This window comes from Sylvia atricapilla, chromosome 5 (genome assembly GCF_009819655.1).
Source record: "Sylvia atricapilla isolate bSylAtr1 chromosome 5, bSylAtr1.pri, whole genome shotgun sequence".
Taxonomy (NCBI): Eukaryota; Metazoa; Chordata; class Aves; order Passeriformes; family Sylviidae; genus Sylvia; species Sylvia atricapilla.
The window spans coordinates 41,906,408-42,050,586 of NC_089144.1; the positions used below are offsets into that span (position 1 = coordinate 41,906,408).

Here is a 144,179-nt window from a genome sequence, read left to right on the forward strand (position 1 = left end):
GGACTTCCACCTTATGAACCTGCGCTGCCTGTGGCCATTGACTGTGTTGTCTTCAGGTATTTTTCAATACTTCCCAGAATAATATTTTACATGGTTTTACCAGGCACTGAAATAAGACTAACAGACCCATCATTTCTGAGGTCCTTCATCTTGCCCTTCTTGAAACTCATGACAACATTCTCCAGCTTCCTGTCAGCTGGGACCTCTCCAGATTTCCAAGATCATTTCAAAATCATTAGTCCTCCAGCTCAGGGCACTGAGATTCCCTTGGTCCATCATCCATGTTGAAGACAGAGGAAAAGAATGTGTTAAACACTCCCACAATGTCTCTGTCCCTGTTTGTAAGACAACCATCCCATAGTGTAATGTGGTGATGTTATTTTTACACTGCCTTTTGCCACTAATATATTTGCTAAAATACTTCTTTCTTTGTCTCCCACAGCTCTGGCCATCTTCATCTTCAACTGAAATTTGGCTATGCAATCTTTTTCCCTACAGTGGCAAGCAGCATCTCTGTATTCTCCCCACGTCACCTGGGCTGGCTTCCCCTGGGTGTACACCTTCTTTTATTTCCAAATGAAATCTCTGTTCAGCCAAGCTGGCTTTCTGCCTCATCTGCTTGACTTACAACACTTGGGAATTGCCTGCTCCTGTGTTTTTAAGTGGTGATGTTTAAAAAAAAGTGAGCAGCACTGATGAATGCCAGCACCTGAAAAAACAACATTTTCCCAGGGGATTTCATTCACTAATTCCCTGAACAGCCTGAAATCAGTTCTCCTCATGACCAAGTCCAGGGTTGAAGTTTTGCTGACACTTTTCCTCCCATCAACAGGGGTTTTATCGATTACTTTGTGGTCACTGTGGCCAAGAGGACTGCCACATCTCCACTTTGTTTATGAGATCCACTCTGTTGACAAGCAGTAGATGAAGAAGGGCATCTTTCTAATCAGCTCCCTTAGGACCAATTCTATAAAGTTGTCATCCAGTTGTTTTAGGAACCTTCTGGCCCAGGATGTGCTCCCAGCTGGTTTCTGGCAAGTTGAAGTCATCCATAAGGACAAGGGCAGTTGCCTTGCAAGTGTTCCTGACTTCCTCAAGAAAATAACTTATCAGTGTCATTGTCCTGGCTGGGAGGTCTATAGCAGACTTCCAGGGTGACATCTGCATTATCTGTTTGCCTCTGATTCTTACCCAGAGGATCTCAACTGTGCAATTGCAAACTGTGAGCTTAATATATTCTATCCCATCTATTACATACAAGGTCACCCCTGCCTCTTCTGCCCTGCCTATTCTTCTTGAAGAGCCTTTAACCATCCAACAGGACACTTCTGTCACAGGACTCATCCCACCAGTTTCAATTATTAATATCAAATCTCTGCGACTTAGCCAAAGCATCCTATTTTTTTCTTCATGCCATGTGCATTACTGTAAAGCATATCATGTGTGGTACACTGTCACTGAAGCAGATTGAAGGATCCCATTAGAAGTGGTTGCCTCAAGCTCCTCAGGTTTTGACACAACATTCCATTGTTCATCACTGGGAAGCCTGTTTTTCTCTCTCTCCCTCCCAAGATAGTTTAAACAAATATCAACAAATTCCAGTGGCTCCTGTATGCATTTTAAAGAAATATATCCATCCATCCATCTATATATGTACATACATACAAACATACATATATATACACACACAACCAGGAAGCAGTCTTTTCAGGATATTAGCTCTTTGCTACCACCTGCCTGGACTTTACATAGGAAAGAGGGGGTTTTCTCAAGTTCTGTTAAGAGGCACATCTCAAATTCTTCAGAGAAGCATGATATGGTCTGGGAAGCAACATTTCTGTTTCTATTACGTAATTTAAAATGTGGCCACCAGTCTACTAAAATAAATATTAGGCGCTGCTACTCCTTGGCTTTTAAATAAAGATCGTGTGCATCATCCTGGGGATTCTAAAAGAATGGCTTTAAAACAGCTTTTTTCAGCAAACCAAATGTTGGATCAGTCATGCTAGAATAAGGGGAAGAGAGTCTGCTGTGAAACCCTGAGGTGTGTCACTTTAAAATAGCGCAGAGCACTCTAGGGCAAATAAAACAATAGTAAATCAAAAGAGTTCATCTATTGTGGTTACTTATTCTACAGCAAGTTCGGATCAAGCCATGCTGGTAGCTTTCCTAGTGCCTTAAATCAAACAGCAGGTATCTGTGGCCTGAAGTTAAGAAATGCTAAACATCTGCCAGTTTCTAGACTTGAAACATTGCAGCTGCCTTACCTGAGGGATATTTTACTGTTAGTGTACCAGGAATCTCAGTACTACTGTCATGTGCCATTTTCACTACGAAATACATCATTGTTATTTCACAAAATGTTAATTCCCTCTCCCAAGGATCTAGTTTTAAGTAAATTGCAAAATATTTTAATTATCATATTTTTCAATTTCTTATATTGGACACAAAAGTACAGCAGCTCATGATTCAGTTTTATTTTTTAACAGACTCAAGACCTCTCTCGACAGCTGGTAGTATCAGTGAGTAATTCAGCTGCCCATTCATCCAAACTGTACTGGCACTATTCTTGCTGACATGTGCTTTGGCCAATGACAAGGACCTGCGCATAATACAATAAAACTAATAATCCCTTAAAACAAATATTGAATTTCTGAATGTTAATGGTCTGGTACTCATGAGCACAAACTGTTTTTAAGACTTCTGTCTTCCCTTCATTATCAGGTACTTCCAATGCCAAAGAGAAGAAAGGTTTTGATTGACACTGGATACAAGAAAGAGCTGGTGCAAATACAATTTTATATAACTTGCAACTGATTGTTGCATTTCCATAATTTATTTTTTTCTCCTACAATTCTCTACTAGATTTGCCCAGTTTGCAAATTTTTCTTCTGAACTTAAAGTCTTGCAGCATTTCACATCCTCATCTGTCTCCAAAAGCAATATCAATTTGGCAGGCTGCAGTGGATATGGCAACAAAAAGCCTGGAATACACTCTCTTGTGATCAATCAAGATACACTTGAATCTAGGAATATCAGTAATTGTGTGGAAGTCTTAATGATTACTGTGTGCATATTCAGTGAGGCACTACTTGGTGCATGTTCAGTGAGGCACTATCATCTTCAAAAGGTGGCCTGAAGATCATCCTGGGGGTCAGAATGAGTTGTGAAGACATAAGAAACACATTCTATCCTTAGACTGGAAATTCATTAATAAACCTTGGACTCCGTGACCTTGGTGGTCTTTTGGAACCTCTATCATTCTATGATCATGGATGAACAGAAACAACAAGGATATCAGTCTCTGAAGATATAACTTTTGCATAGGGAAGGTGAAATGTGCCATAAAACCCCCAAAAATGGGGTTCTTAAATGAAGTATGTTCTTATGTATGTTCTTAAATGAACTAAGGAGTGTTGGATGTTCACCTTGCCTTCTCAAATGGCCCTGTTAATTTAATACTTAGTCTTGCCTAGCAGCCTTTTCCTTAAGAAGTAAAAAAATGAGAGGGAGCAGGATTTTCGGCATAATAGTTGTGCTCTCAGGTGCCTCAAATCTTACATATCACAGTAGGATGTTACTATCATTCCTTCCACTCGTAAAATACCCCAAATACGAAAAGCGAAGACATTTAAAAACATCCAAAATGCTTTGGATTTTAGACCGGAAAGATTAAAGGAGACTCAGTCTGGGAACATCACTTTTCAAAGATTTCTCAGTTTGCCTGAGAAAAAGTTTAACAGAAAGCACCCTTTGGAAATTGAAATTGTGTAGTATGAGAGAGAAGTAGGGTTATATCAGCACTCTGTTTTATAGTTTAAAAAAAAAAAAAAAAAAAAAAAAAAAAAAAAAAAAAAAAAGCGCTATTTAGCAATTTTGAATGTAGGTTGTCGCAGTTCTCCCCCGAGCTGGCCGTAAGAGTACTGTGGCCTTTGAACGTAAAGCCTTTGCATAACACCGCGGAGAGGCTGTAGCCCCGGAGAGCGGGGCCCAAGCGCACGCCGAGAAAGGGTCCTGCTGGGCGTTGTTCAAACCCATTCCTGGGACTGCACCGCCGCCTGGTGGCCTCCGACAAAGTGAAATAATTGACAGACACAGTTGGTTTTTCAATAAATTTATATATTTATATAATGTATTGCTGTACAAGGGCGGTTTTATCAGAAAATATATTTATTAGGGGAAAACTGTAAAAATCCTTCTTTTTAAACAATGCATACAATTCCCAGGGACATTTTACTCCATATTTATTTTACAACAACCAGTGCTTTTCTTGTTCAGGTGCTAATTGTGATGGACTTTCCTACCTTAATTAATAAACAGATATGTACAATATCAGTGCTTCTGAGATGCTGGGAGTTAATGGTATTAATTTCACCATACCAGTTTGTTAAGGAATACAGCATCTCAGACTGGAAGCTTTGCAAACTTTTGTCAAAATGCAGGTGGTAGCACTGTTATTCTATTTACTAAGGAATACGATTCACTTAGATTAGATGTCTGATGTGCTTTTAGAAGTACCATCTGGAAAAACGTTAGCATATTTTAACATGTCTAGAGTGAAAGCAACAAATCACTTATTTCCCGTCGGCCTTCCAATTCAGAAGCAGATTATGGCCACGCATACTTAACAACAGGGCAAATTCAACTCTGCTTCAGTGTCCCTCTGCCTCTGATCTTTGGCTCATTATCTCAGAACTTATTTTCAACTGCTATAAGTGTAAATCAGTGAGGGGTTCTATCATGCAGTGATTATGGGGAAGTACAGAAATGCAATCAATCTTTAGAGCCTCACTGCATGAAATGCTGAATATTCTCAGTTTCCTTTGGCTCCTCTCTGGGGTTTTAATGACAAAGAAAACCAGGCAAGATTAAAAAGTATAACAGGGAAAGTGTCTTTGATCTGGAAAACAAACAGGTATTTTTATTATTTTAGAGATTCTTAGGAAAAAACAAAGCTGTGAAAGGGAAATCTTAATCAAGGATTTGATCGCACAAAGCACTTGATCCCTTAATGTTCCTCTGATTTCTGTCAAGAGCAGCTAACACCTCACAGAAACTGTAAATATCTTGTTGAGCCATATATTTAATGTGCAGCGTTGAAGTATTTTTTGGTATCTGTGAATTTCTGGGTTGAGCAAGTGATGACTAAAAGAAAAGTATTTGTCAAATCTCTACAGGAAGCTGCAATGAAAAGAGTACTGAAGCTGTGATTTCACAAAAAATTTAGGATCAGTCCAGTATTACCTTCATGGCCACATCCTTTTCTTCCTGCATTCCCTTGTCTCTCCCTTGAGAAGAGCCTGACACTTAGCCCAACCATCTGCTGGGATATTCACATCTAAAGATGGTGGGAAATTGGTTTTTTTTGGCTTTGGTTTGTTTGGTTGCTTTTTCAGGGTGAGGAGGTGGGTTAAATTGTATCAGGAGGTGCCTTGCTCTTTAAGATCCCAACCAGAAAGGTGCTCAGATTCTATTAAAGACCTCTTAACATCCTGATGTTTTGAAACCACACTTAAAAGGAAAGGAATATCGAGTTAACCCTATGACCCTTCAGATGCTGGGAGCCCCAAGCCAAACTGGCCTCTGACCACAGCCCAGCACATTATCCCATTTTGGTCACTGGAACTCTTACAGGATTTTCCCAAAGAAGCAACTCTGTTCCTCATTTCTGCTGTCAAACAGAAAGGATGTCCACCTAAGAACTTGCTGCACTGCTAAATAAAGGTGAGGCCTGGCAGGGAGTGTAATCACCTGTACCAAGCAGGAGCTGCTGATTTTCTCCTGTGGTAAGGGATCTGTGTGGCACAAGCCAGCAGGCAGCACATGCAGCACAGCACAGCTTGCACTTGTACATCCAAACAGTAACAATATAAACCACTTGCATACACTAAATATTGTAATCCTTTTTAGCGGAATGATAAAATCAGACCAGCATAGCAACATTTGCCCATGCCCCTTTATGGTCTTATCAAATTTAATACTCTAAATTGTGGAGACATTGGACAAATAGGAAATGTAAAATTTATATTTCTGTTATGTGAAAAACAAAAAGGGAATTTAAAGCCTTTATCAAGATATTAAAAAAATAACTTGATACAACAGCCCGCTGAATTGAGATTTTAAATCGCCTCAGGCAGACAATATGTGAAAATGTTGCTGCAAGGCATCATGTGCTACAATTTGAAATGCCAATGTCTAATTAGAGGTGGAGGGAACATTTCTAACACATCTAATCTTCAATTTTAAAAAGATGCTTCGTGGTTTTTACATTTTTACTTAGCTAAACCAGATCCTCTAGGTTTTTCTACTGTCCTCTCAGTTAAGAAAAGTGATGCATAACTGCATACATGTCTATAACCTGTACAGCATGTTCTAACTTCAATGATTAAAAATTAAATTCCAAAATAAAATTAAAATTACACCACTATTGAGATAATCAAGTAGGGCAGAGAAATCTATGATTATATTTCTCATAGAACAATAGAATCATTTCAGCTAGAAGTACCCTGGAAGGTATCTGACCCAGCCTCATGCTACAGGCAGTCACAGAAGAAAAGGCTCCAATGTGGCAAAATGCCACAGTTGTAACCCACAATTACAGGTGCCATCGAGATAATTACCAGATCCTAGCATTAAAGAAAGAAGTTTGAAGGGCTCTTTTCAAAAACTGATTGTGTTCTAAGAAGGTCAGGTAAATGGAAAAAAACGAAAAAAAAAATCTGAGAAAAAGATATGAAGTCATGTATATGTAACACTTCAATATGAGGTTTGTTTCTCCAGAAAGAAATGTTAAAGTATCCTTCTTATCAGTCCTCTTCTTAGTCTTTATACAACATATTTTAGTTTGAAACTCATATAAAAACACATCTCAGTCAATTCTGAGAGTTTTCTTCCAAGGTTCCTTTAGTTCATAACAAAGTTTTTCTGCTCTTCTAAAATTGCAAAATTTCAAGATCAAATGCAGACCGAGTTCCCAGACATCTGGCAAAACAGCTAAACCATCTAGAAATCTGGCTTCTGTACCAGCAAACCACATTCTAGAATGCATTACACTATTGCTTTTTACATTAAAAGTGCTCTGAAACTGCTAAGTATAACTAATAGCATTTATTCATATTAGGAATTATGCCTTAAAACATCTATCAAATAAAATAGGGGAAGACTCTGGTTAGGGTTTTTCTTCTCTATGAATTATCACTATCAGTCAGAGTCGTAGTCTGTAAAAATAATTTCAATTGCCAAATTTTTATAGTAGATTAAACTTAGAGAATATAGATCTTTATAAGTCACCATGCAGAGCATACTTTTAAGAATTTTTAACCAGTTTTAAAACACTACAGTGTGCTTCCTTCCTGCACCTTCTTTTTGGAATTTGCAGTTCCTTCATCTTTGGACACTCCAGGTGATAATTTCCTTATTTCCCTTTAGATGTTTCTTTTTCTCCTTTTCTATTCACTTCCATGTCTTCTTTACTCTGCTGTCAAAACAGATACACACAAAATTCTGTGCATAATTTCTTAGAGTAAAACTATATGCTCCTTCAGAAGCATTTTAAGAAATAAAATTTCTTAAATGAAATTTTAAGAAGTAAAATTTCAACAAGAAACACAAAATGGAGGTTCTAATCTCAGCTTTCAGGGTAGCTGTAAAATGTATGAATGGTCTTTAAGGTATCTTGCAAACATTTTGTAGTCTGAGTCCTTTCATGGATTCAGCCCTCATCTGATTATTGTTCAGCCATTGCTGAACCTTCACGACCAATACAGCAGAGAAATAGATAGATCAAACTCATATGGTCTCTACGATGTCTGTCTGATGCCAAAATCCAAAACCTGCCTTATGTAGCACTTTACTTTAGAGTACATGTTTTGCTTTCATATAAGTATTATTGTAAAAAAAAAATTAGAAATCACAGGTTATTCAGGCAAAGGTACATGAATGAAAACAAATAAAACTAACTGTTCTTTCAGCTACTCAGCATTGATCAGAATCTTGCAGGTTTTGAATGAGGGAGTTTTACAAGCAAGTTTACATTTTCTAGGTGGGCAGAGACATGCCAATTCTCCTAAAAAGGTTGAATTGTAACCATTTCTATTAGTTACCTGAGTGGTTATTTTAAATTTAGAGAACGGTTTTGCTTGTGGATTTCTTTTCCTCCAAGCTGGTGAATTAGAAGATCCTGAAGTATATTTGCCTGCAGGAAAAAACATACACATTGTCTCCTAATTTCAGCAACAATTTCAAGAAAGATTTCCTTACTTTTATATGTGGATTAAATATTATGTAGGCTGAAGTTTCAATGAATGCATCAGATGAGTCAGACACTGCCTCTGAAACACAAGCTAGTATTAAAGGGAGAGTCCCTAGAACTTCAGTGTTCTGCTAGAACTTTAAAGACAATTTGCAATATTGTAGCATTTCCATGAGGCTCATGTGATCTTCCAAATTAGGAGACCTTGCTATGGACATGCTTGGTTTTAACAAAAGGAATGCTCTTGGGCTGAAGACCTTCCCAAAGACAGCAACAGCTTCTGTTTTATCCCCACTTGTGAAAGCCCCATATACAAGGCTATATTATGTTTTTATGCTAGACAGTTGATTGTGCCCCAGAATATGCTGCCTAATCACCAACAAATTTCTAAAAAAAATCATTTAAATTTAATATTATTTTAATTTCTTTTTTTTTTATTTCATCCCAATGTGATTCAATAAAATTAATAATTTCTTAATAATCCTACAATTCTGTTTATACACAATGTGTAAATATTACCATAGTTTTCTGTTTGTGTCCAAAATCTCCTATTGGTGTCAGGCTGATTCTTTTGTTTGGAGCCTTTCTGACCATAAGACTCAGGTACTGCTGGAAAGAAAGGCAGCAAAAATATTAATCATTGTTCTTATGACAAAATTGCTCATTCCCATTTTTTCGAAAATGTTCTTTTTTTAACCTGGAATTTTAATAAAATTAATTCTTCACATAAAGAATGTTCTCTCTATAATCTCTATACCACCTTGCTCACATTTAATGAAAGCAAACATTCAAACAAAATAGAAAAAAGACCTATTTGTCCTCAAGACAAAGCACCAATGTTAGAATTTTTTTCACTTTATTCATCTTAAAGTAGGCATTAATCTGTCTGAAGGAGCTCTCTGTTATTAGAAATTAACACAGGAAGGCACCTCAAAATGGAGAATGAACCCAGCTTAAGAGAGATGATTGAAACTGGCAAGATGAAATAACTTTTTTGATTCCTGATTATTTAAATAATTTACCACTAAATCTGTTGACAAAGTGACAAATGAGAAAACAAATTATCCAGAGAAACCATGAACATAGACTTGAAAATTCAAATAAAGCCCAAATGATGATTGGGTGAGGCTATATATAGTAGCAAGATAAAAATAAAGCAAAAGATACAATAAATCTGAAGCAGACTGCCAGAAAGAAAGATGCAAGACTCAGAATCCCACCTGTAGGTTTCTTGTCAATAATGACATAGCATGTACCATCAATAAGACAGTAGAGTAAGATGAAGGAATGTACCATCCTTTATGAGCAGCAGAAAAAATAGATTCAGTCCTCTGTCCAACATAAATAATGTGAAAAAAATAATACTAATGTTAAACACAAAGATTTACACTGCAGTTAAATTGATAACCAAAGTGTGAATAAGACCCAAATCCTTGTTTATTCAAGACAAAAAATAATCCTAGACAATGAAAATAAATACAAATCCATAAAAATGAAAACTCCAGTGAAATCCCAGATATGGAAATACATGCTGCAAAGCAAGGTAAATCTTTCATACCCTACTGGGAAAAAAAAAGGTTGAACAAGAAACATTTCTTGAGACACAACTGCAATTCTATTGTAAAAATACTTCTACTGTAAGTAGTTAGAATAAAATAAGAGCTTAAAGGTGGAGTTTTCAAGGTTTATTAAATATTTGAAAACAGTAATTCACATAAGACATGATGTAACAAGTTGGGATCACTATATTTGTGCACATCACCACTTCATTGCATCCATTAATTCCTGCTGTAAAGATGGCTCAATTATTGTTTATGTATATTCTATCTTTACAAACTGTAAAGCTTTATAAAACTTTACATTCCTGTCTATGGATATGGCTGAAATCTACTTGTGAAAATTATGCTCGATCAAATTTACTCATGCATGTATTTAGGCATAAATAACTTCTTATTCACCTTCAGGGACCTAACTGAATGCAGCACAACACATACAGGCATTTTAAGAATTCTGTGTACACAGGAACCCACCTGTAGGTCCATTGAATTTCGGTTTTTGAGTGACAGTCCGGTAGACTACATAAGCTGATCGTCGAGGTTCTGGAGAATTTATATGAGTGTATCTTCCAGTTTCTCTCCCATATGGACTTGAAGAAACTCTTTCATCATCCTTACTTGGACCCCTTTGTTGATAATTTGGTTTTATTTTGGGGTCTGGAGTGTGAATTCCTAAAAGTGAAAATACAACCAAAAAGGCTGTCCTATTATTCAACATTTCACTTAGTGCAGGCAACTGGAGACTGAACAAGATTTAAAAAAAAGTTATTTGTAGACAGACCAATCCAAGTATGGATTTTTAGGGCTGGTTCCTAATATGGCATAATTCCTAATATGCCCATATTTGACACTAAGAACAGAAATTTACTAGATAGTGCTAAAACATCCCACAGCTTAGTAAATAGAAATGAATAAATTGATGATTTTTTCAAAATACCTTTGCCAGTTATTACATTAGCTGAATGTCTTCGCTCCTCAGAAATCCTTTTATTTCCCTTTACTTCCTTACAGTGGTGGTTCTTTACCTGTTCAGTGTGGTTTGTCTCTGAGGGATTAAAATAACACATATTCACTTTTTCAAAAGGCACAAAAAATGTTCATAGCCAAAAATACTATGGTGTTTTGAAAATACAAGCTTCTGTTTAATAAATAGGCCCCTTTGGGTGGAACATGGTTTCACATGTCAATTATTCTAAAGTGTCATTCCCCAGAAGGAAAGCAAAAGTGTCTGTATTTCCTCTAGCAGAAGAATTCTTGAAGGCCAACTCAAAAATTAACTCTAAATGCAAAAATCAGATCATCCTTTCTCTATACTGCCTAGGTGTGGGCACCCATGGTTGAGTCTATGCAGACCAATCTATGCACTTCAAAGGATGTTTGGCTGAACTGTGAATGACAGTAGCATCTACCCGTAGCATCAGGATACACCCTGGAAATGTGCAGTGCATGAACATAACAAAATACTACAAATGATGGAGATAAATTTGCAAAAGCACTGGTTGCATATGTAAGCCCATTTCAAACTACAAACAGAACTTCACAGAGAAAATTGCATTTTAAAGTAACCACATCACTCTTCTATTGGTCCTGCTACTCTTTGGGAAGATCTGGCTCTGTTCTCCCTTTTTCCTGCTAAAAAAAATAAGCACTTTTGGTTCCTCCCATTTCAGGCCAAAATGCAGCAGAAGTGCTCTACTTCTGCCTCAGTTTACAGGGTAGTTTAAAGACAAAAATCTGTCCTATTTTTCCCTTTTATTCTAAAAACTGGGAAGAAATAACTGGATAACCACCTAATCACAATAACAATTTCTACAATGACAAATTGAAAAATATATTCTGGAACTCTCCTATGAAAAGGATGAAACTTTGAGGTACTTTGATGTAGGTATGTTAATTTGCTGTATGTGACTAGTTTTTGATAAACACACTCTATCACAAGTGTTATGCTCTTTCCTTAATTATATTTTTAGTGTTGTATTTTTTAATTCCTGTGCTCTCTGAGATGCTACCTACAATCAAATCTATTTTACTTGTCTGAAGCAGAAAGTGCACAGCACTCCCCATGATCTAATGTGAGCATCAAAGACTTTGGTAACTCAGGGACTCATAATTGAATCTACCAGAGGATGCAAACCGGCTGAAAGAAGCATAATTAAACCATAACATACAACAACCACTGTTGTCATCTTGCAGTGAAAGCAATCACACTGTTAATGGAAAGCTCACTTCAGATTGATTTTACACAAAATAGACAATGTTCACCACACTTGCAGAGGAACAAAAATAATTTAATAAAAAAATATGCAAATATATAATAATGAATTACCTTTCACACTGGAATACTTTGATGTACTTGGCTCTTTTTCCCGAGGTAGTGCCTCAAATCTGTTCCCATCAACAAATGTGTTCCTATGCATCACAGAACCACCACCTCCTGCAGGAAAGGAGTCTCACAGTTATCTATGCTTGAGAGCACCCTGAGAAAGGTGAACAGTGCAGAGAGTCTGCTTTTTAAATGGCATGTTTTTAGCTGGAATAGAAAAATACAATGGACACAATGAAATAGCTGATTTAATAAGGCCCATAAAAATTAGAGAAAATAATCTGTTAAACAGATGTTAAGCAGAGCTGCTAAAAGCTTCAAATACATATAATTGTGAACAGAGATTCAATCATTGAATTGTGGCTCAGTGGTAACTGTGTGTACAGATACAAAGAATATCTAAAAAGAAAGATACTTTTGTACATAAAGGTCACAGGAAAAGACCTAGAATGTAAGATACATTTTTACTGTTCAATAGTTCTGGAGCTAGAAGACACACATCAGTTTGCTCCAAGCTAGAGCATGCAGCCCTAGTATGGTATTGCACTATTTTGCATTGATAAACTAAGGGGCAAGAAAAGAATACTACGATTAATACTATTTTTATCATTAACAAGTATTTATGAAAAAAGGGATTGAATACCACTAAGTATTAAGTAAATTCAAGGAGAATGGGGCATTCTTCAACTTTAACAACATGATTCAATACTGAACTCAATTGGTCAGAACAGTGTGTCCTCATTATGGTCAATCACATTTATGCAGAGGGATTGGATCCTGTTACACAAGTTGCAGGATCGCAGGATAACTGAAAAATACAAAGCTTATTCATCTTAACTATGGATAGTCTCACAAAAGTAACAGTTTTTGAAAACATTTTGACTTCAGACAGTCACAGAATATTCTGAGTTGGAAGGGACTCATAAGAGTCATCAAGTCCAGCTCTTAAATGAATTGCCCATACAGGGATGAAACCCACGTCTTTGGCATTAGTAGCACCAGGCTCTAACCAACACATCTGCATCTCTAAACGAGCTTTTCCACAGAACCTTTTCTTTCCCAAAATCAACTGTAATCTACATAAAGAATTTTTTCCAGTGCAGTCCTAAAAAAAGCATAATATATAATCATAAACAATGAGTTTTATTGTTATAATTCATGGTTCAGTATGAGAAAGAGGGTGTAGAACATAACGAACATATAATAACTCAAATGCAAAATGGGGAAGTTTAATGCATGCGTATTTAGTTATTTTATTTACCACATGACATTCAGCAATGAGAAGCTGATACTACAGTACATTACCTCCATTGTCAAAGGATTTATGATCTGTTCTGGAAATAGTCTCTATTGATAGTCTCCTTTCTGAATTCTCTTTTTCTTTCCTTGTATTATTAAATCTTGTAGGAATTGTGTTACTGTCACCTGGAAAGGCAACAGAAAGAATATTTAGCTGTGTGTAAGCACAGGTAATGGCACTGACATTCTCTTCCTCCCACTCCTAGAGCCATTGATTAGTTTAGTATAATTTCTCTTAACCCTCATTTCATAACCTTCTTTCTCTCCTATTAATTATTTGAATCCTGTCTAGTGTAACTGATGTCTATCTTTCATGCTCTGTAAAAAAATATCAAAATTGATAGACTAAAGAAGACTATGGCTCCAAAGTAAAGACCCAGCTATCAACTACTTGCTTATTCATCAGCTTCTCAGTACCCATTAATTACATTTATTAATCGTATCTAATTGAATTCATGGCATTTTCAGGATGCATGTCATCATAGTACCCAAGAGAACTCAATTGAAAAAGTGTTTTGGGGAAACATATCTATCTTTTTCTATTAATGTGTCTAATGATAAATAAAGACACTTTTTAAAAGGTATGCTCACACATTTGTCACAGAGTCTCTCATCTCAAATTTAGAAATTAGAAGACAATAATAAATTGTATTTCTTTGACCTTAATTATGTTCGATAGTCCAGAATTCAAAACAAAATGTAACTCTTTTTTTCTTCTATTTTACAAGACAATTGAATGAGGTATTTAATCTAAATTAATTTATAGAGAAGTTTGATTTAACACTACATTTTGGCATCAAGACACCCAAGATATCCAGCAGAGATCATGGAGCACCTCTGGAAAAGTGGCCCATCCCACCCTTTGGTGCTGCCTGGTGATTCAATAAAAAAGAGATTCATTGGAGTTCCTGTCTCTCTCCATTTTCATCAGAGAGCCTAGATGAGAAACTTAAACTACATTCCTAATCTTAGGATGGTTAAAATTAGACTACATAAATCTTTATCATGAAATTATATGAAATACCTATGTTGTGCATGTCAGGATATTAACAGATTGGGTTAATAGCCCATTTCTACCTTTTCCATCCACAACTGATGCAGGCCATCAGCACAAGTGTGACTATATATACAGCAAAAAAAGAATGAAGTGTTTTTGCAATTTGCTGAAAAATACAAATATATTTTTTGTAATATTTTATTTTCATTAAATTTAAAAAGTGGGGAGGAAGTACAAACTATGTAATAGTTTTTCCCTGTCACAGAAATTTTAGCGGTAAATACAGTCCAAAGAAATCACAATACTTGCCTTTCTGCAAGTTTTGTTCAGTAGTTTCCAAGGGTAATAACTCATCTTGCCATGGTGAAGACACAGTTTTTGTTGACTGGTGTTTGTAAGGGTTCTGAATCCCATAATACTCTCCTACACATGCCCCAAGAGGAAAAAAAAAAAAAAAAAAAAAACCACAAAGTTTAATGTATTGGAAGCTTTGCTTTTAAGGAAAGAATGATTAATTTAATATTTACCAGATTTATAGCATATATCCCTTATTGCTCTTTCCTCTTCAATATCTAAAACAGTCTTAGGCATCCAGTTAGAAACATCTGCAGGAAATATTTGTAAAAGATTACAAGATATCTATACAAACACCTTCAATAATTCTTAATAATAAAACATGATAATGACTTTAATTTTTGTCATTGGTTATTTTTGGTTTTGACTGCAACCTGTGCTTCTGGACTGAAAAACGATTACTTAGTATTAGGTATTTTCAACTGCAATGAAATTGCAGTTATAACGTATTTTAATAAGCATATGTTTGTTAATTCAAAAGAATTCAAAAATATCTCCAATATTAATTTTCAAAATAACCTTTCATTTAGACTGATCAGAGAGTGCTTGTCACAAAACCTCTGCCCAAAGTTACTATCCTGTAATGCCAGTTGGCAGAGCTGGTGAGGTGAGTGCTCCTGATCTCTCTCAGATAAGGCTATGAAGATTAGCAAAGCTCTACTTTCTATATTGTTTAAGTGGTATACTCAGGCTGAAACCAAGTTAGGAAGCACTGACAGGCTGGTCTACCAGCCAACCTGATGGGCAGTGGGCAAGTGAAAAGTGGGTTGGGCAGCACAGTAATTTGCTGAATACATGCCTGAAAGTAGGTAATTCTCTCACTTTTCATTCATCAGGAATATGTCATTTGTTCCATCCCTATGAATCTCTTATCTCTAAGTAAGATACAGCCAATGGCTTAACTGTATTAACATATATGTGTCTCTCTCTCTCTCTCTATATATATATATATGTATATAAATATATCTATAAAAACCTTCCGTTCAACTAGTGGAGAGTTTTGCATCAATTTTCTTTGCTAGATTTAAGAATAGCCTTCTCTAAAAAATTACTGCCTACAGAGTTTGGTAAATCAGCTGATAAAATTATTTAAGTTAAATCACACAACAATCTTTTATAAAAAACTTGTGACTTCACCTTCTCTGATGAGTGCATACAGCCCTTGTTCAAAAATTTGTTTCCCATAAATGTTTCCCATTTGTTTCTCCCAAACTTGTAATTTCATCCCAGAATTTTGAAGAGTTTTTAATGGATGGCCATTTGAATTGGACCACAGACATTAGAAAATACTGCCTTGTTACATCAGGCGACTACCAGTTCCAATATTTTAAAGATTATATTAAAAACTGTTTCAAAAAGCTTTTCAACAACTCTTTTCTAAAAATGTAATGGTTATTATAACAAATCAGTTGTGAAGTACATTGCAAAAACTGACAAGACCCATCCAATTTGCTTATTAAAAAAAACAACTGTTTACAGTTGTCTTCCTCATCATCATCCTCTTCATCATCCTCTTCATCATCCTCTTCATCACTGAGGTTTATAATCAGTGGAGGGTGAATTGGTATCAAAACATTCTCTTGATTTCTGAGTGAGTCCTGACGATGGGCTGGATGCAGAATGCTTCCTTGGACATCCTGTTTCAATGGGACATCTGCAAACAAGAACATTAGATTTACTTTGTTAGAAGGAAACCAAAGTATCACATCCGGGTTGACATCAGCAGGCATACTTCTGAAAACATTATCAGGATTAGGAATTATCTTGTGCAGAGGTTGGCAAGAGAGTACCTTTCAGCTCCAGAAAGTATGAAAAACACAGGTGCCAGCTCCTCTGAGTGGACACGGGCATTGCTGAATACAGACTTTTGAAAAGAGGAGCATTCTCATCACTGCACTATTTTGAAAAGTTGCAAACACGCTGCAAACACAGCACCCATTTTGAAGAATTTAGCAATGCTAAGCACAGGATTGCTCATTTTAAATTTGAAGACTTTTTTATATCAAACAATCTCAGCTCTCATAACTAGGTATAAAATGTAGATTTTGTGAGGGAATATGATGTTCATAAAAATAATTTACACTTAATCAGAAAAAAAAGATATAATTTTCTTAACGAATTTATCTCCACACATATTTTCAGCAAAATGGCTTTAGTACTGAGATTACACATTTCAAGAGCCAGGAAATACAATGGACTAAAAAAAAAATGAAGAAGGATGGTGAGTCTATGGGTACTGTTCCAGCTAACTGATTTGCAACTATAGTACTCTGTCCATTATATTTAAAAAATTGAAGTTTGATATATTTTCCAGTAAAAAAGAAAGTGTGAGCATTTTTCTATTATTCCAGTTGTTTTTATTCTTGTGCATCTTTTGCTTCCCTTGGAGCAGCATGTATATCATGTTAAACCTTTTCTCATAATCTGATTGCAAATCAGATTTGTTGTATCTCATGTAAGAAAGTGTGTAAGATACAACTTTAACTCGATGGAGCCTTTTTCACTGTTCAGAGCAAGCTATATTTAGCTCCAGGTAGAATAAGCCAAATCAAACTTTAATTAGTTTAACAAGATTTTTAAATATAAGAACAAAAAACCCCGCAGGTTTACTGTCTGCATTGCTATTGTGGTACACACAGGCTTTGAATTTGTACATATTTCAGTAAAAAGTAAAAGAGTTGGCCCTGTTTATTAGCTATGATTGTTGGACAATGCCCTTACACAGGATACCCTTGCCAGTGGCTTTTGGGTAGTCTCTGACTTGCTCCACAGCCAAGAGTGTGCCTGTGCTGCGTAAGTGGGAGCTGTGCTGAAGGCATTATGGGCACTCAGAAAAACAGCACTCCAGGTCTTGCCTTGATCCTGTGTGCTTAGTTAGGGTCCACATACCCAGATATGACAGGCTACATTTTCCTGGGGCAATTTCAGGAACACCAGGTTTCATGGTGACTTGCTTGCCTCACTCCTGCTTCTGACATCTGTATTTGTTCTTTGCTTTGGACTCTTACTTATCCTGTTTCCAAGTTCCAGATGTATACCAGGATTTCTGATAGTAGAGAGCTCCTCTTACAAATGGATGAGAGAAAAAACACTACTTGTAATGGTGGAGTTTTCCATAAGAGTGCTGCTTTATAGACTATTACTGTACTTCAGTAACATGTAAACAATGCTCAAGCCCGAAATTATTATTCAAAAGAACAAACTGGAAATATATCTGAACGAACAGCTCTGGAATCTGATGTTATCTCTACAAGGGGCACCTCATCAATATATGTTGTGCTCTATCAACAAATATCGGTGTCCCTATCGGCCTCCTTCTCCCACCACACACAGGACTTTTGATTTTCCTTAAATTATTACCTGCTTACTAACCATCTGAACTACTAGGGAGATTTAATCTATCAGAAATTCAAGTTAAGCAACATTTTTATTCCATGGATCTCAGCAACCTAAATGTGACTTCATCTTTTATACCACTAATAGATATGAAGATTCATAATATGACAGTTAAAATAATTCATGTGGCAATCTTGTTCAAATTCCTTTCTTTCCCTTAAACTTTCTGAGATAGCAGATCATACCTGATTGATTTGCCAGGGCGCATGTCTTGACCTCACTGTACATTACATAAACACTGGAAGGACATTTTTTTCTATTTTGTCACTCTAATAAACAAATTGTTGAGAAAATATTTTTACTCACTGTTACTAGGTGGCAAATAAAGTCCATTTATATTACGGGGTTTTCTGTGAAAGAAGTCACAGCTTATCCTCCTACAGCCTACGGGCTCTGTCTCCCAGAAACAGGAGAACTTGCTGTAGTTTTGCTGCAGGAGAAAACAGTTTTCAGGTGTTGTAAATATAACAATCAAAATGGAATAAATGGATTAGTACATGCTGTGTGAACATAGGATTGAATATATGACAGTTCACACTGCTATAAATATATGACCAAGATTTTGTGGGACCACATTCTAGTAGTTTACAACATTTCCAATTATCTTTTATGACTGTTATCATAAGCTCTAGATAGCTCTAAAGTAATTGAGTCAGGTAAATGGTGTTTCGTGATGCAAAATTGTTTCTAGATTAGAATAGGGGTAAGACAGTCTACTCAGTTTACTGCAGACTTTTCATGAGCTGCTGGGAAGGAAAAAAATCCCTTAAGTCATTTAACTAACTTGGTTGAGTTTTCTTTTCTGTACAATGGAAAAATCAGATCAATCTCCAATGAAATGTGCTGTACAAGTGCAAATCTTGCACTAGTACTGCCTTACTATTAGAGGACATAAATCTATGGGAAAACATGGGGTAAGAAACAAAACCCATGAAGATTCCCAAAAAAAATTTGGGACTTGATGTTGGCACTACCATTACACTCCGTGTACCTTCTTTCAGCTTCAGCAGTTTTTAAAGATGACAAACAAAAAATGAATGGGAATAATAGACTGTCTACATGGATTTGTTTAATTATTGTTTCTTTACTCATACCTATAGTCATACTGCTGCCATCTCTCTATTGATCAACGTGGCACCACATAAAAAGTCTGCACAATATTGCAGAGATAATACTTTCACAACACAAGTCACTTTTGTTAGTCATATATAATATTATAGTTCTGCATCTCTGTCTTATCAGAGTTTGCAGTTTTTAGCATAATCTCTGATGATGCAATTCACTTATGCTTATTACCTGAGGTATCTTCCTCAAACATATGATAAACTTGTAATGCCAAAGAGGCAAGTGCTCATGAGCTTTAACCTGAATAGGTAAACTTAAGTTTACATCTTGGGTGTGAATGGCAGACCACCTGAGAACTCTAAATGCCAGGTTGGGGCTTATTTCTGAATGAGTTTCTGAGAAACTTTTGTTTCTAAACAAAAAAAAAAGGCCATACTTGAAAATACTGGACTATTTGGAAGCAGGCTTCTCCCAGTTGCTGAAATTAACAGCTATTTCTAAGAGCAGCATCTGCAAAAACTTTTGGATTGTAGTCAGTACAATTGGGCCACCTCCTGAGACACAAAGCCCATCTCCCAGGCACTAACACCTAACTCTCTGACCTTTAAAAATGGATGGAATAACCAAGAACCTATACCCATCCTGGATTTGTACCAGATGGAATGTAAGTACTTCTTTGAATTAAAGCTATCAGCCATCAGGCAAATCATCTTATCCTGAAAGCAGTTTTCTTCCAAATACCAAACCTTCAGATGAAATAAAACTCAGTGGATAGTGTAGCTAAAACAAAGAATAGTTGAATGAAGCATGTGGTACCTTCTCCATGTGGCTGGACTGTTGAACTGAACGGAGAGCAGTTGTTAGCCAGGATGGAATGTTACATTTTAACAGTTGCCAACTGCTCCTCCAACTTGGGACATCAGCATGATGCTGCTACATGACCTGTCCAGGCTGAACGTCTTCCTTTCTCTCTAGTGCATCCAAGTAAAATGTAGAATTGTTTCAGATTGTTTCAGAGAGTCACCCATTCTGGTGCTTTTTTAATGTGAAATGGAACAAACGAATTTAGTGAAGCTTAAAAAATATCCAACTTCTTGCTGATGCAACTGTGGTCTTAAAAGCAAATCTCTGATACCACAGCCTGCTGGGCAACAACAGCTAGAAGGAGAAGTGAGAATATATGTGAGAAAAAGCACACTCGGACACCAAGGTCAGGGAAGAAGAAGGGGGAGAAGGTGCTCCAGAGGCCGGGGCAGAGAGTGTCTCCCGCAGCCCGTGGTGAAGGCCATGGTGAGGCCTCCGTGCTCCTGAAGCCCATCCCCGGTGCAGCAGAGATGGACCTGCAGCCTGTGCAGGGCCCCACGCCAGGGCAGGTGGCTGCACCCAAGGGAGGCTGTGATCGCATGAGAAGCCCGCACTGGAGCGGGTTCCTGGCAGGACCTATAGACCCAAGAATCTATAGGAGTGTACTCCCGCAGTAGCCGGCGCTGGGGAGAGCGCAGCCGCCCCCGATGAGGCCGGTCCGGCCCAGCGCAGCCATCCCGGCGCTGGGCCCGATGTCGGGCGGAGGCGGCCCCGCCCCGCCCCGCGCAGCAGCGGCGGCGCCGGCGGACTCCATTTCCCGTGGTGCAGCGCGGGCGGGCCGGCGCAGGCGCGGTGGGCGCGGGCGGCCGGGGCCATGAGGCGGCGGGGCGCGGTGCAGCGCAAGGTGCCGTGTCTGTTCGTCACCGAGGTGAAGGACGAGCCCTCGGCCAAGCGGGAGCGACAGGTGGATGGGGCAGTACCGGGACGGGAGGACGGGGGGCACGCAGATGGGGTTGGGCCCGTGCCCGAGCCCAGGAGCAATCGCTGGGCCGCGGCTTGGAACAGCACGGACCCTGTCAGAGCCCCCGGCCACAGCCGAGTGGCTACAAGGTCGGCTGTAGGTTTAAGGGACTCTCACGGAAGAGGTTTGCTTAGGGTTCTCCCGCTGAACTGTAGGGAAGAAGGGCCGCCTGAGTGCCGTGTCAACTCAGCCCCAGGCTTTTCCGGGCAGGTGCATACAGGTGCTCACCCTGATGCTGTGTTTGCGTTTTCTAAGTGAAGGCCACTCCAGCATGACCGCACGAGAAGCCTGTGGGAAACCGTCCTGCCATTCCCGCCTGTCAGCCTCGTAGGAAGAAAAATGAGCTGTCCTTTTTAGGATTTTGTTGTTGGTTTTTGTTGTTATGTTTGGAGTTTTTTTCCCCTTTGTTCTTGTTTTCCTTTTGGAATATCAGTTTTATGGTAGAGTGTCACTCACGTGTTCAGCTGCACACCTCCAGTTCCCTGTTTTTAGTAGCAGCTGCATAGTGAACTTGAATGCAGCTCTGGGTGACCTCCTTCCATTGGTCTTTGGTTTCTGGATAAAAGAGCTGAAATGTGTTTTGAAATGATAGTAACAGGATTGTACAACTCAGAGTTAAACCATCTCAGTAACGGTAAGGTAAGGGTACCTCTCTACCCCAGTGATTCTTCACACAAAAAATCTAACAGGGTATTAGATCTGGAACTGATACGTGCTATTTTTGTTTGGTTGGTTTTGGTTTCCGTTTTTTTGTATTTTTTTGTTGTTGCTTTGATTTGGTTTTTATTTAGATTTTTAAAGTTCAGGCAAGGATAAAGCATGGTTATGATTGGTAGGGAAGGGGTGGTGGTAGTGGTAAAACCAATGGGAATGTTTTCTCACTACCATGAAATTTTTAATGTAATCTTCATATATGCTGTTTGTTATGGTTACACATAATATGTGTATAAATATATGTATATGTATAGCGATAATATGAAACAGTCATGTCACACACGTTCTCATTTTAGGAATTTCGCATTCTGTTTCAAGAGTTGTGCAAGACAAGGACTTGCTTGGTGTTTTGCTAGCAGAAAGAATCCAGATTAAAAGACAAAGTTGACTAGGGAGAGAAAGGGAGGTAACATAAAAGTTCAGCTGACATTGCTGATATTAAGTGTTTAATACCAGGATGTTTTTGCTACCTTGCAAAAGCGCACCTGCTCTGTGTATTGAACTAACATGGCACTACTGACTTTCATCTCCAAACTGAAAGCTAGTTGTGAGGAATTTCTGTTGCTACCCTAATGCAGGAAGGTTGATCTCAAAATGCTGCAGTGTTGGACTGCAGAACCCTTTTAGTTCATAGTGGAAAGCAAAGTCATCTCTAAATAATAATCAAGAATGAGAAAGATGGAGAGACTTTACAAACAGATTGCTCTGGTTCTTCTGTCTTAGAGTACTTTGCAAACTATCAAGTTTTGAAGAAACTGTTAGAAATCAGCTCTATAATGTGTAGTACTTGAAGAGCTGGATTTATAGAGGCCAACTGTAAGAAGCAAGAATCTATATGAGAACAAGGCAGTAACACAGCCACTTGTCTTCTTTTCAGCCATTTAAAGTTTTGGCAACTGACACTATAACTGGAAAGGCATTAGAGGCAGATGTACACAGTGCAGTTCCTACTGAAAAGGTGGATGGAACCTGCTGTTATGTAACAACATATAAAGGTAATAAGGAAGATGCATTTGCAGATTTCTCATGCTAACTAGAACTTGTTTTGCTTAGTTTTCACTTTTTTGTATTATTTATATACAGCTGTTGTGAATTAAAATGCCATTAAGCACCTTCACCACAAACTAATAGTTACCATAGACTTAGAAGGTTTCTGAAGTTGTTCTAGCACCTATTCTCTAAAATACATGAAGTACTATTTAAGTGAATATGAACATCCAGGAACTATTCCAGTTTTTAGTAGGTCTTGCAAACTGGGTCATGTATAATAGAGTGCCTAATTTCCTTAGGGAAGATTTATAGGAGGTCCAGAGGTTGGGAGGAAATGAGAAGACTGGTTCATTGACTCACTGGGGCTCATGCCTTCACCTGCCAGTAAGGAAACTGTATTATGCTAGGCAAGACTGTACATGGAATCTAAAATAGATTTGGAAATTCACATAGTGTGCTTTGAATTTAAATGGTGGGTGGCTTTGCTTATAAAATTTCTTAAGTGGCAGATGGGAATTCTTGTCTTGCCTGTTATGTAGTGGATTTCAGCACTCTGCAGGGTATGGTCACCTCAGTAAAGTGCTGGTTTTATCTTTGGAAACTCCCAGGACAACCCTATCTATGGGCCAGGTTGGATCGAAAACCCACCAAACAAGGTGAAAAAAGGTTTAAACGGTTCTTGTATTCATTGGAAGATTGCAAAGGTTAGTGAAGATTTTTTCCTTCTTTCTGACAATGTAAATTATCCACTTAGAATAACAACTAGGCTAACATGGGAAATATCACTGATCCTGCTACAGTTTTTTTAACATTACCCTTTACATTGAAGAGCTTTAAATTGGAATAACTTCTTGATTTTTGAAACTTTAAATTTCTTAAAGGCTAAATGCATCTTTAAACTATCCTAATTGTAGACCACTTGAGTGTGACAGACCTTGATGTTTGTACAAAGTAACTGTAAAACAAGTAGTATTTTGGTAATTGCATTGAAAGACAACTAACGCAAAGTTGGTTAACACTTTGCCAAAAATGAAGTGTTGCATTTATATGTCTAGAATTTGTCTGGAATATTGAAGAGGATTTCAAACCTGTTCCAGATACCTGGATTCCAGCAAAGGACATAGAGTTCTCTAATGGCAATCCTTTGCCCGATGAAAATGGACATATGCCAGGTACCTATGTTGCAGCACAGTAAAACTGGGGAAAGGTGTGTGTGAATTTCTGAAGGGAATTAGAATTAGTTCTGTTGTTAAAAATAGTAGTTAACATACTCAGAAAAAAAAATTGGAATGTCATTCATTCACTATCCAGAAAAGCTTTGTTCTTCTGACACATGAAAATAATTTCAGTTTGCTGTACAAACTTACAGGCTTTCAGCTGAAGGCATAATTATCACATTTGTATTCTTCTGAGACACAACAGTTTTTCTTTTTATTCCTTCTGTTTGTAGGGTCTTTTTTAATGCATGTAATAGCTTCTAGTATGCATTTAATAACTTCAGGTATTTACTTTGGTAAAATGTAGTGTTCTCTCATAGGTTGGGTGCCCGTGGAGAAGAACAGTAAGCAGTATTGCTGGCACTCATCTGTTGTAAATTACGAGGCTGGAATAGCACTGGTATTGAAACACCATGCTGACCCAGGGCTACTGGAAATCAGTCCTGTGCCATTATCAGAAATTTTAGAACAAACATTGGAGCTTATTGGGACTAACATCAATGCAAATCCATATGGTAAGTTTATATGGTCTGTTCTGAAATACTTTTTTTTTTCTTTAGTGGTATTTTTGAGTGAAATCAGTGCACTTTCTTTGTCTTAAGTTTTTTAAAAGAGCTTTCCAGTAGCAGCCCTCTTAGAAAGGAGAAAAAGGGCTGGCTGAAGGAATTCTCACCCAAAAACACTCACCTTAGAATGCTGAGTTGTCATGAGGCTACTTACATCTATGAAACCTCAGTTACTATAAAAATGCATTACTTTGGTCTTTCAAAAAATATTTTGACTGGAAAAACTGTTGTAAATATTACTATTAAAATGCTGGTAAATTTTTTAAGTTTGTTTCTTGGAGCCTTCACATTTTTTACATACTCTTTTGATGAATTGAAGTAGAAAACTTTATTCAACCATTTTTGGAGCCCCTAAAGTTAGTCACAAGTTGCAATTTTTAAATTACGTAACAGGATTTTTTTTGTAAGGAAATGTAATTTAGGCTAAATTTCAGTATTGGCTTCTTCCTTTAAAGGTCTTATAATGAGAAACTAATTCCGTGTAAGCACAAGTGAGTTCTAACTTCCATGCTTTGTTGTTAGGATAACTCTCGAAGATGGATAGGAAAAATAGTCCTACATGGTGCTGAGCATTTCCTCAGTATGGACAAGAATTGCAACAAAAGCTCTATTCTTAAATGAATGTTTATGTCAACATGAAAAGGCAGTGCAATTGTTAACAGCCCAGTTCTAAGTATTCATGAAAAGATATACCAGATTTTCAGGAACTAAGGTGTTTGTGCCATTGATTGTATTTGAAGCGTGAAGGATTTAGCAGGTGACTTTATGGTGACTGAGGTGATCACAAGGAAAGAACAGACAGCTGTATAAATGTTGTGAATCATGTTTATTTTATACAAAGGAGGAAGAGGTTTTAATAAATATAAATGTGAGGAGAGACAGCTGCATTTGGTACTTAAAAAAGTAATTAACTGTTCTGCTAAAGACAAGACAATGTTGTAGGATAATAGAAGCTTACTTTTTTAGAATGCTTTTAAGATGTTTGCAATAACAAAAGTGAAGAAACACAGTAACTAGGAGGAAGGTATTTGTTTCTTTAAACATAGGATTAGGAAGCAAGAAGCATCCTGTACATCTTCTGGTCCCACATGGAGCATTTGAAATAAAGAATCCACCTGCTTTGAAGCAAAATGACATACTGTCTTGGTTTGAAAGCTGCAGGGAGGGTAAAGTTGAAGGAATTGTGTGGCACTGCCATGATGGGTGCTTAATCAAGGTAAGTATGTGGATGGACATGTGGAAAGCACTGCAATAATTCATAAAATGTGAAGTACTGTATTAATTTTTTATCTTTTTTTTCCAAATTCTGTAATAGTAAGTGTTCTTCAACAAATGAGATGACAGTAGAATTAGTAAAGCCACTGAATCACTACAAGGACAACATAACATTGAACTTTTTCGTTCCGTCCATGTCAGTAAAGTAATTAAGAACATATTTTTTTGCCTCTCTCGTTAGTTTTAAATCTTAATTCTTGTATTGAAAAATTAAGTTCTCATAATGTTGACTAATTGAAAGAGTGTTATTAATAAGAATGTGATTTTTGGTTAATTAGCAAGTTTGTATTATTTCTGAAACTGGAGGAAACCATGGTTCTGGTTTGCCTTTTGCACGTTGTTGTTGTTCATGTTATAGAGATAAGTTATTAATGGTTTTAAGTGCCCTGATGGAAAGGATCCTAGAATCCACAAATAGCCACACACTTCCCAAGCTGAGAATTGTTGTGCTGCTCCATCACAATGGCTGAACTGATTGTATTTCCTTTTCTTTCAGCTCCATCGCCATCATCTTGGTTTACCTTGGCCACTTGCAGAGACGTACCTGAATTCTCAGCCTGTTGTAATTTCTTTTAACAGAACTAAGTATGACTATGACTTTGAACCAAAGAGTTTGTTTCACCATTTTTCAGTGTTGGATGGACAAAGATTTGACAGACTCAAAGATATCAAGTTTGATGCTTGAAATGATTTTTTTCTTTTAAGCTAACTTTTGTATGTCCTGCATTGCTGTTACTTGTGTCCACCACAGAAGTCTTCATGAATACTCTACTAGCTTAGGCAACAGCCCAGGTACTACTGTATCATTTTAAGTTTATCCTAAATGACTCACTTTAAATAACAGAGATCTGACAGTCAGAGCAGAGATCTGGCTTCTAGCATGTTTATTTTATGAAAGATCCTTAACTTTTGAATCCATTCCTGGAAACTGTTAGCATTGAGTGTAGGAAGTATGTTTTCTAGCACTGTCTGGTCCAAAAAGCTTTACTAATGAATGCAATCAACTAGAAAAGTTATGTAAGTTGTGCTTCTACAAATGTAATTATTTTGACACTATTGTATGCAAGTTTGAGACTTAGCATCAAGTTTCTTAACAGTAAAAGGACATATTTCAGGTGGGACCAGAGTTAGTCCTAAAACTTCATAATTTTTTAAAAGTTGTAACAGTTTCTTACAGGAGAAGACTTCCTGGTATCGCTTAACTGTATAGCTGCAGCATTATGCTATTAAAAACCAAATTTATCTGTATCCTATAGACACTTGCACTATTTTGGACAAAAAGAGTAAATAGTAGAAAATACGCTGGTTTTATTTTGGAGAGCCTTGTAAGTGGAGAGAGACATGACTTGGCTTAGTAATTCCCATTTACAGCTGTGTCTCAATTAGGAAACTTCATCAGGGGCATATTAAGTATGATAAAGTGTATAAATAATAAAGGTGAGACTGAATGGTCATTTGAGTTGCCTTTATTTCATGTCTGCTATAAAAGTATACATCCAGCAATATAAAATAAACAAAATGAAAAATCAATTATCTACAAAAACACCAGTGGCTTGGCTGAAATACTACAGCTTCATTTTCAGTTCTTTGTTCTTGGATTTTTTAACATTGAGGTAAAAATAACCAGGGATGTAAGAACAGACATCCAGCACACTGACCCTGAGTTCACAGTTAAACATTATAGTTGCACAAGACAACAAGAGCAAATTATATATTCTTACTGATCTGGGACTTAGCATACTTAGTATGCTGACAGTTTAAAGGTTTCTTAACTTTTAAGAAAAGCCCAAGGTTTCAATTTCAGCTGACACCTTATTACCCAAATTAGCCGTTCTGATTTAAAATATTGCACAGGAGCTGGAAGAGGCAAAAGTTGCTTCTATTTTGACTGTTGAGTATAAATACTGACCATGAACTGCTGAATAATCTAATTCTGCACTCTTAACTGTGTGCAAACTAACAACTTTAAGGGATTTGTATAATTCCAAGATAAATACAGACAATTTTATTTTTTGTATCAGTGATGAGGATACTGAACTCTACCCTAATCAACAGAAATGTTGCCTGTCCTGAATGCCAAACTCTTCATAAAGCTGCTTCAATCTCTCTTCTAAGATAACATTTTTTTTTACTTCTTCCTTGTAGTTATATTTTAGATCTTCAAGTTCTTCAAAAAAGGAAGGACTATAGGTTTCTAGTTCTCTTCTCAGCTCTTTTGTCTCTTCCTATTGAAAAGAATGAAGGAGAACCACCTTTATCCAGAACTTTGTTAATACCACACAACACTTTTTGCCTTTTTCTTGAGGCATTATATGGTAAGAGAATTAGGATCTTGTCTAGAAGCAAAAAACTTGCCCATAAACAGCACCTTCACTAAAACCAAAATAGGCTTTGTAGACAGTACTTGGAAATTGACTGTGTTATTAATGTAGCTGTTAAACAGCTCTTTCTAGCTAACCATAATTTTGCTTATTATCTTGCCTAGGATGATCCTTGCAGCTCACCTTTAATTGCTGTTTTTCAAGCTCTGAAACTTCCAGCTGTGACTGGAGGTCAGCCATTTCTGTCATTAGTCTGTCAATTTTATCCTTCTCTACGGTTTCATTATGTCCTGCAAAAATAATGATTTTTTATGAAATTTTAAGTAGTGAAAACCCCTGGCACAAATAATCTTGTTTCAATAATTCTGCATCTCCTGAAAGCTAAAATAATTAAATAAAACCAAGTGACTGGGATCAGCAAACACTAAAGTCACCTAGGCTTTTTCTTAGTTCTTACACAAAATAGGCAGTGGTGTCTAGTTCCTGTGATTGAATGCAGTAGTGGCCTGTCTGTTAGAGACTTTTGAGAAATACAACATGTGCACTTCCTCTGAATTAAATGCAGGAACTTTGGAAATACCGTAAGGATCTTGTTGCATGTATTCATAATTTCAATAGGTTTATAGTTTGGAGGTTTTTCCTCCAGTCATATGGCAGTGTGCTGCTCCACAGTGCTCTGCTTTTCCCATGGGACTGGTGCCTGCTAGGTCTTAAATCCTTCAGAGAGATGGTAACTGGAACTAAACACTCATTGTCTAGCATCTTGGAACCCAAAGCAGAAGGTGCAGGAAAGAGGATTTCAGTGAATGACTGACAACTTGCAGTCTTCTGAAGTTAATAAAGCAAGTGGGGGCAGGAACTACACAGCTTCTTATGAGGAAGAAATCATACAAAGTTTACAGCCTCTTGCTCAAAATAATTGATTATGGAGATTTTTACTGAAAATTCTCTTCAAAAGCTTGTATATGTACTCAAAAATCCAAGACCTTGATCTGCTTCAGTTTACACTTCTTCAGCATTACTCTACTTCAAATAATTTTGTGGATTTATTGTAACTTTGCACATGCATATTAAGTTAATGTCATTTTAGACCCTAAATATAAGGACATCTTTATTTTTAGGTATTGAAAATTATTACCAGCTGCAGGACCTTCACTTGTAGAGGTGTGTCTTTTGTGCTTATAATCTTCCATCTGGTGCATGAGTTCTGCTTTTTCTTTTTCTAATTGATTATTAGTTAATCTGGAATATTAAAAAATATTTTTTAATTAGTAAAATATTTTAAACCCTAAAATACCGAAGTAAAAATTTCAGTGGCCATTTCCTGATCTCATTTTATGTATATTGGCTGAGATATTTAGTTAGTTTACCTTAAAAGCTGAAGCTCCTTCATGATGTTTTGCTCTGTCCCTGCACCTTCAGGAAGATGTTTGAGATGCTCAATCTTAAAAGAAAAATTAGGAAGTTTTATTCCTGAAAACAGTATCTATGGCAATGCAATTCAGATAAGAGTTCTCTTGGATACAAGATTTAAAAAAGAATGAAAGTAATACTAAGGATGTAACCAAAGATTAAAAGTTAAAAGAAAAAAAACAAAAATTGGTCACGTACAATTTCCACACACAAAGCTAATGCTTTACAGCGTTTCCAGAGTTAGTAAAGATCATTGCTATGTATTTAATGAAGGGTGAAGAAAAAGGTATTTGTAAGTTAGATTTACAAAGTTGGATGCATAGCTACATCAACATACTGTATGCATATGGTTAAGGAATTGATATGCCTAAATCATTTAAATGCTTTAAAAATATTACTGATGTGCTTATTTGCATACCTGGGTGTCCCAGTTAATTTTGAAAGATCATGTGAAAACCCTGTGATTTTGCAATGACAGACCCAAGGAGGATAAGGGTACACTGACTAGGGGTGAGCCGCAAGTTAAGTTCAGAGGAGGTTCCTGACTAGAGAGGGAGGGAGCATCTGAAAGAGATGCCTGGTAAAGATGCAGGAGAACAACAGTGGTTTAAATATGTTATATATATTTTATATATATACATTCATATACAGTTAATGCAGTGACAGTTCATGAACTTGCAAGACATTGCCTACTAAAATGATAGGTTTTTGTTCTGTTCCTACCTAACATGGTAAGGATTTGGGGTTTGTTTCTTTTTTTTTGTTTTTTACACAGTCAGGGTCTGTTTTTTAAAATGTAGCTAACTTTGATCTCATCCCTTCATCAGTACTTGAGACATGAAAGAAACTGCAAAGTGTGTTGCTCCCAGAGTAATACCATAAAATGAAAGACTTCTCTTTGTTAAATTCACTGCTGGTATGTACTTCATGTTAGTAACACTCATGTTAGAAAAGGAAAAACTAACAAAGTAATTGTTTTACAGGAATCAATTCCAAGTTCTGTTTATTGAACACATCTACTTTCTTACATAATATATATATGTGACTTCTCAAACTGGAAGTTTTGTAGTTGATACCTTACACTGAGAAAGGCCAGCACAAAGTGTTGGGAAAAAATCATCCGCACATAAAGTAGAAGATGGAAGATGATGTAGGGGAGTTCTAGGACTGCACCTCAGTACTTAAAAGGTGATACATCTTTTCAAAGGTACATGAGTTTAAAATTCATCAACTCTTTGACATGAACAACAGTACTTGTAAGACTGTTAGTACTTGTAAGTACTGGGGACTGCATGGAAGAGGCCAGACTGGAAACAGAAATAAGGTTCCTGTTTAGGATAGAGAATACTCTCCTGCCCCTTCCAAAAAAACCTAACTGGAGGGAATAGGGAAGTCTTTGCAGCAACCTCACTGCAGAACAAGCTGGAAAGATTTTAAGACTTTTTGAAACATCTATTTACAGGCTTTCATGTGATCACTGAAACTACAATAAAAAAAACCCTACAGAAGAACACAGTAGAAAAGTAAGTTTTCCTCAGACTACAAATCAAAAATATCTATTGATAATATGTGTTAAATCTTATTAATTGGTTAAAATATGTAAATGTAGCAACTATCACTGAAAAAACCCTATAAAAGAAAGAGAAAAAACAAGTATTCTGCCACTACAGACATAACAAAGAAAAATTAAACATTTTATTTTCAGAGTTATCTAGCTAAATTTTACTCACTTGTTCTTTTAGATCCTGTAAATTTTTATCAGCGTTTTGTTCACGTTCTGTTGCTTCCTGAAGCAGCCGTTTAAGGTTAGCAATGCTTTGGGTTTTTTTAGCAATATCTGTTTCCATTTCCTTCAACTTTGTTTCCTGCATTCTGGCAGTATGTTATTTAGAGAGAAATAAGAGCAAAAGTTAATACTTATGCAGAAACAGAGATTAAAATATCTTTAGGGAGAATAAATGCTGTAAAACACACCCCAAAATATGTCTGGGGCATTGGCCTTGAAATAACCACTGGCCTCATAAATACAGTTTGCTGAAAGAAGCGTAATGAGAAACATATCTTTAATCTTAGAATAAAGGCTTTTCTAGATATTACACTTTGTGGTTCTCTTTTTGTGTCTACACTTTATTCAAAGAGGACAGGAATATTTCTGTGTTATTGCACATAAAGCCCAAACACCTGCTGCTAAAAGCATATTACTAATGTAGTATATACACTAGTTGGATCTTACTTCAGTGTTAGACCTTTGAAAGCATTTTTCTAATGATTTAGTAACTTATGTAAAATAATGTACTGAGAAAAGGGCTAATACAGATGCAGAAGATGAAGACTCCAAGGCCAAAACTATCTCCAGTAAATTGTTTACCCTGGAGGAAGAGCAGTCTGAGGAAGATTTGTTTTGCTTTGAGCTTTACAAGGCTACAAAAAGGTTTGTGTAGAATCTGAAACGTTGGAAGGTAGCTCTGGAGGTCACGTAGCCCAGTCTCCCATCTGAATCCATCTGGATTTTCAAATAGCAACAGTGTCCAACACCTTGCTACCTGCCAAAGGGTCTTCTGAAGGGCCACTGGGATGACACCCCTTTGTCTGCCCTATTAAACACTTTCTGTTACCATGTGTATGCACTGGTAGATGCTGGTGAGGTGGATTGCATGTTAAAGTTCCCCAAGCAGCTCCTCTGGGTTAGTAAGGTTGTTATGTTACTAACTGACTTTGAATGCACGTTAAAGTAAATGCAAATAGAAGGCTTTATTTACGTGAGTTGAAATAGGCAACTACAATTAAACATGACCATGTATTTTGTATCTATACACAACTATGTATCTCTCTCAACTAACCAGAACCAAGTAGAAATGTTTTTCCAAAGAGGTGAAGAACAAAAAGAATAAATGTATGAATACTGCTGAGCTGATAAGGGCCCACCATCTGCACTGCATGCTCATATCCTCTCTGTTGTGCCCACCAGCTACTTCTGTCCTGTCCTGCAGTCGGTTTTGCCCTCCTTCCTTATACAAATTATGGTCATCATCTGAGCTTGCATAGAGACATTTTACCTCACTGCATAGTTTGGGGGAAGTTTAAAGGAAAACAAATGGCTTTTTGAAGTCTCAAGGAAGAAATGGCTCAGCAATATATCAGAGTAGCACTAGACTCCCCCAAGGGATCCTGTGGGAGTGCAGACTGGGAAGGGAGTAAAATCTTGGATATCAACAGTGATCTAACCTAAGATGAGATTAGACAAGTTGCTCTCCTGTCCAGCTGATTTTCTGCCCTAGTAAGTTTACTGTCAGAGGTTCTGATTTTGTACATACCTTCCATTTCTGTTTACCACTATTAAAGAGTACTCTGCAACACATCAACTTATTCACCCTGAAGTCATCCAGGAGCCCAGGACTAAGTATTTCTTACCAAAAGTTTGCTCTCTGCCATCCTTACACAGGATACAGGTTGTTTATTTCTCTTAAAAGCATAAGCATTGTACCATTTTTCTGTCTTTTTATTACATTCTCAGTTCCTACCTTGTTACAATGGACTTCCAACTTCTGCTGTCAGCTCCATCAAGTTGGCTCTCAGCCAAATTTAGCTTCTTAATGGTTTCCTCCAGCTGTATATTTAACTTCTCATTTAATATCTCCAAGTTATTCTTCTCTATTCGTAGCTTTTCTCCACTGTCAGCTTCCTATTGTTCAATAAAATCAAAGCTTTATGAAATACTTAACCTCACAAGAAACATAGTATTATCTCAAATGACAGTGAGATAGGGTCAGTGCTGATGTAAAAGAACTGCATCCAAGACTACTAGCACTACAACTTCCAAATTTGATCTTGGGTTAGTCTTTGGATATCTCCTCTCCACATAGAGTCAACAAAATCTGTCATGGCAGTATCAGTGTAATCAGTAATATCAACCATTAAGAAAATAAAATCCATGTAATTACCATAATCAGTGCCTAGTGGAAATAAAGGGATGCATTAAAATGATTATACCTTTTTCAGTTCTTTACGCAGTCTCTCATTTTCAGTAATGAGTTTTTCCATTCCTTTGGTTTTAGATTCACAACGCACACTCAGCTGGCGCTCCAGATCCAGTTTAATTTTCTCCATTTCAGACTTAAGATCAAACAGTTTGTTAAAACACATTTGCATTGTTTAGTAGAAGATTTCAGATTTCCATTTTTAAAGCACAGTATAGTTAGAGCTACTTAGCACGGTGAACATTTCATCACATAGTTAAATATGTCCTTAAGGTACAAAGTACAGTATGTGCAGTATGTTATGCTAAAATAAACTTCTGCCTTTCTGTTCTATATATTTCATATCTGGCATTTTCAAAACAGTTTTGTGCCAATAAGTATCAACAGGCTTCCATTTTGTCACTAACTTGCATATAAACTGTTACCTAAACATAGTTACTTGAGATAAATCTGTACCTTTAGCCTCTCATTTTCCTGCCCAAGACCAAGTAATTTCTCATTAGAAACTACAGCTGGAGCTTTTCTCAGTTCTTCATTTTCTCTTTGGACTCTCTCTACAACCTTTTTCATCAATCCAATTGTTTTTTCCAGTTCTGGGACTGTCTTTCCACTTCTACCAGCCTACAGAGGAGGGAAGGACAAAAGTAAAAGCGAGCAAACAGTTCATCTTAGTTCTGAGATACTCCAAATCTTACTTCATTCCTTATTTTACCATTGCAATTCATATTTATAGAAAAAAATGCTTTATTCTGATATTACATGAACTCTAGAATTTCTTGCATACTTACCTCCCCAAAACATCTAATGATTTATTAACCCCCCAAGTCAACAAATCAACTCCTTCATTTTCTGTTACCCTAAAAAGCTGCAGTTAAGTCTCAAACTTTGCTGTACTTGTGAACTAAACTGAAACATTAGGAAAATAAATCAAAGAACTACTTCATTTATTTAGATTTTCTTGGAGAAAAATCCCCCAATCCAACAGATCATGCAATTGCTTAAATGCTAATACTGGGGACATGGGGAAAAAATGGCTGGGAGCTTGAGGGAAGAAAAGTGGCCCCTTTTTAGTAGCTCTTCTTCTGCTAAATTAAAGTGACAGAAGAACTATATATTAAAGCATAAGCAGATCTCTCTTTCCAAAGGCATATATTCTTCTTGCAAAATGATAAATAAATAAATGTGGGGGGAAATACTGTAATTTCTCTATTTTTCTTCTTTCACTACATTAACTAATGAGTTAGAAAATCTTCTTGGGAGTCTTCATATCCATTCATTTTCTCATCCTCTTTTTTGCAATTTCCTCAGCAATCATAATTTAAAGATGATTGCTGCTGATTCTAGTTCTGGGGCCCTAACGTACTCCATAAGGAAAATGAGGATGATTTTACTCCCTGGACTTCTACATAAATGTATATAGCAACCAAATTTCAGGAGTAAAAACTACTTATTTTTCTTCTCTAAAATAATTGGGAGGGCTCAGGAGGTTTGTATTGGTACACAGTGGAGTTAAAAAAAAACCTGTCACATCTTGCTGCCTGTGAATGGAGAAAGATGCAGATTTTTCTGTCCTCGGAATGTTTGTGTGAAACTGTTGTATAAACTGAATTTTCTTGTCCAAAAATATCACTGCATGAGAGACAGGTACATAAGCAGTCCATGCAAAGCATGAGTAAAAGAAAGAAAAATATCTGATCTTTTCCAGGTACCCAGAAGCGGAACTCATTCTCCTTGTATACTGAGCCACAAAGAGGTACAAAGGCACTTTGGAGCTTTTATTAATACAGCTTTCTTTAGGTCACACAAACAGTTTCATAAGTGAGCAGCAGGAGACACTGAGTACTTTTTTCCCTTTAACTTTGGAAATCTTGTTCTATTAAGGTAGCTGACATTAGTTCGGGTACAATTTTTAACTGTGTCACTTTCCATAGTACAATGAACAGAAACCTTCCCTAACAGTAATTTAACCTTTCTATATCTGGATCGAATCATTCACATAAATAAATCAATATAATTTTCAGTATTATGGCTGTAACTGCTATTTATTGTACAAATATGCTTCTGAAGGTAACTAATCCAAATGACAAAATAAGGCCATGATAATGCAAATATTTAATAGTTTAGTTCTTCTAATAGTTCTGTTAACTTAATGTCATTAATTCATTGTAGCATTTTGTCAATAAAAGAAAAAAGAAAAATTCATGTTTGGTTTTGGTTGACTCCAAATAATTTCACTTCAAAAATACTTTGCTCTTTTTGTATTTTATTTTCATTTACTTATGATGAAAAGTGCTGTTAGAATACTCACGCCTCTAATGCTGCCTTGCTTTCGTTCAGCTTCTGCTTTCTCTTTTTTGAGAAGTTCACACATTTCTTTTAAGTCATCTACTTGGTCCTACAAGCAAAAAAAAAAGTAATAATGTAGATCTCAAATTGAGGTGAAAAACTGGTGAACAAAATTACAGTGGTTTTACTTTGAAAAAATTAAGAGAAAGCAATTTCCCATCTCAATTACTTTTTCCATTATTTCTGCCAGTTCTTCAACCTTCTCATCTTCTGTAAAAACATGGAAAATTTACAGTATGTAGAGAAAAAAATATCCATTTCTTTTTAATCAATTCCCTGACCTGTGTGAGGGTAAAGTGGACTAAAGTAAGAAGATGTTACCTTCAGTCTTGGCAAATCTTTATTGGCCTGCTCTAGTTGGAATCTTAGCTCAATGTTTTCAGATGACAATCTTAAATTTTCTTTTAAAACTTCTTGTTCTCTTCGATATTGATCACTTGATCCTATTCCTGATGACTTGAGAAAAGAGGGGGAAAATTATTATTCAGTGGTAACGGACTAATCCAATACAAGGATCAGTTGTAGCTGATTAAGAGCAACAGAGAACTAGTATCTTTCACAGAAATTAAACAAGACAGTATTATTACCAGTTTTGATCTAATCTGCTTTAATTTTAACACCTCTTACATTTCTTAAACTTGCTTAACCTGTAAAAGAAGTTTACAAATCAGTATAAATCAGTAAAAATTTCATCTAACCAAAATTAATCCACAAACTATTCTGTAAAATAAACCTCAAAGACTAAAAGGTAAAGAAGCTACTGAATGAAGTAAGCTGTGACACTGTACCTGGGAACAGCATCTAATTTTAAGGGCATACCCTGATAGTTTTTTAAGTAGCACATATGTCATAAGAAATTTCAATAATGTCAAATGGATCAGAGTGCAAGGCAGAAACAGTAGAATGTAACTCTCATTTAACCTGTTAGTTCCCAAAATCTTAAGTCTTTATCCATGGAGGACATTGATTTCAAGTACACAAAGATGTCTTTGCAAACTTTATATTGCCAATTGAAAACATAGTGATACGGTATATTACTCTGCCTGACTAGTAAAGAGTAAAACCTTTTAATAATTTAATTAAAATTAAATTATTAAATTTAAATTAAAATAAAATTATTAAATTTATTTTATTTTAATTAAATTAAAATTTAATTTTAAAAATCAGTGGTTTTTTACATATGTAATTTGGGAATTAAGTGCACGATTCATTCCTTTAATTAGAGGAATCAAGTATTTGCCTCATTAAAGCTTGCTTTTTTTTTTTTTGGTTTTTGTTTTGTTTTGTGTTTTTGTTATTTTTTTTTTTTGTTGTTTTGTTTTGTTTTGTGTTTGTGTGTGTGTAAATAATGACATATAATAAGTCTCTTAAAGAATGAAGGACATCAATTAGCTCCATGTATCTTTGGGGCTATTTGTAAACTCTCTGGATCAAAATTTTAGACCTGACAGTAGCTTACTTCTGAGCTGACACGCATGCCTATCATGAAAGTATAAGGTTTGTTCTTAGGAGCACTAGGTAAGTACTTCAATATCCCTGCAGACCACACATATCCCTGCAGAAAAACACTGCTTTATCAAGATCAAACTATTCTATTTCTACATGATTTGTACTGGACAAATGCTAGAGGGCCACTACAGTATCAAACCTCAGGCATTTCAGAAAATTCTGGGGTAGTTTCAACCCCTTCTGTACAGCTTTGGTCATTTTCCTGTTTATTCTCTGCAGTGTGTTGATTCATTTCATTATTCGTATTTATTTTCTCTGCTTCACAGTCATTAGCCTGATTAGGAGGTTCCCCTGAATCAGACTGATTGCAGCTCATTTTGTCAGTATCAGACTCTTCTACACATTCTTCTTCATCCACATTTGATTGCTTGAAGATTTCTTGCTTCCTCTCTTCTTCTTCATATTTCTCATTAACTTCTCCATTTTCAGATTGGGTTATATTTTCTTCTTTTTCACTGCAATTCTCTTTACCAGCTTCAGCTATAATTCTGGTGTTCAGTCCTTCCCTGGAAATACCTACATCCTTCCATTTCTCTCTATCTTCAGGGTGCTGTTCAGAAGACACTTCTCTGCTTACATCTACAGCAGCCTCTTGGCCTTCATTATGCATGATGCATGTTTGCATGTCTGTGTCCTCACCTACTTCACTGCCATCAGTAACTCTATTATCAGTCTGATGTTTGATTTCATCCCTGTTTAAAATAGATTTCTTGTGAAGGAAGTTCAGATACTTTTGTTTACTGACAGTGATAGGAACAGACTTGATCAGTTCAGTTTGGTCACATGTACTCTGAGTCAAGTTGAAGATAGAGTGAAGCATGAAAGAAAAGCAGAACACAGTAAAAGAAAACAGGAAATAAAGGAAACTAGAACATACTGTTAAGTCTATTCTTGAAAGATTAGGAAAACATAATAATGCAAAATTTCTAATATAATCAACCTTGTAAAAATCAAGGCACAACAAAAAAACCTAATGTAACTGAAATGAAGCTCAGTATTTCCCCAAACTCTGTGCATCTTAGATTTTTACTCATAAAAGAAATCTCTCAGTTGCAGACTCATATTTAAAAATATATTTTCCTTATTTCTCCCCATATGCTAGGATGCTAAATATTCCAGCTTTTACCTGCAGAATAAACACAGAAACTAAGTTCTGGGGATTTGGGGGGTTTTTTGTGTTTGGTTTGTTGGGTTTTTTTTAAAACCACTAAAAGCTGAGGATTTCATATCCTGCTGTAGAATATTGTCACTTAAATGAAACCAGCTAAGTGAAATAGAATACCAAATAGAAAACAAATACTTTTCATAACTACTATTCTACATAATACGGTTACATTATTAACTTACCAAGGGTCGCAAAAATGTCTCTCTTGAACATTGTCTCTGCAATGCATGAAGCTTTTCCTGAAGGTATTGATTTTTGAAGTGTAAGTCCTCTACAACAGAGTCTCGTGGGATTGCTTGCAGTGTTCTACATGAAAAAACAAATCAAGCCACAAACAAATGGCTATTAATGCAGTAAAACATCCCTTAAGGTAAAAGTACCATGAAATTCTGGATTTCTACACTGGATTTTCCCAGTGTTTCTAAGCTAGTTATTCTAAATCAACATTGGCCATATTTCAACTAATCCCAGCGAATGGAAGATGCTTGCTTTGGCAAAAGGAATCCACTCTTTTCCAATGTGTACAGTTTCTATGACTCAGGTACATTATCCACTGTGATAGTGGATACATGGTTTAAGAAGACAAGTGCTGTTCACTTAGCAGTTCCAGTAACTTTTACCAACTCCAAACAATAGTTAAAAATTTTCACAATAGGAGCCATAAGATTTTCATATTATTTAGCTTTTTAGAATAATGAACCAATGCTGAATATTCTCCAAACATGCCCAACTGCTCCCAAATACTTGTAAGGTTGCTCATCACAGACTCTAAGAAGAAATTTTAAAATTTCCGTTTTTTTTTTTTTTTTCCCTTCTTGAATTATAGTTTACCAATTAGAGACTATCACATTCCACATCTTTTTTTACTAATTTAGATTTTTCACTTTCTATGTTCTTTTAAAAAGTCTCTCACCTCATGTGTGCAACTTCATTTTCTAACTCTAGATTCCGTTTTCTTAGCTCTTCCAGTTCTTTTTCAGTTTCTGTGGCTCTTACTCCAACAACACGGTCAACAGTGACACCAGTAGTTTTCAGTTTCTTCTGTAGAGCAATTTTCTCTTTTTCAATCCTGAAACATCCAGTAAATTTACATTTTAGAGTTTATTTCATAACTTGCTTTCTTGAGGAAAAAATATTTTTGGTCTCAAGGAATTCACATTTGCATTTTATCTGCTCACTGAACCACACCCCCTTTTCTGTTTAATAATGTTACTGTATAGACACTAGAGCCTACCAAAATCCCCGCTCAAAGCCCAAAAAAAGCCAATGGACATTAAGTCAGTCTTGCATGTTTTCTATATGAAATTCAGACAAGGCTTGCTAAGAATAAAAGCCATTCTGAAGCAGTTTCAAATCACAGTTTAGTAACAGCTACAATCACTACCACATCTTTTATCAGTAAAATCTTGCCATTATTTCACTGAAGTAAACGTAACATCTGCAGAGGGTATGGACATATGTTTTTTTCCTGAAAAGGCTTCCAACTCATAATCCTGGAACTGTCATTACTGCAGTAACACTACAAGTATCCAGTCCTAGCAACCTGATTAAATAACACAACTATGAGAAACAGCCTGTCTTCATAAAGCTGTTATTTGCTTTATAAAAATAATAGAATGCTACACCAGGAAGCATATTAAAGGACTTAATTTTATCTTGAGACACTTTCTTCTAATAAAGGTAGTTGGCTTCCACAAGGGAAAGAATACTAGAGGAATTAGTAGCCAGCTGCTGGAAAATTGACTAATCCTTTTAGTCTCAACAGCAATGTCTAATTCTTGCAATCAGTCTTACAAACATAACAAACTACAATAATTACTATATGTCAAACATATCTGGATTTCCCTTATGTCATCATTTTGTAGTTGAATCAATTAAAACCAACTCACTTTGTATAAATTTCCTTCAATGTATTCAATTGTTTGGATAAAGCATCTGCTTCTTTTTCCTTTTCCCTTAGTTTATTCCGCAAGCCTTCCATTTTGATTTGCCATTTTTTACCTTCATCCCATCTAATTACTTCCTCCTTGGAGGTCTGTGAAGAACATAAATAGGTTATGTATTTTCCTTTGACTGCTTCTCCTAAAGCAAAACAAGTGAACACATTAGAGAAATAAGAATGATATATCCCTCATTTATCAGTTTAAACCAGGAAGCCATAGCAGGCATATATTATTTGCCATAGGTAAGTAGCAGTTTCTTCAAAGTTTTTCTCAAGTTCACTTTCCAACTTCTAATTTATTTTTTTTCTGAAGCACATCCATCAGATTTTGTTTATCAGCTTTGGTCTAAAAAATTCAGCTAGATACACAGCTGTGATTGATGGATAAAGTTAATGCAGTTGATTGCTCCTACCAAATTATTCCTTAGCTTTTAATAATAATTTTATAAAAAAAAGGAGAGAAGCATTTTATGACATTAGAGGTGCTAGTGCAATGTATCCTTTTACTTCAAATTACACATTAGATTTAAGACAAAGTAGGGTTCTTGTATGGCAATTTACAACAGATCTGTCTTCTACAACTCAGCAGGGGCTTGCATGCCCCTGCTGCACAGCTTCTTTTCCTACATGAAATGAAATCTCTACTTAAGAGTTAATAACTCAGTAACTATAAATTATACATTGGTTAAAACCTGTACCTATAGAATCACAAGTGGCTATTGAAAAATGATAGTCAAAATTCCTGTAAAAAATTTTTGGTTTGGTCTGGGGTTTTCTTTGTTTATTTTTAGTCAGAACTTTTCCTTTTCTGCTTATTCCCTGTACTTAATTTTCTGGTTTTGTTCTAAACAGTTACTGCTATGAAGCAATAGAATGAAAGGAAAATCTAGGGAAAGAGGAAAAATGCATGTCAAGTGTGAGAGAAGTATCTCTAGACACAAAGCAACAGGTATTTAAAACATTTCAAATTAATTGAAAACATAAGAGCAGTCGTAGAATAATATTTAACATCAAACATAAATAGTCTGACTCTCATTACACAAGTATGCTGTAATATTATATTATATTATATATATAATGTACTTTATAATTTTATTGTATACTTTATAATTAATATGAGAAGCCATTAATTAGCTACTGACATAGTAACAAGCAAAAAAACAGCACACTTATAAATTAACATGACTCTAATCACTCAGAACTTCTTGTATGTGGAGATCACAATTGTCAAGAATAATCACTTATGGAGACATCATTCCTTTTAAGATTTACTCTTGCTCCTCAGTATTTTGTGGTGTCACTATTTCATTGATTTCACAAAAGCGTATTTGATAGAACTTATGTAAACAATTTCACCACGACCTAAAAAATCTTTGGTTTTTAAGATTTTGTTGAATTAAACATCCATAAGAAAAAGTCAGGAAAACATTAAGATACCAGTACTAATAACAAGAGCAGTAACAAAGAGCATGAGAAACATGAGAAGTTGCAGCCATGAAAAAGCTTTTTTTCTGATCAAGTTTGGCCAGTAGATTTTAGAAGACACAGGGAGAGGTGAACAACCTTGGCCTCAACTGATGAAATCTTTCAAAGCCGTAATATAAATACCACATACCTTTTCTTCTCTTAGACCTTTTTTTTCTGTTTCTTCACACTTTTTCTCAAGTTCACTTTCCAACTTTTTAATTTTTTTCTGAAGCACATCTATCAGATTTTGTTCATCAGCTTTGCTCTGAAAAATTACAAATTTTTACAGCTTCAAGTTTAGTGACTACTGAGATTTTTTCTCCAGTCAAAAAATAAGGATTTTAATTCCGAATTGATAAAACTAGTTTAAAATCTAAATGATCTTTCAAAAATTCTCTTCAAATTGTTATAGTATTGGAATGTAACTTTTCCCTCTGAACTGAATAATCAGCAGCAAGTAGCTGAATTTTAAAATATACATAGATGATTCTTCTGTAAATCCTTTACTTTTCTTCTAAAAGGGGAAATAAGGATAGCCAGGAGGAAGAAGACAAAATATCATTTTTCTAAGAAGTTATGAAAGTGGTTATTCAACTACTCACTCTTTCAAGCATATTTCAAGAAGTACATAACTGGGGGTTTTTTTCAGCTGAAGCAAAGAAACAAGCCAATAGCTTACATGTAACCAGCTGATGAGGAAAAAATCAATTTTTTAATAAAGTGTAAGATACTTACATCTTCCATCCCCCCAAACCAGCTCATCTATACAGAAACTTGACCAAGATCAGACATAGTTTGAAACATCACTTCTACCTGAATGCTACTGCTTAGCCTCCTAATCCGGTTCTTCAGTTCTTCATTTTCTTTTTCGATTTCATTTTTTTCCCTCGATATTTTAGCAAATGCTTTTTCTTTCTTCTGAAGCTCTTGGTTTAACTCATCCCTTTCATCAGACAACAAAGCTTCCTTGTTTTTACTTATTTTAAGGTTGTCTGTAAGTTTTGTAATCTGATTATTCAATTCCTCTATCTGTGTCTAGAAGAAAACAAAAAAGTCAGCAAATGCCCCAACTCAGGTTGATCAGCAATACAACAAAGCAATAGAATTACATTACCTAGTACTCACCGTAAGCCCCTTTGTTTGTCTGTCAACAATCTCTTGGACATTCATATATGCCTCTTTTTGTGATGCAGCAGAAATAATTTGCTGTTCAGCACTGGCAGTCATTTCTGCTCGGAGTTCTAGAAGTGCTTTACTCAAAGCCTGAAAATAATTAATACAATTTTTTTTTGTAAGTGAAGATGCTGCTACAAAACAAGTGTCATGGTTTAACATAGCTTGGTTTTTATTTAAAATCTATCAGTTACAGAAGTGATTCTCTGTGAGGACTGCTAACAGCTTTAGATCTGTTAGACTTAACAGAACCAATTAGCTGGCTAGTTTTGAATATTGATACATTGTTAAACCACTAAGAAGGTTGGACAGGCCTCTGTGAAAAGCACATTTAAAAACCAATAAAACCTGGAAAAACCTCCTTTCCAGCCTTTGAACAGGTAATTGGGTGCTGGCCCCAAGTGGCCTATGCGGCCAGGCAGGGGCAGGATGGGCTCTGCTGCGGCGTTGGCCCCTTCCCTGGAAGCCCAGCAGGGCAGCTGGGGTCCCTTCCCAGCGGGGTCAGGCCTTTTATCAGCACAGCCTGATGGTTCTTTTTTTCCAGCAGTGCCACAGGGTCATGCCACCAGGGGCCATCCCAACACCAGGAGCAACCATGTGGCTGGGACCAGCGCTGGGAGAGGTCCCGAGGCTGACAGCGGCCACGTGGCCAAGACTCCTTGGCCAAAACCAGCGCAGCTGGGGCAAATGCCGCGTGGCCAGGGCTATCCCAGCATGGCTCGCAATGAACTTTGATGGCTCAGCTGCTTTTAGCCAGCCATGCTGCGGACAGAAGGACAAAAGCAGCGGCAGCAGCTTTCCTTTTTTCCGGCACCCCACATGAAGAGAAGGCGCACGGTGGCACCAGCAGCCAGCACGACTCGCACAGTGTTTGCACAGACCAACAGAGCGGAACAGCGAGTGATTGCCCCAATGCACAGCCTGGATGAGACCAACCTTTTCAGCACTGCAGAACTTGATAAATACTGTTTCAATTGATAAAGCTTGAGAACAAATGAACCTAGGGACACCAATTCTCTCCTGAATCATGAAAAAGGAAAGGGTGAAGACACATAAAAAACCCAACATGGGACACTGACATCAGTGAAGAAGGAGTCAAATTCTAGATGGGAGGAGATTGAGGAGATGCCTAAGTTTTGGGCTGAAATTCTCTTCTTAGGCTATGGTGAAGGGATAATTGATATATCAGACTCTTTTTCCCTATAACTCATGGAATGCATTGTGAGGATGTAGTGTTCTAACCCCAGGCATGAACAGAGGCACTCATGCTGAAGCAAGTAGATGTTAAAGTAGCTTGAACAGAAAGAGACTGGAGAAATAAAAAAAACTTGCTCCAGGGATAGAAGAAGAAAATCTCAGTTCCTAGAGATAAGAGAACTTTTGTTTCTGTATTAGAACAGCTCATCCTTAAAATTGCACCCCAATAAGCTGAAATGGCCCATGTTGGTAGTTGTGGAAAAGCTGCCAAATGTGTGGGAGGGACTTTCACACTGAGCAGATTTTCCTTTCCCAGGCGGCTGATTCGCTGTGACATTGAAGCTACAAGATAACTTTCTTGTGGAAAAGTCTCTGTGGCATGAAAAGAAAGACTCCTCTCCCTAAGAGAACCGAAGAAAAACTAGTTTTAAAGGTGGTAAACTGACTGAAAGTTTTGTCTCTTTCCATTGTCAGTAGGAAAGAAAAAAAGGTGTGGGGGAAGAAGTGTTCTGAGGGTTTATTCTGATTTCTTTTTTTTTTTTTTTTAATTCTGTTAATAAACTTTCCTTTATGCCCTTTAAGGTTAAAACCTGCTTTGCTCCTCCTCCTAATCCTTACAGCAGAAAATGAGTAAATAATTCTAGCACTGAGCCAGCACTAGACCCACTACAACAAGAAAAGGCAGTTATATTTTACTTTGGCATGTTATGGAGTTATATTGTACCTCCTGCTCAGCAACATAAAGAATTCTGAAGCATTACGAAATATTTGGTATTTAAATGACAGAGAGATTAATTTTTATTGACTAACTTTGTGCTGGTTCTCTTTTATGGCTAACTGGCTCTTCAGCTGTGCCACCAGGTTTTTCAGTGTTGCTGTGGGTGCTCTATTATTTGCTTCTTTTTGGACCTCTAATTCAGCTTTAACATTTGCCAATTCCATCTCCTTCTGAGAAAGTATTTTCCTCAGTTCATTTGCTTCTTCTTTAATTTGTTCAACATCAACTGTGTGCTTTTCTTGAAGCCTAATAAAAAAATAAGCATTAATAGGGTATAGTGTAATAACTAAGTTAGCAAGCTCTAAATAAATCACAAAGGACACAATATTTTATTTTAAAAATATCTGGAAACAGCAAAGAAAGACTGACTCAACAAAGGCAGCCCCCATTTAAGAAGAGAATTACTCATAAGGGTCAGCAAAATTACATTAGAGCATTGTTCATTTTCATTCCTCGCTCTTACAGGTAAAGAAAGCATCATATCTTTTCCTTTTAAACATGGGTTAAACTTTCATGACTTTGAACTTGTTCAGCAGGGAACTCAAATGGATGTGTCATGGGGAGAAAAATGACACAACACAAGCCAGCAAGTAATACAGTAACTTAAAAACAACTTTCTTTTTCACTAAATGGCACAAAGCTAACAACTAAACAGCATTTTTCCAAGCCACAGTATCAGCCCCAGTGAAGGGCTACAGATAAAAATAACTTACAATTGCCAACTATACTGATGCTTTTGAGATTTTTTTTTCAGCTAAATCTTACAGTCAGCAAAAACATGTTCAATTTGATAGATCAGTCCTGTAGCAGCAATACATAATTGACTTGAACCACTCCAATTGTGACTTATGTTAATAATTTAAAAACTTACTGGGCTCTGATTGTCTCAAACTCATTGATTTTCGATAAAGTAATTTGTTTTTGTTTCTCCAAATCAGATGATGTTTTCTTTAATTTTCCAACAAGCGAAGCAAGAGAATTATCCTGTTCTGCTACAGTTTGCTCTAAATGATGAAAGTATTTGCTGATGGATAGGGACATAGAAGTCTTTTTCCCTAACTCCTGTAAAACACAACAAATGCAAGTGATAAACATTTTAAGCTTTAATCAAAAGATAAGCATTACTGCTGCATTTTTAACTCATTCCTAAATATAATCAAGCATTAATAGCTACCATTTATTTAACTGAGATGTGATTCTTAGTTCACAGAGAAACTGGTCAGGCTGGTTTAAAAAGAGCTTTGTACATCTAATGATCAACAGAATACAGCAGAGTACCAGTTTCACCTTATTATAAAGTGCAGAGAGAAATTTTAATTGAAATGGGTTAGCTTAATATAACCATACACAGAATGAGAAGAATAGAAAGCAATATATAACTCCCTCCCTTAGAATTCTCCATAAATTAGGATGATATGCAAAATGCCTGTATATACTGAGGTGGTAACTCTGGTTTTTTACACTTGACTTTTAATGCCTTTCATAGGAAATCTCTCAAAACCAACACAACAATTATATATCAATCACCATTTTATTTTTCCTGTCATCAGTTATTACTCACTTTTGACTGCAAAACTTTCCAACAACAAGGTAAAAAATATAAGAACAACTTCACTAATTCTACAAATACATATGACTCACCAAAGCAGTCTCTTTGAATTTATTAAGGGAATTGTCAGTGTACAAATCTAACTTCTGGTGTAGAATTCTTATATCTTCCTCATGCTTCTTTGTTATTTCCTCTTGTTCCTGTTCAAAATAAAACTTTAGTGACGTATCCTATCACAGAAAGTCATGGAACTTCAGTGCTTTCAAGTTGTTTGTTCAATCATTGCTCAATATTACTCCCCAGATTATCCTCTAATTCTCTAAGTTTTTTGTTTTTTTTTTTCTTCTAGCTATAATCAATGATTTCCTTTCTACATTACTGGGGGGGGGGGGAGGGAAATCAACTTTTGCAATTTTAAGAATTGTAGCAAGTAGTATGGTGTAACAGCACAGAAGCTGGGGAACAAACAGTTGGTGTTGGTCTTCACCAAGAGTGACTATCAGTATGGACAGTAATATCCATACCAGGTACCTTTCGACTTTATGTACTTTGGACTATAGTGTGATCCCATGGATGGAATGCTAGCACACAGCGCACAACAGGCTCATTTTAAGACTGCATCTTCTGGGTTTTTTCCAAACAAAATCCCTTGATTTCTCCTAAAAGAAATAGCTACGTGAGTTAAGCAAAGCACACTAACTGAAGATGATAGGAAGTCCACTTTGGTAATGTGCTTCTGATCCACACTAAAACAGATGCATGTTTGGTTTTGAAGTACTTCTTCGACAAAATGTTTATGATTTAAAATATGCTTTATGGATATAAAGAAAGAACAATATGAATTATGCTTAAATAATATGAAGTATGCTTAGACCCACTGTTTATGCTTAAAAAATGCTTTAGTTTAAAGCATGCTTTGAAAAGAATATTATCCCTAAATGTATGTCTTGCTTGTACTTTCCAAATTCACTACCAGATGCAATCCAGAGATCTGCTGCAAATACTGAAAAATCCCAAAGAAATATACAAAATATAATGAGACCACATCAGCAGAATTATCGTTTTCTTCATGTCACACTTTTTATTCCTGGACACTGTATACATAACCTCTTGACTAAGCAAACCTACTACTCTAAAAAGCAAAAAAAATTTCTATTTTAGCTTTCCACATATAAAGTAAGTAATTGTCTCTGTTCTGTGTGAGATCAGAAACTTTGCCTTTTTCACTAGTAATGAGAAAACAAAGATTCAACTAAAACCAACTTGAAAATGAAAGAAATTTCAGAGAAAATTTTAACTACCTCTCTTGCTTTAGCAAGCATATGTTGGTATCTTTTCAACACTTGCTCCTTTTGATTTAATCTTGCTTGCATATTTGCAATGGTTTGATGAGCAATTTTGATGGCATGATGGTACTCTGAGTCATCTTGTTTGCTTAATTCAGCCATTATTTTCTCTCCTGATGTTGCAGGTAATCGAAGTCTTAATTCGTTTATAACTTTGTCTCTTGATGTAACATTTTGTTCAGCTTTCCACAGAGCAGTCTCCTTTTCTTTTAATTTCTACAACAAAAAGCAATTTATGCATTTACAGAATTCAAACACTGCAAAAAGATTTTACTTTTCAAGAAACGTACCAGAAAAATTTCTCTAAATATACTTATAAACACAAAACACTTTGTACTGGGTTCTGTCTGTATGGGATTACTATTAGATGAAAATGTCCCAGAATATCATTACTGTGTCTTTACATATTATTTTCTTGACACAAGACATTTAACAATGCATTTTGTCCTACCAAATGAAGAAGATGGTGTTTTAGAAATCATTTAAAAACCACAAAGTATCTTCTGTAGCAGAGTAGCAACTTAACAACCCAAGATAAGTGTTTTGTAGCACATGGTAAATTTAACTAGGAATAGGCAACTGAATTTTGGACAGCAAGAGGCATCTTACCCCACTAAATGGATGAATAAAAACATTAGAAAATTCTCCTCTATGATTTGCTCCAATGGAAAAAATATTTAATTTTATTCATGGTGTGATTATATTATTTACATTTTCTGAGTGTTAAATATGTCTAAATGACATTTTAGAAAGGATATTTTTCATGGGAAAAAAAAAGTAAAAGAGCATAGAAACACAAACTTTGTCACTTTAAATTATAATTTATACATTAAATTACCTCCTCCAGTGATCTGCAGGTTGCTCTGGTTTCCAGGATTGTTCGAATATGTTCCTGACTCTTTCTTAAAGCCAACTCAAGTTGTTGTGGGATTGGCAAACTAGGGTCTGGAACTGAGCCTGTAGCCTCTTCTAACTGCACAGAAAGATTCATATTCATGTAATCTCACAGCTCTGAAAAATATGCTTACATGTCTACTTTAAGTGCACGTACCTTTAAAGCTGTGCCAAGTATTTCAGTTTGTTGATGGTCATACTGGTCTAACTGGCGCTGCAGTTCTACTTCTCTCTGGTCCCAAGCCATTTGCCTTTCTTCATGAAACTGTAACAAATGTTGATAGAAGTAGTTTATTTATTGAAGGCAATGGGAATTTTATAGACAACTTCAACTGAAAAAATAGTTACCAAAAAGTAAATCACTCAAACCAGTTATTAAAAAGGATTATGAAACCAAGATATAAACATTTGTGTTAAACAGTTATTAGAAAATCACTTAGTAACATAAGGAATAGGATATTTTTTCAATAGCATGCAGGAATACATACCTTGTTCTGCTGTACAATTTCCTCTTCCAGGTTACTGATTGTACATTCATATTCAGAAATTATATTACGCAAATATTTCACCTCTTCCTTTTGCTTGACTAACTCTCGACTTAGTTTAAGCTCCTGCATATGGAGTTCCTCCATTTTCATGTGCCATTCCATTACCTTGCAATGAATAACACACAGTATATTATAATTTACCATAGGCCAACTAGATGCAGTTTCACTCTTTGGCTTTGAGGCAGGATGGAACTTCTCAAACTAACTGGAAGTCAGGTATTCTGCCTTTTTAAGCTTCTTCACTTTTCTTGAGTGAGGAAGCATGACAAGAGTACAAAACTGTAAGTGGAATGACTGATAAGTGCAGCTGCCAACTGGAGAGGCAACAGGTTTACCTTACACTGACAAAATTGCATTGCAAACAATTTTGAAAAGACCCAAATTATACCTTATGTATCTGCCCAGACTGAACAAAAAAAGTATGCAAGAAATCTGGTCTGTATTTTCTAAAAGAGCAAGAGAATTCAAAACCACTAAAAACTGTATATATTAAAAAAAATGCACACGGACTAAGAAAAATAGACATACTTATATCAAAATGCTCTAGAAAAATATTTGAAAACTGACTTAAAACTAGAATGGGCCCAGAGCATTACAACCATTGCTGACATGCAGACAGTTTTAGCCACAACAGATTATGTATTATCTAACATACAGTGACCTTGAAGAGAAGTGAGAAACCTTTCTTAAGATTTCAGGGCGACATTACTTATGGGTGCAAAATATGCTTAAGCAGAATTACATGAGCATAGTAACATTTACTATCTAAACCACTGCCCCTGCATTTTTTTAAAAATACGTGGATTTAAAGTGAAGACTTCACTCCAAGCTCATGGAACAAAACTTTTGAAAGCTGCTCTGAATTTAATTTATTATTTAATTAGATTAATAATTTAATTCAATTTAATATAACTGCATTTATAGTTAGGGTTTAGTTCCTATGTGGCTTAATTGGGCACCAAAGATAATTAGTTCATATAACTGCACTGACTTTTACAGAAAACGAAGTATGATAGCTGTCATATTCTAACAGTGTATTTTGAAATCAGTATTTTAAAACATATATTTAGAGAACAAACTGAACTTAATTTAAATGCAGATCAGATAAGCAAAGCTATTCAAAGCTATAAAACCACAAACCTTTTGAGCTCCTCTTGTATCTTTCAATGCACTTACTAACTCTTCTAAACTTTTCAGTTTGAGCTCCAGCTCTAATGCTCTGTTTTCTGCATTTCGACGCTCCTGCTGGGCATGCTGAACTTCTTCCAAGATCTTCAGTTTGTCATTCTGTAGCTGAATCATTGTTTTAGAGAATTTCTCTTGCTGTGCTAAAGGCAGAGCACCACTAAACTGTCGCCGCAAAGACTGAACCGTCTGTTGTAGATGCTTGGCTCTATTTCTTCCTTCAAGTCGGGCAAAATATAAGGCTTGATCTCTCTCATCAAGCTTCTGCTCTAAACGTAGATTATGGACCTCCATCTTCTGTAGTTTCATTTTAAACTTCTCCAATTTGCCTACAGCAACAGATTCACTACCTTGAAGGGCTATGATATCTTGGTGCAGTTTTGCAATAATTGCTTTTTCATCTGACTGTGCCTAAGAACAAAATTGATAGAACAAATTTATTTTTCATTTTAATTCAGAATATGTTTACACAGTTTATATGTAAATAAAACCAAGTTATTTTATATATATACGTATGTATTATATATTGCATGTATTTTATTTCACAGAGTAAGAATCAGCCTCTAACAGGCTTTTAATTTTTCCACTATTGTTTCTACAGCTACATTTTAGAAATACACCTTTTCAGATACTGATAGTAAAAATGGTCTCTTTCCAAAATACCAGAAACTGAGGAAGAAATGAATACGTAAACTTAGAAAATATGGAATGTAAAAGCTGGCACAAGTGTTGAATTTAAGGTCTCAAACCCTTCTACAATGTGAAACCAAATTCCAATAAATCATTTTCGCTAATAACAAAACAAAATAGTAAACATATTGCAAATCTTCATTATTTACAAGTAATTTCTCGCCTTATAAAAAACAATCAGACTTTCCTCACCATGAGCTTTTCCTTAACCATGAGCTATTAATTATACAGGAATGAATATTATGTAAACAACAACAAAAAAGGTCAGGATCTGTAATAGCTGCAAAGCTAGAAATTTAATAAATGAAGAAGGGAATAATTAATGTAATAGAGATTTTTCAAAAGGATATGGTCACTACAAGGATTAGCTTGCTAAGATTCTTCTGAAATACTTCTGCAGTTTTTTAATTCATTGCAAAATTACTTCATTTCTTCTCACTTCAAGGAAAAAAGAATCCAAACTGAAGTTTTAATAGAGGCTGAATTTTACCTGATAATCCAAAATTTGCATTCTAAGATATTCCACTTCTTTATCCCTGTATTGCTGGCGTGCCTCCAGAGCTTCAACTTGCGTTTGTGCCACATGAGACAGTTCTCTTAACCTTCCAGGGAAAACAAGACTATTGTATCACTTGAAACCGCTGAACAACCTATTGAGTTTTTCTATATAGAAGATACTAAGAAGAGCTACTCAGTGTGTTTTCTCATATCAAAACATTTGGACTTTGTTCTTCTCAGCACACTCTTCTCTACTACTTAAGAGTTCTGGTTAAGAAAATCTTCTGTATTGCCTCTCAACTTTTTCACAAGACATTTTCTTACACATTATACAGAAGTTTGCTAGCAGTAACCTACTCCAGTAAAACAATGCCATGTTTTTTTTACCTGAACTAAGCATCTCCCCAATTTCTCTCCTATTTAAGGATATAAATGCTCAAAAAATTTCATTCTCCATTCCTTTCTCTGCTTCCCCAAAGAAGCACTTATTTGCAGTGCCAAAAATCACTGCAAGTATCCCTATAGATTTTGCTGGTTTAGGCATTTAAAAGGATAACATTAACTACTTGGATGTAACTTGTACGATCAACATATCTAAAAAGCTTAGGTTTCCAATTTATGCAAAGTTAATCAAAGTAAATGGAAAACCTCCCTCCTAACCTTTGAGATACGAGTCTTTCAAAGACAGAACTACTTTCCAATTAGTTCTATGAGACTTTCATACACAGAATGGCGGTTGTGGCACAGAAGCAAATCAACCTCAATTAGTGTAAAAATACTACTCTAACTATCTAATTGCATACTTACCCTATCTATCCAGGCCAGCACTTAATTTCTTGTGAATGAAACAAACTGCATTCTTTATAGTCAGGAATTAAATGCTTCATCTTCAATGCCAAATTTGGCATGCTCAAAAAAACAGGCATTGAAAATTGGATGCTAGTGATACACAAGTCGTGTATTGTGTAAGAATAGCGTGCCTGAGTTTCCACACATTTCTTAACATACTGAATTCAAAATTTGTAACATCAAGACTTACTTTGATACTTCAATCTTGAGCTCCATCTCACGCTTCTCGAGGTCCATAATTTGTCGTCTATCTGCATCACTTACTGCCTTACTTACACTCTTTGATAGTTCATCTCTTAATTCCTGTTCCACTTTCTGTGCCTCAAGATTGATTTTGGTGAGCTTAAAAAAATCAAAACCAGAAACAAACAAAATTATATCCTAAGCACATAACCGCTCAAACTCTGCAATGAAATAGCAGCCCCAAAAGTATCTTTTCTCTTTCAGTCATTACAAAACACAGTTCAGCTGTGATGAGGTTGTGCTCAAAAAACTAGTTTCCCTTACTCTCTGCTTAAGCATTTTTTTAACAGAATTCCATGCACATAGGAATGGATACACAATTGGCACACAAAAGGATTCTAAACTGAACACAAATTTTATTAGTGTGTTTTCTTAAAACGATTACTGCAATAACTTGCTCCTAAACTAAAGTGAAAAATAAAAATACATTTAAAAAAAAAGACTGTAAACACTTTAGGAAATGAACAGTCCTACATATTTATATACTGCCTTTTAGGTTGGCATTGGATCACAAATAGAGCTTATAAATGCCAAGACTGACAATAATATTGTCCCTTTATTCTTTCTAAAAAAATGTTTCTTAATTAGTCATTCAAGCAGCCTGATTTTTCAAGTTGATTATCAAACACTGAATAACCAATATCTCAGTTCAAACTAAAAAGCATTAAAATCGAAAATCTTAATCTATCTCAATCCTAACACAGAGAAATCTCAGAACTTAATTAGTATATACAGTTGTATATACTAATTCATTATTCTGAAACTACTTATTCTTAACAAAATAACTGATTTCCTAAAAAAACAAGAAGAAGTGCAGGGTATCCTCATGCATCTGGAAAACTAAAAGTAGAATGCTGAAGTTGATTTATGACGAAAAAGATGAATAGTAGAGTTCTAATTATCAGTTCTTAAACTGGTATCTCTTCCATCTTTCATTAATTACACCTGCACAAACATATTATCTCTTTCTCAAACAAAAAAAACAATTATACTAGATTAGGAGGTATTGACAGCAGGACTATATGAAACAGAAGATGTATGTCCTAAAAACCATCGAAATGGGGCAAAAAAGGGATACAGAGGCACTAGTAAGAAAGAATGGCATCAGGAGTTCATCAACTCAGAATGAAGGAAGACCATTTTTACATTACTGGGGGAAAAAATCAACTTTTGCAGTTTTAAGCTATGTAGCAAGTAGCATGCTGTAACAGCACAAAAGCTGGAGAACAAAGCAGACTTAAAAGTATCACAAGACAAATAATATACACAAAAGATAATATGAAAAATGTGACACTAGAGTACATCACCCAAAGTATTATCAAAATAAAAGAACCCATCCCATCAGAAAAGGCTTCAGCAATACTGCTGCTGAACGGCTTTATATTCAGTTACTCCATCTCCCATATTAAATCAAATCAAAACAACGTAAAAAACATTACCAAAACAACAGAGAATCAAGGAGGCACACAAGAGCAATCTAAAATAGTTAGATTACACTCTAGCAAAAGACAAGGAGTGAAAATGAATACAGTCTATCAGCATTCCTATCAATTATTCTCTTTCTGTCCTTGTGCTTAAATTACAGACCAGTAATGTCACAAGAACAAATCTGTAAAATTCCTATAAATAAATTTATTGCAGAAATTATAATAAAGTCGAAAGAAAATAAATTTGTATAAAAAATTGAAGTATTAATAGTGTGGAAAAAAAATCTAACAAGTTTAAGACTGATAGGACAGGAATACCATGTTTCATCAGCTTCAATGGCACATGACTTCTATTTCTCTACTAGAGACAATGAGTGGCATAGGGCACATAGTCTGTAACAGAATCATGACATTATCATTCGCACAAGGGACGTAAACTTCAAACCTTTTTCTGAATAATTCATAATTATAAGGAAAAAAGATCATATGGATTAGACAAAAGAAATAACAAGTTCAGAACAGACTTTTTTCTTGCAGTCTGCTGACAAAAGTAGGAAACTATCTGTAAAGATGCTCATCATGTGTTTTACTATTAACTAATTCTTAAAATAAACTACTGTCAAATTAATTAGCTCTATTTTTACCAATGTCTTGCATATGCAGAATTGCAGCTCTTATGGGCTGTAAAACAATTTTTTGCATCATAAGCTTATTTATAAACTTATTTATTGACATAAATTGATATTATTGACATAAATAATTTTTGCAAAGCTCAAAATATGATTTTAAGATATATCACATTAGATTGTTAAATCTCAGCAGATTTACCTCAGCAAATTTTGTTTCCAATTCAAAATTACGTTCTTCTATTTGCTTTACAGTACTTCTTAAGTGTTCATACATTCGTTGTGAATGTTCTGCTCTCTGTCTTTCATTTAGTTCCTTCATTTCCAACATTGTGATCTTCTTAGAAATGGACAAAATCTCACTGTTAGTTATTGCTTTTGTGGCTTTGTCCATGGCACTGTCATCCCCTACAAGAAAAAATACTTAAATTAAGAAATACACAAATTGATTCAACTATGAAAATTATTTCCACCATGAAACCAATCATGAGTTTTGCTTTATTTGTGTCAAGTAAACTTTATCAGAACATCTATAGTATTTCTTTTAAACTGGAGGCATGGTTATCTTGCCTTACTACATGTTTGAAAAATATGCAATTTGAACAAAATACTACTATCAATTATGAATGCATGTATCTGCAATCCTGGTTGTTAAGAGTGATAGCTATTTTTAATGGAGCATTTCATCTTATCTTAATACAACTGGTAAATCTTCAGGAAATTTAATTTAAAATCTGTAAAAGAAACAGGGTAAAGGATTTCTTCCTGAATAATAGGAATGAAATCTACACAAAGAAACGGCAGCTATTAACAAAGAATACTTTGTTTCAAGGCATGAAACCAGCAGAAAGAAATTACTTTCTTGACAATCTCTGAAACACTAGGGCTGACAATCAAGTTAGAACATATTAAGAAAAAAAAATTCAGGTGATATTGCATTAAAAGCTTTTAAACCCTTGACCCATTAACCCAGGAAAGTCAAAGCAGTAGTTTCCAGAGAAAAATATCAAACTTGGTTTTAATCAAATGAAACATACAACAAAAAATTCAGCTCAATAATGGAGATCATTACTGAAAGACATAAAATAGTTAGGGTTTTTTTAATTTTTCATTATTTTAAGACATATCAATTTTAAACTATATTAAAGTATTATTTTATACAGGATGTACCACTTGGTGCTTAATGTTGCAATATAACTTTCATACTTGCCTAGTTTAGTCATCTGCTCCCAAGCTTGTTCTACAGTGTGAAGTTTTTCTTTCGTGATCTCCAGTTCCTTACTCAATGAATTTATCTGTGCTTTCAAGGATTCATTCTCACGCTAGATGACAGAAAAGTTGCAACATAATAGCAAACTACTGAATTGTAGCAGATTTCATGTTTAGTATCTACAAAATCTTTCAGATTAACAGATTTCACCTGTGTGCAACCCATAACCTACATATATGGCAACAGAAGAGTATATGTTTGTAAAGTGTGTATGTTTTATAAGTGTAAAAATGTTGGTCTTTGTCCTATGTACCTTACTGTCACAGCTAGTAATACTGTAAGTATTTACTACCAGTGACTGTGATTCCTACAGTGTCTAGAATTAGATGAGAAAACCTTTGCCATATAAGCACTTGATTAACAGTGGCAAAGAAATTCTTCTGGAGGATTACTTCATCCCACAAAGAATTCTTCATCTTGCACATAAATACCTATTTGAGACAGATCACACATTCTTTTTAGTTCTTTTAGGCATTTAATAAAGGTGTCAAATATTACTTTTGTAAATGTTCCTTCATTCCTCCAAATAGAAATACAAATTTCCACACTAACCAATAAAACTCATTGAAGACTGCAAATTAATTTCCAATTTTTAGTTTTCTGGACATGTTTTTAGTTGATAAATTATTCTCTAGCTCTATGAAGTTGCTGAAGTTTTCATACACACAAAATCATACACATAAAATAAACATAGGAGTCCTTCATTCTTTACCACCCAAGAAAAGTTGGAGGTAGTAATGTATCTTTGAAGCCAACTTCACAGTTCTTGAGAAGAAACTCCCTCCTACTTCAGAATAAAACTTCACGGGAAGAGTTAAATATTTGCAGTGCCTGCAATATTTTGCAAGCACATTATGAACAATCTTTAGGGTCTTTTACGGAAGTAAAATTCCAAAGCTTTACTCCCTTTGGAACATTTCATTCCTATAAAAGCTGGGACTTAGTAAGAGAGATACATACTTCGAGAGAAAGCTTTGAAAGTGTTTACATTCATTCTATTTTCCTTACGATGTCCAAAACTGAAGAAGACAGCAAATATTCATTCCGCCAGCCTTGTTTTAGTAATCAAAGAACTAAAAATTATTTCTGAGAGAACATATCCAAAGCTTAGTTTAAACAATAAACAAACAAAAAAACAAAGAATCAAAACTAAATGCTTTTCTGTCTGCCCATTTTTTTCCTTAGGGTTAAAACCTAACACAAACATTACCTCCATGTGTTCCATGTTTGTTGTCCGTTGCACAAGCCAATTATCCTTTTGCAACATCTCTCTGTATTTAGCAGTTAATGCATTGTACTGCTTATTGGCCACTTCTAGCTCAGACAATGGCACACTACCATCCAGCACTTTTTGCAGAGCTGCAATCTTAAAGCAAGCCATTTCCTAAGAAAATAATGAACACAATAGGTTACTAAGACCAGCTAGAAATTTAAATACAAAAGTACTCCACGGAAAAAGAAGAATACTTAATATAATGCTTTAGATATTAGTTTATTTTTTAAAATTACTGTTAATCTTTAAAAATCACCTGCAAAAAATATTGAGAAAACTTCTCTGATATTCTAGTTCTCTGGGTAATTTTATTAATAGTTGCCTCTCAAGGCACTGTAAAAACATATCTTATAAAATTAATACAGGCCCTAGCAATCTGCAAGACCAAAAAGTAAGATTCAGTTTCATATGATGATCATAGAATCACAGAATCGTCTGGGTTGGAATGGCACCTTGAAGATCACCTAGTTCCAAACCACCGTGCCACAGGCAGGGACACCTTCCACTAGATCAGGTTGGTCAGAGCCCCATCCAACCTGGCCTTGAGCACTTGTCCAGGGACAGGGCATCCTCAACCTCTCTGGGCAACCTGTGCCAGTGCCTCACCACCCTCACAGCTAAGAAATTCTTCCTAATATCTACTCTAAATCTACTCTCCTTTGGTTTGAAGTCAGTCCCCCTTGTCCTGTCACCATATACCCTTGTCAAAAGTTTCTCTCCGTATTTCTTATAGGTTCCCTCCAGATACTGGAAAGCCAGATTTAGGTCACCCAAGAGGCTTCCTCATTTTCAGTCTGAATAATCCCAATTCTCTCAGCCTTTCCTCATAGCAGTCACACTGCTTTGGATGCAGCCCAGGACACATTTGGCTCTCTGGGCTGTGAGTGCATATTGCTGGGTCATGTCCAGCCTCTCATCCACCAGCAGCCCCAAGTCCTCAGCAGGGCTGCTCTCCATCTGTTCATTCCCCAGCCTGGATTGGTACCAGGAGTTGCTGTCACCCAGGTTCAGCACACTGGCACTTGGTCTTATTAAACCACATGAGATTCCCATGGATCCACGTCTTGAGCTTGTCCAGGTCACAATGCTTATATAAACACAAAGAATATTTCTACAAGATTTGTAACAGCAATTAGCAAGCTTTTGGGAAATGTATTCAAGAAACTAGTAATAACTCAATTTAAAAACAAAGGCTATTTCTTTCCAAACTGTAAAATTAAAATTGTGTGTTATTACTACTATAAACTATACCTTGAATCGTTGCAAGTTTCCAATCTTCCCTGTAACTGCAGTCTCCATATGTGTTATTTCACCCTTCAGTTTCTCATTTTCTTTTCTTAGGTGCCGTTCCATTTCAAGTAAAGTGGTACACTGCCTTGTTAATGATTTCTCATTAACTCGTAAAACAGTTATTTTTCTGTTATTTTCTGCAAGTACTTTCTTTGTTTCATCAGGATCCATCTGAAGTGTGTCAAGTAAATTCTGTAAAACATTTTTTTAACAGGACCCTTGTACAGAAATATGGTAAAGCACAACTACATACACAAGATCTCTTGTATATTTTTAGCCTAGGTGGAAAAAAGTTCCATTAATTTGTCTGAAATATTTTTTTTTTGCTAATAAAATATGTACACACACTCAACATATGCTCAAACATACAATATTCTAAGAAAAAGATGAATCTTCAAAACCAGAAGCTAAGTACATTTGACTGACTAACTAGAACATTAATTAAGGCTGACACTTTCAAAATTTAGAAAGAATGGTTCTCTGCATTTACTGTCACCAGTCTTCCTCTTAATACTAGAATAAAAAAAAATGGAACGATTTTCTAAACAAAATAGAAGTCCAAACAAACCCTAATAAGGTCCTGCTTTGAAGACCAAACCCATACTTGTAAAGGATCCCTTCCATAGTAACATTTATGTGTATGTGTGTGCACACGTGTTTGCATGCATGTGTAAATCCCAGGAGGGGCAGTGGTGGGGAGAGAAACTATGGCAACTCAGGTCAAAGAAGTTATGTGAGCTTTAGCTTTGCTGTCACACACATTAGTTTGCCAAGGAGATAGGTAGAAATTGGAGCTGTTAGAACTCAGGTGTCTAAACATCCAGTTACTTTCAACAGCCTGTGGTATCCTTGCTCATATCTGCTTCTCTAAAAGGACACATGTAGCTGATGTGCCTTTGGTTAAATTTTGCAAAGTTTGGTACCCAAATACTTAAAATTGCGTATTTCTGTGTCTGTTACCTGTTTCAATTCCAGGAACTTCTCAATACCACCAACACTTTCCAGTTTTCCTAATGTAATATTGAATTCAGACTTGGTGAAGTAAATCAAAATAGAAAGATTAATTTTGTTTCTTATTTTTCTGAAACATTGATTCATATACACTAACAGTTTATATATAATAAGATGCAACTGAAAGTAGTAACTCTAATTCTTAGTGTAAACTAATGTATTTTCCAAGGGCTTGTTTGCATGCTCCTCCTCCCATTCAAACAGCCTGGGTAACAACTATTGTCAAGAGAGCAGTATGAGTGTAAATACTGTGAACAGAATACCCAAGACTGCCTGAGAAGGCATTTGCTCAGAACTGATAATCTTGAAGAGAAAGACTAGCCAGACTGATTAATGACTTCAAATAAAGAAGATGTCAGCTTGAAAATTGGCATTTAAAAAGCATTAAAACTTCTAACAGTAGGGGCAGAAAGGATTATAATGCCGCACTCATAACCTAGTTCAGCTTCAGAGGCTTCTCCACTGCCCCTGCATCTTCTGAGAATTACCAAGTGATTCTTCCCTGTTGATCAAACACCTCAGCACTCCAGATGGTCTGGAGGTACTAAGTGCAACAATTAGGGACCCACAACTCAGGTGTGTGATGTGACCTCCTGGGGTGGTTTCTCCCCAGTGCATGGATTAGCAGACTGCAGGAAGGCCAAGGGGCACAGACAACACTGCAGCATCCTTGTGTGTACACAGCACCCTGGGGCACACACAAGAGGAGGGTGTACACATTTTCCCTATCTAAAAAACTAGAGCAGTGTATTAAAACCTCCGTTCTATGTGCTAAAATCTTTTTGAAAAATGAAAGTAACAGAATTACTTACAGAATACGCCTTTATTTTTGTAGCATCCTGTTCTTTTTGCTCTTCTAGTTTTTTCATTTCCTCTTTAATATTTTCTGATTCTTTTTGCCAGCTTTCTTTTTGACTAAAACAGTAATGAACTTTTGTTTATTATTATGAAAGACCTGATGATTTTAAAAACTGTAACTTCAACAGTAATTCTGAAATACTGCAAACCAAGGTGCTTACTTTTAGCAGTAATATAATTTGAAAAGGACATGATAAATTGTAGATGGATTACTGAAAATCAATATCCTCTGTTTAGCCTACAGCTGGTTAAATGATGAGTATAATTCTTCAGTGTCTTGTTTGTTTTTCAAAGGCAGAGATATATATGCCTTGCTTTCCTACTTTTTTGCCTACAAATATTTTCTTCTATTACATTTCTTTTTATTTCAGATGCTTAAAGGATGTAACTTCCCACCCTTGTTTTGCTATTTCAATGAAAACCACATCCAAAACATTAAAAAAATTAAACTTATTCAGTTTCACTTTGGCCTGAGCTACTCTTCTCTATCCATTTTCATTTATTTATTCGGGAAAAACACTAAACTATGATCTTTCATACATGTCTAATAAGGAAGGTCCTATAGACTATATGGCATAGTTTAGGCTAGTTCAAAGAATTCACAGAATCACTAGGTTGGAAGAGACCTTCAAGCTCATCGAGTCCAACCCATGCCCTAACACCTCAACTAAACCATGGCACCAAGTGTCATATCCAGTCTTTCTTTAAACACATCCAGGGATGGTGACTCCACCACCTCCCCAGGCAGACCACTGCAGTACTTTATCACTCTTTCCATGAAAAACTTGTACCTAATATCCAACCTATATTTCCCTTGGTGCAGTTTCAGACTGTGTCTCTTGTTCTATCAGTTGCTGCCTGGAGAAAGAGACCAATCCCCACCTGACCACAACCACCTTTCAGGGAGCTGTAGAGAGTGATAAGGTCACCTCTGAGTCTCCTTTTCTCCAGGCTAAACACCCCCAGCTCCCTCAGTTGTTCCTCACAGGGTTTGTGTGCCAAGCCCCTCACCAGCCTCGTTGCCTCCTCTGGATGTGCTCAAGTGTCTCAATGCCCTCCCTAAACTGAGGGCCCAGAACTGGACACAGCACTCGAGGTGTGGCCTCACCAGTGCCCAGGACAGGGGAAGAATGACCTCCCTGCTCCTGCTGGCCACACCATTCCTGATCCAGGCCAGGAGCCATTGACCATCTTGGCCACCAGGGCACACTGCTGGCTCCTGTTCAGCTGCTGTCACCAGAACCCCCAGGTCCCTTTCTGCTTGGGCACTGTCCAGCCACACCATCCCCAGCCTATAACACTGCAGGGGGTTATTGTGGCCAAAGTGCAGGACTTGGCACTTGGACTCCTTAAACTTCATCCTGTTGGACTCTGCCCATCCATCCAACCATTCCAGGTCTCTCTGCAGAACCATCCTACCTTCCAGCAGATCGACACATGCTCCCAGCTTAGTGTAATTTGCAAATTCACTAATGAAAGACTCAATGCCCTCATCCATATCATCAGTAAAGATATTGAACAGAACTGGCCCCAGCACAGACCCCTGAGGGACACCACTGGTGCCTGGCTGCCAGCTGGATGCAGCACCCTTCACCACCACTCTCTGGGCTCAGCCATGCAGCCAGTTCCTAACCCAGCAGAGTGCTCCTGTCCAAGCTGTGGGCTGCCAGCTTTTCCAGGAGTGTGCTGTGGGAGACAGTGTGAAAGGCCTTGCTGAAGTCCAAATGGACAACATCCACAGCCTTTCTTGCATCCACCAGGTGGGTCATCTGGTCATAAAAGGAAATCAGGTTGGTCAAACATGACCTACCCCTCCTAAACCCATGCTGGCTGGGTCTGAGACCCTGGCCATCCTGTAGGTGCTGTGTGATGACACTCAGTATAAACTGTTTCATTACCTTACCTGGTACTGAGGTCAGGCTGACTGGTCTATAATTACCAGGATCCTCCTTCCCACCCTTTTTGTGAATGAGTATCACACTGGCCAGCTTCCAGTCATCTGGAACCTCACCAGTGAGCCAGCACTGCTGGTAAATGATGAAGAGTGGCTTTTGCAAGCTCATCTGCCAGCTCCCTCATCACCTTGGGATGGATCCCATCTGGTCCCATGGAGTCATGAACATCCAAGTGGACCGGCAGTTCTCTGACTGCCTCCTCCTGGATAACAGGGGGACCATCCTGCTCCCTGACACCATCTACCAGTCCAGGAGGACAGCTGTCCTACAGGCAAATAATCTTTCCACTAAAAACTGAGTCAAAGTCATTAAGCACCTCTACCTTCTCCTCATCTACAGTTTCTAAGTTCCCTCCTCCATTTAGTAAAGAACAAAGGTTGGTCTTACCCTTCCTTTTACCATTGACATATTTCTAAAAACATTTTTTATTATCCTTTACAGACGTTGCCATTTTAATTTCAAACTGAGCTTCAGCCTCCCCAATTTTATTCCTACATGCTCTAGTAGCCCCCTTAAATACTTCCTGAGAGACCTGATCCTCCTTCCAAAGATGATACATCCTCTTTTTATTCCTAAATTCCTCCAAAATCTCGTTGCCCATCCAGCCTGGATGTTTGCCTCACTGACCCATCTTCCGGCACACAGGGATGATCTGTTCCTGTGCCCCCAAGATTTCTGTGTTGAAGCATGCCCACCACTCCTGGACTCTATTTGCAAACAACTGGTCTAACATAGTTCCTCTCCTGGTGGGCTCACCCAGCAGCTGCAACAAAAAGTTGTACTCCACACACTCTAAAAATTTCCTGGACTGCCTCTTTTCTGCTGTATTAAGTTCCCAGCAGATGTCTGGTAGGTTGAAGCTGTCTACAAGAACAAGGGCTGGTGACCCTGAAAAATTCTCCAGCTGCTTATAGAGTAAGTTGTTCACTTCTTCCTCCTGGTTGGGTGGACAGTAACAGACTCCCAGTAAGATGTCAATCTTGTTGGCCTTCCCCTTAATTCTTACCCATAGGCATTCAACTTCATTGTCATTACTTTCAGTGCAATGGCATCAATACCTCCCTAATATAAAGGGCCACCCCTCCACGTCTTCTCCTTTTCCTGTCTCTCCTGAAGAGCTTGCAGCCATCCAGTGCAGTGCTCAGCTATGTGAGTCATCCTACCACGTTTCCATAATGGCAACTACATCACAGCTTTGCAGCTGCACCATGGCCTCCAGCTCTTCTTGTTTGTTACCCATGCTGCATGCATTGGTGTACACACACCTCAGCTGGGCTGCTGATTTCACCCCTAACTCAGGCTTACCACCCTTGGGCCTAATTCCAGACAGCCCAGCTGGGTCCCCTTCCCCCTTCAAACCTAGCTGAAAGCCCTCTCAACGAGTTCTGCTAGTTAGTGCACTAAAATCCTTCTGCCCTTAACAGAGAGACGGAGCCCACCCAGTTCCAGCAGGCCAGGTGCTGTGAAAGATACCCCATGATCAAAGAACCCCAAATTCTGCCAATGACACCAACCCTTGAGCCACTTGTTGATAAGGTGGGCTCTCCTACTCCTTTCACCTTTTTTCTCAGCCACCAAAGGGATTGAGGAAAAGACTACCTGTGCTCCCACCCTATCAACAACTTGACCCAGTGCCCTAAAGTGTTTTGTAATTGCCCTGACACTCCTCTTTTCAGTCTCATCACTGCCAGCCTGGAGTATCAGCAGCGGGTAATATTCAGAGGGCTGAATCAGCCCAGGAAGTCTCTCAGTGATATCCTATACCTGGGCCCAGGGAGGCAGCAGACCTCCGTGTGGGATGGGTCTGGTTGACATATGGGGCCCTCTGTTCCCCTCAGTAGGGAGTCACTCACCACAACTACCCTTCTTTTCTTTTTGATGCCAGAGGTGGTGATCCATGATCTATCCTACAGATGAATCATAACTGGGAGGCTCACTGGGCAGATCATTTTCTTGTAAACACCTGGCTCTCTAGATCCAGGGGCTCATGCCTATTCTGAAGTGACACCTGGCTAGGGGATGTAGGTTGGGAGGAATTTTTATTATTGCCTCCCCAGGCAGGGACTCATTTCCACTCCCCTCCATCTACCAGGTGTCCTCCTATTAGCCAAGACTGGGAGGCATAGGAGCCCTCTGACTCTTGGTGGGCTTCCCTCAAGGATGAAGGTCTGAAATCCACCAATCTATTTTCCTTTCACTTTCACTGATACTCCTTAGTCTTTGAACTTCCTCCCTAAGCTTGGCCACTAGTGAAAGGAAATTGTTCACCTGTTCACACTGCAGGCAGGTTTCCTCCATAGCACCTCTTAAAACCATTGATAAGCTCAAACACTCTGCACAGGAATGGGTCTGTACAGACACATCCTTTTTGGAGGGTTCCATTTGGTCACACACACTTGCACTATCTGCAGTTTTGGATCACGTGAAAAACATTACTAACAGAAACCCCAAAACCAATCAAACAACAGAAACACCGCAAACAACACACAGCAAACCTCACTAGCAAGAAACCTGCAACCCTGCCTGCTTGTCCTGCCACGCAAACTGCCATGCCCTCAGAGCTGTGACCCGCCCCTGTTTGCCCTAGAGGCCTCTTCTAATCAGCCTGCCACTCAACGATGGAAGAAGCCCCACCCAGCTCCTGCATTACTCACAAGTGTATTTCAGAGATATTTTCAAAGAGGCATCTAAGTTTCTTAAACAACAGAGTAAAATGGAGGAGAATTAAAGAAAATTCTTTGAAACTGACTTTTAATGGGATGCCAAGTCTAAGAATCTCCTCCTTCAACTTCAGTCTGTACCAGGTTTAGAGAATGAGCCTTGAATCATCATTTTATCCCTGTCACTGGAGATACCTTATCTAGCAGTAAATGAGGCAGTACATTAGTACATTACAGTCTTCAATAAAAAGCTCTCTAATGCCTAAAAAAGAGATAATGTTGTCAGAGAATTTAACTGATTCAAAGAACGAAGAGAAGTTTCTGAAAGATTAAACCCTTATCCAGAACATCTGCGTGACTGTTCAGTCCAATCCAGAGAGGATCCAACTAACAATTTGTTAATCGCAAAATCAAAATGATCATATTCATCCCTATCCTACCAACAGATGAAAATACTTTTTCAATTTTTTTTGCCATTATTTTATGGAATTTAGGTTCACTGAAGCATATAAAATAACTAGGAGCCCAAAAGAAAACCAACCACCAAACCCTGACAACTTGAAATTTTCAGAAATCTCTGACTGTATTTGGACAGCAGTTTGCTTTTTTCCCCTCCCCTCCTCTCCTCTCCCAAAAACCTATTAGAACCCATACTTAAAAGCAAAAGAAAATGAGGCTGAAGAGTCCATCATACCACGTTCTAGTAAAACGCAAGATACCAGATGCAGAAAGCACAATGAAATCCTCATGATAAAATATGCAACATTAGAAGAGTACACATGAGATGGTTTTATAGGAGTTTTCTGAATCTTTACAGGACTAAAGAAAATGTATGGAGTCCATATCCAAACATGGCAGCACTTAGGACATTAACCAAACTACTTCAGCAGAGCAGCAAGTCTTGTCTCAAGACTCTTAAATATTTAGATTAATTGAATTTTCATAATTCAGAAAATAGAGTAATACCTTTGATATTCTTTATATAGCAGGCCTTGTTGATGACGAATTACTGCAAATTTTCGCTTGTAGTCCTCTACAGCATCTTCTAATTGTTTAAGCAACTTCTCTTTGTTTTCTAGTTCCTAATTAATATTTTCGAAATAAAAACACAGGAATTATTAATGTAGGTTTTAAACATGAAACTAGCAATTTAATCAAAATGGCAATCCTTTGTGTTTTCATGATAGATGCTTCTGCCATGAACTACGAATATGAAATATGCATTTTCTTTAGAAGCAACGGATGAAAAAAATCCAGTGAGCTGCAGCATTCATTAATCAGTGTGAAATAGAGCACAATTACACTGCAGGTTACAGCCCTCCAAGTTCAAAACACTATGACCTGTAGCTAGCCCAGAAAGAATACTAACTGAATGTCTTAACTGGCAGGTGGCATTTTCTTCTCAATTTTTCAAATACTCTTCTACTATATAAGCATACAGAGCTGAAAAAATATTCTTTAATGAAAAAAATAAAAAAAAGTTATCAAAGACAGGAAAAGATAAATTAATAATAATAAAAAGGGGCTTTTTTACTTCCATTCTGAAATAGTTCTTCATTACTATTTTACTGTTTGCTATGCTTCCCATGGGAATCACTGGAATCTGTTTCAATGTATTTATGCCTTTATTTACAGTTGTTGATGTATTTTTGACAAATAATGGAATGAAAATTCATACAGTAAATTAATAGAGACCTTGACTCTATAGAGAAAAACTGTTCAAGGTTGATTTGCATATGCAGACTCAGGTGTAGAATCCAGACAGCAGTAAGAGATAATTTCTCATAGAAAGAGTGCAGCTGTGGAAGTAGAAGGAAGAGTGGGCAAATATTTAGATCAAAATTCAGATTTAAAACAAAAAAATCTGAATTTCTGTCCGAAATTTGTTAGCTATTACCTTTCAGGCTTACAGCACAACAAAATACCTACAGCTTTAAATACAGAATATCCCAAAGAGTTTAGTAAATGTTGGAACACCAAAATAATTTTTGAGAGATCTCTCAGGCCATATACAGCATATTACTGGATTTTAAAGGAATAAGATACATGTTACGAATACTCTTTATTTCAAGGAATATATGAGTTACCTGTGTAAGATGTATTAAATATTCGTTCAGAGAATTAATTGTATTAACACTTGAAGGAGCCATTCCTTCTGGAAGATTCACTGTTTGGAAGACAATATTGGCACCTTCTGACTCATGTAGTAAGCAAATTTCACTTTTCATTTGTTCAATCTAAAGATAAGACATGAAACAATAATAAAGAAGTAGCTCTTGCTATTAGATTAAAAAATTATTAAAAAACATTACTACATCAGTTGTAATTGACAACCTAATTAATTTTCACTTATATTCTAAAACATTCTAATACTCCTTAAAATAGCCTTTTCAAAACACTATGATTTCATAAATCAATAAATGCATACAAAGTTCATCCAAATTTATCAAACTACCCCAGCAATCAGGGCAACTATATATATCATCACAGTTCTATTCCGAATTGTTTAAAACACAGTGCATTCCCACTCCTTTACTAAGATTAAGTTTTGCAAAGAAATATTGCAGTGGTTGTTTGACAGCTTTTTCTAAACAGATCTTTCCCTTTTCACTTAATTTTAAAGTTCTCTGGTTCTCTAAGTATGTAAAACACTATTTTAGAAGATTAGTTTCTGGCAAATCTTTTTGCATCACCAAAGCTGTCTTAAAAAGCAAATTTAAACTTGGCTTCTTGTAAGATAATACTTCATTCCTCATTCCTTCCCTGGAAGAACTATTCCACAGAGTAAACTGTACAACTTAAAACAAGATATAGGACTTTACAGAACGACTCATCATTTCAAACACCTAATTTCTGTTACATATTTATAAATAAAAAATGTAAGACTCCTGGATTTTTGAAGAAATAGACTGTGAGCTTTTTTGTACACAGCTCTCCCCAGAAGAAAGGCATGCTTGGTGTTTAACCTGATGGAACATTGCAGGGATAAAGTAACATTAAGAAGAATAAGATCTGAAGTTAAAAAGGACAAATTCATAGATCCACTTCATGAATTTCAGGAAGATTTGTACAATGACACTGTTTCATTCGTTAAATTCAGTGTCTTCTAAATGATGTGGATTGTTCCAAATTATCAGAACAGCCACTTTTTAAGTACAAAATAAATTATATACCTTTTCATTGGCACTTGCCAGCTGATTAGACAAACTTGTTGCCTCCTTCTGAGTCTCTCTGAGCTCCTGTCTCAATTCCTCATTTCGTCCAGTAAGCTGGTCAACCTGGGCTTTCAAGTGCACACTAGCATCAAAGATCCCATCTGAATTCTTTGACTCCATTGCCTAATGCAGTAAACAGTTAATTAACATAACAAAGAAAAAGTGTAGAAAAGCTTTAGTTTTTTCAGAGTAAACTGGAGCCCTCAAGTTTAGACTACATGAAATTAGCAAAAAATGCATGACATTTTTACCCTGTAAACTCTATAAAGCTAAATAGTAATTTAGAAAGCAAGCTTACATGAACTAAGCGATCCAGACTAGGGATTATTAAGGCCGTTTCTCCTCCCTTCATACTAGAATCTTTCTGCATCTCTTTGATGGCTTGCAATATTTCTTTCATTCCTTGTTCAAGTTGTTTATTCTCTTCTGATAACTCTTTTACTGTAATAAAAGTCGCAAATCTGTTAAAAAGCACTGAAAAAATGACTTAAGGTTTCCTAGGACATTTCATCATGATACTTGTTGATTTGATAAATTAAAAGAATGTTGATATTATACATACATAGGCATAACCAATTATGAAATTAAAATCAAGAGCTTCTAGGAAAATCTGGGAGGTGTATCTTACTGATGAAATATTAAGAAAAAAATTAATTAAATGCTTCATGGGAGCACAACTGACTTCACTGAACCTTCCAGTATTCAATGCTTATTTCACTTTAAACTTCTTTAGTAGCCTGTCTGACTTTTACCAGTTCAGAAACGGAAATGTCTGGGTGTAACAATAAGGTATGTAGGAATTGCCTGAATTCCTTCTCCAGAATGAGAAAAAAGGAGGATTTTAATTTAGTGGCTGTCAAGGACTCTCAAAACTCCTACAACCTGTATTTTTTCAATGAAATTCCAATTTCCAGCACAAAACAAGAAGTCTGAAAACTAAAAAAGAACACAAAAAACCTGTCAGGACACGCTCTGCATTCAAACAATATGGCTAACCATACTGAACACACAGGAGTAAACTGCCAAAAATTTGAGTAGTTTCACCAAGCCTATTTTGAAAATTCAAAAAGAATTTTAAGATTTCACATTCTCTGGAGAAAAAAACCTAAGCTTCTTGTCCAGAGAAATTACAATTATTTTTATTTCTGAGCTTTCAAGCAGTGCACTTCAGCTAACATACCTAAATATATATTTTATATATATATATATGAATATATAGAATAGTGAAGACTATAGTGAATATATACGCAAGCAGCAAGTGGCTCCAATTTCCCAACACTTCCTTTCAGCCAGAAAAGCCCTACGATTACATAAGTTGTGTAATTGTTAAAAGCGGGATTACTCACACACTAAAAGCCTTTACTATGTCTGAATCAAGAAGGAAAAACATGAGAGATAATATTTTAATGTATTTAGTGTCAATAAACTATGTTTCATGTACTATCACTGGTTTGGTAACTATGTATGTATATTTACACATACATGCAAAGATATATACTAATATAAACTCAAGATTTTAACAAGTCAGAGATTTATGATCACAATTACAGAAACAGAACAACTAAATAAGCAAACTATCTACAGGTACCTGATAATATTCCCTAGTTTTAAAATAGGTTGCAACTTACATTTTGATTGAAATTTGGCCATTACAGTCCTGTTCTTCTCCAAATCTCTCTCTCTCTCACGTAATTCAGTTTCAAGATACTCATTCTAGAGAATGAAAAACATAAAAAAAAGTTTCTCTGAGACAAAAAATAGACAGAATCTAATTTTAGCAGTTTAATATTTTAGTCTCAGAGTTCTTCAAATTTGAAATATGCATTCATGAAAATTTCCCTGTCCACATAATGATTTCTTGCCTAAATAGATTCACTGGAATAGTTACATGAGGTGTATCCCATATAACACTGTCCATAACAAAATATGTACTCTTGGGTCATGCAGCAGCTGGAATAGTGGTCTGGTACAAACTAGACATCTGTGAGGCTTTGTAAGTTGTGGCTCCAGTGATATGAAAACACCAAGCGCTTCAAAATTACACTTGTGTTCAACTAGTTGCCACTCTACCATATAAGCTTAAAACCTAAAGGAATTGAGTAAGTCTTTCTGCTTTTTTCCAAGTGATCTGAATTCTCATGTATGCCAGAAGTTCTTGTACATAGATTTCCCTTCTAAGTAGAAATACAGCTGAAAATAGCCTTTCTATTTTCAGCTATATTCTTCGTCTTCAGAACTTCAGCTGGCACTACTTCATCTGCATGTTTCTGCATTCCACATTACATGAGCTGCTAAGATGTATTTACAAAAAAAAAAAATAGAATATTAACTAGTCTTCTAAAAAATATTACAAATTATTCATTTTGGGATTTTTTAAAAACAGTTAATAAAAGCCCCTAGATAAGTATTTTAACAAATATTTATAAAATAGGTGGTTTGAATTTTTGAAAGAGAAATAAAAGAAATGTTCATAAACTTGCTTTATGAACCTACCTTTGCTTCTACTTCAGAAATGTCATGTCTGCTCAGGAAATCCAACTTCCTTGTATTCTTTCCCTTCTCTTCAGTAAAGCTATCAGTCATCTGCATATTATCAGCATCCAATCCTAAGTGCAAGTAGATGTACAAGTAATAAATTATTAGGAAATTTTACTTGGTCTCAAATCAAAAGAATACACTTTGTTTATTATATCTGAGTTCTAGTTTTTTACCTTTCCATCTGAGCCTTATGGTGCCCCGAGTGCTATGGAATTGAACTTTTTTAAATTTTGAAACACATTAATTAAGTGGATTTACTGGAATTTTTGGGGAGATCATACTGCACCAACTGCAAGGCAATGACAAAAGGCTCAGTGATGTGCTGACAAGTCAGCACAACTCAAGAAAATACTAGGCTGTAACATCAGGAAATCCAAAACCACTCACCTCTTCCTACAGATTCAATGCAATGTATTTAGCCTTTAAATTGAAACAAATGTGTAAATATAACATAGCTAAATTAACTATAAACAGAATGTTTAAGTATAAACAGAATGTTTTTGAAAGGACAGTTTATATTAAAAACATCCTACCTATTGTTGCAACTCTTCTTCCTTTCTCCTGAGCCAACTTACGAATGTGTTTTTTCAGTTCAATTCTTTCCTCTTCAAGTCTTTCAATCTGCATATTGTTATTCAGATATTAAGATCTGTATTTAATTTCATGCAAATGCATTTTTATTACATAGCTCTTACGCAAAAATAGGATTTATCACTTACCTCTTGCAAAAGAATCTGGTTTTCAGCTCTATATTGCTGCTGCTTCAGTGCTTTGCTGTTTCTGAATTCATTTAAATCAATAATTGTCTTTGGCTCAAGACCTAAAACAAAGTTTATCACAGTTTTTTATTAAGGAGGAACATTAATGATAGGTAACGCAGCTAATTTATGTAAGAACATAACTAGAGAAGTAGAGTTAAAAAAGGAATTTGTTGAATTATAAAATATATAACTATAACAAACACACATCTTACACTCCATGTATTAAGACCAGAAGAAAGATTCATTTTACCTCAGTTACTCGAAACCCAAAATGCACTAAAGAGGCACTCAAAAATTATTTTATTTATGTTTAAATTCTTCTATTTAAAAATAAGCCTATATGAAGTTTGCTCTGTATTTTTCATCTAGCATTACAACTTCAGGATGCTGTGGTTTCCAAATACCATATTACGAAGTTTATTATGTAGTGTGTGGTCAAAGATGAATCAAAACAAAAAAAGAATAGAGAATCCATTCTCTTACTTTCTTCAGTCAAAGGAACCTGAAAGCCAAGTTCATTCATACAGTTTTTTCCAAATTAATTAAAACTACTTGAAAATATTGGCAGACTATAACAAATTATTTCCAGTGTCTTGGTACAGTAAAAAACTTCCAATGGAGAATCCTATTTCAATTTTTACACAACAAATAATTGAACATGTACTGGATACAGCATACCTAAGCGCTCTCTGAGTTCTTCATTTTCATCAAGGAAGTCATTTATTTTAAGTTCAAGTTTATTGACTTCCTTTATTAATGACTCAATCTCATGTTCTCGTATTTTGATTTGCTTTCTTAAACTTTTGATTTCAGCAACAGCTTCTTCCAAGCCATATATTCCCTGTAAAAACCCCAAACAAGAAGTAAGAACAAAACAACCAAGAGAAGACCTTCTGAAACAGATCATGAATCTTTCTTTCATCATTACACAGACAAGAAAAAATGCTTTTCAATCTCTATCACTCTTCTGCACTATGCTTAGTGAAAAAAGTTACCAAATAAAACGCAGATCCTATAAATCTGACCTTGACTACAGAGGAGTCTGCATATTTCAAGAGTGGGTCTTCCAGCTACATGATCCTTTGAAGAATCATACCTTGAGTGTTCAATTACTGTTCAGTAAGGAAAAGAAGAAGGAACGGGAAGGGCATCAAAGTAATTTGTTTAATTTTTAATTAGAACAACTAAATAAATATGGGAGGACAAAACACTCTCTTAAAAATGTAATTAATACCCTCTCCACTCTGACAAACTGTTTACCAGTTCATAGTCTCTCATTCTTTTCAAAGTCTCAACAAGCTCTTTGTCTTTTTCTCTAGCATGTGCTTCTGCCAATTCTGCTGATTTCTCAGCCTCCATAGTTCTCTCTTCTAGCATTTTTAACTTTTCTTGCATATCCCCAATTTGGTTCTGCTGAGTAAGAGATGAGTGACCTGGAAAAAAAATCCTGGATGTTTACAATTCAACTAGAAATTCTTGCTATCTGCCATTAATCAAGACAGAAACACTTCAGAAAACACTTCATTTTCTGTTCTTTTTAATTAGGAAATTACAAGACATTACATAAAAGAGGTTAGGTTTTCTTCTCCCCAACGTTTCTATCACACAAAATTATTGTAAGTGGGTGCACAGTAGGGACACCGGAATGTATTTGGAATGTATGCTATTATCTCTTTTCAATTCTTGATGGAGCTGAGACTTTATATGTTATGCTCTAACTTATACAGATCAGGTATAGTTTTATTGTCCATAAAACCCAATGAAGTAATCTGGATAAATTTAAACTCTTCACAAACGTTTAATAGAAGAAAATTAAGAAAAAAAGATTAGAGACTAAAATTACTCAAATATCGCATTTTTTTTCCTGTGCTTCTAAAAAAATAAAGAATGAACAGTAAATTTGTGGTTTCTGATTTTCCTGATTTTGACATTAATACAAAATAGTCATGTTACCTTTATCTTTTTGGAGATCATCTTTTAATTTCTCAATAACAAATGCATTTTTCTCCATTTCTTTTGTATACTGTTCAACTTGCTCAGTGAGCAATTTTATCTGAGCATCTCGTTCTTGGACACCCTGGGCATGCAAAAAAAAGAAACTCCATTAAAGGATCCTTCTTTACTGACAGGCAAACTACCAATATAGAATACCACATACAAAATGAAGAAATGACATGTAGCTAACACAAAACAATTTACAGAACATCAAATATACTATACTTACAACAGAGAGTTCAGATATTATCTAGAAGTTTGGTATATAAATGCAGTGCAGGAAAAATAAAGAAGAAAATAAAAATAAAGCACTCAAACACAGAAAAACAAGCAGCATTTTAGTATAGTGATTTTAAATGGAAACAGTACTCTCAGAGTTTGCCAGTGTTAGATGAAAAGTTTCACATGATAACAGGTTTCTTGCAGTTTCCTCATAAACAATTGCCATTGGGAACTGAGATATATAAGTTCAAGATTGCAAGGACTAACGATTCATCACACAACACGTGAATTGCAGACAGCCTTTCAGCAAACCATCCATCTTCTAAAAATTCATATTGTATCTTGTTTTGGATGTATATACATTGATAGGAACACACAGACTGTGGAAGTGTCTTCTGTATACTATCCTATTCCTGGACTTGTACATGTACTTTAGACACAACATGGAAAGCTTAACATTATTTTTTCTGTGATTAATAAAAAAAAGTGGTAGGAGATTAAGAGACTTTAAAACAGTTACAGGCATTAATAAAAATAAAATATAAAATATTAATAATGTAGTTTTAAAAATGTACAAATCTCAAGGTCTTTACCTTACACTTTGGATACAGTACACAATGTTCTGAAAAACGATTTTCAGGCTTTCTTACAAATATAATCACATTTGAAACTTTAAAATAGAGAGCTTAGCAAAATTGCAAAAACCTAGATATAACCCTTTAGAATATAAAAATACATTGAAGGACAGAAAGTTCAGTCCATTTAGAGTAAGAACCTGAGCAGTAAATTGATATAATTTTTAAATGTCTGCTTAAAATACATGCTTATTTCCACAAAACATTTCAAAATGCCATGCTAAGAATGTCCCTTCCCCACCCCCAAAAAAAGCAACCTCTACAGCCATCTTATTAGCTAAAACCAAGCAGCTGCTTATTGAAGTTACTTTCAGCTGCTTTCCTCTTCTGATACCCAAGGCTGATTTGTACTTTAGGGTGTTTTTCTTTTGAGAAGCTATCTGTCACTAGGTTTGGAAGACTGCATAAATGTATCTCACCACACTGCTCAGTTTATAAGAACACAAAATGTAACATAAATGTCATTTCAATTTATTCTAAAAACTTGGAAGCAAGGCAGGAAATCATGCTGGAATCAGCGAGTATGCTTTCCATAGAGATTATTTCAGGATTCCTAATGGACCACGTTATTTTGGGGGGACGGGGAGGGAGTTCTGTTTTTTAAGAAAGCGGAGACATTCAAAATTGTGAAGAACTACGTAATTTTGCATGAATATGAAAGATACACAAATTTAGCTAGCTCTATCATATGAGGAACCACAGAGTCAATCAGATGAGACAAATGAACACAGAAAATTGAGTACTAGGTAAGACTGTACTAGTACTTGAGTACTAGCAATTGAGTACTAGTACTGTTCTAGTAATTGAGTACTGTTCCTTAACTAATAAATGTAGTGGACAGAACCTAAGCCATACTTTAGAAACACTACATAATAGTTAGAAAAGGTAAATAAGAAAGTAGCAGAGCCAGTTATCAAGAGTTCAGGCCATACTTACATATGTACAGAGAAGTTTTCTTTGTACATTGTCTATTAAGCTAACTTTGCAGTGGAATGAATCGATCTGTCTCACTAATTCTCAAAATTAACCATTTCATATTTGCAAACTATGAAAGAGTAAATATATATTTGGTCAATAGCATATCTAGTTAATGGTGATCTCTGTGTGCAAAATCTCACATGAACTGTACCTGCTGAAGGGACAGTATACTGTTTCTGTCTACATCAAGTTGAACCATTTTCATTTTCTCTTCCAAGTTAAATAACATTTGCTGATACTCTAGCAGTTCATCATCTTTTGAAGCTAAGATTTTCTGAAAAGAAGATAAAATACCATCAGAACACTTGAAGTAATTCCTAGAAAGGATTTTAAAAGTACTAAAACATACCTTCCATTCTTCAACTTTTGCATTTACAGCTGCCATGAGTGGATCATCTTCCTCATTCTTTGCTTTCAGCTGGTCTGAAAGATCCTGAACCTAGACATGCCATTTGGATGAACATCACATTACAAAAAGGTTTGGGCCTAACCTGTGTATATGTAAAAACACACTATATCAAGTACATAATATTTAACAGATTATTATTACAACAGCAAGGGAATGACTTTTGAGAACAGTGCATGACCAACGTTCAAAAAAAAAAAAAAACTGTGATCTGTAGTCGAATTTTAAAGCTCATTCAAAGATCACACTACTTCTAAAGAGCACTACTTTAGAGTAGTGTGTGGTTTTAACTGAATAGATAGAAGGTTTTAACTTAAGCTGAAATATGAAAAGAGAGTAGACACCTAAAAAATTTTATTAAATAATTAGTAATTTCTTACTTGAAATTTGTACCGATCTGTCTCCTTTCTCAACTCATCCATAATAATATCAGACTGTTGCACAATTAGTTTCATTTTGCTATATTCATCAGTCATCTTCTCCATTTCTTGCACAGATTCCTCAAGGTTTTTCCTCATTTCTTGGTTTTGAATCTCTAACTTCTCATTAGCTTCAGTCAAATTCTGCAAAAATAAAGAAAACACTGCTTTTAGAAAGTGCCCATCTTAATACCTGCATATGAACTTTAAAGTCTTACTCAAAATCAGCACAGAATACAGTATTTCCCCTCCAGGTTATCAATTTCAACAAATCCAAACAGCACATAAGACATATCTCTCTCCCTGTCAGTAACTTCATTAACTCTGCCAAATTCATAGATGCAGACTGTATGTACAACAGAACCCTATTACATTATGAATTCCCTTACTCCATATGACTTTATCTGTAAATTGACATAGTGTCATGAGAGACACTACGGTCAGGAAAACTCAGATAGCTACTCAATAGAATGCATAGATTTTTACCTGAATTTCATCCAAATACTGGACAAGCTCAGAGCTTCTTTTAAACAGCTGTGATGAGTAATCAGAAACCTCTCCTCTTCGTAATGGAATTGCTTCCTTTTGAGAATCTATTTGCCTCTGATAGTCAACTACATCCTGACGCAATTGTTCATTCTGCACAAAAAGCAATCTAAACTTAAATCCATTTCTAAGAGCTGAAGACAAACTTGCTGTATTTCTAGCGATCTAACACAAAGAACTACGACAGACAAAACCCATCCAAATTCCTACAGTCTGCTTTTAGAATTCTTGGAAGCCTCACCTTTTTCTTTATGCGCTTTTTCTTCATATTAAAAAGAAGAAAACAAGACCAAGAGAACAAAGCATGAAAAATATTAAAAATTAGCTTTGCTTTTGGAAGACTAAATATTAATCAATACAGAGACAAAATAAAATAGCTTTTGTTATACCTCCGCAAGCACACATACACGTGTGCATATATGTATGCAGGTATACGACATATGATTATCAAAGTTTTACCCCAGGACAATAACTAAACAAATCTACTTGTCAATAAATATTTAAGAAAAGCATTAAAAATTCAAAACCCAAAAACCAGGCCAAGCTAATGCACAGTAGGACTATTCAAACTGAAATGTAGAGACTTTCTGACCTCAATTAACTAGGTCTCATTGGAGCAGAGGTATTACATATACTAGTAAACAGGAAATGTTCCAAATTAAACATAACACCAACAATTATAAATACATAAATGTAGTAATATATTTATTTTAAAAGTTGAAAATACAGTAAATCAGCAATAAGTTTTGCTAACCTCTCTCCTGAATCTGATGTTTTCATTTTCAGAATCTTCAATTCGAAGAGCAAGCTACAAGACAGAAAACCATTATAAGCATCACTGACACCACAAAGAACTGCAGAAACAAAATAAGAAGCTACATACACAGTTATCCTATTTCATTAGTAGGTTTTTTTAATTTCAGATGCTTTTTTCAGAATATCAACTTTTCAAAATACTTGACAGAACAGCTTCTAGAGATGTCAAGCTCAAGTCCTTCTTACCTGTTCATTCACTTTCTTCTCCTTTTCCAGCTCTTTTTCTGTATCTGTTAACTGTCTCTCTTTTTGTTCCAACTGTTTTTCCAGTTGGCGGATCTCATCACGCAAAAAACGAGTATCACGACCACCAGCAGATTTTTGTGCCATCTTATGAGTATTAAAATGACATAATAAATATAGTAGATACTCAAAGTAGAAAGAATTTTAAAAAACCAAAGCAGATGCTAAGACTAAAATAAATGGGATTTTTCAAGTATAAAACAGTCAAGTAATTATTCACCCAAGACTGGTGCATATTCAAAAAAAACAATAAAAAGCATTTGCTAAAATGGAGGGCTATTTCATCACTTTACAAGACTATATACTATTCTAAAATAAAATAATTAAAAGACTCCACCAAAGAACTCTATACACTAAAAAATTCTTAAAACATACCTCTAATTCATTTTGAAGTTTCATCAACTTGGTTTTAAAATTATTTTCTGTTAAAATGGAACAAATGTGAATTACTCAGTAAGGTAAAAAGCACATAAAACAACAATGGTTAACCTTAGACTTCAAATATTTGGCTTCATTGATGCAATTGACTTCAGAGCAGTTGGTATTTTGTCCAGTTCTCTACCAAAAAAGCCACAAAACACCAAGAACAAAAATCTAAAAACCACATTTAACAAATCATTTAGGAACAGCATAAAAAAGCTTGCTTACCACATCTGGCTTGCTCTTCACCAGCTTTTTCAACTTCTTCTAGTGCCAGTTCTACCTCTTGGGTTTTCATCTGCGAAAAGAAGCATAGCAAGCAAAGAAGAAATATTTACTGCTACCATAAATTAAAAGATTGTTCCATAGACTTCATGTTTAAAACATATTTATTTTGAGAAATCTACTTGCATTTTCCATCTATATAACTATGTTATTCCAATTCACTTCACTGCCCACTACTAAATTCCAATACCTATACAAGAAGGCACTCGGGTGCAAACACACATTTAGCATATAAATTACCTTAGGAGTAAGCACTATTTTCAGGAAGAGGGAAAAAATAATAACAGTGCTTCCATTTAAACAAAAAAATAAACAAATGTATCTGCAGAATTGAAGAAAGTAAGGCTGAAAATACAAACCTTCAGTAGTGATTGTGCAATTTTAAAAAGGTGTATCATTTTTTCTGGAGTTTCAGTTTTTAAATCTTTCCCATCAATCTAAGGAAAGAGACAAAACTGGTTTTACACTAATATCAATGAAATCCACAAAATAAATATTTCATGTATGTGAAGGACCAGAGACAGTTTATGGAAGAAGATATTACAAAACCCTCATGTTCCCTTTCTCTCAAACACCTTGAACATGATATCCAGCAATGTGTCCGCTAGTTCCTCCTGATGAGGCAGAGTATCTGGATCAACTTTCATGAGCTTCTTCCAACTAAAAATGGGTGCCATATTGAAGGTATGACTTTTTTTTTTCCTGGAACAGAGATTAAGATAACAGTTATCAGGTATTATCAGTGCAAACTAATTTTAGGTGAAATGATTTCATGGAGGCTGGCCACTGAACACACCAGATGACTCTAATAACAGTTACACTGATGAACATTCTGTTCACATTTAGATCTATTGCAAACTAGGCGGCTATAATAAAACTGGGTTTTTTTAATGTTAAAAATTACACCATGTATACTCAATGACAGTGAAGATCAGGACAGAGGAAATCTGTATTTTAACTTCAATGTTCTTGCTTTCTTCTTCATTTCTTAATGTGGTATTTTTTATGCCAATGAACAAACATAAAAATAATTACTTCTAATATCTAAAATACAACCAAGACTTTCTTTAATTTGATACTGTGAGCACCAACTTCTTGACATTGTATCACACATCATTTCTTTTTTATTAGAATATTTCAACTGACATTTGAAAGGACATTAATCAACCTGGAAACTTAGAAAAATCTCATCAGAAAGTGGTGGAAAGCTTTCTTCTGCTGCTTACCTACTGGTTGCTGTGGGCCACGGTGATTTCTCACATACGTGAAAGTTAATGCAGTACCTGAAAAAGGCAGAAGGGATTGGAAATCTTGGGTTATTCTGTTCTTTGGAGGCATCTCTAGACCTTCTGATCAAAATTTCAAAAAGCAAATTCTGACAAGTTTAGAACAGAACATTTTTAAACTACTAAATTATGAAGATAGCACAAATGGTTAAGAAAAATTATGAAAGAAATAAAACTATTTAGAATGGTAAATGCAGCATTATTCAAAATGCTAATGACACAGCAGGGGGTATGTATTTTACAGAAAAAGCTCAATCAATAACTTCAGCAATGCTGTATACTGAGCACAACATTTTGAGATCTCATCCATCGTGCACCCTGTTCCTCATTCAGGAGTTTAAACACTCAACAACTGAAAGCTCCTTCCTTAACAAAAGGCTGAAACTGCTATTACTTCCCAAAACTAATATGCCTAAGCATTCTGAAATAAGAGCCGCCAGATTCAGAAATACAGCTGTATGCTTAAGGGAGGATAAAAGTGACCTTCATCTTGTCTGACAATGTGAACTACTTGCAAGATCCCCTATATTTACTATATTTCTTCAATGTTTACAAAACAGAAAACATGCATTACATTCAATCCATGACTTCACAAGGATGACACCCTATATATGTTATTGCTTTTCTGTTTCGTTGTAATGGCAAAGGATAATACAAGGAGAATACTGGTGCTTTCACTTATTCAGTTAATTGAACACTACTTGATTTCAGCAACATCCTTGTCTAAGGATCAGAGTTCTTAAACATATTCATTTTTTCTTAAACCATGAGATGTAGAACTTAGGAGTTTTAAATGCTCAAAAATCAAAACTATTCTGAAAGCAAATACACCAACTTACTAGTGTCAATCCTTTGCTACCTTCCATCTCTCATATATCTTTTTCTCTTAACTTACAAAATAACGTCCTAAGAAAATATCAGTCCTAAAATTTTTTCCAAAAGGAGAGAGATCTGTTCATAAACAACTTAATCCAACTTGTCGGAGACCAGGTATAGTAAGGTAGGGGATACAACCTATGCACAAAGTATGTTCTACAGTAAATACATACTGTGAGCGAATTTATTTAATTGAAGAGGTTTTCATCATTTCACTCATTTGTTATCCTCAACTAAAACCTGTGGTTTCAGTAAACAGATGATCCACGTGGTGAGACGCTGAGCTTATGGGTCTACAAAATGTGTGAAACAGATGGAGATTTGGTATTAGTTACCATAAGATTTTCTGGACTTACTCAAGGAACCGAACATGCATAAAATGGCCAGACGTTGTAAAGTTCAGCAGACTCAGACAGAAAAGGAAGTCTAGAGGATATGCTCAAGTACTACCAGAACAACAGTGCCCTGGTCTGACCACAGGAAACCACGCAGAAGCAGCCAAGCTTACATGGTGATACCTTACCACCACAGCGAGATCAAGCACCACTGGCAAGAGCAGCTCCTTTCCCACCAAGGTGTGTATAACGGGCAACACAGAGTCATGTGCGTGCACTCGAGGCGGACTTAATATCGAGAAGCACCACGGCCATCTGGGAGATGTGCTCTACTAACTCCGTATTTGTTTACATGAGGTATTCCAGTGTAAGTTACTCGACTGCATTTGCCCAGAGTAGCTATGCGAAGCGCAAGATCTTAATTACAAAGCCTCCGACAAGAGAAGATCTTTGCAGAGTTCCCGTTCTCTCCTGTTTGGCATATACCAGCCACAGGATACAGTGAGAGCCCAGGATCCCTCCACGGCACTGAGACAATTTTGCCCCCCGTTTCATTCTATCTCTGCCGAACTGACAAATGCCATGTTTTGCGGCTGCCTTCCCAACGAGGCGCAGCAGAGACAGCAGCCGAGAGCAGACACAGAGGGACGCTCCCCCCCAGCCTCAGCCTGCGCCGTCTGCGCCCGGCCCCGCCTGTCCGGGACCCGCGGCGGCCCGCAGGAGCGGAGCGGCCCCGCCGTCCCCAGCCCGGCCGCTCCCGGGGAAGCGCGGGCCGCTCCGGCCGGGGGCAGCTTTTGGTCTCTTTGCCCGGAGCACCCCCTGCCCCGTGGCCTCACCGCTCACGGAGGATGACGGTGGCCGCTGCCAGGCGACGCCATCAGACTCTCCCGCGGACCCGGATACCCGTGGGCGCAGGGAAAGTCATCGCTCCCGGGGTACCCAGAGATAAGCCCCAAGCGGGTTCTCTCAGTCCCGAGGGGCAGCCAGGCGGGCAGGACGCGATCCCGTCCGAGCGCGCCACTTCGTAGGGGCAACGGCGCCGAGCACCACCCCCGCCACCGGGCACGGTCCCCGGGACTACAGCTCCCGGCATGCCTCTGGGCGGACCGCACCGCCCACCTTTTTCCCGACAGCCTCTGCGGGGCGGAGAGCGGGGCGGCGCGCGTGCGCGTCTGCGGCGGCGGAGCGCGCGGTGGGTGGCGGCTCCGGTGGCGGGGCCGCGGCCGCGGTGTTTGTCCCAGCCTCAGGTAGGGCGGGCATGGCGCTCTGCGGCCGCCTCCCCGCGACGGGCCTTGCCGGGGCTGGGATGGGGGACGGAGGGGGCAGTAGGTCCAGTGTAGCTGCTGCCCACGGTAGTTTCAGTCCGCTGGCCGTAGCTGCCGTGCCGTGTCGGTGAGCCCTCCTCGCCTGCTGGGCTGCCGTGCGGCCCCGACCCCTGGCTACGCCGCTTGAGCGGTGTACGGGACCGCGCCCTGCCTCGGCCGCCTCAGCCTGCCCTTACCTTGCCTGCCTCGCCCCGGGGCTGCGGGCGGCGTGCTGGCTCCTGCCCGGCCGGGGAGGGCTGCGGGACTGCCCGGGTACGCCGGTGCTTTGGGGGTAGGTAGGGAATAGTGAGGGCCAGGAGGCACGGCAAAAAGCACACCTATAAACTACTCAAATCCATTGGGTACTACTGGCCAGCAAGTCTGAGTTTTGGTAGTGGTCTGATAGCCGAGAAAGTTTGGGATTCTGTGTTTTAGTTAAATGGGTGTGAAGACCTCTTCTCAAATAAAAAGAGAAAACTAGTAACTATTCCAGGCGTGATTATCTCTTTGAATTTGTTTATTCAGCAGCTATGTAGAGCTGCAGTGATTTTGTTCTGTTTTTAATAGTAAAGAGAAAGGTGATTATAACGTTATCTTTGTACTTTTGTCCTCGTTTGGATAATAATTGTGAATTTTTTTGCTATCTCTTGATCGGTGTTGATATTTAATGAAGACTGACAAGATGCAAGATGTCTTGTGCTTATAGTTATCCAGTTCTTCCAGTCACAGCAGGGCTCCAAAGACTTCTATATCTCAGTCAGGGGTTGGTTAATTATAGTTGCATATTTGGTACAAAAAGTAAACTGTGTGGTTAGGGAAGGGAAGGAGACAGGTTATGTACTAATGGGTAATGTTACTAAAAATAAAGTAAATTATGCATAAGTGTAAAACAGTAGCAAGGACGTTTATAGGTGTAGGAAGTGGCACAGAAAATAATGGCACCTTAGCCACAAACTGAGCCTTTGGGAAATTAATCCTTCTGTGGTAGAGAAAATAATCCATTGATGCTAGAATGCTTCTGTATGAGAGGGTGTTTTTAAATCATCTTTATCATGTTAACAAGCTGTTACTGCCAGTATAGCTGTTTAATGTCCTTTATTTAATATGCATCAACATTTTTGAGTGTTCTGTTGCAGAATCAGCAGAGAACATGTTACTACACTTGCTAGTAGTGAAACCAGGTCTGGGTTGTAATTGTTTAGTGCAGCTAGTGAAGACCATTGGTGCAGAAGTAAAAGGTATTTGGGTTTGAGGTGGGCATGGAAACTCCAAAGTGAGAAAAGAGTAAAACAAATTGAAATATTAACCCCACACAAAATGAGAAAACATTTAAAATACATTATGGTTTGGACCAAGTAAATTAATTTTTCTTATGTTTTGCATCACCTCACGTGATGAATTTTGTGTAAATTAATCATCTTTTAGTGGGAATAGATACTTATAGTCCTGGAGCCGAGAAATTATTTCTGCTCCATAGTGAACAGTTTGACCTACTCTGATAGAAGAGTTAGGCATACATGTTAAATCACAGCTTTGATAATAGTGTGCCCTTGCAGAGACCTAATAGAAAAACTGCACCATGAAAAGCCTAATGGAATGTTATTTAAAGTACACAAGAAATCGTATGCAGACCCAGCATACTAAGTAAGGACAGAGCAGCAGAGTCTAAAGGCTGTGTTTTTAGCTTATACCTCACATGTAGCTTTTGTTCATTTATTCTTTGGAGTAAACAAGCATACAGTTTCTGCTGTTGCATTTCTGGAACACCAAGAGTGGTGATAAGTGTTATTTTAGAAACACTATTTCTACATCAGTGAGGCCACAAAAGAAGTTTCATGTAGTTACTCTGACTTGAACAGGTATTATTTTGTTATGGTTTGAGTGCAGCAAAAACACCTGAAGACTTGACATTGAAATGTGAGATTCTGTTACTGATTTAAGTTTTTAAGTTATGAATTGTAAGCTAGACCTGTGTTGTTTGTATTTCAACGGACTTGTATCCAGTTGCATTGAACAAACTGAAGCTAAACCACCAGCTAAAGCAGTATCTTCATCTCACCCATTTTAAATTGTGTTACATTTTGGTCCTTGTTTATATCAGAGTCACCTAAAATGTCCCCCAGTGTTGGTTCAGCTGCTTGGTTGCCAGCAAGTTCTTTACCCCTGGGAGATCTTTCATCTGGCCTGCAACACGTGTTTAGACTTTTTATCAGAGCTGCCAGTGCTCTTCTAGTTAATCCTTCAGAACCATATGAAGAGAAGGCTGGAGGCCATTACCTTCCTGTGTAATGAAGAGCGGTTTCCTAGTAGTCCCATGCCTCTTGATCTGGTAGTGAAAATCTTGCAGGTTTACACAATAAAACTTTTCTTGTTACGTTTATCTTATTTTAGGATCTCAACAAGATGAAAGGGGAATCCAGGCGTGTTTTGTATTATTTCTCCTCTCATCTTCCCAAATACTTATTGCCTTCTAGATCAGATTCAAGCCCAATCATTTAAATCTCAGCTGTGCATCTAAGTTGTTTCATATTGGAGTTGTACCTTGGAGTGGCATTTTTAAGAGTAGATAAAGTTTAAAGTTGTTTGGAAAGGCAAAACAAAAACAGAATTATGATCTCTCTGTCAGTAAGCACTTGTAAATCAGCAGAAAGAATGTTAAATCAAAATAAAAATAAACAAAGGTTAACAAGTAGGCAATACAAATTAGGACATTAACAGAGCCTCAGAAGCTGAGTCAAAATGCTATTTTTAAGTGACTGTGCTACTGGTTTGTATGTATCTCTGCTGATAGTCATCAGTTCAGCTACCAGCTCTTAGATGAACTAGTTGCTCACCTATTTAAAAATAATAATGTTAACTATAGGAGTGGTTTAAACAGCTCTTCATTTTCTTCCACCTTTGATAATTTGAAGGTTTTCTGTGTGAACTGTCAATAATATTCTAAACAGTTCAGAACCTTCAGTGATTAATAAAGTTTATGTCTCTAGAGAAAACATCTCCAGTATTACCTGATTGTTTTAGTAAATTGGCATAACATGTTATTAACATGTTTCAATCTCTGAAAGTGCTGTTACTCAGTAGAAGAAAAAAATATATATGTATGTTTAAGTTTCTAAAGTTTGATAGTCAGATGTGTCTAATGGACAAAAACATATTTGTTCCTACAAGAGTCTTCATGTAAGGTGGCAGATAGCTAATTATGGAGTGCTAAATAGCTTTTGTATGTTTGTGGAATTGCAACTGTATTCTTGCCAAGACACACACTTGCCAATTTTTTTCTAAATTCTAATGGACAGAAAATGGCTTCTGCACTCCCAAATTTCCCAACTGAGGAAACTCTTAGAACATCATTATGCACTTTTTATTTGTGGCAGATACTGCATTTTTTTTTTGCAGCTACTGCATCTTGCAGCATGTGATGTGCTAAACTGTAGTGTTATGGATTGAGTAGCGATCATTGAGAAATACTTTGTTTTCTTACCTCCTGAAAGTGTTTTAGCTCTTTTGGTGGTTGTTACTTGGTTTTTTTGTCAGTGCATTTTTTCAGTTTTGTGGGACTTTCTTATGTTTTATTCTTGCCTGTTATTCTTGAAGACTGGATGAGCTATTAGAGGGATCTCAAGAAGCTGGAAGAGGAAAGCTATGTGCTGTATGAGCCAGATGGGCTTGAGAGTTCTGGTTCTCTTCTGTCCTTTCCACTTAATGTCTCTGTACAAATGTGAAAATGGTGCAGTGCAAAGTGCAAATTTCTGTGCCAAACGGCCTGAGAAATTTAGTCCAGTGATAGTCTGTTTTGTACAGCCTGGGTATTCTCTTTTTTACAGTTGGCTCTCGTGACTATTGTGCAGTTTCTGACTCTCAAGGCTCACCTTGCTGTTTATTGTTTTCAGCTGTATATTCTTCATTACATGGTCAGATATTGTTGTAAATAAAATTATCCAACATAAGTCATGGTAATAAATTATGTGATGTACATGTCTGTCCTGATTTCATGCAGTCAAATGGTAGCTCTGTGGGTGTGCACTAGACCACAAGCTCACCATCATACAGCCCAGGAGGTGGTTAAGTTATCTGAGGGGTAGTTTTAGAAGCTGTGAAAGTAGCAGGTAGGTGAGATACAAAAATAACTTTGAGGAATGTTGAGTCTGTTTGCATGTTTAGGACCGGGTAGTGATGCGGTTGTCCCTCGCAGCAAGTCAGTTTTAACAAAGAAGTTGTTAGACAGCATTTTGGAGGTGTTTGTCAAATACATCCACCACTGCGAGTGAAGTACTGGCACTTGCAAGACCATACTTGGGTCGACATGTCAGTTGGGTAAGAAGCAGAATACATCCACTCACATGAGCAGCCCAGAAATGCCAAGGCTTCAGCAGCCTCTCGCACATCTGTGATTTGCAAGGTTCTCAGTATTACCTACTCCGTACATGGCTTCTTACTTTCCAACTTCAAACTGATTACAGATGAGCTGGCATGAAAGTAGTTTTGGTTGCCAAGAAGCAGTTGCTGTTTTCCAGTGAGTTTAATGGTAAGCATACTTTTGCCTGGCTTGCCAAATACAGATGATCTTTTATAAGCCTCTGCTTTAGTTTTGCATTCTCAACATGTCAGTGATCATTGCAGGTTTGGAGCTTGGAGTGTGACGATGGACCCAACTACAGCAGCAGATAGGAAGTAGTAGTTCTGATGGCAAGACTTCCTCAAAATCTGCATTGTTATGCTAACATAAAGGACCACAAATACTTTTTTTCCATATTTATGCTTAAGTCAGGAAGAGCATTAAAAATACCCTGTAATCAGACCAGGTGGAAAAAATTATTTTCCCAGCTCTGTGTATCTTTACTGTACATTTCAGGAAAGTAAGACCTTAAAATGCCAGAATGCAAGTCAGAAATAATGAAGTACCTGTGCTGCAGTTTTGTGCAATCTACAGGTTGTACGTGGCCTTACCTTTCCTATTTTTCTCTTTGTGCTTAGCCTGGAAGCAGAGTGCCTGAATATGGGGGCTTTACCAGATTTCCATTATGCCTTTCTGTTTTCAAGACCTAGTGCTTTAGCACACAACTAAAATTTGAGAGAGGTATAGTGTGATAGTGTGGTTTGAAGACAAACCAAGTGAGACGCTCTAATTCAGAAAATACAATTTAATGAGAAGAAAAGGAAAATAAAATAAATGCAACAATACAAAAAGAAAAACCACTGACAGAGTCAGAATACAACCTGATCAGGGTGATGGAAGCAGTCCAGGTGAGGTGGTATTCCTGAAGCAGTGATCTCGTAGAAAGATCTGGTAGCTCCAGTCCTCTGGGAATCCAGTGGGTGCATGCTGCTTCTACTGTCCCAAATACCAGCTTATATCCAGGTGAGAATGCTTGGCTCCTTCCCCTGGGCGGAGCATCTCACAATGGGATGATGAGTCATACAGGAGGTCCTTGATGGCCTATTAAAGAGAGAGAGCTCCCGGAGGGAGTTATCTATGAGTCATGCACAAGGCATTGGTGGGCCATTAACTGAAGATGGTGATAGAATACATCCTATACTACAACCCAGGACAGAGAGGTATAGCTTTAGAGGCTACCAAGTTTGGTACAGTCCAAGCAGTACATTGTGTGACTTGCTGCTAAAATCAGAACAGTGCATTTTGTTGCATATATTTGTTGCTTATAGTAAATTTAGTAAAACTATTCAGGATTGCCTGGATAGCCTATGACTCAAATACTTGTCTTGAAAGGCCAAAGTATGGCCATGTATTTGCATGTAGTTGTGATTGTATCTGTGATTGAAATGCGCGTGTAAAGGAGAAGGTGAATTGCAGTAAAAAAATTCAGTGTTAAATGTGAATATTTTCTGGAGTTCTCTGAAAAGTTTCTCTGGTGGGCTAACCACTAAAACATGAACTTTGGATTTATGTAATATCTGAATTTATTTATGCTTAAGAGTTCTCTTTCATTCAAATGAAAACAGTATTTTCCCTACAGCTGGCATGTAGGGAAAGTGGAGCTGTGGCAGGGAGCAGCATCGTCAAAAGTGGTGTTGATTGTGGAGTTCTGAGTGGAAGGAATACTAGAAATTCAGAGCAAAATAAGAGGCTTGTTGAAAGCATCAGAATCACCTAGGATTAAGGGATAAGTAAAATAGGTGTTTTGACATACTTTTTCATGTCAGGAAAAGTTAAGACCTACTGAAAGTTGAAAGAGCTAATAATTAGGCTGATTAAGCTTTGCATTTGGATAAGACACAATACTTAGGAATCAGTTTTGGTTTTTGCTAGTTGGGTTACAGTAGCTGTTTCTGAATAAGTGTTGGTAAAGAATTGGAGGTCACCAGAACTCTACTGACCTAACAATGCCTATTCTTAAATTCTTCTTGAATTTGAATAAATCTTACAGTGGGTTCTGTGGGGTGGTATTACTTGAATTACTTACTCTGTGGTAATGTTATTTAAAATAGTAAAGGCTTGTATGTTGGAAAATCCTGACATGTTTATTGTAGGTCCTTTTCAGATGTCACTGCTTTTCAGTAAAATTAGTGAAATTCAAGAAGTAGGAAGTGCACTGTTCAGAAGCTGTTGCAGAAAAGGAATTTCAGATTCTGGCAGGGTAGAAGCGTATATTTCAAATCCACCTTCTTTGAAGGGGGAAGTAAAAAAAGTGGTGAGTTCAAATTCAAAAGTGGGCTGCCATTTCATGTATTCCTGTAGCACGCTTTGTTGTTTTTATTTAAATAAAATTTCTCTGGCTGCCAAGAAGACTATTAGTGTTTTAAAGTACTTGGATTGAGCCCATGGCAGGGGGATTTGAACTAGATGATCTTTAAGGTCAACTTAAAGATCTCAAACTATTGTATGATTCTATGAAAAAGATGTAGAAACATCCTTCATCATTGTGGTGTTTTTTTTTACTTGTTTTTGTTAATTACAAAGGTGGTGGCAGCTTTAAAAAAAAGGCTTTCTTGGTTGAAGTAACATCAATAGCCAGTCCTCCAAGTACTACAAAAATAAAAAAAACCCTAACTGGCAATATGTGAGGAACACCAAATGGTTTGGTTTGATTTCTTTGAAATTGTCTGTGTCCTGGTTTTGAGTGTAGCTGCACCTGCCTCTTGTTGCAACGTGTATTCCTTCCTGTATCCACTGCTGCTTTGCCACTAGTTGTGGTGATAAGTGATTGTCATACTCTCAGGTCCGCACTGCAAACCACAAACAGGATCACCTGTCTAGATCTCTGTGGCCTGTTTTTAAAGTTGAAGAAGCATTTGGACAACACTCTCAGGCACATGGTGTGATTCTTGGGGCTGTCCTGTGTAGGACCTGAAGTTGGAATCAGTGATCCTTGTGAGTCCTTTCCTGCTCAGCATGTTTTATCATAAATCTAAACGCAATTTTTAAAAAGCCCAGCAGACCAAAAACAAAACAAAAAATCACCAGGATTTCAGTGTTTAGGACAATAAAGTAGGCCATAGCTGTCAAGTAGCTCATCAGCTTGTTTGATGTGTGAACTGTGATAAACATAAGGCTGCAGTCATTACGTATTCATGGATCTGCATTATCTGGCTAATATTAGCTGCTCTGTGTCCTTACTGATGCTCCCCCTCTACAGTTTGGGAGAAAATACTCTTGTTTAGTCATGTCCTTTTTCTCAAAATGAAGTCAGTTTACTACTGTCTGTAGCTTTTCAGTATCTTTGGTCCCAACAGTTGGCAGTGGTCTATGCAGTGTCAAGCAGTGGTCAAGAGAAATGCCTTTGTTTGACCTGTAATTACCTTCTTATTCTTCCAAGGCAAAACAGTATTTTCAAACAACCCAATACACCTTTTGTAATTTCACCTTTTGATCAATTCACCCATATAATATTTTGTAAATAATCATAAAACTGCTGATTAATAATTTCTAGAGCTTAGGAAGTTGATGCAAGATGAGAGAAAATAATATAAGATAAAGTTCATTTGGGGGTTTTTGCATGCTATTTTTTTTTACAGTAGTCTCATGAACAGTCGGTGACATCAGAGGAATTGGCAGAGTTGAGGAAAAAAAATGACCTGTTTGTGAACTTATACAAACAATGCAAACGAGCCTAGTGTGACCTTCAATGGTAAGTTTACCTTTTTATTATTATTCATTGCCTTTACCTGTCCTTGAACTCCTGTATTTATGAAGTTCTACAAGTTTCCTGTTTGTTCATAAAAATGTTTGAAGTTTGTTTTAGTTGCTTTTGAAATAGTTTGATAAACACCTTTAAACCTAAACCCCATGAATTATTGGCAGAGTATCTGCCTCTTTGCTAACTTTGAATTTTGTGTGTCTTAAAATACTCAGGATTCCGGAGAACTTTTTTTTCATAGTTTACTACATCAAACATAGTTTACTACTTCCAAAAGCTACATTACAATTCCTTATCAATGCTTTTTATTCTTTCCCTCCAAGTAAAATGTTAAAAGTAGCAGTGTATCCACCTTGTATAAGGCCTTTTAAGTGTAAGATATTTTAATGAGAGTATTTACTTTAAACACTAAACCACGTTATTATTTGTGTGATTAAAGGAAACTTTCCTATCATTACTGATTTTTGAGTGTCATTAGCTTGTAAAGTATTTGGTGTCTTAATTTGACTTTGTTTATCAAGTTTAGTAAGTAAAACTAATCAAGTTTCTCTATGTATATTTCAGCCTTTGTCCATGAAACCTAGAGAAGATGGCTGACATAAGCTTGAAGGAAGCAGCACTAATAGTTGGTGTGGTGGCAGCCTGCTACTGGAATAGTCTCTTTTGTGGGTTTGTTTTTGATGATGTTTCAGCAATTTTGGACAATAAAGATTTGCATCCTTCTACTCCATTAAAAAATCTGTTTCAGAATGACTTCTGGGGCACTCCAATGTCTGAGGTAAATGGTTTGTGAAACACTTTGAAACATTTAGGAAATTGAAAAAAGTTGCAGAGGGTTTTTACACTTCTTTTTCCTGATGTAGTTTTAACAGAATAGCTTGGGTTTGATGGAATTTGATGATGTTAGTGTTTTGTACAATAATACCAGGAGCACATGTAGCTTATATTCTTTCTCTTTCTTCAATGAAAGGACTGGTAAGAAAATGAAGTTGTACTGATAGCACACAGCTGCAGGATGTTATTTCCTATGTAATTGGAGTATCAAAATTGAAAATCTCTGACCAATTTTTCTCTTGAAAAAGTTAGATATTGACATACAAGAGTATTTATTTTTGGAAGGAAAGATAACACTTAAAAAACCAAGCTTGGAATGAGGATATTGAATCCTTTAAATTTATTTAAGTGTATATATATAGAGAGATGAATTCAGAGTTTCTGATTTGTAGCCCATATAGAGTGGCTCTGTATTATCTGAAAAGCTGCATTGGCATTGAAGCTCTTGATAAACACTCGTTGTTAAGTGGCAATGGCTAAAAGATTTTGATACAGTTTTATGTCTCATTGTGTTATTGCTGAGCAAATGAATAAAAATTCTCTCCCATTCATGCATTCTCTGCTTATCAAGGCATTCCACTTTATAATCTTTTCTTATGTTCATAACCTACAGGGTTAGTTCCCTGTCGCATACTATTTGTTAGCTCTACAAATAAACTGATACATCATTTTCATATAACCCTGTAAGCAGAACTTCCAGATGCCATTTAGTTCTGTATTCATTGAGGGTTGAGTAGGTTCTTAAATCCCCCCAGTAGTGTTTCAAATAGTACTTACTAACATGTTTTTACTGAAAAAAAAATCCTTAACCATGTCTAGTGGGAAAAAAAGTCTTTTGGGGGGGCTACTGATTTTCATATCTTTGTTTTGAAGGTAGAAGCCTGACAGTAGGAGGGATTCACATACAGATAGGTGTTTGGAAAGGTATTTTGGAGTGCAAGTCACTTTGTAAGTTAGTGGTGACTGATTGATTTATTTATTTTCTTTCAGGAGAGGAGTCATAAATCTTATCGTCCCCTCACAGTTTTAACGTTTCGCTTAAACTACTTGTTCAGCGAGTTAAATGCAGTTTCTTACCACTTTCTAAATCTGGTCTTTCATGTGGTGGTTTGCATAGTCTTCCTCAAGGTCTCTAAGCTCTTCTTGGACAACAGGAGCAGCATAGTTGCATCCTTGCTCTTTGCAGTGCACCCAATACACACCGAAGCGGTAGGTACAGCTGTGATGTACTTAATTTGTTTGAGCTATGTTAATTAAAATTAAATTTTATGGTGTTTATATCTGCTTGTGTATATATAACTCCAGAAAGTATGGTTTTACTCATACTTACTCTTCCCTTTGCAGTGAGTGGTGGAAGTGACAAATTTTCATGCTCAGAGTTGGTTTATATTACATGCAGCTACTGGAAAATAATTAAAGAAACATGAATTTAGCTACTAAATAATTTAGGCCTCTGCTATGCACGTTGGCTTTTCTGACTTCAGTTTATGTAGACATTTGTGTTCTGTGATGATTCATGCAGTGTCCTATTTTGCAAATACTATGAATGCCTCTTAATTCATTTCCAGAATCTCTTGTGGCTAATCACCATGTCTATTCTGTGTACTTTCGTTTATGTCAATATCTGTCTCAGTGGGACTTTCTCCAGGATTGTTGTTGCTATTCTATAGCCGGCTTAGGCCCAATTCTGTTTGAACTTCCCACTTTTTTAACAGAATATATAAGGAGGAAGGAATACATTTATCGCCTCTTTTCTTTGATTCTGAAGGAATTCTTCACTGCTATTTAAAAAGAAACAAAAAACTTCTTTTTCCACAGTATTTTTCTGATTATATGCTTTTTAATGATCAACCAGGCTTGCAGTGTTGTGGAAGAAATGAAGTCTTGTGATCACCATTCATTAGATTTATTTCTGCCAGAAAATCTGATAAAACAGATTTGTGGCATTTTCTGCTGTTGTTTCTGCTCACCCCCCCCTTTTTTTTTTTTTTTTTTTTTTTTTTTTTTAATAGTATTAGCTTATTTTCAGAGAAGTGAAAATGTTTGAAAGTTTGAAATGTTTGAAGTGAAAATCTTTTGCTGCTTTGGAGGTGGCACTACTTTATCCTGTGGAGGAGTTTTTTTGGGGGTAGGGATGGGGGGAGGGTAGAGTCTTTTTAATAAAATGAGAGGGTTTTGCTCTTACTTTATGTTGTAATTTTTTTGGCCCTGATTTGTTGGGTAAAGAGTTTGCATCTCTCTCTTATTCACTAATAGTACAGATCCCTTGAAGCAATAATTTAAGAAGCATACATCCATGTATTTTGAGCAAACTTCACAGGAATTTAGTTGATAAAATTGGCTGTTATTTAAGCTACTAATACGTCCTTGCTAGAAGTTAATGCAAAGTTTAAAATGCAGAAGTTAAGCACTTTAAAACGTCTACTTACTCCAAAGCACAAACCCCCATAAAAACTTGGACAAAATACGGGTTAAAAAAATAAAATTATTTATTTCATTTGGTTTTCCGGTTCTTTGAAAAAACGTGCTTGAAATTGGCAAATTTGGCCTTGCCTCTTAGCAGTAAATGTGATGGGATCTTTGCAGGAGCATTATCAAGTTGCCAGTGACTTAGGTTAGTGGCTCACGAGTAAGATGTAATTCTGTCACTTTCATTCCAAATTTCGGCGATTCTTTATTATGCCTGAACTTTCAGATTCTACCCGAAATAGCAAGTAGCACAAATGCTTTTATTACCGCGCATCGGAGTTAGTGAAAAGTACCGTAGAAATGCCACAGCCCGTTGTGTAACGAAAGGTAATTGCGGAAGGCCGATGTTGCGTAGCTCTGCGCAGGGTGTGTAATGCCTGGTGTCGGCCACGTGAGGGCGCTGTAACACAAGGATCGCTGCGGCGTGGTGCTGGCCTGGGAACAATGCGAAACTGCAATTCTGACTGAATCCCCCTGCTGTTGTACTGAGGTACTCAGTGAAGAGTCACATAAGGGCTTGTTTGCTTCTTACCCTCACCTTTTCCAGGATCTAAAAAGAAGAAAAAGTGGGAGTTTCCTTACACAGAAAAGAGGAAGTAATGATGAATTGTGTGTTAAGGCTAGGGATTTTTATATCTTTCATAATTTAAAGGTATCTGGTCTTAATTCCTTCAAATTAATCTCCTGCTTATTAGTTACCTGCATGAGACTTTGAAACAGCAGATACAAGGCATAAATATTTCAACCCTTTGCCTATCTTATGATAAACTATTTTTTTCCTGGAAAAGTTAACAGAGCAAGATAAGTAGAAGTTAATTTTCTGCTTGAGTTCAGAAAGAAGCTCTTGCAGTGGTAATATCTGTTTTTCTGAGAAAGAAGTTTTTAGGAAATGGGTTGAGTAACAGCATCTTAGTTTCATTTGTCCCTGTCTTTACAATTCCAGTTCAGTCTTCTTAGCTACTTTGCTACTGTTCTGGCCAGAAGTATGTAAACCACCTTTATAACTACAGGATGTCAACTAACCTTGTGAGTGCTGGAATTTTCTCCCATAAGTCACGTTTGTATCCAGAAATAGAATCTCTCTTTTGTTGGCAGTCAACTGTGAAGGCACACCAACATGCTTTATTAATGTTGTCTTTCAACTGATCTACAGATAAAGTTCTCTTTAATGTTTCAATTCAAGACAGTTTTGGAATCCAGGCCAGGAATCTTTGAAACATCTTAAGATATTTTGGAAACAGATACTTAGATGCTGTTCAAAACATTAGCACAAACTGTGGTGTCTTACCAATTGTGAAACATGCTTTGTCTGTGCGTGATTCAGTGAATAATTTGGTAAACATACAGTAGTCCCAAGAGAAGTACTTGAGTATGATTTCAAATTCAGATTAGAATGCTTTTCTTTACACTGTGACCTTGGATACTGTGTTACTTTCTCATTTTATGCTGTGCTGGATCAGTCATGCTCAACCAAGAATGTACAAGCAATAAAACTTTCTAGCTGGGTCCGGATGGTAAAACATCAGTTTCCAACATCGTCATAGTTAAATCATGAGCTATGCAGTTTCCTTAGCTAAATATGACCATCTGCCTCAGGATAGCATGCTATTTTTCAGCCATATTACTTATAAAAAATTGGAAGCAATCAGAGGCACTACAGAAGAGGACAAGTGAGGAAGAATGCTAAAACTGGAAGGTACTACCGAGAAGGTAGCCAACGCAGTGGCTGTTGCAATAACCATCAGCATAATGACCTGCCTCCCATGTCCAGTTGTTGGTTTCACCTTAGCATTTTTTGAAAACAGTTCTTGAAATGGGAATGGATCTGTATTTATTTGGGGATTCTGAAACAACCCTCTGCCATATGCATTTTAATGCTTCTCTGAATTTCATAAAATCAACTCCTCTCTGTTTCATCAAGGGAAGAGGGGTTACTATTGAACACTGAGGCAGAAATGTTGAGTACCTCAGCCTTCTCTGTGTCCATTGTTACCTGTTTTTCAGCACTGTGGTGTGGGAAGTGCATCTCTGACATTCCTCTTCTGGTTAACATACCTGTAGAAACCTTTCTTGTATTCTTTATGTCCCTTGCCACGTTCATTTCCAGCTTTGCCTTGGCCTTCCTCACCCCATTTCTGGATAACTGAACTTCATTCAAGGTTATTCTTTCTAGGTTTCCTGTCCTTGTTTCACTGCCTGAGCATTTGCTTCTTTCACTTTAGGTTGACCAGCAGTTCTCTGCTCAGCAGTGCTGGCCTCTTGCTTTCCTTACCCAGTTTCTTGCTGCTGGGGATTGGTAACTCCTGTGCGCTATGGAACAATTCCTTAAAGATCTGCTAGCTTTATATAATAATAAATATCTAGTAACATATGAAAAGTGTACTTGGATTACTAATAAAAACTCAACAAATACTATCTTAAAATATCAAATAATAATATTTAATAATTATTAAGATTTTTCTTTTTTTTTTTTTTTTTCAGGTAACTGGAGTTGTGGGCAGAGCAGAGCTTTTATCATCTATTTTTTTCCTAGCTGCTTTTTTGTCATACACAAAGTCTAAAGGGCCAGATAATACCATAGGTAAATGAGAGATATAATTTAATTTCTTTATCACTGTTGAAAACACTCTTAATGCCATAACAGTGGTGCACTGGTTATTCAGCAAGTGTGTACCAAAACCCCTTCAGAGCGAAGATATCCATGTAATACTATTTTCCATTATAAATTGCCTTTTCTTTCCCAAGACTTAGGTATTTCTTTAATTAGTTTTATAACACCTACCCCAGAAGATTCTTGCACTGACTTTTGTTATTGTAATTTCAGGGGAAGTTTGTTGAGGTGCCTCAGATGGTCAGTCACAAGTGAGCTGCAAAGTTTCAGTGCAGATGAAGGAGGCTTTCCTCTTTGCCAGAGTCAGATTGGCATAGTGAGAAGCCATGACTCCTTGTGAAGTAATCGATTTAAAAAAGTGTTCTGGTGATTTAGGAAGTACTGAGATATTTTGTTTTGCTTATTATAAATTAGCCTTTTATCCTTCATTTATTTCTTTTAATTTAAGGGAGTTAGTTTTAAAGTCAGTGCATGTGTATTATTTTCTGTTGTGTAAAAGTAGTCATCTTTCATAAGAAATTGCATACTAAACAGGTTTGCAGAACATGGCATATTCAAACATGAGGAGCCAAAGTCTTCACTTTTTAGGTTAATTTACTTTATTAAATGTTGGTGGTTTTTTTGTTAGACTGAATGTTGTCAATAACGTGTTTATTATTTGCAGTGTGGACTCCAATTGCAGTGACTGTATTTCTAGTAGCTGTTGCAACACTATGTAAGGAGCAAGGAATAACAGTGGTGGGCATATGCTGTGTGTATGAAGTCTTTATTGCTCAAGGGGTAAGCTGTTGATAAATAAAGTGTATTTCTGCTATGGGACATTAACTACTTTGAAGCATCATATTTTAGCACTGATTTTTCCCAGTTAAGGTTAATTCATTAGTTCTGTTTCATTTTTTAGATTTTTTTTGAGTCAGGTCATGTTTGATGGTTCACGGTGAGGGAATCAAATTACTTCCATGTTGTTCCTTACATACCATGCAGAGATGTCAGCAAATATACTCAGACTTGACAGGTCTTAGTGGAAGCCTATGGTTTTAGCTGCCTGAGATTTGCAAATCCTAATGTGTAACAGTCTTGATTAAAGCTTGAGGTGCATAAAGGCAGGGAATCATTTGTTTTTAATTCCTGTAGTAAAAATCGAGAACATATTATATACAAAATCATTTTATCATTTTCTATTAAGAAAGCAGATGTTTTAGAGTAGTCCTATTTGAATAAGTAATATTCTTATGAAATTTGTTGTTTGAAGAATGTTGTTATCTGATGTACTTCATTTTAAGCATTGATAAGCCTTTAAATTAATAGCAACTTTTCCTTAAAGAAACAAGATTTTCCTGCAATTAAATAGTTCTAAACTTTTTAATAATCAAAATAAATGCAATTTAAAATTGTAGCACTGCACATTTTAAGAAAATTTTTATTTTATAGTTATTAGTCCTTAATTACTTGCAGGAAAATTTTGCAAATAAAAATTTTGCAATAAACGCAAAAAGATTTTTTTATCCTGGAGATACGTAATCAAGGGCGAAATAGTAAAATCACATAGATGTCTGTATAACTATTGCTTTTGCAGGTCTAGTGAATTAAAGTACAATTTTCTAGCTGGATTTTTAAGGAAATCACCAGTACATGACTGGTTTTCAGCCCACTCTTCCTTTCTTTAAAAACTTTTCATCTGATCTTCAAGTTCACTAACGTTTAGGAAGACTGTGTAAGTCAGTTGGGCAGGAAAGATAAAATGCAAACTGAGGTTTCTTCTTAAAGTGCAGGTGTCACATGAACTTAGAGTTTTACCAGCCCTCAAAAACGTTTCAGTTTCTGTAGTTTAGCCAACCAGTGTATGTGAAGCGATAAATCATCACCAGCAGAAGTCACGAAGACAAAGGGAAAGAGGTACACAGAGAAGAAATTAGCTTATGTAACGGGAAACTATGCAAGGCTATGATGTTCGTGAGGCAGGGAGTGATGACTTACTGCCATAGAGGCATAAAATAGAAAGCCAGGACTAATCAGGAAGTGAATAGTATTTCTGTCATTCGTAAGGGATTTTGTGTATAGGGCAAGTTTTCAGAGGGGCGGATAATTCTGAAAATAGTGATTTTTCTTCTTGAGAGTTTATTTTGTGGTTTTGATTCATTTATTCAAGCCTCTGAAGATGGTACAGTTTTTTGATCTGTCAGGAAAAAAATAGGTGTAGTGGTTTGGCTGTGATAACATTCGGAAGAATACTTGAATAATTAATTAGAATGGAGGCCTTATTTTGTGGGCTTGTCATGAAGGCTTTAAGAAGCTGAATTTAGTAACTATTGGGAGCAGACTTTCAGAGAAAACCAAGGAAAAAAGTATTGGCTCATATTTATCTAAAGGAGTAATGAGTCTGTCTGATTATAGGCAATTTTTTTAATTTGCAGTACACCTTGCCAGCACTGTTGGACACAGCCATGCAGATTCTTCGAGGGAAGGGCAGTATTCCTTTCTCTATGCTCCAAACACTGTTGAAGCTCATAGTACTAATGTTCAGTACACTCCTGCTTGTAGTTGTCAGAGTCCAGGTTATCCAGTCTCAGCTTCCAGTGTTTACAAGGTAACAGTAAAGTGTTTCTAATTTAATTGTTTATAAATAAGATGTGACTTAATGAAGTCAGAATGAAATGGCCAAAAATATATGAACTTAAGTGTTACTTGCCCATTTTTGTATTATTATTCAATATCTGTACAATATTACATTTTTTGTGAAATTGCTAAATGGTAAATTTCTGCAACTGTTGACTAAAATGTCCAAAATATTGAGGGATCTGAGCAGGCAACCATTTTAAAAAGTTTACTGTTGTTAGTTCATCTTAATAATTCAAAAATTAAATGTTTTATTGCTTAAATATTTTTTATTTTCTCTGTGTTTCAACCTTGACTGAATGCTCCAAACCTCTTAAATTTTTCCTCTTAAACATACATAATATATTTTACATTTTAGGCATGTACTGTGTGGAAAACATAGTTGTTTTCAAATAGACTACTTGAAGATAAGTGTATATGAATGACATTAGAACTGAAAAACTAATTTATTTTAAATTTGAACAATGTAGAAATGCAAGAATCTAGTACTGTCTCTGAAAGAATGAGACAAATTATTAAAAACATGAGCAAGGACCACTTAAGGTGTAAATCATTCTGTTTCTTCAAACTTGGGTTGTTTATATCCCAAAAAATTTTCATAAACATGGAGGAGGCTCTGTCCCTCTCTTCAGTGAATCATTGTGCATGGTTTCACACCTGACAGTTGCAGGAAGATTAGGATACTTTACATCTCTGTAATTAGTAGTTCTAGCTATGACTAAAGTTTGCCACAAAGTGAATCAAGGCCATATCTTTCTTCATTAAAAGCTCCTTTTTCTCCTTTCTTTTGCTTTAGGTTTGATAACCCAGCTGCTGTTAGTCCATCCCCAGCAAGACAGCTGACTTTCAACTACCTCCTCCCTGTAAATGCTTGGCTTCTTCTCAATCCCTCAGAATTATGCTGTGACTGGACAATGGGAACTATTCCTCTTGTGGAGTCTTTGTTAGATGTTAGAAATGTTGCCACCCTTACCTTCTTTTGCTTTCTGGGATCTTTGATGGTCTTCAGTCTCCGATACCCTGGGGATTCCTCCAAGACAGTATTGATGGTATGAATGATGTACTGTTTTTGTCTTTTTGTTAAGAGTAAGCAGCTCAGGTTGTATAGTCACATGTGTAATCTGCTGTGACCCAGAGATACTATATGCATCTCTTTTTGGGCTAGAATGAAAACATAAGAGAAAAATTGTCTAGCAGTGAAACTGCTAAATTGCAATTAAGTGTGTGATTCTGTCAGAGATGAGAATAAATATGCCCCTTGTTAGGTATTTGTAAACTGTATTGCAGCCCTTCTCAGATATTCAGAGGTCAACTGGCACATGGGGGCTTTCAGTAGAATTTAAATGTGTTTCAAGGACCAGAATGCATTTTCATTCTGCAAGCTGTCTACTTTATTTAAATGTCAGTAGTCGTGATGTGTATTTAGTAAAAGATTTGAATTTCTTTCTCATAGATGTAAAAGAAAGGACATATTTTTGCATTTAGGAATAAGGTTTCCACTTTTGGTATTGTTTTGTTTTTCTTCTGTAAGTTGCTTTCATATTATAATGAAAAACTAATTTTGTCAAGCTGTAAGATCAGTTCCTGTCTGTCTATTCACTATTATATATGATCTTAAAACTGAGATGAATTAATAGAAAAGAGTATTTTGGAACAAATGGGAAGGATCAAAGGAGCTGATATTTTTGAGAAAAAAACAGTCATCAATTATTGATTCCATTGCAAATTTATACAAGCTGAATGATAACCTGATGCCATACTTTCCATTAGTTTAGTGGTGCAGTTATGTGTACAACAAACCTGCATGCATTTATCTTAGTCTGCTTCAGGAATAATGTATTTTTTTAGTATGTTAATCAGCCAACAAAAGTTTCAGATGGGTGGAAATATTTATGCATAACCTAAGATTTAAGCAGCTCCTTGCTAAGCAGCTGGCAAATTTTGATTCACTTCTAAGAGACCTAGCATTATAGTTGTGACTCATATGTTCTTTCATGTCTTGTCACTGGAGCAAGGCAATATATTTCACTAGGATACTAGTGAAAATGATATCTAGCATTGCTGATGAAATGTCTTGTCCTGCATTTGGAAACTGTGTATGAAGAGAAGAAATTTAGATAGCTTATTGATATCATAAGCATGCAAGGTGACATGCTCAGAAAATAAGTTTTACGTCACTTCAATTGCGTAAAGGGATAGTCATGTTTTTCCTCCTTATATAAGCTGAGGCATAAGTGTTTCTCCAGTGCACTCTTAGCAGGAAAAATGTGTATGGGGAGTGGTTCACTTTTTTATAGGACAGCTCCTGAATTTTAAGGCTGTTTATTTTCCTGCATTTCTGTTTATTCCCTACCCAGTGAGGCTCACGAGATGAAAGGGTTAATGGGTTTGTCAGCATATGTTGGTGTAAGTCACTTTTTGTTTGAGGGTGGCATTTTTACACTACAGTCCTGTTTTAATGCAAGTTGTTTTCCTTTAATCTCTACCTGTGTTGTATGCGTAACTTTCAGTATGACGCTGATTTTCTTCATCATTGAGATGACTGGAAGCTAATTTTGTAGGAAATGGGACTATTTTATATTGAATATTAATTGTTATGTACTACAAAATGAAACAATATGATAGACCAAAGGGTATTGCTGCATTCCAGTAAGTAATTAATATCCCCAGGTTATCAATGTATTCTGTGTATTGTGAGGCTCAGTTGTGTTTTTGTTTTCATGGACCTTAATGAAGTGCTGTGGATCAGCAACTGAGCTTTGTTAACCACCCATGTGCATATTCTTGAAATATCCTTGAAATATGAGACCAAATCTTACTTGAGGTTTTAAGACAGTGTTGTGTTCTTACATACGTAGTCCTAAGTTGATTTTCAAACTGGGTTATTTAACTGCTTTAGCAGGGAAGATGCAGTTAATGTCATGCTTAAATCTAGACAGCCAGTTGTAGTGAAAATTCCTTTATCTTCAAAGAAACATTCCATTTCTATACATTTTGTTTTTGTGGAGTTTTTTTGGTTTTTTTTGTTTTGGTTTGGTTTTTTGTAACTTGGAGGCCAGATATTTTGAAAAAATTATTTATGTATTTTCTGCAGCCAGAGATTGGAAAGCCACTACTTAAGTCATCCAGGTCTTGAAGCAGCTGGTCATGTTCTTTGCAGCAGATGTATTTCTTTGTCTCTTAAACACAGTTTTTGCTAAGAAGTCAGTCCCCAACCTAAGAACTACAATTGTGCAATTCTTAAGTTCATTGTAATTTCAAATACTTTGGGGTTCTCTTCTTACTCTGTCCAAAAACTGATGTTTATTCAGTGACTAATTCTGATTTTGTTATTCACATTTCTTACAGAAACACAAAACAGACTCTATTGTACTGTAAAAATAGCTGCTTTATGCCTTAAATAAGTTGATATGGATTTTTAATTGTTGGATAATGTCCAAGGTTCTTATGCTGGTCTTGTTTCTGTATCTGGAATGCTTATTAAAACATTGTTTTGAATTTAATTCATTTTTTGATCCTATTTATTTGTCCTCATTTTGTAGTACAGAAAAGCAAATAGACTTTCAAGCCCTTAAGTAAGGAATAGAATCATTTACAGGTTCCTACTTGCCATATTCAGAGTGATCTCAATGTAAAACAGATCTGAATACTAAAAAAAAAAAACAGATATCTACCATGCATGTCTGGTTTTATAGGACTGTTTTTTTTTAATTTGTAACTTGGGTACAGTTTGTCACTGCCAATATCTTGATTACTAATGTTATTTGTATTTCCTTTCTAGGCACTCTGCTTAATAGTGCTGCCGTTCATTCCTGCGTCAAACCTGTTTTTTCCCGTTGGATTCGTAGTAGCAGAACGAGTGTTATATGTTCCTAGTATGGGATTCTGCATTTTAGTAGCACATGGATGGAAGAAATTATCAAATAAAAGGTAAATAAATTCATACTGATAAAAGCCCTAATGGGGAAGCTTGCATAGCCATAAATACAGTTATCTTCCATGAAAATAAGAGGTGAGTATAAATCAAAGCTGGTTTAACTTTATTCAAAGTTGATTATTGACTGAAGTTTATACAATGCATATGTGCCAGCAAATTAAAGTTTCTGAAAATTAATCAGTAGAAGATTAAGTATTCAGAAATGCCATACTAGGAATGGATATCAGAGCCCTCCAGTATTTGTTAAATAAAAGGATTCTTTGGTTAACAATTTATCCTTAAAGATTGTGCTCCAATAGCATGTTTTGCACATGCTTTTGTGTTTTCTGGTATCTTCTGCATTGATCTGGACATACCTCCCACTGACATGGATGCTTTACCCTTCTTAGCCCAGTGGCATCCTAATGCCATTTCAGACAAATGAAAAGGCAGCAATTTGCAGTCTTTGTGTCTGCTATTGTTAGAGATGAGGCCTTGCAGTAACATTTGTACTAACTAGCGCTGCTGAAGCAGACAGCACCTGGATAATGAGAAATTAGTGATATATTGTGGGAGTGTAGATTTCTCACAAATCCCACTATGCCGCAGTAAAAATAGAACTGATGTGAAAGCAAGGAACAAGGCTTCTTGTCCTTGCTTTGGATGGCTGGGGAGAAGTGTTAGGCAGCTAGTGTCATTTACTCCAAAATATTGGAAATCAGTTTTCTAAAATGAGAAAGAAAAGGCTCCTTGCTTTAGAAATATGTGAAAAGAAAAAAACTTTCTTATAAGCCTGATAGGCATACAGATTACTGTATGTGCCAGTTCTCATTGATCACTTTGGTAGTCTTTTAGAATTACTCTCTTAATTTTACAGTTCCACTTTTTGAGTATTTTTAAAACCAAACATGGTAGTCAAAGCATGCATTTTGTTTACCTTAGAAGTAGAGGGGGAAAAAGCCTTGGAGTTTTTAGTAAACCCCTGTAAAGTAGTAGCAGAGTGAACAACTGCTCCAAGTGTAAGTCAAGTGTACGGAATAGCTTTATGTCTATTCAAGAATAAGATTTTTTTAAAAACATATTATATTCGTAATTGTGGGAAGGCTATTGAATGTTTGACATCTTTTTTCATAACTGGATTGGAATCCAGAAACCAAATTATCAGCATGTTGAAGTGTATGTTTTATATCTGTCATGTTTAAACTCCAGAAAAATAAACTGCACAAAATGAAGATTATTTGTGACAAACTTGTCACAGAGAGTGATATTTGCCCCTGTTTGCAGCTTTGAAAAAAAATTGCTAGAAAGACACTAAATCTTTCTCCTACTTAGATATTACAGTTGCACTAGGATTACATTCGCTTGTGGAAGATTGGGTAGTCTCCGCAGATCCTTTCATTAAGATTTATTCTACAGTGTGGGAAAGATTGATGATGTGTGCAGTAAAAAATATGTGTGGAATTTTCTGTGAAACAAAAATATGAGGTGATTTTTTTTTAGTTGCTTTTTCCATTTTGTGGCATTTTGTGTAGTGTTTTGGAGAACCTCTTTTTGACATCATATTTATTGTCCTAAATTACAAATAAGTTTTGGGAGAAGTATAATTTCTGTAAACATTCTGTACAAATTCTGTTGTGTTATGTGACTTGGGCTTGTTCTTATTAAGGGAGTTGCATAGGTATAACAACAAAAGCAGATACACAAAATTAATTTGAAATTGAACATTAGTTCCTTTCAAACTATTGAGTTTGCTAATCACTAAAGTGGTCCTTTGTTTACCTTTTAGCTTATGAGATACTTACTCTAATAAAAGTTAGAATTGTTGGTGTCCTTACAACAAGTCTTTGTTTGTTTTATTTAATAGTGTGCTAAGAAAAATTTCTTGGGTTTGTTTGGCTGCGGTGCTATTCACTCATGCCTTAAAAACACTGCACAGAAACTGGGATTGGGAGTCGGAGTACACTTTGTTTATGTCCGCTTTAAAGGTACTGTATTCTGTTTGAAAAGGATAATGAGGAGTTCTTGTTGCTGTTCTTAAGAAGCTGCAGTGGAACATGATAAAAATGGACAAAAATTATTCTTATTTCAGCACATTAATTTCTATATTGGGAGTATTGGCATCTAATTAGTTGCTTTTGGGAATGCTTTAAATACAGCGTGATGCACACTTAGAAGTTTATGTGCAGAAAAGAGATGACAATTTTTCTTGTGTTGAAGCAGTTGAATTTATTCTCATCTGGATGAAAGCAGGATACATTTCAGTACAAAAATCTACAAAAAGTTTGATGCATAGAACTATTTCTTCTAAGTTCATGATAAGGCAGTTTGCAAAATATCCCGTAACAGTTACAATGAATTTTAAGATGTTTGGTGTTTCTAGGGGCAAATAACTAAAACAATATGATGTTGCCACAACAAGATCAGTGTAATCATTTTGTATGTAGTGTTTTGTTATTCTTTGCATATAGAAGCTTGATGAACTCTCTCATTTGCAGTACATTTTTGTCTTAAGATATTGTTAAGAGAAACTCAATTTTTAAGTAATTTCAACTTAATGCCTTATGTTTTGGTATCTTTTTTCTGGATTTAGGTAAATAAGAACAATGCAAAACTATGGAACAATGTGGGGCATGCATTAGAAAATGAAAAAAACTTTGAAAGAGCTCTGCAGTTTTTCATACAGGCCACACAAGTGCAACCAGGTAAAGCTTTGACTAGTTTCCATCTCTGCACTCCTTTTTCAGTGTACTTAGCTTACTTAACAGCTTCTTAGTGGACTGTTTTGCTTCAACTGAACATCAAACAATGTCATATAGTAAGTTAATTGATCCAGGGTTTTTGGAAATAAACTAAAAAAGTCCTCCAGAAAAGGTTTCTATTTATAAAAAGCTGCAAATACTTTCAAAACTATTCCTTGTATCACATTCTTTATTAATTGACTTGAGCTGCTAATTCTGGTGGAGTATAAATACTATTTTTATTATTATTATTCAAAACCATGGAAGTGTGTAAGGAAATAAAAAAAAATCTGGATAATATCAACATTTAATCCATTTTACATATTATTACCAAAGAAGTTCTAGGTAGTAGACAATCTTTCCTTTTAGAAGATTAATAAATAACCTTTGATTTATATGCCTCTATTGTAGCAAGAAATAAGGAAGTATGATAGGACCTCAACCTTTTTACAGTTTCCCACATAATTTTATAATACCTCTTTAGTTCATGGTTAAATTACTAGCTTCATAATTAAGATGAAAAATTATAGAATTGCTTTCTTTTGTTGATGAGGATGTTCTATCAGAGTATCTGTACTTCACACTACTCTGAACGCAGAGGTGTTTAATTTCATGATATTCAGTGCTTGGAAATATTTTAAATTTCATTCTTTTCTTTATTAAGATGATATTGGTGCCCACATGAATGTAGGAAGAACTTACAAGAACCTAAACAAAACAAAAGAAGCTGAAGAATCATATATGATTGCTAAATCATTGATGCCGCAGGTAATTAGTAACTTTATTTTATCTACCACCACGGACAGAACCTATATTTGTGATACATTTTTTGTATTTTTCCTGTGGTTTGTGTGGCTGATACTTTAAAGTTTTTCAGTGTTCTTTTAAAAGCTATCTATGGAAAAAAATAGGCTGTATACACTCATGGCTATTAAAAAAATGCTGACTTGGAACTACAAACTGAAACTCTATTTTAATTTACTTTTTATACTACTATGTTGTGTTTTGGCTTTTTTGTTGTTTGTTTTCTGAAATTGAAGTTATAAGAGAAAGCAGCAGCCAAAACCTTCAGTTTCTAGTCACAATTGGTTTATTTTCACTTACAGCTTAGACATTGATGGTGACTTGAGTTTCTGAGCCCTTCAGAGAAGGCTTAAACACAGCATTGGAGGTTGGAGAAGGTAGCCACAGCAGTAACAAAAAAAACTTTGTCTGAACATGCTTTTATAAACATGTGTTTTGTTACCTGTCCTATTTTTTAAGTTATATTTATACCTAGGAAATTTTACTTGTGCAAGCTCTTCAGAGAAAAAGAGACTAGTATGTTGAAGAATGTGTGAAGGTAATAAAAGCTGTGGTGAAAATACAGAGACTGGTAACAAAAATGAGCAGCCCTTTGAGTAGAAGCATGATATTTAAGAGTTTCTTCTGTTAAACAGTATGAAGATTCTAAGTGGAACAGTATGAAGATTCTAAGTGGATAAAATATAAACAGTACAGCAGTTGCAATGTCATAGCATTTTCATCTTTTCTCACTACTTTTCATTTTCTATATCAGTTGGTAAATCATTGGCTGTAAAATCTTACTTGCACTTTTTTTTAGGCTGAAGGGCTATAAAAAAGAGTGAAAATATCTGACAGAATGTCAGTTTAGGCTTTAGCAAATATTTTTGTCTGACTGGGCAAAGTTTTGCAAGGTCTGTTTGGTTTCCAGTGGCTATCTACATGAGCCAAAATAAGTAATAGCAGAACTTAATTAACTGGTATCTTGAGTATTTTACAAGTTATCTATATTTTCATAGAAATAAAGAATAAGAAGTATTCTTTTTCAGTATGATTTTTCTGGAAAGGAATTATTGCTCTTTGCCATTACTTAGAGCCTACACAGTAATGTCCAGTAATACCCTAAACAAATGTGGCTGAGTGAAAAGGAATTCTATGCTAATCATCTTTCATATTTTTGCTCATCTGTGTTTGGTATTGTATTCTCTTCGACAGATTATTCCAGGGAAAAAATACGCAGCAAGAGTTGCTCCTAACCATCTAAATGTTTATATCAATCTTGCAAACTTAATTCGAGCAAACGAATCTCGCCTCGAAGAAGCGGATCAGTTATATCGACAAGCAATTAGTATGAGGCCAGATTTCAAGCAGGCTTACATCAGCAGGTATATTTTCTAATTTTAGAGATACTTATTCTTGAATAAACATTTTTGTACTTGCAGTACTATGAACAGTATTTAGTTCATACGGTTCAGTTAGCTTCTGAAATCGTTTTGTTTCCAAGTGAGAAGATGAAGATTTGGGACAATAAACAGTTATTCGTTACAAGTCCTGTTCTTTTCAGTTTCTACTTCAAATGGCATGTTTCCATGTAGGTTCAATATTCAAACATTTTGTAGAAAGACACTTCCATTAGATTTCTTTATGAATTTCAAACTCAAATTTCTGACCTTGTAGTTCCGTTTTGAACTAAAAAGCTTTTGGTTAGTGGTAATCATGGAGCTTTCTTCATACTTTTTTGTTAAGGAAGGTCCAGAAAATGCAAGTCTTAACTATTTAGTTGACATTAATTGCATTTTAGTTAAGAGTAAATTGGATGTGGGTGTTGAGGCTTCTGTCCACTATTTTGTTTGTTGTAATTCCCAGTGGGACTTAGGGAGATTTAAAGATGCCTGAACTATAGCTTTGCAGAGCCAAATCAGGCACCCTTGATCACATCTTTTTTTGTTCCTGTCCTGCTTATACATTTGTTGTATACAGGTTTTTGAGAGCTGAAAGCTTTAAGAATAGAATGTAAAAGAGGGTCTTGTATTGCTTTGTGCTTAAAACTAACAAAAAAACCACTGTTATCTGACATCTGCTGTCTGTAGGAAGACAAACTTTAAAAAAGCTTGTCAGTTTTCATATGGGTAACAATAAAAGTATGATTCTTCAACAGGGGAGAACTACTTTTAAAAATGAACAAACCTCTGAAAGCTAAGGAAGCTTACCTTAGAGCTCTAGAGCTAGACAGAACCAATGCAGACCTTTGGTACAACTTGGCAATTGTTTATATTGAACTGAAAGATCCAGCAGAAGCCTTGAAGAATTTCAACCGAGCGCTAGAACTCAACCCGGCACATAAACTGGCATTATTCAACTCAGCGCTGCTAATGCAGGAATCTGGTACGTCAGTTGTCCCTTCTGTGCATATTGCATATTTGCATTTATAGGATCCATACGACTGAATTATTTTTTATTACTTAACTCTTTTGCTTTTGGAAAGGAGAAGTACATAGCATCATCAAAAAAGAAACTATTATAGCTTGGTAATTTGTAGTGTATGGAATTTGTGCAAAGTGTACATACACCTTAGCTGATCAGCATCTTTAGTACAAGTGCTATTTTACAATATGATGTCTTACACGTATAAAGAATAGTGTTACTCAGTAAAATATGTTAAATACCTGGTTTGCATTTATAGTGATTGATTTAATTATTGATTGAAAAATCTAGCTTACATCTCTGGGCTTAAATCCAGCTCTAAAAATATGAATGTTTTCATAGATTTTTCTGCAATACTGCTAATTAGGATGAATTCAGTTGTATTTTCATGATTTCGTTTTTTCATATGTATAGTTCTGGAGGTAAGGGTGAGCCCTTACTGAATTAAGGCTGTTGCAAAGAGTATTTGGCAAGTGAACTTCTAAGTTTTGTTTCCCTTTTGTTGAGATGGTAAATTGCCCCTAAGAAAGATAAAGCAGTTGATTGAACCTGAAGACATTTGATAATTTTCCATCTCTTCTCACAGTGTAAGTTGGGTAATTCAAGACATGCCTTTTTCCTTGTCTGTAGGAGTACAAACAGCTTAAACAGAAAGAAGTATTACCTAGTTAGTACTCACTTATTCATACTAAAAGGTGCAAAATTGTTTCAGGGAGTGAAAGAGGGCAGATAAAATCAGTTCCACTGTCTTTCAGTAAGTCTGTGTCTAGAATTCTTTATTAAAATATGTTTACTGTATTATTCAGTAAAATAGCACAGACCATAAGCACATGTAGCTAATACTGGTATTTTCAGATAAAATTGTTTTACTAAATCTTTTTCAAACTTCGTTGCAAATTAAATTATTTTGGTTACAGGTTTTATTGTTTTGGTGTTAGAAGATACCTTAGCCTGGCTATATTAGAAGTCAACCTCTGTGCGTTCTGTCTAAACTGTTTCAATCTGTCTTTGAGTGGAAGATGTCATTTTATTAAAGGTTGTCTTTGTAAGAGCTGATTTGTCAGAACTGACGTCTGCTCTGCATTCCACTTGTTCAACTGTGCATGAAAACAATTTCTCTTAAGCGTGTATAGACACCTCCTGTATCTGTTATACCAAACGTAAATATCATTCAACAGCTAGTAGAGTAATGATGCTGATTTTGGCTAGAACTCAACTGTATGTAGTTTCATTCGGCAAAGAAGGTAGATAACATTTGCGTTTGCTCTTATACAACTGTGATTAAATGTAGCATTTTAGACCCTTTCCCTTTTACAGTTGCATTTTAGTTTGTATAAATATTTTACAGTCTAAGACTCCTTCAGAATAAATGTTTAAGGAGGTACCTTGAGAATTAAATGCATTTTCTGTCACTTAGGTGATGCTCGACTTAGACCTGAAGCTAAACAAAGACTGCTACATTATGTAAAAGAAGAACCACAGGATTCAAATGGATACTTCAATTTGGGTATGCTAGCAATGGATGACAAAAAAGACATGGAAGCAGAGGCATGGATGAAGAAAGCTATAACGTTACAGCCGAACTTCCGAAGTGCTTTGTTTAATTTGGCCCTGCTTTATTCTCAGACAGGAAAAGAATTGATGGCTTTGCCTGTCTTGGAAGACCTATTGAGATACTACCCTGATCATACCAAAGGTCTGATTTTGAAAGGAGATATCCTTATGAACCAAAAGAAGGATATTGTTGGAGCAAAAAAGTGTTTTGAAAAAATTTTGGAACTGGATCCCAACAATGTACAAGGAAAGCATAATCTTTGTGTGGTTTATTTTGAAGAAAAGGATTTAATAAAGGCAGAAAAGTGTCTGGTAGAAACACTAGCACTGGCACCTCATGAAGAGTATATTCAGCGTCATCTAAACATAGTTAGAAGTAAAATTGCATCACTCAGTGCTGTGGAACAGTCATCACTTCCATCAGATGGGACTGCAGCTGCAGAAGCAAAAAAAAATTCATTTCAGAATTTGAAAGAAGCAAAAAGGGAGAAGACAACCACCCAATCAACAGTTGATAATAAAGAGCACTCAAAAAATAAGAAACCAACAGAGAAAAGCAGTGTGGACAAAGAGACTCCCAAAAAATCTACAAAAGAAATCAAAGACATTGAGAAAAAGAGAGTTGCTGCATTGAAAAGACTAGAAGAAATTGAACGTATATTAAATGGTGAATAGTCTTTACTATGTCACAAAAGAATAAAGGGAGAGTACTGTTTTTAATTATTGTTTAGTTTGTGAGCCAACTGGAAAGTGTTCTCAGTGCTTTGAAAATAGAAATAATGTTGACTGCATATCACTTATCAAGCAGCAAAAGGCATTTCAGTGCTCCATGTGAGAAAATCACAACCTTTAAATATGATGGAGGGATGGGTGGGAATTGAAGGATAGAGGGTTGAGAAACATCTTCAATGCAGAATGCTTATACAGTGAGAAAATAGCACTCATAGAAGTCGTTGCTAATCAGGGATATTAAGTAATGCTACTTTCAAAGACTCAGTGGAAGAACTGAATGGTGAATTACTGGGATAAGCAAGACACTCCTTCTTTCCCCCAACAAATCTGTTCGTATTCTCATTATCTACATTTCAGTTCACACATCAGCTGAAATTTTTCTAAACCTCTGTTGAACAGAAAAACTAGTTTTTCTTTGCATTATTTGTTTCTAGAACTTCACAAAGTCATCAAAATGCTACTGGGTGTAGTTTAGGAGGATGCAACAATACACTAAAATTTTCAGTTGCATTTTAAATATGGAATGATATATTAACTTTTAGATGTTCTTTATTTACAATGCTAATGGTTTGTACTCTTTTACCTGGTAAGAAATCTTGCGGTGCTCTTAAGATCTTTAGACTCTGCTTTTTTATTTTAAAGGAGATGTGTGGGGTTTCTTCAACTGTCAATCATCTGATTATTTTTACAAATTATATTTAAAAGACTGGTTTATTCCCCAGTTCATTGAATGCTGATAAAGGCACTTAGGTACAGTAACCAGTATGCTATGCAGTAGTTGATTTTGTTGACTTTGTATTAATGGCTGTGGATTGACTCCCTGATGTAGTAAATTCTTCCTTGTTTATAGCAGTCTGGTTTTACTATTTCTGTCATTGCAACAGTATTTCTATTCTCATGACTTTTTACAGCACTAATATAAGCAATGTTTGCTCAAGGCTGTGTGATAATTAAACCACTGAATTTAGTCATGTTTAACACAAGGCAATATAGGTAGTATCCGTTCAAATACTAAGTTCTGTTGTTTTGGTACTTTGTCTTGGGTGTGTGGTTTTTATTAAATATTTATTTTGACTATTGAAATTTTCCCATTTACACTTTTTCACTAGTGCATCATTTTAATTTCTTACGGGAAACGAAAATCTTTGCAAATTCAGTAAGGCTTTTATCCTTGTGCAATGCATATATTTTTATTTAAATATACTGATTACCTAAACCTGATGTTTTCCTTAATTCTCGGAAAAGAAGTGTAAGAGTTGAGTTCAGTCATAATTTTCACTGATCATTAAATGTAACTCTTCATGTTTTGTCTTTTTTCATGATCTGGAGGTATTCCTTAACAATTCTACCGTTCAAATTTAATCCTTTCCGTACCTGCTCAGCTTTCTGCCTCTGGCAGTAGTCCAAGTGTAAGATGTAATAATTATCGCTGTGGGAGAGATCTTAAATGGGTAAAGGGCTTCCCTGCACAGACATTTTTCTTATGATGTATCATTCTTAATGCTATCACAACAATTGCTTGCATGGTAATAATGAGGGGAGGGGAAAGTGTGTTTTAAAAAACATGATTTACAAAGCGGCTGACAGGAACAAGTGTATGGTATGCAGCTGTTCATCATACAAAAGAATGTTTAAGTGCTATTTGTAAAGAAGTGCTCACAGGAGTCTGTTGACTACACCTTGAAAATCACTTGTCTGTGAATAGATAATTGTACAAAAAATAGTGACTATGTTGACTTTGATAGAAACTTTAACTTGCATAAGTCTTCCTCCAACTCCTTGTTTCACAAAAGGATTAGCCATTGTTCTGGGCAAGTTGAAGGAATATTCATTTGAAAATGGCGGGACTAAGTAGTATGACAAGGTATTCTGATAGAGAAGGTCAGGATTCTCCTCTCTCCTATATGAATAGCTCCTATTATTGCCATTGCCACACCATTTTTAACTGATATGTAAACTGAAGAGGGGAGTAAAGACACAGTCTCTATCTCTGCATCTGAGCCTCTGTCATGTCTCATCTTGACTGTCCAAGTAGCTCTTTAGGTGCCAGCAGGAGCTGTTAGATTTACTGATGTTAAGAAATGCCATCAGGTTTAACTAAAATCATCAGATGGATGTAAACTTAAGGTTGCTGGATGTCTTTCAGTCAGTTCTCAAGTTCTATTCCCTCACTGTCTCTCTCAAAGAAATGTTAGTAAAAACAAGTATTTTGATTAACAAGTTGTATTTATACTGTTAGGATAGGTCAGCCATTTTAAAATTAGGCTTTCACAAGAAAAATGGTTCAGTTAATTGAAGTGACATAGCTTGTGAATATATCTAAATAGCATTTGCTCATAGAAAAACTGTCAAAAAGAGAATAATTTTCTGCTTGCCGGTTGAACAGAATAATCAACAGGTATTTTCCCCTTCCAGTTCAACCTATCTTTTCCTGCCATCATCATGTGCAAAACACCATAAATGTGCCTTTTCAGAATCCCCTAATTTCACTAAACATGGAAGTAGGAATTTCTAAGAGTGGGACAGGCAGCACACTAAAATAATTTGTAGCTCTAGTCATACAGTGCAATTACTGAAAAAATGGAATGTATGTCTTATATCGTCTTTGCATCCATACACAAGATTTTTCCAACTTGCACATACAGCTGTAGAATAAGCATTTTAATAATTACATGTATTTCTGCATGTGATTTGAATACAGACGCATGCATTTGACAGATTATTTTTGATTTTTGCGGGTGAGTATATTGCATAGATAGACTCATAAATATGGATTAATTGGATATGCATGCATATAGTTGCTACACTTGGATATCTTAAGGGTTGTGCGGTTGCAGAGGGACAACATGCAATTGTAGACTAACCTTTGAATATACGATCTTTTTGTCTGTTTTCTGCATGAAACCCTCTGAGATTGAATTGCAAGTATTATTTATTTTCAAAATACTCTTTTCGTTACAAGCAGTTCAAAACATCATCAGTCACTTCTCTCTCTTTTTTTTTGTCATTTCTTATCAGCTGGCAGAAAGTAGTCTTTGCAAAGATTAGGAAAATTTTCCTACTACAGGCACATACAAAGTGTTGGGGATTGGAGTGGAAAGGGTTAAGTGGGACAGAAATCCTTTCAAGTTTCAATGCAGTTTGTTCCTTGATTAGGCAATAGTGAAAGCCAAGCTAGAGTAAAAGGTACAGGAAGACTGTTGTGAGGGGAGGACCTGGGGTAGGCAACCTCACGTTCAATGGCATTTCAGAGCAAAGCACTGGCCTGTGAGAAACGGCAATACTCTGGAAGAAAAGTAAGCACTCAAAAAGCAGCAACTGCTGAAACATTTTGGCACTGACCGTGTAGGTTGTCCAGCTCAACATCTTTCCTTTGCTCAGCTGTTAGGTAATCGAAGGCCAGGGGGCACTGAGGGGAGCTTTTAAAGCAACTACCACTTGGTTGTCAGAGAAGGCTTTTGCATGACCTAGCTGTGCCTTGGAGCTCACATGCCTTCTTCAGGAGTGTGGATCTTTGGGCTAAAAATGCAAGCACTTGTGCCTTCCTGAAGTGTCTTATGGAATGACTCAATGAAGATCAAAAGAATTCTGGGAAGTTTTCAGCCAGTCCCAATCTTGCAAACTTTGCATTGAACAAAAACAAGAAGGGCCCCGGTTTGGGTGAGTATACATGGCTGGGCTTTTCCTTGGAAGTTATGTAATTCATTTCTGCCTGGCAAAATGTCTGGAATTGCAGCAGAACCTGCTGCTCCAGGAAAGTCCTGCTTCAGCTGTTGCCGTGTAACCAAAACTATGCTTTGACTTTGAGCCTAGGAATTCAGCTTTGCTTAGAAACCTTGAGAATGGAAAGGCTGTAAGATGCCTTCCACCCATCCTTCACCTCACTTTCTTTCCATACAAAAATACAACACTATGCAGTGTTTCAACTACAGCAAGAGGAATCTGTCCCCCAAACCTGCAACAGAGCTTATAAAACCACAAGACATTCCTTCTTGAAGTCAAAATAACATAGCTTAGTATGTTACAAATGCTTCAATGCCACTTTTTATTTTAAATAATCTTAGATAGATACGACATTTTTATAGCTCTGAGTGAGTGGTAGTGCAGTTAATATTCTTAGAAAGAATTCAAAACTGCTTTTCTGCAGTCTAGTGCCTGTCTACAAACTGGTGGTTCTGCATGTGGGTTATATGTCCCTTGTAACCAGCCAGAGGAAATCACATACACATATCAACTAACAAAAAGCAACAATGACAAAACCAATCCAAAACAGGAAAAGAAAAAAATAAACCAAAGAAACAAATCAGAGAACTCTGCATAATTATCCTGGTTTGGGAACAGCATAATAAATTGTATCATTTTCCTGGGCAAGGAAATCATCCCAGAAAAACACGTTTAACCTTCTTTGAAACAGTCATAATTTAAAAGAATACTGGAAAGAGAATTGGACTTTATGGATACCATCTACTGTCAATTAAGGAATTATGTTTAGAATAAAATGTTAATATCATGTTATTACTACAACATAATGCAAACAACTGTTAGCTGCTACATCTTTGCCAGTATAAGAAAGACACTGTCAAAAAAAAGGGAGTAAAAAATCCTTGTTCAGCTTATGTCTTCACCAGTGCTTGCAGAACTGTGTCTTTTGCTAAATATCCATACAGAGGCACTAACATTACAGCAAATTTTGGGGTTACCTGCTGGCATGGGTGAGCTCAGTCTTTTGTGCTTATGGACAGAAAGAAAGAAATTAAAAGCTTGGCTTGGTGGGGCATTGCATGCAAGATTACACCTTGGTATTGTGAAAGAATACATATATACTTGCCAGAATTTTAGTTATAGATCACTGTTGAAAGCAATTTGGTGTATTTGATACAATTTTGGAAGGTCATACAAGATTTATATGAGGCTATGAATTCTGTAACTGTAGTGAATGTGAAGCCTTGAAGGACTTCACGTAGCACTCTATGCATTGGAATAAAGCATGTTGTTCAGATATCTTATGCCTGTTTAGCAAATATGTTTGTTCCTTACATGTAATTATCAGGGTATTGTCTTTTTAAATAGGCATGGCAAGGTATTTTTAATTACATGAGTATTCATCTACTCACAATGAGAGTAGGTGGAGGAGGAAAATACAACAATTACAGGATGTCTTACCAAAAGTAGCAGTCATAAATCTTGATTTTTAAAATACCATGTAGAACATGCACTCACCTTGATTTCATTTGCAGTTGTTAACCCAGCCCTACACTTTAGTTGTGCATCAGCATCACTCGAGCACAATCTGTAGCGCCGACTCCCCTGTACCAAGAGATGGAAGGAGATCGTGACAAGGGGAGCTGACAGAATGGAGGATTAGTTGTTACCACTCCTCAGCCTCAAGCTGAATAATCAAGGTTTGCTTGTTTGTTTGGGTGCACTGCTCTTTTCATCTACAGGAATATCAGACATTAGGGATGATTATCTCAGTTTCCAAGTCCAGTAATTTCTCTGTTGATGAAAGAAGCTTAAAGGGAGCTTCTGAAAACCCTTTCTACCCCTTGAACATATCTTAAATGGGTCTGGAATGCTGGGTTTTCTTCAACTCTGTGCATATACATTTATCAATTTCCCAGTATAAATAGCTGCAAACAAAAAGAATGGAAAGGAATGTGACAGCTGAAAAACTCAAGAATTTGAAATACTAAGCAAAAAAAAAAAAACATAAAAGGAGCTGAATTCTGTACTACTTCTTTAGATGTATTTATATGAGAGAGTTTTCATGAAGTTACAGTATGATCTGTAACACTATTGTTTGTATAATTCACACTGTATTTCTGCTCCTTGCTTAGGTGAATATAGTCAAAGTTTCAGTACAAATATTTAGGTTTAAATTTACCATTCCAAGGATAATCCTTCAGACGGTTTAACAGATGTTGCAAAGGAGCTAATTTGCATGTTCAGGAAAAGCAAAAATAAATATAATTGAGTTTAGGGAGTTTTTTCCATCTGATCAATATACATGAAAAATTATACATTTTACCAAAAAATAGATGTATTGCATAAAGGTAAAAACACCATTGAAATTATGAAGATGCATAAAAATTTTTCAAAGGTTTTCCTGTTATCTCTAGTGGCTTACCTTGTACTAAAAAGGATCCTTCTTTCCACTCACTTCTTTTATATTTTGATTATTTTACTGAATATAAGCCCTTTTCTCGTAAATAACAGCTTTTTAAAGAATTCTGAGTATAAAACTCACTGATGATCCTTCAGCTTACAAACACAAGATACAGTGTAACTGCAGAGAAAGAGAAAAGCACATAAAACAGAAAGCAACTGAAATGCAAGAAAGCAAATAGGGGCATTTAGTTTAAAAATAAAATAACAAACACTCTTATCTTAGGCTGTTTAGTGTCTGGGTGTCTTAAGAGCCTTCTGGCTTATGAGGAAATAAAGCAAACTTAACTCATCAATTGCTGAAAATCTCAACTTCAGAGTCTAAAAGCTGTGTCATCTGGCTGTTTTTAGTACTTAAGATGGTTCCTTCCTCAGCTCTAGATGACCCCACATAAAGGGATTTGGAGTGAAATTGAATTTCAGTAGCACAGTCTCTATTGTTTTTAATGTCTTTAGGTTCTCCTTTCTTTGATCTTGTCTTTTTTTCTTTTTTTTTTTTTTTTTTCTTTTTTGGGGGGGGGGTGTGGGGTGGTTTTTTTTGTTTCTGTGGCATTGATACTTTATGAAAAGAGGTCGTAAGTGAAAGATTAAAGTGTTCTACTCTTTGCTTTTGATTAGATGCATATGAATATATGTATTTATATATGTATATAGGTGGCAAATGTATTTGCTAAAAAAGTGGAACACAATTATTTCAACATTCACTATGAAAAGTGCTCATTTTGCTTTACTATTCAAAACTTTAATTATTTTCCTTGGATCTGCAATGTAGAAAAATACCTACAGGGACTTATGACCAAGTAACTGCTTCAGGGTATTTCCCATTATGAGGCAGCTACATAAATCACACGAATTATCAGCTAAAAGTAGAGACTTACATAAATAAATCAGTATAGTTGTATAATACATAGAGCATAACACCGTGTGGCTGATTTTTGCTGTTCTGTATTGTGATTTGATTTCTTTTGCTCGTGATCTGGCAGGGTTTTAAGAAGGTGGAAGTTTCTGCTTCCAGGGGCAGCAACTGTTCGAACTGTTGCTCATTATCATTTCAGAGGTGAAGTTGCTGTGTTTGTACTTGACCTCTTCGTAAGTATCTCATTAAAATGTGAAACAGAGGGTTCATTCAACAGGCTAAACTAGAACATAATTTGCAGAAGATAGTGATTAAATCAATCTACAGATGAGGATAAAGTTAGCCAGAATTGTTCTATATTTCTGCATTCAGCTATTTACAGAATGTTTTCCTATAGTCCTGGTAGCAACTTCTGTATACCTTAGGCCAGTAACTCTAAATCTTAAGCAGTATTCCAACCCATGTTCTCCATGTGACAGGATAAATTGCAGTGCTCTAAATAACACCACTGTAAGATGTGGCCTCTGACCTGAGAAGCTTATCATCATGGAAGAATGTGATGATCTAATCTAGGAAATAAATAAAAAATGGCATTTTCAATATATGTTTGGGACTAGCAAAAAAGCATCTTGAGTCTTACAAAGCTGCTTAATTCTACTGAAATATGACAGTCTTTGTGATATTTTTTGTTAACCTTCCTCCAAGCCTCTGATTTTCTTCTGAAGAATTTCTTGTTTTTCTGTAACTGCATAATTAAAGAAAAAATACGAATTTGCTTTTAAATGTTACAGTCAAATTTCATATCAAATTTTATTAGTTTTCAAGATGATTATGTATAGATCCTGAAGCTCATGTACATACAATAGCACCAAATAGTGAAACTGCTGTGAAAACCATGTTTAGAATATTGCAGGTACAACATGACTGGAAAGGCTTAAGAGGAATGATAAAAAATGAATAAGATTTTTGCACACAAAGGTACCACTAGTGAGTCAAGACATGTATACTCCACAGATTACTGGATGCTTGAGTATACAGTGTATTAATATCACTTCGAACTTGCTTTACACTTTTTCTAAGCATTTGCTTTCAGATACTGAAAGTGGGTTACATAGACTGTGGTTGCATTTGGTGTGGCCATCTGAGAAGGAATTCTGCAGTGCATCCAAGGGGGCCAGGGGCTGTAGCATGTGATGTGTGAAGAGAGGCTGAAGCAGCTGATTCATTTTTGCCAGAAGAGACAGGACTTGTAGGGGCTTCTTACTGCTGTCTTCAACTCTGGGATGGTATTTGCACAGAAGCAAATAATTTGAAAGATAATAATCAGAAGCTGCAGCAAGGGAAGTTCTAATTACATGCAAGAAAATAATTGTTCTCAGCATTCCCATTTGCAGATGATCCTGCAATACAGAGGCTCATCACCCCCTTGCTATATTGCCTGTTTCAAACCCCTCAGCAGTCATCCCCCTGTGAGGACAGGACTGTGCTGGCCAACCAGTTCAGCAGAGCCAGAGTGAGACGTTTTGCTTGACAGATACCACTGGGGCTAACTCCTGGCATATGTGTTAGGATTCAAAAACGTACAAAGAAATAGAACAGCAACTGAATTAAGGCAGAGGTGTTGCAAAGTCATGCATTACTTACGCAAGGATTTTCCAGGGAAGAATCATGCAACTTACAGTACAAGTGAACAGGAAGTGACACTTTATTTCTCTTAACACCATGCTGTATGACTTCAATGGATGAAAATTTTGTTGGTAAAAATAATAACTTTACAGAACACAATTAATTTTTTTTGTTCACTGTGAGATGTTAGGGTTGGAGAGGTATAAAAGGTGACAAGAACCAAATAGCTACATTCACAAAAGTGAAGATCTGTAAAATGCCATGCAACTTCAGATTTAGGAAGGCACTTGTGTGCAAACTCCCAAAACCTCATAGGACATACCAAGAGAAGAATCCACCATGCATGGTTCCAGAACTTGTTCCTAAACTCTTCCCCTAACCATTTGGCAGTAGAAGCAGTCAGGAATACCATAAAGCTAAATGGACTTTAGATCTGACCTATGCCATAAAAAATATTGCTCTTCAAAATCATTAGAGAAAAAAACAGAAATGTTTCACTTGGAGTAACATAGAATGAGCAATTATCTATTGTAACCCAGCTTTGACTATATAAATATAAATTAAGACCTTGTCTGCAATGTTTTTGGCCAGAGAAATGTTTGGGAACTTCAACTTTGCAGATTCAGGCAGGGGAAAAACACTGAGGATATGGTAAGACCTGGATATTTGTATGCATACTGACCAGCTAATTTTTAGTTAGGTTATGAACCTGCAGGAAGTAGCATTATTTAAAATGGTTTTTGATAAAAGAATATTTACGAGGTTATGGCTGTAAGAAAACCCAGCATATCAAAACCAGGCTCACATGAAAAAAACAGGAAAAAGATTTATTTAAAATGAAATGGAATTAAATATCTGTAATCCATGTCTGGAACTGGAAAAGGCAGATTTTATGCACAGATATACTAAGACAATTCAGTGGACCACAGAAAAAGGTGGAAGTAAAATGCCGTAAAGTTCTTAATCTATGGAAATTGAGATGCTATTTTTTGGTTGATTTAACAGATGAATAATAGACTAGATACAATCTTTCTGAAATTCAGGTCAGGAGAAACTAACAGTTAAACTACAAATGACAAGTATTTATGGAATTACTGGAGGATGGATAAAAGCTTTCCAACAGGGAAAGAGCAGCAGACAGTTCTGCAATATCTGGTAGCATAGTAGTTACTAGCAATGTTCCTAAAATAGCTTGGCACTGAACTTATTTAATAATGTCAGTCATTGCTGTGGTAGAACTACAGTAAAAATACTTGTAGGTATTTTTACTTGATTGTATTTGTTGATGATACAAATATATAAGCATTGTCAATATAGGGTGTGGTATTGTATAAAAAGTGCTTATTTCAAATGGATTGATAGAAATCAGATTAAATTCAATAATAAATAATATAAAGTGATGCACCCTTCCCCTAAAGGGTAGGTCATCACAACCCAGCTACTGGTAACCCATTTCTGTTCAAAGCTAGAATTTAGCAAAGAAATAAGGTGGAAATGTACTCTGCTGCTCTACATAACAGCAGGATTACAAATTAGTGAATTCATTTAGCTAGAAAATTATATGGCTGTGTTGAAAAGGCAGCTCCAATAGAAATAAAGACACTGGTGATGCCTTATCTGGAATACTTTCTTAGTTTTGATTGCCTATGTCCAAGATCAATAAATTAAAATAATTACACAAAATCTCTGCTGGATAGATGAGTAAAGCAGGAGGAATGTTTTCTGCAAAGAGCCAGAACTTGTTATCTGAGGCTAAAGAAGTTAAAAGGGCATGCCTTTGTTAAGATATTCAGTAGAAGGGTTAAAACTGGAAGAAATATTGTCATTTAGGCTAAAAGCCAATGTTTGTACAAGAACAAAAAGGGAGAAAACAATTATAAATACACTGAAGCTGGAAATGAGGCAAAAGGCCCAGTCTACTGGAACAATGTATTTTGGGACTATCTTTGAAGGAGAATGGTGGGGGAGGAAAAAAAGTTATTTTAAGCTAAGCCTATGAACAGTTTTGAAAGTGAATCCATTAAATGCTACCTGTAATAGTAAAAAAGAAAATTTTGTGATCCAGGAAGTTTGTTCTAATTTTGTTCTTTCCTAAAGTACTCTAAGCTAAGAAATTATAGGAATTGCTGTCCTATCCTCTGTTTATTTTAGAGCATATGTTTAAATTGGAGGTACTCTTGTGGAAGCAACAATGCCTATTGCAAATAGGCATTGATGTATTTGACATGTGGAATCATTCTGCGCAGAACAATACAGAAATAGATCACATTAAAATGTCTTGTTTTCAGTGGTTATAATTTTACTGAAATCTTAACATAGCAGGGAAAAGTTGTCTAAACTTGCATGTTTATTGTTTTCTGGAATTATTTTGCCTTCTTACTCCTTTGTACTGAGTTGCTTTCACTACAGGTTAAATAAATGACCTTTTAAAGAGCCAACTCGATGTTAAGACATATCCCTTGATGTACAAGGATTGTGTTGTGTGTGCCAAGTTACTGGTGCAATTCATGGGGTAGTACATAAAGTTAACTGTAAATTTGCAGTAGAATTCAGCTTTTACTGAAGGTGCAAATAATTTTTATATGTACTGGAGATGGTAGTGAAAGCCTTATAAAACACTGGAGTGAATCAGAATTATGAAGGTAGAGAAGAATATGTAGTTCTCTGCCTTCCTGTTTTTGCTTCCACAGCCTCTACTTAGTAGACCAGTTTGCTACAAACATTTATATAATGGAAGGTATTTATTCTAAGTAATAATAATAATAATAATAATAATATTGTGATGGTGAAAAACAGGTTGTAAATTTTAAAAATTTAAAAAATACTGGGTTATATTCTTGTTTTTTAATATAATATACAGTTCTGATTTTATATGTATATGGACAGTAAGTTGTAGGCACAGAATTGTTTCCCACGAACATTTTAACTAGTTAAGGTAAAAAAGAATTACAATGCAATAGTAGAACTTACTGTATTCTGTTATTAAAGAAATATGGGAAAAATAGTTGCTGAACTAATCCCAAAGAACATAGAGAATGTATCTTTAAATCTAAAATGCTGTGTCTATTTTAAAATAATCTTCCTGAGCAGCACAGGTTTAATCCACAACCTAGGAACGTGTCCTAGTATTCATCCCTTGATATATTTGTGTATGAAAACTTCTTTTCCAGACTTTACTTCCCTCCGGGCACAGGCCCCTCTGTGTCTCTACCTGCTGTGCTAAAGCCAAATCCTTGTGTGTTTGTATTCTAAAAAAAAGGATACGGGCACTTTGTCATCTATCCCTATTCAACAAACTCTTAAAAGTAAATATAGCTTCATTTCAGATTTATATTACACGAAACCAGTTAACTGGAAAGTTAATTTATTAACAATCCAAAGAGATTTGTTTTGTGTTTACTGTATTATAGCTTTTCCCACTTTGTTCCTCCCTTGACGATCATATTTCGCTCTTACCTGCAATCTTTCCAGAAAGTTTTGGTTACATTCAAAACATTTATTTCCTAGAAGATAAATGGTTTAATCTGTTTCTGAACAATTCTGTACATTCATGTGGTAGACCTGTGAGGTGCTTAAATGTCTGGCATGAAGGATACAGGACTGAAATGCCGGTTCTCAGTAACCCTGCTCTTGCGCCCTGCAGAGGTTTCCTTGTGCATGCACCTCAACACCACCCTCAGCTCCTGCTTCTCGAGGTCTTATGGGGTGAGGTTTTTGTCACTACATGCTTGTGCGTTTGCAGGACATCAGAGGCACTCGAGTGCTCTGTTCTCAGCCTTCAGGAGGTGGAAACACATGAGCTCATTTTCCTATGGTCACTTACTCCCTTAGCTGTTCTTAAAATGCATTGGGAAGATTCAGCTTTGGCCAAAATGTAAGTCAAGAAAAATACATTTAATTTTTTTATGGTTTTGTGACTGTTGGGTTGTTTGTTTCTTTCTTTGGTTGGGTTTTGGAATTTTTTTGGTGGTGGTGGGGGACGGGGGCAGGTGTTTTTTTGTTTCTCGCAACTGTTAGTACAGGTTTGCTTTTGTCTTGGGTTGCGATATGTAACCAAAAATTTGTATTCAATTTGCCACCTATTGAAACCGGTTGGGGAGATGTTTTTCTTTCTCTCTTGTATAACCCACTCCTCATAACTCCAGGGAGGAAGGGGCCAGTGCCTTCTGTTAGTAGGCCAGCTGCTAAAACCAGGTGAAGCAATGTCTCTTATCTCTTCCACGGCCCAGCCTCCCTCTGGGGGATATCTTCTGTTAGTGGGCCATTAAAGCTCACTCCATGACTGATACAATTACATCATCCCATTGTGAGATGCTCCACCCAGTGGGAGGAGCCCAGCTCCCTGGATAAAAGCTGAGATTCAGAGCAGCAGAGCAGCCTGTTTTCCACTGGATTCCCAGAGGAAGACTGGACACTTCTCGCCACAACTGGACCCTTCTACAGGACCATCTCTATTCCAACAGAATCACATCTGTCACTCCAGGAGGATTTGTTTGGACTGCTCCCAATACCCTGATCAACGGGATGTCAGATCGTATTCTGACCTTGTCAGGATTTCTAGGATTTTTGTCTTCTTGGGTTTTTTTTTCTTTTGTATTACTATATTTGTGTTTTTAATATTCCTAGTGAAGAACTGTTTTTCCTATTCTCATATCTTTGCCTGAAATCCCCTAATTGCAAAATTATAATAACTGGGAGAGAGGGGGTTTGCATCCTCCATTCTAAGGGAAGCTCCCGCTTTCCCTGGCAGACACCTATCTTTCCAAACCAAGACGGATTTTTATGCAGAAGTTTGGGGTATAAAGGTAGCCTCTTGGCTTCAGTCTGCAGAGGGGCTATATTCTAAGGTAAGCATCTCATACTCTCTGTCTGAGACTATTCCATTGAGAGCAATAAGGATTTAGTTTAGTTCTTCATTAGGACACAAGCTGTCAGGAGTCAGGAATTCCCCTGACACTGGACCTATTCACATTACGTCTGAGAACTTGCATCATCTTTCATACTGCTGTATCTCATCTTTATTGAAAATGACAGTTTGGTGTGGGGGAGGTTTATGTAATTCTCTCCTGTGTTCACAGAGAAGATCTTGGTTTTGTGGATTTATTTTTTTTCTGGCTGGAATGATGTATTTTGTAAAAGGAAAAAAAGTAATTTTTAAACAATCTAACAGAAAGCTAAGGATTTTGCTTTTTAAATATCTGAGTTCTGACTACAACAACTAAGTGCTTAATTATTTGGCTTTGAACTCAGACCCCAAGATATATCTCATACATGAAAATAATCTTGATTACATTTTTCCTGAATGTGGGATAAATGAGGCTAGTTGTTGAAAAAATGTTTCCTCCTCCTCCTGTCACTTCTATTCCAGAGTAGGTTTTTTTGTTTCTTTGTTCTGTACTATGAATCTGGTGAAGAGAAAATGTTTTGCTTTAATTTTCTTTTTGGGAAAAATGTCTGTTTAAATAAATGCTTGTAAATTATTTCATAACGTAGAAGAGATAATTGATCTAGGAAAAAATTGATCCAATTTGTGAAGATTTGTGTTTTTCTGTAATTATAGAAAAACATATGAGGTAGAGAGGGAGATAGATTGGATATGGGCAGGCATAATCACTGAACATATTAAGATTAGCATCAATGTGAAATATTAAAGGTAATACAAGGATAATGATAATACGGCAAATAAGTATCAGGAAAATGCAACTGTCATTAATCTGTAGAGTAATTTTTACTTCCAAAATATCATTGAAATGTAATTCGAAAGGAATATGTTGAAAAAACCCATCAGGGTAAGGAAGAGGGGAAGTTATAGACATCTATATGTATATATTAAACATATATATGCAATATTTGTATGCCTCTATATATACTATTACATATTGGTATGTAATACTGTCTACTACAGATAATGTATTACATAATGTATATGTACTTAAAAGTTTTCTGGCTGTTTTACCAAATTGTTATCATACATTTCAATGAGTTTTTTAGGACAGTGTTTGCCTGTATGTTGTTTTTCGTAGCTCTACTAGTTAATTTTTTTTCTTCCTTTTCTGTTTTGCTTCCTTTTAAGGCAAAAAGCACATTTCATCAGATTGTGGGTGGGGCAGGGGGGTGTGTGTGAAATTTTCAGAAAGATTTGTATTGGCCACACAGATAAGCTATTGTATGACAGAAGCAGGAAATCTAGTATGACTGAAGAATTATTTTGCAGTGTACTCACTGCATCCTAATTGATTGTACCAATGTCTTCATTCAACAGTAAATGAAAGCAATGTAACACTAGGCTGAAAGTGGTAGTTTCCAATCAACTGCTGCATTACAGATTCATAGCCTGCCTTTTTCTCACAATAAGGGAATGAGAGCCAATAACAGTATTGGTTACAGTATTGTCAGTCTGTCATATCGCTCAAATGAGTAAGTAAATAAACTACAAAAAATGTTGTCCTAATATTTCAGTAGATGTGTTGTGCAAGATATGATTAAGTGGATTTTTGTAAAATGAATGTGGAGTTTTCACTGTATTCCCTGTTCAAATAGTACTTCCAAAAAGATGTCTTAAGTCATGATCACAGCTATTCTCACAGATTTTTTTTTTTTTTTTACTATATAAACACATTGAAAACATTCAAAATGGAAATTGTGCTTCTACTTAGACTTTGGTTGCTCTTTTATTCCTCTTGAGTAATTACATTTGGAAATACTGCTATCCAAATAGAATAACTCCTTTAATAATATAAATTTTACATGCATTTTCAGGTAACCTGTGTAGTGTATCACACAGAGAGATAAGTGAAATCAGACGAGAAAGAAAAGGTGGTCCTGCGGTTAAATCTCCTCTTTCATAACCCTTGCATGCATATAAACTGTTCTGCTCTTAAATCATAGTGTTTGGATTTTTTAATCTCTAATGAATTAAACACATGAAAAAACCCCATATAAACTCTCAAAGAATTCATGTGGGTTTATTATACTTTGACTATGCAATTAATTAGTTCAACTTTGATGTAAAATCCTAAAAGATTAAATTTATCGTGAGATTTAAAAAACATAAATAATTTGGTGGAGGGAATATAATTTTGATAAAGCTAATCACAAATTCTGTAGACCTGTAGCTCATGATGTGGGATATCTGATGACAATGATATTTTAAAAGGAGAATATTTGTAAAGGCTTTTATAATAATATATGTACCTTTCTGTGTATTAGAAGGTACATATGTCTTGGTTTAGATAGACAGGTATCTGCCAGAGAAGATAGGAGTCTCCCTTGGAATCGCCTCCCCCCCTTATTATAAATTTGCCATTAAAAGGATGTTAGGCAAAGATTTCTGTGAATAGGTATAGCAGTTCTTTACTAGGGATATAAAACAACACAAATGTTGTAGTACAGAAGAACAAGCAAGCAAACAAACAAAGAAGAAATCCTAGAAAACCCTGACAGAGTCAGAAATACAACCTGACGCCCAGTTGGTCAGGGTGTTAGAAGCTGTCCAAAGTAAGCCCTCCTGGAGTGGCAGATGTGGTTTTGTTGGAGTAGAGGTGGTCCCATAGAAAAAGGGTCCAGTGAGATGGGTCCGGTCTTCCTCCAGGAATCTGGTGGAAAACTGGATGACTGGTGACACTTGTGGCTCCTTCTGTCTAGGTAAAGATGGTTTGGCTCCTCCTCCCTGGGTAGAGAATCTTACAATAGCATGATGTAATGTATCATGTCATTGGTGAACCTTAATGGTCCATTAACAGAAGATATCCCCATGGGAGTAGTAGAACTATGACCAGAGATAAGCAGCACTGACCGATTTGAGCAACACTGGCCCACCCTGTTTTTAACAGCTGGCTTCTCATCAGAGAAGGCAGTTAACCTCTACCCGACTGGGTTTTGGCCCTTCTTTGAGTTAAGTACTCTTAAGTATCTAACCCTTGATCTCCTTGGTAACTTACGGGGAAAAAAGTCTTCAGAATTAAAAAGGGACAAAGCTACCCCCCAACAACATATCAGAAATTAAACCTAACAGACTGAGATTCAGAGGAATAATTTGCAAAGAAACCTGAAGGATGAATCCTGAAAATCTGTTGGTTAATAATTTGTTGCAGTTAGCATGGTAATAATTAATGTTGCTAATAGTAGGTATTTAACAGTATGCAAAATGTTAAACTCCTCAGAGTATCTTAAGAATCCCTTTGTTTATTTGACTTTACTGGAGATTCAGCTTTTATTTTGCATTTGTAGAGGTCAGCATTTCTTATTGTGTACAAGACCATTTTTCTACTAGATCTATAAAATTTCAAGTTATTAGAATAAACTCTATGGGTTTTTTTAATGATCAGAAGAAAACACTGAAAATATGAACTTTTGTTTTCTTTATTTTTGCATTTTTATATGATTAAAATAAAAATTCCTAGCTTTTAAGGTAAAAATATATTAAAAATTAGTATGAAATACTGCTCTATGAAAATTTTGGTGGAATCTTTTCCAGTAGAGTTATCCTTGAAATTCTGACAAATTAACTGAATGAAGTCCAAATTATCTATATATTCTGACCAGAACTTAATTCCATGTAAATATTGTGTATGTAACTTGCATGGAACACTTTTAAAACTTATACAAAAAATGAAGTTGAGACTTTTGCTTCAATGAATTTTCAGAGATATAGTTTTCCAACTCACAATGCAACTAAGGATCAAATAATTCCAAAATCAATCTCGGTGATGTCAATAAGCACTATTCTTTCTTTCTTGGTGGTAGTGGTGTATGTTTCTATCTCAGAGAACAGATACTATGCATGCATTCTAAAGGCAGGTTTTAAAATACTGTTTTGAACCCAAGACACCAACATTCTTACTGGATCACTGCCATCATAAAAGAACTGGCAGATAATCTTAGGAAAGGATCATTTAGGAAAATCAGTAAATAAAAAGAAATCATCTCAGTTGTAACAAATATTCTCATTTAAAAGAGGTGTTTGTATAAAAATCGTTTAATAATTACTCTCATGCTTCAGAAAATTTATTATTAAAATGGGAATTAATTATATTAAGGGTCGTGGTAAAATAATTTATGCTATTCCTAAGAGTCATATTTGAATGATTCAACAGTGTACTGGATAATAAGTATTCTTAAGTAAGGTATTGGTAGAAAAACTAATTTATAGAGCTTTATTGTGTACTGTTCAAATGAACTTTTGAAGATTCAGTTAATTCTGGGCAATGTTGACACAGCAGTGTCTTTGGGATAGGGAAAATCTGCTAGGATGTTTGGTGGATGAGCAGCAGGTTGAGAAAAGCTGCATTGCTGGAAGCAGCGTGGCCTCCAATCTTGTGATGACCTGGTAACTGACCTTGTGAGTAATCTTGTAAATGACCTTGGAAATTAGATCTTCTTAGGAAATTTGCTAATTCCCTTAGCAGTGAGGTAGCCAAGAACATAGGAGGAGAGTCAGAGCCAAAATCTTCCAATTTACTGGAAAGTACTTTCAAAAAGTAAACAAATTCTGTCAAACCAGAATCCTAGTCTTCAAGGGCGCTGTATGTTTGTTAAAAATACCACGTGTGAATATTTTTTGCCTTCAGTGAGAGATAGCCTTTAGTTATAAATCTGAAATCTAAAGGTATTTTGACTGAAGTGTAGTTTGAGGGCACATGTGCTTCTCAGTGCAACACAGGCTCTCACAGCTTCTCGGTGAAGGCACACAGGTTCTCTCTGCTGTGCAGTAAAACATTCATGACTGAGGCATTTTATATGATAGCTTGGTAATTTCCAGCCCACCTTCTTCTTGCTGATGAAAACAGCTACTGTCTTTGTAAGAGGTTCATTGCTTTGGGCTGCACTCTACCTTCTTCTTAAGCCCTTTAGTCTTAAAAAACCCAAAAGCAGTAACTTCAAGTTACACTGAATTGAGCCATTTGCAAGGTTTACCTAGTAATCAGTGTTAAGGATGCTATAAATATATATATAAATACAGTGATTCCTTGTGACCCAAATCTGGAAAAAAACCTAAAAAAATAAAAGAAGAAAAAAAATAAAAATGCAGCAGTTGTGCAGCTACTAAGGATTAAGAAATATTTGGGAAATATTTCCATTTTAGACACTAGGGTTAAATAGATAAGCAAATTCCTGTCTGTGAATGTAGGTAACAAACTGATACATCACTTCTCTTGTTCTGTTTATGATGTTTTGATTTTAGTAGTCACAAGAAATTATGGCCCAGTTTCTTCTGAAATAAACCCATAGTATTCTGCAATGCTATCTAAGTACTGAGTCAAAGATCATGGCATTTACCAGTATTTGATTATCGTTCTCTTCAAATCGATTTTATTATATTTATTTACAAGTATTTAAATGTAAAATTTTGTGTATTGCAAGCCTGGAAATTAGTGGTTGATGTGCAAATATAGGAAGATATTTAGGTATTCTAATTAATTATCACAAAGAAAAAGATAAGCAAATTAAGACTTTTACATTTCTTTGCATTAAAATATATTCATCTTTTGATCCTAAGAAAGTTTTTATTGGTATTACCTCTCAACAGAATTACAAGAACACAAATGAAACAAATATAGCTAGAACATTGACATTAAAGATAATTTATTAAATCTCTCAAAAAACCCAAAACCAACCCAAAAAACCCCAAAACAAACAAACAAAACTTAAAAACCTGCAAAACAAAACAAAAAACCACAAACACCCCCCCAAAACAACAAAACAAAACCCAACCAACCAAAATAAAGAGCAATGAAGTTGAGGATTTTGTATTAAGAGAACTGGTCCTGAATACATTAAAGCTGATTACAGTTTTGAAAACAGAAAAAACATTCAAGGCTATTAGCTGTATACAACCAAGTCGAGAAACCTCTTCCATCTTTGGTGAGACCTTGTAGAAACATGAATAATTAATCTGGTTTTGCTTTCTGATTTCCAGTTTTCTGTACTACACAATTTTTTCTCATGCTTTTTCAGCACTGAGATCAGTCTTTGTTAGCAAGCTATAAGCAGTAGCAAAAGCACAGAAAGAAAGAAAGAAAGAAGCCATGGTACAGTACCAAAAATCAACGTTTAGTTTAATGGAACATCTGGAACATACTAAATTTACTGAGGCTTATTTATTAGTGATACAATGTTCAGTGTAGTGCTGTTACAGAGATACCAATTTTAATTTTTCTATCAATAATTGTTAAAGAAGACTGAAGCTAGCTTTTAATGTTCCAGCCTTTTAATTGCTGACCTTAGGGAAGATCTGCTATAGGTTATGAAGAAATAAACTTAGGTCTTCTCTTTTTTGTAGGAATCCGATTAATTTTTGTTCTAACATACTGAAACAATAATGTCTGTTGGAAGATTTCTGTGAATTGGAAAATCAGAAAATATCATAGAAGAGATAACTTAAGAATTTGGGAAGTTTCTTCTATATTCCAATTTTAATGCATTTATTTAGATTATTTCCTTTTTTAATTATTTTTGTTAGTAAGGTAGCTGTTTCTCAGAGGTGTGTTGTAGCTTACTTGTCTTTGTACTGCATCTCTTAAATCTGTGTAGGTGAGGAGTGAAAACTCCTGACCTGCCCCCAGTAGATCCAACTCCCAAACTATTTTCAGGAAATATTTTTAGTAGACCAGCTGGCACTGTCTTTTTTCCTTTTTTTTTTTTTTTTCCCTGTAGGCTATGTATTAGTACTAATTTGGGGGGCAAAATTACCTGATGCTTATCAGAAAAATGTCTCTTTCTAAAGCACTTTCTGATAAGTGATTGATAAGGCAGACCTGAGAGGAAGCTGTAGCCATACATAGCACATAGTGATGATATTTATAAATGAGAACCTGGCTCATACTGCACTTTTACAGGAAACACTCAAAGCATGACAGGATTTGTTTTGATTCATCTCCCAACAGATGTGAAATCCCTAGTTTTGCAGATGAAGCTCTTTTCTTTTTTGATAAATATTTATCTTTTGAGTCACTTTAGGCCATGTATTTCCACCCTCTTTCTGTAGAAATTCAGAAATTATAGAAGTTCTGTTTCATTCTTCAAAATATTTTGTTATATGAATTTGAAAAATGTCCATTTCTTTGGCCTGCATTCTCATCCTATCTCAGTTTCTGGATAGAGCAACCTTTCTTTTAACTAACTACAATTTAATACTTTTTTTTTGGTGAGAATCCTATGTCTTAGGTGAGCACATACATGATATTGTTTTCAGAACTTGCTTTTCCCAAAATTTCTGAGTGTGATATATTTAATTTAATTCTACTTCTGTCTTAAATGTCCTGGTCTGTTTTAATTTCCAGAAGTACTTCTCAATTATTCTTTTTTTTTTCTTACTTCTCAACTTCTTTTATTTATTTTAACGTATTTGGGTTTTGGGCACTGAACAAACTAAGTATACCAAACATTAGAAGTCATCCATCTGGACTTCTATGTCAGCCCCTGCAAACTGAGGGAATAGACGGAACAGGAAAAGAATTTGGTTTTTTTTTTCTTTTCTTGCTTGTCCTCTGTAAAAGTATTAGTTGAATTGTGGTGATTCAGCTGGTCTGTACACTCACTTACCATAAACTAGACCAATGCTTGCTTCTAGGAAATGCTTCAGTATTTCATCGTAAGCCATCAGTGGAAAGGGCACTGGAAATCACCTTTCACAATCAGCTGTCAATAAGGAGTCCATTATTGTAACACATTATTACCAAATTGTGTTAAGACTGTTAAGATAAGTTAGTTTCTAGGGAATTTTAAAGAAAAGCAGTATTACAAAACTACCCAATTTCTCTGCATTTTTATACTCTAAACGAATTAGGAATTTATCTAATTCTTACAAAGGTCATCAAAGGGTTCTTATTTTAGTGAATGATTAATTAGGCCTGAATTAAAAAAAAAAAAAAAAAAAAAAAAAAAAAAAAAAAAAAAAAAAAAGTAATCTGCTATGTATATCTAATGAAAGCTATTTCCTGTAGGGCCAAATTTCAGAAGGTGCATAAAACCCCTCACTGACTAAGCATATGCTGGGCCAAAGGCTGACATTGCAGCTGCATAATATACAATACTTCAGATTTATAATGTTGTTCACTAAGAAAATGTGAGAACTTCAAGTAGTTCCAGTATGTTGAGGCTAGATTCTTATAGCAGACTGTAGTGGGCTTGCACACAACGACCTTCCAGAGATGAGCAGATTGCCAACAGAGCTGAGACTGCTTTGCATTACATGTTAATTAGCAGTTGATGGTCGTTTCTTATTTTTAGAAAAGGAAAGATAAATTTTGCCTTTCCGTGCTTTGAAATAAAATTGAGTTTTATATTTCTGGTCTTAAACACTGTAGTTTATTAAATACAGTGATGCAAATTCTTATTTTAGAGTCCTGTGTTTTATTTTTCCTTTTATTTTCTATGTATTTTACCTTATTCTTGCCTGCTGCTCCTTGTTGTAAAACACTGATGACTTGGAGATGATGTGTTGGAGAAAGAAGTAATCATTTGAAATATAATGGATTTAATAAGAATTGTGTCTGATGATCTTGTTAAAAAATCCTATGCTGTAAATTAATAATACTTTTTAAAAATGGAATATATGTTTTTCTGAACAGTATTCTGAATTAATTTAAAATGCTTGGACTGCTTATCACATAGGCTTCAGTCTCCTGAACACAGAGAAGATAAATGACTTCTTCAGAAAAGCTGCACTCTGCTATACTCATTTATTGACAAAAAAAAGTCATAGGTAGCTGTGTAGGTGAGAGGAAGCACAAGACTTTAAATTACCTTTTCACATTCAGGTGCTGGCTTAATGATTATTATGAGAACAGAATAAATGGAAATAAGATGGAAGACGTGGGAAAAAATTATTTTCATGATTTTCAGTAATTATTGCCAAAACAAAATAATTTAAAAATCCTTTAAAAACCCATGCCTGCTTTACTTATTTTTGGTTAATTTTTTAAGGAACAACATTGATTACTGTTCCTGACACTGCTAAATTCTTATGTCTTGCACTCAGAGGTCTTTATTAAGCTTTTTAACTAAACATGCACTGTCCTTTATAATAACTTTCTGCATGAAGACACATTACACTTCTTTTGTTTGTTTGTATGTTTTCTAGGAAAAGAAAAATTAAGATTTTGTTTTAAAGAAACAAGACTTAAGAATAATTGAACATCAAAAGCAATATGATTCTATGAAACTAAGAACTTGCAAACTTAAAGATTGATCACAGTATTTTACACAGGTATTACTGTGAAAGATTTTACAGAGGATTAGATGGATGAAGATGCACAGGCATGGCTGAGTCAAAGGCAGAGTGCATTAGCCCTGCAAATGAAAGCTTTGTCTTTTCTCCTTTAAAATACTTGATTTTTAAATGACCTTTGCCTACGAATTACAATTTAATCCTCTTCTTAGAAAGCCTTTTAATTAAAGTTAATATTTAATTAAATAAATGACAATTTAATACTTGTATTAACCATAGTTATTTGTTGTATTAACCTATAGTTATTTGTTGTACTAGTTTATAATTTGATTACTGGGTGAGTCTTTAAATGAAATTAAGGCTCTGTTTCACATAGGAAAAAAACCCAAAGAAATAAAACTTAATATGACAGCCATGTTTTTAGCATAGTGTTAGTAGTAAGTAGTAGAACTAATATTAGTGATCAAGAGGTCAAGACAGGTAATTCTCCCCTTCTTCTCTGCTCTTATGAGTCCCTACCTGGAATAATGTGTCCAGGTCTCAGGCCTGCAGCATAAGGAGGACATGGGCCTGTTTGAGCAAGTGCAGAGGAGGATGATCAGAGGACTGGAGCACCTCTCCTATGAAGACAGGCTGAGAGAGTTTGGGTTCTTCAGTCTGGAGAAGCCATGGATGCCCCATTCTTCACAGTGTTCATGGCCAGGTTGGAAGGGGCTTTGAGTAAACTGGTCTAGTAAAAGTGTCCCTGGCCATGGCAGAGGGGTTTGAAATAGATTATATTTAAGGTCTTTTTCAATCCAAGACATTCTAGGATTTTGTGAACCTCTGCATGTTGCTAATGTTTGGGTTTTTTAAGGGGAAGCTGTTATGAGAAGTGGATGGTAGATCTGATATGTTTTGAACATGAAAAGCAATGTACAGGTGAGATATGTCAAAGCAAGTAAATCTTCTAGTCTAAAGTGTATCAGACAGGTGTCATTTGAGAAGTCATCAAAGCCTGCAGTTCACCTGAATGAGGCAAAATTTGGTGGCTAAACATTATTGTCCAGTGTTTCTGTTTGAGTTTTAGAGTCAACAGTTGTCTAAACTTCACTTCAAGAAAAGTAATTTTCCCCTCAATGTTCTGTGCTAAGAAAGGACATACAACACAAGTGCAGCTGCAATGCTTGTCATCAAGTCACATAGACCATTCTATGATTCATCATTCTTTGATTACGTCAAATATAACACTGATTTTCTTTCACAAAGTTGTCTAGAAGCTGTGTTAGCATGATCTCATTACTGTCAACAGAAAAAGACACCTTTTTAGAGGATGGAGAATTAGACTAATTGCAGAAATTGAAACATTTCTAATGGTTTCCCCTTTAAAGAATTAATTTCTACTTATGGGACAACTGAAAAGCAAGCATAGCTCTGATGTGAAAATTAACCCAAATAATTGAATTGGTAGGACTTTTATTTTGAAAATACATGCAGATATGCCTACATGGCTACATTACTTACACAGAAGCAGTTATATACGCAGAAGCAAGTGTATAAATGTGAATATATTTGTACGGTGTAATAGCAGACCAACACACAAATTAAAAATATCTGAATTAAAGGCAAGTTTCATTATTTCCAGAAATCTTGGCAAGATTTTTTTTCTTTGATGTTCTGTATATTATTGTTCTTTAAAAATGGATACTTTTGATAAACTTCCTAGAATTGTCTGGCATCTTTAAAGATGCAGTTAGTGTAGTCAGTACCTTGTTCTCTGTTCTAAAAGTTAACATTGCCTTTGTTCTTTAAACACAAAACATATCCCTATTGTCACTTCCAATTTCAATTTAAGCTGGTCAGAGAATTAAAATAGTTTGAATTCTTGGACAAGTAGGTCTTTCATGTCTAACTGAATCAAAGGGTCATCTTTACTTTATATTTTGTATGTATACCACCTATATGCAGCTCTGTTCGTGTCATCGATAGATTGCAAAGGGATGCTCAACATTTAGGAAACACTGGAAATAAATTTGCTTTTGCATGATTATGTCAGCTCCCCTTTTGTACCTTATAGTTTTTATTCTATCTTTAGCCTGTAAGATGTGCTTACAATTAACTTTACAAATACTTCTTCACCTTTTCCATAATCGTTCACTCAGGCATAAAAAGATGGAACTGAAACAGAAGGTGCAATAGAAGATAATTGACTGAGTTCGAATTTGCCTGGGATGTTTAAGTTAATTCAGAAACTTGTTTCATACTTTAACCATATACTTAACTCTTCTTTTAAAACACGTTCAATTTCTAAAGAGCTTAGGGCTAAACAAGAATTAATTCAGCATATATATATATATATATATATATATATATGTATACATATATTATAAGTATATATATATTATAATTCTCTTGAGTAAAAGCTTTTCTCCTAGTGAAGCATAATCTGGTTGTAGAAAAAATATATGTGTATATATTTATGTGCGTGTATGAATGTTTGTGAGCTGTGCAAATAGACACAGAAACTTTTTTTAAGAACAAAGAACAAGTAATTTATATGAATCATGGCATGCTAAGACTTAAACATCAAAACTGATTTTATTGGAAGTTGTAAGAGAGGTTCAACAGATCACAGCTGGCCAACTGAAAGAGGCAGCTTTATTTTTGACTGTCATGTAACACTGACTGAGTTCACAAAGTTTCAATTAACTCAGTAGAAGACACTAATGATTTAAGTGTGATAGATTTGACAAACCAAGGAGTATTCACCAAGGCTTATGGAAGAAAAAATTATTACTTGGATCTGACCAAGTACAAATACTTTCAAGATAGGACCATCTGTTTGTGAATTAACAGGGCATACCCTAGCTGAAGTCTGAAGTGACTAGATATTCAGGTGCTGGATGGTGCCAAAATATATTGGGTTTATGTGACAAGGTTTTGATGATGAGGGAGCTGCAAGGGTGACATCTGTGAGAAGATGTGAGAGGCTTCTCCCACACTGGACAGAGCCGGATGCAGCCAGCTGTCCAAAGCTGATCTAGCTGGTGATGCAGAGAACATCTTTGTGATGGTGTTTCAAGGAGGGGGTAAAAAATACGCTGCACAACAGCAGATGAGAGAAAAAAACTAAAGTGTTTGAGAGAAACAGCCCTGTAGACAGCAAGGTCACTGTGGATGAAGGAGGAGGAGGTGCTTTGGGCACTGGAGCAGAGATCCCCCTGCAATCCATGCTGAAGGCCATGGTGAGGCAGCTGTGCCCCTGCAGTGGAGTGGATACCCACCCACCACCACTTTATACAGATAATCTCTCCCAGAGAGACTTTGTTTCTCCTGTTTTTGTTTTTCTTGGCATCTGGCACCGTAGACAAATTTAGAGAGGGGAGGATTGCTGCAAGACTTGGAACTAATTCCTAAAATAAAAAGTGAAGTTTTCAAATTATGAAAATCATAATGAGTGGGTGAATACAGCAGTTTGACTTATTAGTATATTCAAATATTAAAACAATAGAAGCTGAAATGCACAGATTCCTCCTAAAGGAGCATGTGAAATACGTACACTGGTGAATAACACATTTAAAGAGATATATTGTAGTGCAAAGGAAAAGAACTGCTGTATTGGACTGGCCATGCACCAAGGTTTATGCTATTGTCAGAACAATATCCTCACTGTGGGTTCAGAGGTCTAGGATAATTAAATAGTTTAAAATGTCTCCCAGAGAACAGAGAAATCCTTGATAAAGACAAAAGGGGTCTGGAAGAAATTAAGACAGGACACAGATCACATAGATCACAGTCCAGCTGAAATCACCACCACCATCTGCCTTTATCAGTGGTTATGAGACAGTGAGTGTCCATGAGACAGATTATTCTTGAACATTTTTATTCAGTTTTGTTACTTAACCCAGTATCTTGCAAATACTGTTGACCAATATTTCTTCACAGACATACAGTGAAGTTAAAGACTGAGAAAATGAAAACTTACAAAGGCCCGAAGTCCCAGTCAGAGAGAAATATGAGATTTAGTTCTCCACAGGTATTTCCATAGAGAGATACAGTTCTCTTCTAAAGAATTAGGAGCAAATGTTGAGATTTAGGAATTTTGAGCACTAATGAAAATTGAAAGTATAATTAATCCTAAGATATTTATTATTGTGCTTTGCAACATCCACTGAAAAAGCTTCTATCTATATTCAACATGATGGCCTTTGAGCAAATGGAAAAGAACAGGCGTGATTGATCTTCTTTATTTATTGCTCATTAGGATTTTGTCATATTACCTCAACTTTAAGTATATATATATAATTGTTTTGAACAGATAACTCAATGCATATGAGAAAGCTTCATGTCTTTAACTAGGTCTGTACAAATCCGATTATGAACCAATGCTGCTGTTGTTTAAAACTGGGTAGAAAATAAATGAGTGTTACAGACACAGTCTCTAAAAAACTTGCAAAAATTGCAGTTAAACAAAGTGCAAAGGTAATTTTTACAACAGCATGCTGTAAAACGGAGGTGGACACTCCACAGCCTTGTGGGAATGGGGCTCACAGCCATGCGATATGCAGTGAGATATGTGGTGATAGGATTCCCATGGATATGGTGGCATGCTGGGGGCCTGAGAGGTTGCCAGGTGGAGGCTCAACAACCCTTGCGATGCAATCAGCCAGCTGGAAGAGACAATGATACTAAGGTGTCACAGGATTTTTTTCAACCTTGCACAAGACCCACAGCCTTTGTAATCTTCCTTTTTCTAATCTTTCCAACATTTATGATGGCAGTAACAGAATATTTGGCTACAGTCTCACCTTCACTCTCCCAAAAGTATAAATCATCAGGGGCAGAGGATGAGAATATGACCACCTCACAGGCAAGTTGATGGGCTTTCTTATCTCTCCTCCCCAAATCTAGGACACCTCTTTGGTAAGATTTGCACCTCCAACCACATCAGACCATAGTCAGGAACACTTGTAGACAGCACTATACATTTATATTTTGCAAGTCTAGTGAATTTATCACCATCAGTCTAAAAGAATCTACAATCTGTTGCTCCTACCATTTGTGTTATTTGTGCTCATGAAAGTTCTTGTTGAACTCAACCATACTTAAAGTGTTGAACTGGTAAACCACACTATATACAAATATGTGATCATGAATGAGAACAGACATATATAGTATATTCCACATGATTTGGTACATCTGGGATCTTATTGAATGTGATTTGATTTATAATGTTGAATGGCTTATAACCTGATCTCTAAGAACAAACTGGAAAGCAGGGAGAATTTACTTCCACCATGCTCCTAGACAGGGATTGAGGTGAGACTGACCAGCCTACAGATCCGAGTCCCCCTTGTTGCCCTTCCTGAAGAAACATTTGGTTTTTTCCAGTCTTCAGGAATCTCTTCCAGCTGCCATGACCTTTCAAAGATGATGAAAAATGGCTTCACAGTGACATCTGCCAGTTCTCACAGGATTTGTGTGTGCATCTCACCAGGCTCAATGGACTTACGGATGTGCTGTTTGTTTAAGCATTCCCTAAAACTGTTGCTCCTCCACCAAGGGCAAATGGGCTTTGTTCCTGATTTTCTCACTTGTCTCAGGAAATTTGCATTACTGAAGATTGGTCTAACTAGTAAAGACCAAGCCAAAGAAAACGTTGTGTACCTCAACCTATTCCATGTTCTTTGTGACCAGGATGCCACTCATGTCAGATGTGGGTCTGATTTCCCGTGTCTTACTCTACTTCTTATCTGTCTGTAGAAGCCTTTCTTGTTGCCCTTCGTGGCCTTTACCAGATACAGCTCCTGCTGGGCCTTTTCTGACACCATCTCTGCACAACTGGACGGTGTTTTTATGTTCTTCTTGTGTGATGTGATCCTGCTTCCATTTCTCATGTGTCTGCCTTTCAAGTTAGGATTTTTAAAGGTTACTTGGGTATCTATGAAGGCCTTCTACCAGCCTTGCCTGATTTCTTACTCATCAAGATCAATCTTTATTGCTCCTGTAGGAGGTGATCCCTGAAAATCTCCAGCTTTTCTGGAACTCTCTTCTCTACAGGACAGTTTTCCAGAACAGACCCCTATGCAAGCCAGAGGGCAAAAGTTCACTGGAGTAGTTTGCTTGATGGCTTCAAGATAACAAGTCTTTATTGATTTTTACAAAATCTGACCTTCTCTGCACACCAGTTAATATACAGCACTAAGCATTCTTGGTTGTTGGTGAAGAGAGGTTGCAAGCTTTCATAATCTCTCTGCATGCCATGTTCCTTTTTTTATCCCATCTTTCAGTAGTGTATTCATCCCTAAAACCAGAAATGCTGAGGAAACTTTGTCCTTTATATATACACTAAACTGAGTAAATAAAGCAGATATGTATAAACAGGTTTGAATTCACTGAATTATTTATTTATTTTAATTATTTTCCTTTTATAATAGATAATGTGTTTCAGTTTTTGACTTTTTCAGTCATGTTATATTCACAGGGTTCTATTTGTTGAGAGATGTAGGCATGATTTAGGCAGTTTGCAAAGAAATATGGATTTAGATATGTAACTGCTAGTTCTTATAACCCAGTGTCATAGGCTGACAGAAAGAAAATATTCAGAATAATAAAATGCATACTGAAAAATAATGCAGTCAGACACAGATCTATATTTAGCATGGTTGCTATGGAAGAGCACAGATTAACATGCTATTAGCCACTGACATAATACTCAAGAACTGGGAATTATAAAAAAAAATGGAAACGGACAGATAAGACTTCAAAATTTCTTATATAATACTGTATTTCAGAAGAAAAATGCAGGTGCTAGAGATGGCAGGAGTCAATGGTTGCCAGACAATGAAACATTAATGGTGCTGTTTTACATCCAACCTAAACCCATAATGGAAAGGATTTACTGCCATATTTCAAATGTTCAGTTGGTGAGGAAAAAGAACATTTATTCTGCACTTTTTCCTGGAAAGAAACATCAAATTAAGATACCATGTCCTTAAGATAGAAGGACATGGTACTGTTATAAGAAATTACTTTTTCCATCTCTCAGTAATACTTAGAACAAGATTTCAAGTCCAAAAGGCGGAATAAGGTAAGTCAGAGGCTAACTGAACAATTTCAGAAGGCCTTGAAGCTCTGTATTACATAAGAGCTGTTGGTGTTATGCTGGTCTGGCAAGTGAAGGTGTGCTGTTACAAGCAATCTTTATAACAACTTCACTTTGAAGACAGGATGTCTGGGACAGACAGTATTGCAGACATTGGTGTTTTATTAAAAGAGCTCTCAGGAGATAAATTAAACAGAACTGTGTCATAATTAATTAAGCCTCTCCTCCTGTGCTAGATCTTTGGGTTTGGTTTCAGGTGTGCTACTGTGGGATAACCCTGACATTCAAACAACAATTGCTACAAGTACTGGGAGATTTTCTCAGCAATGTATTTTTGTAAAAAAAATATGCACTTCGGTATCATCCATGTCAAAACTGAGTTCCTGGTATAAAAAATAAAGGCATATGTTGTATTATTCACTAGGAAAAAGATTTGCCTGACAATTGTTTCTTTTTAAGTAGGTGATCCATAATGTAAAGAAAACATCATAAGAATGCGATGACTGCATAATCTGAGCATATATTGTTGGTCTCTTGGTCATATTGGTTGAGTTTTGTTCACATATTGCCTATTACTTGCAGAATTCAGATAAGTTGTATTTCAGTTGATTACTTGAAGAGAAGAGGCTAGCTTTTATACTGTTAGATATTTGTAAGGGTTTTTTTTCATCTTTTGCCTTAAATTATGGATGTATATAATGCATAAACTAGAAACACTGAAACTCCTTGAACATCTTAGACCCATCACTAGACCTTATGCTTTAGGAATGTCGCGTGACATTGCCCCCCCCCACCCCCAAACTGTTACATGGTCATCTGAATTTGTCACTCATTAATTTTTAGGAAAAAAAATACGGACAAAAAGACCACAATTATGTAATTTTTCAAAGCACACTAAGGAGGATGATTTTTTAAATGTTCATTCAGACTGGTTTTGGTGTGATGCCACTCCTCTTATCTCTCCACTTACAGAGAAGCAGGAAGAGACTCCTGTTGCATTCATGTCAGGAAACAATGAATAGAGGAAGTCTACAATAACAGAGGTTTATTTTAGTTCAGAAAAGTCAGCCATAACAGCAAGATATGCATGTGTATGACACTTCAGAACATATTTTGTACTTCATAACAGTTTTTTTGCAGTGTATACCCTTAGGAATCATCTGTTAGAGTGACTTCTCACTTTGGTTTACTTTTTGGTCGGAACCAAATATTTTCAATTCCCATAATAACATCTTCTGTCTACATAAGGTTTTCTCCTGCTTTGTAAGAGATCTTAGGGATAAATCATACACTGTGAACCTGGAATGATAAGTATGACTGAGTATCTACTTTAAATCAATGAATGCAGAAATTTAGTTAACAAGATTTGCAATAAACATCTTTAAGTAGTTAATTAAAAATTTTTCCAAAGATAAAGGACATATTAATCAAGATACCTGAAACATTTAATTACTTGCATCTTATATTTATGTGTTTGTTTGGTATTCCTTTTGAATTTGCTTGGATTTCTTAGAAATATTTGTAATTTTTGTTAGTTAAGCAAACATTCTTGTTGACAGATTTTGTAAGGATAAATGTTGTACTGGTAACACAGTTTTCAGTCAGTCTAGATTGTCCAAGTGGTATCTATCTAGGTGATCTCTTGTCAAAGATAGTATCTCAGAATTGTTTCAAAGGACTTTAATAGCATAAGATTTAGATAACATTAGCAGTTATGAGCTTTACCATACTAATCCTGGTTTACAAAAGGAGTTTATTGCCTTCCCAAGTTGTTTTGGAATCAAACTAACAAATCTGAAAGTTATAAACATTTATTTCTGGCAGCAAAACATGTCACTGCTAAATAACTGCTACTTGTAATTTATTTAGCTTCAATTTTGGAGACTTGCTAGATCTTCAGCTAGAAATTGTAGTACTTTTCAATAAATCAGGGGAGCTCCATGGCAGAAAATTTTGATAATTTCATTTTCAAGATTCCTGTGAAAGTGCAAAAGGGAAAAGTCAACAACTAAGGAATATATATGTAAAATACATGTGTCTAGTACATACATAGTATTATTCCACACACAAATATATATATATGCTAATACAAATATATTTATGTGCAATGCCCATAATGCATTGCTTGTGTTATGTATTTGCACACACATATTTTTAAATATTATATATATTATGTGTATATATATATATCTCACGCATACATGTAATACACATACATATATATATAATGCCTAATGGTTTCTTTGAAAATAAATAAATTAAAGGCATGAACTGCAATCTTGCTTTAATTAAACTTGCTAATTTCTCCTTTCAGCTAAAAATGAAGGTGTGAAGTTGGGAGGCTGATGTGCTACAAGGCTTTACAGCAGGTGGTGGAGAGGTGCACTGGAAATTAAGGAATAGTGTCTTTGGAGCCAGTAACAGATTTGAAGGAAGAGAAACTGGGCGTCAGAACAGGCAGTGCATCTTTTTTACATTACATATGATACCTTCTATTTGTTATTTGAGAAACAGTATTTGCCTTTGGTCATGAGACACATATTAGTTATTAGATTCACATTCACATCAAGCTATCGTAATTCAAGTGAATATAAAAAAGCCCTGATTGCAGCACTTAGTATGGTAACTGATCATTATTGTTGTATTATATGATTGATTTTAGATTGTCACACTTTATTCCACTGAATTTTTTACATTTTTCCAGTCTATCTGATTAGTCAGGTCAACTATTGACAGGAGATAGAAATTTTAGACATTAATACTCGTAGGCCTACATATTTGTTAAAGAATTAAAAATTTCCACATAGTAGATGTAAATGTTCACAGCTGCACTTGCCTGCATGTAGGATACTTTAGAAATGGAAAAGTTCAGTGAGCTTATACAATGAGAAAGCACTGGAAAATTGCAATGTTTTCTCTCTCTCTGCCCTTAGCTGC

General features: G+C 36.0%; 4 protein-coding genes and 1 long non-coding RNA gene across 11 annotated transcripts; 3 read left to right on the forward strand and 2 right to left on the reverse strand.

Annotated features, from left to right (window-relative positions):
• Positions 1-7,187: 7,187 nt before the first annotated feature.
• C5H12orf50 (chromosome 5 C12orf50 homolog) lies at positions 7,188-20,859 on the reverse strand. Its single transcript, XM_066320227.1, has 12 exons — positions 20,712-20,859; positions 18,483-18,614; positions 16,258-16,434; positions 14,954-15,031; positions 14,736-14,849; positions 13,436-13,555; positions 12,134-12,241; positions 10,745-10,852; positions 10,282-10,479; positions 8,771-8,857; positions 8,103-8,194; positions 7,188-7,477 (listed from the first exon to the last, which is right to left on the reverse strand). Exons 1-12 carry the CDS (start codon positions 20,857-20,859, stop codon positions 7,415-7,417), a joined length of 1,425 nt encoding a protein of 474 aa, XP_066176324.1. The 3' UTR covers positions 7,188-7,414.
• A 34-nt stretch (positions 20,860-20,893) lies between these two features.
• Positions 20,894-27,282, forward strand: RLIG1 (RNA 5'-phosphate and 3'-OH ligase 1). 3 transcript variants are annotated; one of them, XM_066319244.1, is made up of 7 exons: positions 20,894-21,009; positions 22,658-22,775; positions 23,379-23,474; positions 23,826-23,942; positions 24,308-24,502; positions 25,600-25,769; positions 26,325-27,282. In XM_066319244.1, the coding sequence occupies exons 1-7, from the start codon at positions 20,920-20,922 to the stop codon at positions 26,511-26,513; spliced, it is 975 nt and encodes a 324-aa protein (XP_066175341.1). In that variant the 5' UTR covers positions 20,894-20,919; the 3' UTR covers positions 26,514-27,282. The 3 variants fall into 3 exon arrangements, with proteins under 3 accessions (XP_066175341.1, XP_066175343.1, XP_066175342.1); XM_066319245.1 differs by having other exon boundaries at positions 20,902-20,973; XM_066319246.1 differs by lacking the exon at positions 23,379-23,474.
• Positions 27,279-80,010, reverse strand: CEP290 (centrosomal protein 290). The gene is made up of 53 exons (XM_066319247.1): positions 79,994-80,010; positions 79,343-79,469; positions 79,127-79,204; positions 78,711-78,780; positions 78,438-78,484; positions 78,006-78,149; positions 77,758-77,811; positions 76,944-77,096; positions 76,419-76,601; positions 75,982-76,071; positions 75,784-75,906; positions 73,756-73,879; positions 73,063-73,235; positions 72,481-72,643; positions 71,761-71,861; positions 71,575-71,662; positions 70,997-71,109; positions 70,132-70,216; positions 68,802-68,944; positions 68,462-68,626; positions 67,376-67,525; positions 66,255-66,370; positions 60,628-60,730; positions 58,766-58,996; positions 57,452-57,625; positions 56,182-56,293; positions 55,174-55,379; positions 52,866-53,017; positions 51,819-51,930; positions 50,594-51,049; positions 49,394-49,558; positions 49,063-49,170; positions 48,850-48,984; positions 47,967-48,227; positions 46,758-46,865; positions 45,988-46,178; positions 45,149-45,362; positions 43,094-43,231; positions 42,782-43,003; positions 42,117-42,233; positions 40,449-40,594; positions 39,473-39,628; positions 38,742-38,865; positions 36,207-36,341; positions 35,848-35,934; positions 33,996-34,160; positions 33,553-33,675; positions 33,084-33,244; positions 31,293-31,434; positions 29,520-29,593; positions 29,288-29,391; positions 28,333-28,439; positions 27,279-28,053 (listed from the first exon to the last, which is right to left on the reverse strand). The coding sequence occupies exons 2-53, from the start codon at positions 79,442-79,444 to the stop codon at positions 27,877-27,879; spliced, it is 7,371 nt and encodes a 2,456-aa protein (XP_066175344.1). The 5' UTR covers positions 79,445-79,469; positions 79,994-80,010; the 3' UTR covers positions 27,279-27,876.
• A 2,417-nt stretch (positions 80,011-82,427) lies between these two features.
• Positions 82,428-113,336, forward strand: TMTC3 (transmembrane O-mannosyltransferase targeting cadherins 3). Of its 5 annotated transcripts, none has more exons than XM_066319248.1 (15): positions 82,428-82,511; positions 90,543-90,655; positions 91,229-91,442; positions 92,489-92,707; positions 96,449-96,548; positions 97,243-97,358; positions 98,993-99,165; positions 99,991-100,243; positions 102,976-103,124; positions 104,975-105,095; positions 105,701-105,812; positions 106,513-106,616; positions 107,847-108,016; positions 108,790-109,016; positions 110,473-113,336. In XM_066319248.1, the coding sequence occupies exons 3-15, from the start codon at positions 91,254-91,256 to the stop codon at positions 111,282-111,284; spliced, it is 2,745 nt and encodes a 914-aa protein (XP_066175345.1). In that variant the 5' UTR covers positions 82,428-82,511; positions 90,543-90,655; positions 91,229-91,253; the 3' UTR covers positions 111,285-113,336. The 5 variants fall into 5 exon arrangements, with proteins under 5 accessions (XP_066175345.1, XP_066175349.1, XP_066175346.1 ...); XM_066319252.1 differs by having other exon boundaries at positions 82,458-82,511; positions 90,546-90,655; XM_066319249.1 differs by lacking the exon at positions 82,428-82,511 and adding an exon at positions 82,524-82,864.
• Positions 113,337-118,445: 5,109 nt separating this feature from the next.
• On the forward strand, positions 118,446-120,812 carry LOC136360883 (uncharacterized). The gene is made up of 2 exons (XR_010743527.1): positions 118,446-118,595; positions 120,580-120,812. It is a non-coding gene; the product is annotated as an uncharacterized lncRNA (long non-coding RNA).
• The last annotated feature ends 23,367 nt before the right edge of the window (positions 120,813-144,179 follow it).

Coding starts and splice junctions, on each gene's coding strand:
- CEP290 (XM_066319247.1), bottom strand. CDS start 79,444: ATGGCACCCATTTTTAGTTGGAAGAAGCTCATGAAAGTTGATCCAGAT. Junction 78,150..78,437: donor AACTTCAAAATGAATTAGAG/GTATGTTTTAAG, acceptor AATACTCATAAG/ATGGCACAAAAATCTGCTGG. Junction 49,559..50,593: donor ATACAAGAGGAGCTCAAAAG/GTTTGTGGTTTT, acceptor ATTCATTGCAAG/GTAATGGAATGGCACATGAA.
- RLIG1 (XM_066319244.1), top strand. CDS start 20,920: ATGAGGCGGCGGGGCGCGGTGCAGCGCAAGGTGCCGTGTCTGTTCGTC. Junction 21,010..22,657: donor CGGCCAAGCGGGAGCGACAG/GTGGATGGGGCA, acceptor TCTTCTTTTCAG/CCATTTAAAGTTTTGGCAAC. Junction 22,776..23,378: donor TTATGTAACAACATATAAAG/GTAATAAGGAAG, acceptor GGAAACTCCCAG/GACAACCCTATCTATGGGCC.
- TMTC3 (XM_066319248.1), top strand. CDS start 91,254: ATGGCTGACATAAGCTTGAAGGAAGCAGCACTAATAGTTGGTGTGGTG. Junction 92,708..96,448: donor ACCCAATACACACCGAAGCG/GTAGGTACAGCT, acceptor TTTTTTTTTCAG/GTAACTGGAGTTGTGGGCAG. Junction 105,813..106,512: donor GGCCACACAAGTGCAACCAG/GTAAAGCTTTGA, acceptor TTCTTTATTAAG/ATGATATTGGTGCCCACATG.
- C5H12orf50 (XM_066320227.1), bottom strand. CDS start 20,859: ATGGAGTCCGCCGGCGCCGCCGCTGCTGCGCGGGGCGGGGCGGGGCCG. Junction 18,615..20,711: donor CAGCGCCGGCTACTGCGGGA/GTACACTCCTAT, acceptor AAAACTGTTTTC/TCCTGCAGCAAAACTACAGC. Junction 13,556..14,735: donor TGAACAAAACTTGCAGAAAG/GCAAGTATTGTG, acceptor TTGCCTTTCCAG/GTGACAGTAACACAATTCCT.